General features: G+C 42.6%; 8 protein-coding genes across 13 annotated transcripts in view; 4 read left to right on the plus strand and 4 right to left on the minus strand.

The window, feature by feature from the left end:
- Positions 1-426: 426 nt before the first annotated feature.
- ARHGEF33 (Rho guanine nucleotide exchange factor 33) lies at positions 427-31,427 on the minus strand. Its single transcript, XM_033145024.1, has 16 exons — positions 31,290-31,427; positions 27,668-27,839; positions 19,256-19,305; positions 17,206-17,370; positions 14,293-14,414; positions 13,500-13,642; positions 12,184-12,228; positions 10,633-10,857; positions 9,592-9,721; positions 8,586-8,718; positions 7,821-7,904; positions 7,376-7,459; positions 6,555-6,703; positions 5,095-5,259; positions 2,286-3,069; positions 427-734 (listed from the first exon to the last, which is right to left on the minus strand). Exons 2-16 carry the CDS (start codon positions 27,702-27,704, stop codon positions 597-599), a joined length of 2,454 nt encoding a protein of 817 aa, XP_033000915.1. The 5' UTR covers positions 27,705-27,839; positions 31,290-31,427; the 3' UTR covers positions 427-596.
- A 2,351-nt stretch (positions 31,428-33,778) lies between these two features.
- MORN2 (MORN repeat containing 2) lies at positions 33,779-38,285 on the minus strand. Of its 2 annotated transcripts, XM_033145027.1 has the most exons (5): positions 38,197-38,285; positions 37,702-37,752; positions 36,706-36,812; positions 35,925-36,061; positions 33,779-33,955 (listed from the first exon to the last, which is right to left on the minus strand). In XM_033145027.1, exons 1-5 carry the CDS (start codon positions 38,258-38,260, stop codon positions 33,853-33,855), a joined length of 462 nt encoding a protein of 153 aa, XP_033000918.1. In that variant the 5' UTR covers positions 38,261-38,285; the 3' UTR covers positions 33,779-33,852. The 2 variants fall into 2 exon arrangements, with proteins under 2 accessions (XP_033000918.1, XP_033000919.1); XM_033145028.1 differs by lacking the exon at positions 37,702-37,752.
- Positions 38,286-39,663: 1,378 nt separating this feature from the next.
- On the plus strand, positions 39,664-69,848 carry DHX57 (DExH-box helicase 57). Of its 2 annotated transcripts, none has more exons than XM_033145025.1 (23): positions 39,664-39,901; positions 41,080-41,231; positions 42,243-42,416; positions 43,140-43,960; positions 46,691-46,863; positions 47,530-47,651; positions 49,941-50,136; positions 51,261-51,385; positions 52,980-53,113; positions 54,661-54,715; positions 55,720-55,925; positions 57,064-57,180; positions 57,544-57,640; positions 58,535-58,708; positions 59,910-60,110; positions 60,833-61,109; positions 61,698-61,793; positions 61,908-61,991; positions 64,858-64,995; positions 65,540-65,614; positions 65,894-66,028; positions 67,249-67,449; positions 68,497-69,848. In XM_033145025.1, exons 1-23 carry the CDS (start codon positions 39,674-39,676, stop codon positions 68,638-68,640), a joined length of 4,125 nt encoding a protein of 1,374 aa, XP_033000916.1. In that variant the 5' UTR covers positions 39,664-39,673; the 3' UTR covers positions 68,641-69,848. The 2 variants fall into 2 exon arrangements, with proteins under 2 accessions (XP_033000916.1, XP_033000917.1); XM_033145026.1 differs by having other exon boundaries at positions 39,674-39,900; positions 41,085-41,231; positions 68,497-68,640.
- Positions 69,849-70,926: 1,078 nt separating this feature from the next.
- Positions 70,927-74,921, minus strand: GEMIN6 (gem nuclear organelle associated protein 6). Its single transcript, XM_033145029.1, has 3 exons — positions 74,739-74,921; positions 73,958-74,103; positions 70,927-71,474 (listed from the first exon to the last, which is right to left on the minus strand). The coding sequence occupies exons 1-3, from the start codon at positions 74,793-74,795 to the stop codon at positions 71,099-71,101; spliced, it is 579 nt and encodes a 192-aa protein (XP_033000920.1). The 5' UTR covers positions 74,796-74,921; the 3' UTR covers positions 70,927-71,098.
- Positions 74,922-76,863: 1,942 nt separating this feature from the next.
- On the plus strand, positions 76,864-81,839 carry SRSF7 (serine and arginine rich splicing factor 7). 4 transcript variants are annotated; one of them, XM_033145030.1, is made up of 9 exons: positions 76,864-76,985; positions 78,046-78,226; positions 78,319-78,495; positions 79,353-79,427; positions 79,506-79,607; positions 79,935-79,988; positions 80,491-80,526; positions 81,193-81,234; positions 81,531-81,839. In XM_033145030.1, the coding sequence occupies exons 1-9, from the start codon at positions 76,913-76,915 to the stop codon at positions 81,583-81,585; spliced, it is 795 nt and encodes a 264-aa protein (XP_033000921.1). In that variant the 5' UTR covers positions 76,864-76,912; the 3' UTR covers positions 81,586-81,839. The 4 variants fall into 4 exon arrangements, with proteins under 4 accessions (XP_033000921.1, XP_033000923.1, XP_033000922.1 ...); XM_033145032.1 differs by lacking the exon at positions 81,193-81,234; XM_033145031.1 differs by lacking the exon at positions 80,491-80,526.
- Positions 81,840-84,147: 2,308 nt separating this feature from the next.
- On the minus strand, positions 84,148-98,333 carry GALM (galactose mutarotase). The gene is made up of 7 exons (XM_033145035.1): positions 98,072-98,333; positions 92,746-92,900; positions 89,297-89,503; positions 87,853-87,934; positions 86,915-87,056; positions 85,583-85,757; positions 84,148-84,866 (listed from the first exon to the last, which is right to left on the minus strand). Exons 1-7 carry the CDS (start codon positions 98,259-98,261, stop codon positions 84,789-84,791), a joined length of 1,029 nt encoding a protein of 342 aa, XP_033000926.1. The 5' UTR covers positions 98,262-98,333; the 3' UTR covers positions 84,148-84,788.
- A 15,292-nt stretch (positions 98,334-113,625) lies between these two features.
- Positions 113,626-127,515, plus strand: HNRNPLL (heterogeneous nuclear ribonucleoprotein L like; the record flags this gene model as incomplete). Its single annotated transcript, XM_033145474.1, has 13 exons — positions 113,626-113,748; positions 114,617-114,735; positions 115,580-115,817; positions 116,377-116,462; positions 116,634-116,730; positions 116,816-116,888; positions 121,152-121,223; positions 122,551-122,768; positions 123,138-123,259; positions 123,850-124,051; positions 125,052-125,109; positions 125,203-125,301; positions 126,890-127,515. Coding segments are annotated over 13 exons (1,563 nt in total), but the record flags the coding sequence as incomplete, so codon positions are not given.
- A 6,501-nt stretch (positions 127,516-134,016) lies between these two features.
- LOC117044352 (heterogeneous nuclear ribonucleoprotein L-like) overlaps positions 134,017-142,083 on the plus strand; it is a 19,907-nt gene continuing 11,840 nt past the window's right edge. The window contains exons 1-3 of the mRNA XM_033145036.1: positions 134,017-134,230; positions 139,047-139,165; positions 139,506-139,743. Of these exons, the coding sequence (XP_033000927.1) occupies positions 134,051-134,230; positions 139,047-139,165; positions 139,506-139,743 (537 nt within the window). The 5' untranslated portion in view covers positions 134,017-134,050. The remainder of the gene's footprint in view (positions 134,231-139,046; positions 139,166-139,505; positions 139,744-142,083) is intronic.

A 142,083-nucleotide genomic window follows, 5' to 3' on the forward strand; every position in this document is an offset into this window, starting at 1 on the left:
TTGCATTACTTTCTATGGGAAAGTGTGCCTTGGTTTTGGAACGGGCTTCCAGAATGGATTAAGTTTGAGAACCAAGGTACCACTGTACAGCCCTTATATCCTGCCTAATGATAATAAACGTAGCAAAAGTGAAATAGCGCACCTCTGGACCTCGTACATAGGATGTCCTGATAGAGATTCAGAAATATTGTGACATATACATCAATGACATCATACTACAATTTTCCTTAACTGTGAGGCCCTTATTGCTTGATGACAGCAATAAGTTAACAGTTGCGTGAGTGGCAAAATACCGTATTTTCCCGTGTATAAGACTAGGTTTTTTTCCTAATAAATTATGTCAAAAATTAGGGGGCATCTTATACACGGAGAGTGCCAAGGCCATTTTCTTAAATCTGATTCCCCCAAAATAGGGGACGTCTTATACATGGGGGCATCTTATAGACAGAAAAATATGGTAAGCTTCTGACGCCCCAGAGTCAGGATAAAATAATAGTTCCTGAAAAATTCAGGAGTTGGTTGTTTCTTCTTTTCAAGTGCCAAAAGGCTGGTGTCTTAATTTTAAAATGATCCAATTTTAAAATCAGATGTGTGTTTCATTTCTTTTTGAACAGCTTGCGGAAGGAACTGCGCAATCTTCCTTTCTGTTCTTGCCTTGGAGTGTGGCTGCTGAAAGAGGTTTGCTCATTGTCATCCCTATGAGAGAATCTGGTGTTGTCTTCTAAATGCATCTCCTGAAATGAAAAAAACAAGAATTTCACAAAGTTGTCAGTGTGGGCCCCTCCTCCCGCAAAAACTATAAATGGAATTAAACAAATACAGATATAACAAACCCCTGTTTACAAGCCCCCATGCCTAAAAGTGGAACGACAGAGGCATCCTTGCCTTTGCACACTTGCCCTTCGTGCTGGTTGAGAACCGTAACAATAAATCTATCTATCACTTGCCCTTATTTTAATGTCTGTTTTGCAGGGAGTGCTTCAAAAATCTCCAAAACCTATTTGACCACTAAGGGCAACAGGGGCAACAGTGGTGCAAGAAAAGAAAAAAGAGTTTGCATATATTTCTTACAACTGCTCCCTTTCTTTTCCCCATGTGAATTACTTCCATTAGCCTCGACAACTACACGGATGCAGGCATTAACTGGATGCTGAGAGACTGCTTCTCTCCAGAGCTACTGTATTTATATACAGTGGTACCTTGGATTACATACGCTTCAGGTTACATACGCTTCAGGTTACAGACTCCGCTAACCCAGAAATAACGCTTCAGGTTAAGAACTTTGCTTCAGGATAAGAACAGAAATCGTGCTCTGGTGGCGCAGCGGCAGCGGGAGGCCCCATTAGCTAAAGTGGTGCTTCAGGTTAAGAACAGTTTCAGGTTAAGAACGGACCTCCGGAACGAATTAAGTACATAACCAGAGGTACCACTGTAGTACCTAAAAGTCAGTGTCTGCATTCAGTGTGTCACAGTTCAAGCATGGCCCCAAAGGCAGGGCTATGTAACCAGAGACAGTTTTGCACCACAATGGCTCCACTTGGACTGTGGATTCAAAGTTAAGTAGGCTACACTATGGGGTAGTGTATGCTGTGGGGCAACCTGCTCTATGCTCACAGTAAGAAGGTGGGCTGCCGAGATTTGTATTTTCCCCCAGCTTTTCAATCCTGACTTCAAAAGTAACCGTTTAAATAAACCATAGTCTACACCAAGAAATCCACCTACATCAAATATCTGTAATACTTTGGTGGACTCTCCTGCATTGGAGTTCTCTAAGCAGAGCTATGCTTTGGAAGGCATAGGAAAGCAGCTCTGCATAGTGAAGTTTTTTAAATGTTTGTGGTTTTATACTGTTAGAAGCTGCCCAGAGTAGCTGGGGTATCCCAGTCTGTTTGGCAGGGTATAAACAATAAAATTATTATTATTATGAATAGGTTAACCCTATTTTCATTGGAGGAAATGTTGGAGGGTATGTTAAGCTGCCTTGAGTCCCTGTCAGGGAAAAAGGTGGGGCATTAATAATAATAATAATAATAATAATAATAATAATAATAAGGGACCTGACCCCCGCACTCAGGAGTGCCAGCTTGGCCCCACGACGGTGGGTGCCCGGGGCCATGGGTGCCATACAGCGTGCATGGCCCTGGCACCTAAATTTGAATTTTCATGAATTTTGTGGGTGCTCGGGGGACACCCAGGACCCGCCTTCGCCCCTCCAACTCCCTCCCCCATTGCTCAGACCCTGGCTAGGAAGCGCCTTTCTTGCCCTTGCCTTTTGCTCTCCTTACTTCCAGAAAGCTGGGCTGGTCGCCCGCTCCTCTCGGCGGCGGGAAGTGGTGCCGCTGGGAGCTCCTGGAGGCGGCGGGGGCGGCGCCGTGAGCCGGGAAGCCCCTCTCCGTCGGGGCCGGCAGGCGGCTGCCGCTGCTGCTGCGGGTGCTGTACAGCCTGGTGCTGGCGATGCCTTCCGAGCCGCCGCCTCCGCCGCTGCTGCGGGGGAACTCCTTGAGCGAGCGGCTCAGCTGCTTGCCTTTGCTGCGGAAAACCTCGCGCTTGTAGGTGCCGCTGGTGGGCGGCGGCGGCGGCGCCGCGCTCTTGGGCAGCGGCTGCAGCGTGCGCTCCGTCCTGCCGGGCTCGGCGGTGAAGTGGACGGGCCTCAGGAAGCAGATGTCGATGCTGGACTCGGACGAGGCCGGCGAGCACGCCTCGAAGGCGGGCAGGTTCCGCAGCGGCTCCACCTCCTCGTAAGGGTCTCCTCGGTACTCGAAGCCCTCGTAGTCGGGCGCGAAGCCGGAGCTGTCCTGCAGGAGGTCCGCCGCCGATGCCCTTCGCCGGGGCCGCTCGCAGTTGGCGTCGGGGCCCGTCGAGGAAGGGACGCTGCTGCCGCCGCCGTACTCCAGGTCCGGGAGGGCGTGCAGGGAGTTGGCCAGAGCTTTCAGGTCGTGCTCGCTGAACTGAGAGGGCGCCAGGCCGTGCTCGGGCCGCCGCCCGTCCGTCTCCCACTCGCAAGGGGAAGCTCCTTGCAGGCCCTCCAGGCCTTGCTGGGGGCTCGCTTTCATGTGGGACCTCGAATGCCTTGGGAGGGAGACCAAACCAGTGTCGGATTTACGTATAAGCTAACCCAGAAAATTTAAAGGAAAAAAACAACTGGGTGTACATTTCCAAAATATAAGATAAAAAACAAATAAAACCTACATACAGCAACAGTGTTTTGTGTTGTGTAGGCTCCTATGATGTAAGTAATGGGCCCTGCCTGCTAGCCTGCTCCCTAAAATATCACTGGTTTGCTCATTTCTATATATAGGGTGCCTACAGTCTGCATGGAGTGGTTGCATGGCAACATGTGCAAATGGCTTTAGATACCTATTAGGACCATAAATATGTTATGAATCGTCCCAAGGGGGCAAGTTGTTAGACTGACCCCCAGGTAGGGACGAAGCTTGCGTGCCCTCCTGGCTACTCGAGTCCAGGGGCACATTAGTAATATGTGATTGTTCCCCAGCTTGAAGAACAACACACACAAGCCGTGCAGGCTAAAACTACTTTATTGTAGGTAAAATGCAGAGTATGTCTCTGCGTACCAGCTCATGATTTCAGAGCTGTGCATAAAAGCGTCCAGCATCTCTCGAGCCAGAACTGAAAGTGAAAATACAACAGTACAGTACAAAAACATCACATGTGTGAGAAAGCTGGTATGACCAGTGGCTTTCCCACAGGATGAAAACAGACACAATAGTCATGTGAACCTCGCTGCTGAGGCGTTTGCAGCTCGGCTTGTAATAATATCACAACAAAATTGCCATATAGCATATATTCAACACACGAAAACAGCGGCAATTTGTTGTTGACAAAGGACAGCTGGACATATAAAGGGCCCCGTTACCTTCAATAGCTTAGGGCCTCATCAAACCTAAATCCGGCCCTAGACCAAACATAAGCTTTTGAGGAAAGTTTGGGAGTGGAAATGCACCATGTAGCCGCCCCAATTTTGGGGTAGAGAGCTTGCCCTATTTTATATACTTTGCTGCATCGTGAAAGACACGTCGCAGCAGTTTGCAAGCAATATAGAACTATATGGGAGCACCCTAGTCATCAAGTTGTTTACAGGTACCTATGCAAGAACCCCAACATTCTGGTCTTCAATGCCAGTCATCCTCCGAGCAGACCCTTTGATTTCAGTGCGTCTACTCTCAAGTCCATCCTTAATCTGGCTCTATCCAAAGCTCTTCTCAGCACTGCCAGAGTAAACCTCCCTTGCACTCTGCCAGCCTTTGGCACCTCACATCAGGGGAACAACCCCCCCCCCCAACCCTAAAAAACCCCACATTTCTGGCTATTCCTTTTATGAATAGTTTTGGATAGGTGCCTACCTCAGCCTGAGCTATTACAGCTACAAAGAGAAGTGGATGCAACAATAGTTAAATACGTACGATTCTGCTGAAATTATGTGAAGTAAAACAATAAAGGAGTCCTAAAAGTGAGCAATGGCCAACTGAGGGCAGTTGGGAACCGGATAAAGTCCCTTCCACAGCTGGGCTGGGAGGAAGGGAACTTACACTGTCAGAGCTGCCCTGTTTCACTCACTGAAAGACCCCACAGCCACAGGCAATGGTTGTCTGGCCAGCAGTTGTCAAGGGCAATGGAGAATCTTTAGGATCCAAAGCCCTCTGGTTCCTCCTCCCTTGCAAAATGCGCCCTCAGTTATTCCAGCCCTGGTGTACTGACTGCAATGGGAAGGAAAGAAGCAAAAGGCCTGGAGCAAAAAGCTACCCCGTCCCCCCACACAGCGACCACAGCGATCCGGCTGGGTTTAGGAAGCGCCATGGAACCTTCCCATCCTGCAATAGTTTCACTCAGATGCTGCTGCAATGTTCTGTGAGCCAGTGTGGTGTAGCAACCTACAATATTGGGCTAGGACTGTGGGAAACCTGGGTTCAAATCCCTTCTTGGGCCAGTTGCAGAATCTCAGCCTAATCTAAGCCACGGGATTGCTGTGAGGATAAAATAGGGGGAGAACCAGGCACCACCACCACCACGAGCTCCTTGAAGGAAAGGTGGGAATGGATATCAGTGTAATAATTATAAGAGCATTGCACTCACATGGCCGATGTTCCAGAAGTTGGGGCTGATGGGAACAGCTGCATGGCCTCTTCAGAGTGGATTCCGCTGTCACGGATGGAAGTAGCGCTAAGCGTTGGAGACGCATCTTGGCCGGCGCTGGCGCACAGAGAAGCTAGACCTTTGTATAACTTTCCGAAGGACGATCTAGTGGAATCGAGATGTAATACCACCCTCAGTCAAACCACGAGGACCAGCTTTTACAAACGGCAGCCTGTTATTCCCATGTTCATCGCAGCATTGGATCATTTCAGTCATACTTGCGCTGGTTTGTTTCTACAGCTTTTGTGATGTAATACCACAAATTTGGTTTGGGGCACACATTCAGCTTGTGAGAACTTCATTTTTCATTGACCGATTACAAACATGTTCCTAGGCCTCATGGCTATGGAGTTACATTTTTAAAAAGCCAAAAATCTGAAGCACTAGGAAGTAAATTGTTTGCATTAATCAAAACTGGAACCCACCTGTAGCACATCTTTACTTACAAATACATAAAGACTTAAAAACTTTCACAGAACTTCAGTGTATACATGGCTTTAAAGGATTGAACAGCTAATAGGTAGTTAATTAGCTGTTCCCCTCAGTCCATTACAAAGGGTCTTAATCATGAGCCAGATTCCATACAACACTTCAGCAGTGCATTATACCTCCTATATGAGTACAGTGTGTGTCTCTGGTTCCGGAGCCCCGTTCGCAACATGACAAGAATGCAACATGAAGCGCCAAATCTGCGCATGTGTGACGCGCCAAACCCGGAAGTAACCTGTTCCAGTGCTTCCGGGTTCGGCACGTTCGTAACCTGTGCTGAACGCAACCTGCAGCTATCGTAACCAGAGGAATGACTGTATACGTTTCAAGCCGAAGAAATATACTGCTTTCTGAGGGAGGCCAAAACAACAAACAAACAAAACAAACCTCCACCTGCTCCATAGAAGTTAATGAAAAGCAAGATTTGTGCTTAAAACAGCTTTTAGGCTGAGAAAGGTGCAAGAAGCAATTTCTTCAAGGAACAGACTCAATTCTGGTGTTGAAAGTTTGTTCTGAAACTCACAGGCCATGTGTTCCTCAAGGAATAGACAGGGACAAAAAGTGTCAGTGCCTAGTGAACCTCTCTGTTCCCAAGCCTGTGATTCGCACATTGTGCTCGTGCAAGGAGGGGCAGTTGCAAGGGAGAATGAGCAGAAACAAGGCCCAACCATTCTCTTCATGTGGTCCAGGCCATTTCTGATATCTCTCGATATCTCTCTCTCTCTCTCAAACACACACACACACCCAGACTCCACACCAGAAGTGATCCACAGCTGAGGGATAAATGATCAGGGAGTGAGGGATGGGTGGGTCAGGGAGGACACATACTCCCAACTTTTCTTAGAGCAGAACTTGGCTCTTCTTTGCCTGCACATAATCAAAATAGAAGGAAGCAGCCCCTTTTCACTCACTTTCTCAGCTTCTTCCGCTTCTGTATCAGCAGGTCTTCGTTGCACTGGAAAAGAAGGCTGTGGTGCGAGATGAACACTCGCAGGCGCTGTACACTAACCAGAAGGAGGTAGTAATCTGGGTGCTCTTGCTCCGTGTACTTCAGGATATTCTGGCACAGGAGGAGGAGAGCCACACTGAATCACATCCTCTCTCTGCCCATTTAGTAAAACAGCATGAAACATCCTGAACACTCTACACCAGGGGCTATGCATGACCGTACAAAGGGTGCTGCAGTCCCTTGGAAGGTTCATAACTGGGGGGTGGGGGGTGGGGTGGAATCATTGACTCATCCTTGTCACTAGGGAGTGCCTTCTACCAGCTTCAGCTGGTACCCCAGCTGTGGCCATTTGCGAACAGAGATAACGTGGCCACAATCGTCCATGCCCTGGTAACCTCAATATTTTCCACAGTCATCAGCTTTTATAGTGTTAGGCACATTGGAGAACTGAAATGAAAACTGAAATATGTTGCTGGTGTTTGCACCCGTGTCCAGAATGGAAATACAATTGGCATGCACTATTGTTGTTGTGTTCAGTCTCCAAACAATACATAATTTAATATTTTCTTTTTAAAAATGCATTGCACGATAGCAGAATTAATTAAGTATGTAATTATGTAAAATTTTGCCAAAGTGGAAACTAGATTAATAACATAGGGGGTTGTTTTGGTCAGAAGCCAAGCTGCAGCAGAACAGAAACAGTGCTGTAATCCAATGGTTATGGAGCAGAACCGAAACTGATGTCGTCTTACATTCCTAACACTGATCCTCATTAGATCTTACCTGTAAATGAAGGAGGTATTCAGGAACACGCTGGACAATATGAAAGAAGAATATGTAAATATCAGACTTAATTTCTTCCTCAATCTGTTGACAAGAGAAGATAAAGAAGAAACGGTCATTTGTACTGAAATGTTTATATACCACCATTTATAAGAACATCTCAAGGCAGTTTTCAATAAAATCCATTTAAAATGCAATAAATAAACATTAAAATAAATTCGGCAGCATAAATATAGTCCATAGTGAAACACAAGGGGTAGGAGCGCTTAAGTCAGTTAATCTCGCAGCATGGTATCCAACTAATGTGTCCTGTCAGTGCAAAGAACTGAAGAGGGAAGACCCTCTTTACAGAATCTCTGTATGGGTCTGGATCAACACCAACATGACTAATAATCTTCTCAAAGCACACAGATGTGTCAGTAGTTCAAGACGCACCCAAACTCACCTCCTTCACAATCACCACATGGATCAGCGAAATGCACTCAGGCAAGTCTCTCAAGCAAGCAACGTAATAATCCAAAAAACCGTTCTGAAAAGCGAATAAGAAACATCTCTTGAGAATCCTTATGTGTGTGACAGACACACGGGCCCCCTGATTCTACCTGACTCTGTTTGATAAACAGTTATGCCCCGAGGCAAAATCATGGGTAATAGATAATCTTTATTGTCATTGTCCCCTTGCAGGAACAATGAAATTACTCGGTTGCTCTATCCACTCAAATAAGGCACTCCACATAAATTTAAAATAACTACAAAACACTAATTAAAACAGTACAATACAATACAATATAACAAGTAAAATAAGATGACTCCAAAGTCCAGATTTTCCATTTAAGGATCTTTTCCACAAAAGGTGGAAATCCTTCCATATTAACCTATCATCGTCGTGTCCCCCCCACCACAAAAAAGCATCTAAAAACAATGCAAGAGATAATATAAAATCCACATTTCTCTGACTCAATAAGCTCCACCTGTTGGACACTTCAACATTAGGCTCTAAAGTTAGAAGCTTGTTCGGGGGGGGGAAATATGTATGATATGATATGATATGATATATGATATATGATATATGATAATGTAATGTGCTTAGTTCTTGGGGGAGGGCGACATACATGTACAATTCATTCCGCTGGTCCAAAATGGCCCAATTACTGTACTTCAACAATGCATTCATCTCCTGCTCCCCATATTTTTTTCCTCTCACATGTACCTCATCGTTGGTTAGCTTGAGAAAGATGTCTCCTAGGATTCCTTGCCGCGGCCAGCTCAACACTCTCTCCTGCAGGGCATGAAGTAAGTCCACATGCTGCTGGACCAAGTATCGAAGAGAGTTGGGGACAAAACTGCAGCCAGGAAACAGCGGGAACAGCATTTTGAAGAGCCATTAACGAACAGAAGAAAGGCACTTAAAAACAGTACCCAGCCTGCTAAATATACACAAGGCCGAAGCCGTGAGAAGGTATTCGAGAGACAATTCAACGTACTGATTTTGACTTAACTATGAAGTAGACTTGATGTGGGGGGCGGGATCTGTGATTGGACCTCCCAACTTTTGTTTTCTCACAACGTTGTAGACCGCTCCAGCTACTTTAAATTGGAGTAGTGGCACTGGTATTTAATCCTTTTCCCACTCCCACATCACTTTCCTGAGCTATATCCCCCTTGAAGTGATATTATACCTTCAGCAGAAAAAAACAACAACTATTCCAAATGAGATCTGACTAGGGATGGATAAATTTGTCCATTTCAGTCCTTTTTAAGGTTCTGATTTTCTCCACGCTTCTGCAGCGGAATTACTTCCCCTCAGGAATACAGTACTGTACGTGTCATAACTCATGGTGGCTGTTTCACCCTCAACTGTGTGGGTCTAATAGTGATCACAATGGACGTGAGCAGGTCAAGTCTGGTAGCAGTGGCTGTTGAGCAACTCCTAGGGCAGGATGGGAGGGTTTTCAGCCACCTGAAGCCACTGTAGACAATGCCTGCTGAAGCAGCTGGAGATGATTTCTGTCTGAAGAGACAAAGGGTGCTCCATTTTCAAAAAGTGAGCATGTCCAGGTAAAGCAGAAAATGGGTGCCTGGCTTATGAAGGCAAGAACAAAGGTAAACGGAGAGGGAAGGATGGAAAGAGGAAAGGGCAGCAGGGATCCAAAACATCGGCTGGCACATTTAAAGAAAAGCATTGTTGCCTAACAGTAAGTACAATTAGTAAATACCTTCTATCCTTGGAGTTCCTTTTCACATCCTGTCCATACAACGTGGCTTTAATTTTGAGGACCTGGGTGAGGTTCACAACATACTTCCTTTCCGACTCAAGTAAGTCCAAAGCGATATTCTGCCTTTTAGCTTTGGAGAAACAAAGCGAAAATGATTTGGTTTTTCAAACGGGTTAAATAATTATTGTGATTATGCACTCATATCTGGACAAGGTGTCCATTCAAAGAAGAAAAAATTGAGCAAGCAGAAAACAAAGACCCAATTCCTTTATCAGTGACCCAGGGGCCAAATGTAGGCTTCCAGGCTAACTATGCCCATGCCAGGCCCCTCCTGAGCCCTGCTCTGCACCCTCCTTGACTGCTTTTGCCTGGCTGGAATTTGCCTTTGCAATAATGCTCAGAAAGGGGGAAATAATTCCAAAGGAATGTGACTGCAGAGTAATGTTTCCACTGCTTTTTGCACTGAAGTACCACCAGTTTGGTAGCACCGGAAGAAGTCAGAAGCCATTAGGCTAGATTTCAAATGAACCCTGAGTTCAGAAGCCACTGCAAGGATTAGCAATTTCAAATCCTGCTCTACAGATTACAGCAATGATTTATTCAAATTCCTCAATAGTATCTAGACCAGAGGTAGCTCACCAGTGCCGCAACAGATACTGTTGGGCTCCTATCGGCCCCACCCAGCATGCCCAGTGGAAAGGGCTGGTAGGAGTTGTAGTCTAGCAATGAACGGGGGCCACAGGTTCCTCATCCCTGTCAGTGTACCTGGTCCTGCCCATGCCTGGGCTAGGCGACTGGAGCACCTTCACCAACCTTACGATCCCAGATAACAGGTCCCGGTGCAGTGGACTCACAACTGTGCATTGTGAGCACCAGAAACTTTAGAAGCCTTTAGCAAAGTATGAATGCGGAAGACTAGCTATGGAGATTTGAAGCATGCCTTATGATCAGCAGATTCTTGCAATGGGGGTGTGTGTGAAAATATCAACAGTCCCTCCTCTATAGCCTTTTTGCTTTCTAGCCCACTACCTTTATTCTCACCTGCAATAGACGGTTCTCGCATTGCATTCTCCATTGAGCTATAGCTACTGGGACCTAGTTCCTTCTGCCTGTCACTTTGGTCCTTTGAAATATGTTCGCCAGCCCAGTCTTTACTGTCCTTGGGCTGCTTCCACACTGTGGATGACGACTGGCCCTTTGGCTGAGCATCAGCAGACGAGGCAGCTCTGAGGTTCTCTTCCGTCTCCAGATTTGTACCAGTTAGCCCTAGGAATTAGAACAGGTTGTCAGCAAGACCAACGGGCGCATCCTTAATGGCCAATTGGCCCATCAGGCTGGTTGAAAACCCATGGCGAAAGACGCTGGACTGCTGTGTGAAGGCTCTGAAACCAGTGCGCTCAGTCGGAGCAAAATAGTGACTAGTCATGCTCTCCACTCCATTGTTGGAGGCAGAATGACTCTGGGTATACCAGCTGAGGGGAATCAAAAGTGGGGAGGGTGCTGTTGCACTCTTGTCCTGCTTACGGGTTTTCCAATGGACATCTTGGTTGTCCAACATAAGAGACAGGATGCTGGGCTAGAGAGGCCTTTGGTCTAATCCAGCAAAGCTCTTCTTGTGTTCTTATAAAATCGAAAATTCTTTCTAGTAGCACCTTAGAGACCAACTGAGTTTGTTCCTGGTATGAGCTTTCGTGTGCATGCACACTTCTTGGTATCTGAAGAAGTGTGCATGCACACGAAAGCTCATACCAGGAACAAACTCAGTTGGTCTCTAAGGTGCTACTAGAAAGAATTTTCGATTTTGTTTTGACTATGGCAGACCAACACGGCTACCCACCTGTAACTTGTGTTCTTATATGTGCCAGAAGCGCTTAAAAGAGAAAGGAGCAATCTGGACGTAGCTTAGGAACGAGAGCAGGAGGACATATGGTGAACGGTTCTAGAGCTCCATTGCCACATCTTGTGGTAGTGAGTTCCACAAGTCAATAAAGGACCCATTGAAATGACCTTTCCATTGCACGTCTCTTAATAATCGGTAACAACAGTGGAGCGGCAGGGTGGCCTTCTGGCAGCTGCATTGCGTTCACCAGGACAGGGAGAGGGCAAGGGCAGGGGAGCTCCGGATGGGCAGTGTTGCTGCCCTGCAGAAGCAGAAGAAGAGTTTGGATTTGATATCCTGCTTTATCACTACCAGAAGGAGTCTCAAAGTGGCTCACATTCTCCTTTCCCTTCCTCTCCAACAACAAACACTCTGTGAGGTGAGTGGGGCTGAGAGACTTCAAAGAAGTGTGACTAGCTCAAGGTCACCCAGCAGCTGCATGTGGAGGAGCGGAGACGCAAACCCAGTTCACCAGATTATAAGTCTACCACTCTTAACCACTACACCACACTGGCTCTTAGGTGTTGTGTATGCACAAGCAGCATGCTGGTGCTGCCAACCCAGCGCTCCCCCAACCTCACCACTGCCCTGTGCCCCCATTCTGGAGAATGCTGTGCTCCCTCCTCAAGTACCACTTGCTGGTTAGGAATATCTGCCAAACAGGGAATATTTGGGAGCAGAAACTGAAGAACCGCCCCTCCAAGTACACCAACCTTTCATTCTGCCTTCTCCTAGTGCCATGGGCCTGCAGTCAGAGACTAAGCAAGAACAAGATAAATTTTAGTTATTTGTAAAGGAAGATGAGTAAAGCAAGCTTCACCTAGAGATCTAAAGTCAAATGTTGAGGAAAGTGCTTTGAGGGTTTCTGGTTTTGTTTTTTTTTAATTTAAGGCACTGGAAGAAAAAAGGGTGGTTGTTGTTTTTTAATGTAGTCTATGCCATTACAGTACTGCCAACTGACTGATAGCTCAGTCAGAAGGGCATGAGACTCTTAATCTTAGGGTTGTGGGTTCAAACCCCACATTGGGCAAAGAGATTCCTGCATTGCAGGGGGTTGGACTAGATGATCCTTGTATTTTTCTTTGACCCTATTGTGAGGAAACCCAGAGCTTACAGGGTTAACAGCTCATGGGAAGTGATGTCCTGTCACTGGGGTGTGTTCACATACAGGTTATTATGCTTTGTTATGTGAACGGTTTTACTTTCTGTTTGGCTGCAACAGGAGGAGCGTCATGTCTCCGCTCTCTCCTGGCTGTTTGTTGTTTTATGCTGCTGTACAATAAAGCTTAGTAGATTAGCAGAAGCTGCATGCGAGTGATTTACTGCAAGGATAATACACCCTTGAGGTTACTCTGCTGGAGCTGGGAGAAGCAAGACGCAGTGGAAGCATGCTGGACTCCATTGCACGTTTGCTGTTTCGCAGCCTCAACGGACGAGTCTCAGAACACCTATGATCTATGGTTGCTTCCAAATAAACGCTTTTGCTCAGGAATTTTATTTTTTTTACATAATGCGTTCGCTCAAATTTTACAGAGGGTTCCGTGCTGCTTCCAGAAGGGTCATTCCTACCACTGCTTCCCTTATAAACAACAATATACAACCTGGTATTTTCTGTCCAATCAGTGGGCATGATGCAGCTACAGACATTTGCAGCTCAGTAGCCATTCACTGTAACCCATGAGGTGGGTGTCCCTTTATGGCCCCATTTTTACTCTTTTAAAGGACTCCTGAATTATTCCTAACACATATTTCTGCCTCTGTCTCTCTTTTTAATGAAAAGGAGTTATAGCACAATAGGAGGAGCTGCTAAACCTTTGGCCCCACAGAAACATTTGTAAATGGGAAAATCCATTCTGGGCACCACACCATCTGAGGAAGACACGTTTACCTGCCAAATGGCAAGGTAGGATCTCATGGAAGTGAAAGATTTCAGGTGGGGAGAGGGAGGAGGAGGAGGTGTTAAAATATTGTAAGCTGCCTTGAGCATACAGGATAGGATGGGGTAGAGTCGGACAAACAAAATAACTACCTTTCTCGTACGTTGCGTTATGCAACAGCTTTACAAAATCTTCATTGATCAAAACTGGCTCCGGAAGGTTTAGTGATCGAAAGGGACTTCCTTGTAGAGGTGTAGGGACTGTTTGTGACCCATGCTCCTCCTTCTGTATTCTTCTGAGGCAAAAATAAAATAAAAGCAAGGCTACCAGAGCATACACTTGGGAGACACACGTTTGCTTTAAGGCATAAGAATTTACAAAAGTTAAATGTAAAAACAAATACAGTAATATATCTCTTGTTTCAAACACACTGTCACAATATTAGGTAGTATATTGAAGCTAGAATTCTATGAGTAGGCCATGAAGAGGGGGGAACATAACAAGGGAAGAGCACAGCTTGTTTCTGAAACATTAGCATAAGGGAGGTAAGAAAATAAGGAAAATAATCAAGCAGAGGCTGGGTACTTCTTTCCTTTTCTTGGCTGGGGCTTCTACTTCATGCTAGCAGTTTTAGTTGTAATACCTCTTTGCAAGACTGTTTGCATTTCTAATTAAAAGCTAAATGTTGTGTTTCTGCTGGTTGAAGATCTTTTGCTAAAGCCCAATGCATTTTACAAGCTGAAGTTATTATATAAACATCTATTCTATCACTGTCTGTTGACCCGAATAAACTGGACTTTCTGAGGGGTATGACTTGGGGGACTGCCAGGAGGAGCTGAGGCACTCCAAAAAATATACCACTGCAGCACGGGGTGGGGGGGGGAGAGAACCAGTGCTTTGAAGTTACGCAGGGATTTGAAGAAAGTTTAGTCTACAATCACTTACTTTGCTTTGAGCTTGCGAGATTCTTTCCGCTTCTCCTGCTGCAGCTGTTCAATCTTCTGCTGCATCTCCTCCTGCTTAGCACTGATTTCCTCAATCATGGACTTGGCATCACTGAGCTCATCCTGATTAAAAAGACAAATGATAGCAACATGTGTTAAGAAAGGTAGATCTTTTCCTGAAGCATCTTGAACATACAAGTGCATGTGCAGAATTGGGGCGCAATATCCTAACCTTAAGAAATGCAAGCAACTGTGGATTGATTGGTTAATTTACCAGAAGGTACAGTGTTGTTGTTGTTTTGAAAAAGTGCTTTTATTCTCACTGAGGCTAATGAATAGCCAAACACAACAGTGTACCTGTGGCAGAAAGAATTTATTGGATTTTAATAACAAAAATACACAAAACACAAATACATACACTACAAAAACCACATAAAATACAGACACAAAAAAACAACAACACTTAATTACTCATCCTTATCCTCTTTATAATCCTAAACTTGGGACTTCCTCACATCCTCTCTTTTGCGTTCATTTCTAGTCTTCTTTAGTAACTTTGTAACATTGTAAAATCTACTTTCTTATATCTAATCTTAATCTTACAATTATAATCCACATGTTTTAAATCCTAAATCTTATTCATATCAAATAAAACATCAAATTCTACATCTCCACTTCTTTTATCCTCTGTTCACTTAACTTTGTTATGCTGTAGTCTATATTTCTCCTGATTCCAATTTCAAATATATAAAAATCAACACATATTAACAAATACCTAAGTAATTCTTCCATCTCCTAGTCCGTTTTCCCTCTGGTGTCGGAGTACCGTGGTCAGCCTTTATAAAATCCCCATTAAATCTTACTTTACCCTACCCCCCTCCTGTCCATCATCACCCTTCCCTTTGCCTTTCCCATCCCCCGCCGGTCTCTCCCCCCCCCACATTCAACCAGTCCAGTCTCTAGTTGTTTTATGATCAGTTTTGCTTCTTTTCCTTCATTTATTTCCTTCAATTGTAGCTTCCTCTCCTCCAGAATGTAGCATTCTTCCTGATAACAGTTGCAGCAACTTTATCACAAAGTATCTTCCCTCCACTCTCAGCTCCACATTGCATTTTCCATGATTGTTGTTCTCGAGCCTCTGGGCTGCCACCCCAGGGGTTCTCTATACTGTCCAACCTACAGGCTCCCCGCCTCTCACGCCAGGGGAGCCTTTCAGCATTCATTCCATCGTTTCCATCGAGTGGGTATATAGAACAGTCATGCAAAGTAGCTCCAATCTGAGCAAACTTGTCTAAAACGGCACAGAAACGCCGTTTACCTCCCCACCAGAGCGATACCTATTTATCTACTTGCATTTTGGGGGGTGCTTTCGAACTGCTAGGTGGGCAGGAGCTGGGACCAAACAACGGGAGATAACCCCGTGGCGGGAATTCGAACCGCCGACCTTCTGATTGACAAGCCCTAGGCTCTGTGGTTTAACCCAGTGTTTTTCAACCACTGTTCCGCGGCACACTAGTGTGCCGCGAGATGTTGCCTGGTGTGCCGTGGGAAAAATTTGTTTATTTGATTCCTATTCAAGAGAATTACTTTATATATAGTCAATATAGGCACAGAGTTAATTTTTTTAACATTTTCTAATGGTGGTGTGCCTCGTGATTTTTTTCATGAAACAAGTGTGCCTTTGCCCAAAAAAGGTTGAAAAACACTGGTTTAACCGACAGCGCCACCTGCATCCCTGGTACCTGTGGTACTTAAGTACAAAAAGAGTTGTTTGCATATATCTGGAGTCCTTTCACCTCATAAAGAGTGAGGGCAAGTTTAAAATTAGAGAGGGCAGCTAGCTTGCAACTTGCTTCTTCTATTGCCTTGCATGAGACTTCCGCTTTGCTCAGTCTCATGCAGGACAAGGATTTAGGAGTCAAGGTTTATGACAGTGAGGTATAGCACCTTGGTAATACTAATCTGGAATAACACAAGGGAACAAAATCAGACTGGATTGCTGCTCACATGTGCTTATTGCTGATTACCCCCAAATAGAGGCAGGTGGGGCTCATCAACCTGGGAAGGTAGCCCATCAAGGAGAAGGAAAACTCTGACCCTAAACCTCCACTGCCTTGTGGGATCTTTGGGAGAAGAAAAGGTTAAGGAGTAACCAGGGGTCAGCAAACTTTTTCAGCAGGGGGCCGGTCCACTGTCCCTCAGACCTTGTGGAGGGGCCGGACTATATTTTGGAGGGGGGAAATGAACGAATTCCTATGCCCCACAAATAACCCAGAGATGCATTTTAAATAAAAGGACACATTCCACTCATGTAAAAACATGCTGATTCCCGGACCATCCATGGGCTGGATTTAGAAGGCGAATGGGCTGGATCCGGCCCCCCGTGCCTTAGTTTGCCTACACCCAGCCTACACAAATCCAGAGTGAAGTCCCTAAAATAGTTGGATGGTGTCTTGTACGCCTCCTTCTGGCAACTTCTGTAGCCAAGCTGGTGCCAATCATATTGCTCTGCTTTCCTTTGGACGACATCAGTGAGGCAGGAGGTGAGGGGGGGGCGGTCATCGTCTGGGCATTCCAGGACCTCCATAACCACCACCCAGGCTTGCACCCCCAGACTTGCACTGAAGGTCGTTTTGGTGATGCTGACACAGCGGTTTGACTTCACCCCCCCCCCCAGAAGGAACACTCCATTGTCTCTCGAGACGGATGGATGCCAACAACAACTTAATATGTTCAGAATACGTTGGGGAATATGCCTGGCAGTAATTAATTTACTGCAGCCAGTATTTCTGCATTCTACATGTGCTAGATGTCACGAGGCAGCTCTCTCTCTCTCTCTCTCTGCTTCTAGCTCCCAAGCAGGCCTAATTCCCTCCCTAGAAAAAGGGGCTGGTTGTCAATGGACGCGGCCTACCTTGAAACAATTAAGAGAATTCTTCATCTCTGCCACTTTCTCCTCCATGGCACAGCGGCAGCTTTGGACCTTCTCCTCAAGAGCATACTCCCCATGTTGGATCCTCGATAGTTCCTGCATTGCTTCAGTGAAACCGGTTTTCAGTTCAGAAGCCAGAGCCTGCAACTAAATGAACCAGAATTAATTATCATTGCTAATGCTGCAGAAATGGATTACATAAGAACAAATAAAACTGCTTTATAGAATATTTGCCCATCTAGCTCCATACTGTCTATACTGACTGGCAGCAGCTCTCCAGTGTTTCAGGACTGAACCGGAGACCTTTTGCAAGCAAAGCAGATGCCTTGTTACCACTGAGTCTATAGTCCCCGCCGGACCCTTTGTTGTTTTATTAGAGATGCCAATCTTCCACTTTAACCTCAGATTTAACCTCTCTGCTCCCTACCTGTGCCTCTTTCTCCTGACACTGGAATGACCTTCCACCCTGATCTTACTCACTGGTTTTTATTTATTCTTATTACATTTCTATCTGCCTTTTCTCCCATAGGAGACCCAGGTGACAAACACACAAAAGAAATCTTAAAAACAGCTCCAATGCAGATGCAGCATGGAAAAGACCTCTACTTAAATGGCATGTTGGACGAGGAAGTTGTCTCTTTCAGCAGGCACTGAGAAGTCAGTGGAAAGGGAACAGAGGCATTACATCCAAGACACACTTGTTCATCGTGCCTCTTCCCAAATTAGCCTCTTTCCCTTCTTCCTTTCCTTTCTTCCGTAATGTGCCTTGTCTCTACCTTTAGATGCAATTCTGCATGCAGGACCTGCTTCAGTCTTTAATTTTTGTACGCTGCCTACGTGTTTAAATAAACAGCAATATTACGAAATAAGCTCTTACTGATAAGCAATATTATTACGTTTCCCCTTATTGCTTTTATTTTGTTCTTTTATTGGAAGAAATTGCTTTTTAAACATACAAACAGACTATAACTGTTCCTAGACCGATAAATAAACAAAGCATTGACAATGTCCCCCATTGAGGAAGCCCCGATCCTTGAACATTCATACCTCGTTCTTTCCAGACGAATTAAAGAACCTGGCTCTATATTTCCAAGACTATGAGGACCACACAACTTAACAAGAACCACCACACACACCCCGGCGTAATCTGCAAATGCAGATGTACAGCAAATGTACAGATCTCCTTAGATCTTGACCAGGCCTGCACCTCTTGTGACCTACCAAGCCAAACACGGCAGACACCTGCTCTTGCATCAGGGGTAGAGAACTTCTTTAGCCCAGGGGGTGGGGTCAGATTCTTATCTAACCCACCCCATGCAGGCCAAGTTTGCCAGGTGGGTGGAGCTGCCTGCCTGCCAATCAAATGACATCACAATGATGTCCAATGACCATTTTTTACCACAGGGGTCTTTGGAAGCTAGGGTTGCCCCCTTTGGTCGGCAAAATATGGAACAGGTCAGGGAGTGGATATTCTCAGTATTTTTGAGCCCCAGAGGCATTTCCTAAACAGGGAGTTTATCTTTTAGAAGTATGATCCGGATATAAAATCTGGAAGTCCTCTCAGAATATAGATAAATCGGAGAATAATATTCATTTTGAGAGCATTCACCTTTCCCCAAAAGGTAAGGATTAATGACTCCTACTTAACAACATCTAACTCTCTGCACTCGTTTAACAAACTACAGTTGCCAGGATTCCTTGCAGGGAAGGCATGACTGTTTAAAGTGATAAGATACTGCTTTAAATGTAAAATGCAAATGTGGCCTAAGACTTCATGAAAACAGAATGTAATAGTTATTCCAGATTATTTAACCCCAAATTGAAGAAGGGTTAAGTATCAGAGCATATCTTGCACTGTTGAATTGCCTTTTCAATGTCAGATATTTTGGGGAGCTATTAATAGCATTAAGGTTTTAAACCAAGTCTCTGTTTGGCTAGTCTGATGTGTTATGATTTTTTACTGAGAGTTATCAAAAGCCTTGCTAATTCCTTAAATGTTTGGGATTACTTAAAGAAAGTTGCTCATTTTTACCTGGGCAAGCTGTGTTGCAGGGTTAATCACTGGCACAGTTTCAGTTTCTCCTGTGGGAATAAAGAGCTTCAGTCAATTAACGGGACTTATTATGCTTGCTATATATAAAATGGGGGGATAGTGATTCGCAGTCTACTTTAGGTGGAAACCTGTCTCTTTTCTGGAACACAGAGTCCTGCTTTGAAGCTGCCACATTATATTAATTTTGCACAAGCTACCACAATTACAAGCAGAGGAATTTCAGCACCGAATTATACCAATGGTTCAGTTTCACATTATAGCTATGGAAAACTATACAAAGCTATGGAATAACTGGTTTGTGTTAAGAACATAGGAAGAGCCTGCTGGACCAGGTGAATGGCCCATCTAGTCCAACATCCTGTCCTCACAGCAGCCAACCTGATGCCTGTGGGAAGCCGGCAAGCAGGACCTGAGCACAGAAGCCCTCTCCTCCTCTGCAGCTTCCAGAAACAGGTATTCAGGCAACCGGAAAACATCCTAAACTGCAGGACTGGTGATTCTCCCCCCTCCCCTTTCCTCCCCCCTCCCCATAAGCCATAAAAGTAGCTAACACCATCAACATCCCACCCCCAACACCACACCGCCACAGAAACCCCCACCCCAACACCAGTCCAGACAACTTCAACCACATTCCCCATCACCCAACAACCCACACCTTCAACACACACACCCACTTCACACTAAGGAAAAACAATCCCTCCAACCTTCATAACACAACCCACAATCAGGATAAAATTTGATAACTAACCAACACAATGGTGGCACTAGAGCAGGGGTCCCCAAACTAATGCCCTGGGGCCGGATGCGGCCCATTCGCCTTCTAAATCCGGCCCGCGGACGGTCTGGGAATCAGCGTGTTTTTACATGAGTAGAATGTGTCCTTTTATTTAAAATGTATCTCTGGGTTGTTTGTGGGGCCTGCCTGGTGTTTTTACATGAGTAGAATGTGTGCTTTTATTTAAAAATGCATCTCTGGGTTATTTGTGGGGCATAGGAATTCATTCATATTTTTCTTCAAAATATAGTCCGGCCCCCCACAAGGTCTGAGGGACAGTGGACCGGCCCCCTGCTGAAAAAGTTTGCTGACCCCTGCACTAGAGCGTACCAATACATACACACACACACCCTAACACACTGACGATGTTGCTATTTACACGGCAACATTGCTTCTGAACCTTATACACGACATTGGCGTCACAAAGACGCTTCACACCATCTTGCTGGACACCCCCTATCACAAATGACAAGGGGGATGGCCTGTCCCTGAACACGGCCCTTCACACCAGCTGAGACCCAGGGCCAACTAGCTTATCGCCAAAGGCTCCAAAATACCCCAAACCTATATGACTACATATAGGAAACCCTTTACAACCTACCCCCTACTCTTTAACCCAAATCTAACTCCAACCCCACTAGGCCCCAACCCACCACACCCTAGGTCAGCGCAACTCCATTGGTTCACTAAACAACATGAAGTGAGAGACACAGGACAACCCAGACGGGTTGGCAAGGAATCGTCCTACACAATAGGGAAGCAAGATGGCTAACTTAAAAGCAATTACACTAAACGTGAGGGGGTTGGGAAACCCCATCAAAAGAAAACGCATCACCTCATACATAACTAACATGAAACCACACATCACCTTCATACAAGAAATACACAACCCACCCAAACGGAACAAACTCCTGAGCGACCCCCGCTTCAGTAACAATGGGTGGCAAATGGCTCAGGAAAAGCCCGAGGGGTAGCTGTGATACTTAGTAGAGACCTGAACTTCAAAGCCACAACAGTCCTAAAGGATAAGAAAGGCAGATTCATTTTCGTTAAAGAGACACTAGATGGCAAAATTAAACTGACAATTGGCTCTATATACGCCCCAAACTTGAAACAACTAGAATTCTTCCAGAAGACACTAAACAAGTTCCTCTCCTTCTCTGAAGAGGAAGCAATCATAGGAGGTGACCTCAACCTAAATATGAAAGGCATATCCCTGAAAAACACTCACCCTACAACCTCATGGGCAACCTTCCTCAAAAACACCCCCCAACAGCCAGGGACTCTTACAAGCTACTAAAAACGCTAAAAAATCAGGGGTCTTTATGACATCTGGGGTGAGCAAAACCCAGGAGACACCAGCCATACATTCCAATCCGGACGCCATGGTACAGTATCCAGACTGGACAGCATTCTGCTCACACAGGGTCTAATCCCTTTAGTGCGGTGTTTTTCAACCACTGTTCCGCAGCACACTAGTGTGCCGCGAGATGTTGCCTGGTGTGCCGTGGGAAAAATTGAAAAATTACTTTATATATAGTCAATATAGGCACAGAGTTAAATTTTTTAACATTTTCTAATGGTGGTGTGCCTCATTATTTTTTTCATTAAACAAGTGTGCCTTTGTCCAAAAAAGGTTGAAAAACACTGCTTTAGTGGTATCAACAAACATAGGCAACATCAAAATCACAGATCACACCCCAGTAGAAGTCACTGTTAAAATAGGAGAAGGAACCTCATCATGGTCCTTCAGTCCCACCCTAACTACAAACATACAAATTAGAGAGAGTCTCACAAAAACTCTCCAAAGCTACTTCAAGGGAAATGATGTAGACAATATAACAACCCCCCTCTTATTGGATGCGATTAAAGTGGTTACCTGAGGAGCTTGCATAAAAGAGAAAAACACTCCTTAAAAAACAAACCTCCTCCAAAATTAACAATTTAGAACAAGACATCACCACCCTCTCATCACGCTACAAACAAACAGGATCTAAAAAACTCCTTCAACTTATAGAACAAAAAAAGAAGAGAAATAGACTCCCTATAAATCAACGAAACAATGATCAAAAAAAGGTCCACCAGAGGCTGTATTTCCTGTGTCAACTAAGGAAATTTAAATTGCCCCAGGAAGTGCTGATCCAATTCTACAGAGGCACCATTGAAGCTGTTCTCTCTAATTCTATAACAGCTTGGTACGGTACAGCCTCCAAGAGAGACAAGAAAAGGCTCCAACGAGCTGTAAGAATTGTAGAAAGGGTAATTGGTGTTAGCTTGCCTTCAATAGAGACAATTTATGCTACCCGAGTTAGGAAGAGAGCAGAGAGAATTGTAGCGGATCCTTTACATCCCGGTCATCATCTGCTTAATTTACTTCCATCTGGACGTCGCTACAGGACTTCATATACAAAATTTAAATTGTAAAATTCATAGTTGTATAGCTGAAGGGGAGGTAAATTATGGGTGGGGTTTCTTTGCTTCTTTGTACTGTATTGTGAGAGGAACAGTGTCTGTATGTTTACATTGCAATGTAGCCGAAACAAATTCCAAGTATGTTGGAAAATTTACTTGGCCAATAATAAATTATTCCTATTCTTATTCCTATTCCTATTCCTATCAACATTTTATACTCCAAACTGTGCTTCTATGGAAGGAAAAACTCCAGACTATTAGCAAATAGATGTAGGAAAAAAGCACTCAAAGCAAGAATACACTGCATCACCAAAAAAAAAAAAAAAAAGATGGCAGCATGACATTCTCCCCCAAAGAACCTATATACCTCCCGTAACCCACCTGAGAAGGAAATCAGAGAATTCCTAACAGGACTGAACATGCCTACTCTAACTAACGAGGAACAGGAATTCATGGACAGTCCTATCACCCCAGAGGAAATAGACACGGTCCTCAAACACTTAAAATCACACAAAGCCCCAGGCCCAGATGGCTTCACAGCAGAATTCTATAAGAAATTCAAAGAACCCCTGATGCCCTACATGACACGCCTATTTAATGACATCATGAAAGGAGGGCCCATCCCCCAAACCTGGACCCTCTCCAAAATAGTCTCCATCCCAAAACCATTTAAGGACAGCCTCAAAGTAGAATCATACCGCCTGACCTCATTAATAAACCAAGACTACAAGATATTCACATCAATCTTGGCCAACCGCCTGAAAACATTCTTATCCAAGTTAATAGCCCTAGACCAGACTCGCTTTGTCCCTGGTCGCAATATTACAGACCCCATCCGGAAACTACTGAACCTAATCGAACACAGCAAGGCAACTAAACTCCCATTGACAATTATGTCCCTAGACATCCTCAAAGCTTTTGATTGCTTAGAGGGGAAATACCTATTAGCAGTACTAACTAGCATGAAATTTGGCCCCAACTTCCTACAAACCCTCAAACAAATACACTCCCAAGCCTCAGTAAAATGCAGAATTAATAATATGGACTCACAATACCATAGCAATCCAAAGAGGCACAAAACAAGGATGCCCACTGTCTCCCTTCCTATTTATCCTGGCACTAGAACCCTTAGCAATCCGAATCTGAGCAGCCACAGACATCAAGGGGGTGGAAATAAAAGGCAGAACCTATAAATTAGGGCTTTTTGCAGACGACCTAATGGTCACAACACCAAAACCCTTAAACACAGCATCCTCCCCAATCAGAGAACTCAACACATTTGCAACGGTGTCGGGCCTACAGGTAGATTTTGCAAACTCGGAAGCCATGTGCTTCAACACCCCCCCCCCCCATACACATCCAAAGAGAACTCACTAATATCACCAATATAAAACTCTGTCACACCAAGTTCAGATATCTAAGGGTACAAATAACCAAAAACCTCAATAAATTATACTTTCACAACTACAAACCCCTGTGGCAGCAAATAAACAAAAACCTAAAGAGATGGAACAACATGAATTCCACTCTCAAACAAAATAGCCATGATCAAAATGATCACCCTTCCAAAACTAACCTACCTGTTCCAAACCCTCCCAATCTGGATTCCCCCAACCCAACTCTGCAAATGGCTGAGAAAACTACACTCTTTTATCTTCTCACACAAAAAACCAAGAATAAGCACCAAATACTTGCACCTCCCCACCTCAGAAGGAGGATGGGGAATCCCCAACATAGAAGCATACTACAGTGCCAACCAAATACGTCATATAATCCCATATATACTAGAAGATGAGACAAAACAATGGATTCACCTAGAGAGGGACACAATTGAAAATATCTGCACCACAGCATACCCACTCCTCCCAAACAGTCTAAGAAAAATTCCCACAACACTTAACAGATACGCACAAACCATGTTCAAAGCATGAAAAACGGAAACAGGCAAACTATCCCCAAACCCATCCCCACTAATTCCCCTGGCCTACCATCCACTATCCCACCATGCAGCAGAAAACATCCAAATAAAAACCTGGTAATCCAAAGGCTTATATTGCCTAATAGACTTTTATAAAAATAGCAAACTTTTGTCAACACAAGAAATACAGGACAAATTAGAAGACACCCAAATGCCCTGGTTAGCACAACACCAATTACATGCCCTCTTAAACAATCCAGCAGTAAAATCAGCAGCAACTAGACCCCTGACAACCTTCGAAAACCTCATCCTAACAACAAAGGGACACGGCAGAGGGATGGTATCCGCAATATACAAAATACTACTCAAGAATCCCACAAACTCCCTAGATGCAATCAAAAAACAATGGGAGGATGACATAGGATATGAAATCAACCCCACCCAATGAACCAGAATGTGGTCTAAACCCCCCTTTAAATCCATATCAATGAAAAGAAAAGAACTCACCCTAAAACTAACCTACAGTTCCCAAAATCATCGCAGAGAAACCATGACAATAAAATACACGTAAAATGAAATATAGATCTGGCTGTGTTATTATTGAATTTGCCTTAACTGTGCATGAAATCTGATTGCCTTTTACTTAGGACACTGAGACCCTAAGGTGATAACAGCTTGCCTTTCATTATCTTAAACCTCAGAGGGCCTGGGTTTCCTTAGGAAAGCAGGACACCTCTGTAACTCTTTGCTTAAATGATGATGCTGTCTTTCAGTCAGAGATGAAGTACAATAATTTCTGAGTGAGAGGCAGAAGTAGGAGACAGAAAACAACAGTTTATCTTTCTACTCCTCTTCCACAGCTGCTATTTAATAAAGAAAACAACAACAACAACAACAACAACAAGCATGCCATATAACATTTAGTTTGATCCTAACTAAATGAGAAGACACACGAGCCGCTGCTCTACCATAATAGCGCAAGAAAGGCACCTGAAAAAATTAAATCCTTCACTGCTGATCATTTTTAAACACTTGCCCATGCCAAGAGAACACACAATACAGATAACAGGGCTGGGTACCAGTTTTGTCTAACTTTTCCTGTGACACCAAATGAGCACTTTTATTCCTTGGAGGGCATCAGTTAATTCAAAGCATCCAGAAATTAATTTCCACTTCAGCTAGTACTAGGGAATGGTGCTTGCAGGATGCACAGTTATAATCTTATATAACCACTGAAAAAAATAAGCACCTCCTATGCGTGCCTCCTAACCATTTCCTGTGAAGCAGTGCCATTTAATTATAGAATTAATGCTCCTTTTTCTCAAAGAGAAATTAGACCTTGCCATGCTCAGAGCTATACCATGTGGTTAGCATTCTGTTTGAAAAGTCCAGTGAGGTAAGACCAACAGCTACGACTGTTCATTGGGTCTATTTTGACATTTCCATGCATTGCACTACAAAGAGCATACACGCCTGTTTGTACCACATGTGAATATTGTCATATAAAATGTACATATCTAGCCAACAGAAGCAGGACAATGTAAATGATTTTCCTGTCTCTTCTAACTGTTTTGGGACTCACCAAAAATTTAACTTACTGGGGGTGGAGGGAAGACTCTCTGTGTCAAGTGTAATTGTTTTCTTCAGAATTAGGCCATAAGTGTTCAGAGTCATGATGGTATTATCACCCATTTGTGCAATGAAAAGTTACGGTCCGTTCCCCCCAGATGTCCTTTTGTTGCCTGGGCTCACAGACAGCTATATTTGACCATAGTCAATATAATTGGCATCAGCAAAAGTTTTGAGGTAATTATACTACTTTGTCTGCAATAGGTATGTCCCAGAGCTTCCTGCTGAAATCCCATAACCTTTCATACCACAAAAGTTCTGGGCTTTCATCTTGCTTTTTGTCCCACTCTCATTACACTTTAGGGAAAGAACAACCCTCCAGACAGGAGGAATCCATTAACATTGGGGAAGCAAAGCAGAACAACTAATAAAGCTGACTGAAGTGTGGATGGTCCAGTTTAAATCCACTGCTAATGCGCTGTGGGAATACGCTTTGGCGCCTCCCGCGCGCGCAGCCGCCGTGCTGATCCTTCCGCGCTGCCACGCGCGGGAGGAAAAAGAAGATCCGGCCAGGAACACAGAGCTGGAGTCGGGATCCCTCCGCTCCAGCAAAAGCGCGCCAGGAAGCCTCTAGGTTAACTGCTCTTAAGGCTGTTTCCCGCCCGGAAGGGCTTGTTATGCTGAGTTGTTATTGGTTAGTGTTATGCTGATGACGTTGTACGAATGCCTAGTAAATAGCCCCTGCCTCTGTTTGAGGCATCGGAGAGCTCGCTCGCTACCAGTGAGTGCACTTCAAGATTTGACTGCAGTCTCTTTTATTTTCGGCCACCTTCTGCTGCTTCGGCCGCCTTTGCTTCTCTAGCTGCCTATCGCTTCTTCAGCCCTGAACCTTCAACAATTCCTCCAAATCCTCACGACCTTCATAACCTGTTGGAGCAGTTTCTCCAACAATGCGCCATTATTGCATCAATGGCATTGTTGCAGAATACACCCACCAAAACAAAGCATTTGGAAGAAGGGCTTGTAGGAATTCAGCCAGAAGCTATGGAACACAGTGATTGGAAACAAAGCAGTATGTCTGCCCAAAACTTTTCCAGGCAAAAATTGGAAGCAGAATTGCATATAAACACCCCAATACGATCATGGGAACAAACCATCATGAATGCACAATAAATCAACACTGGAGGGGCCCTTTATGAACTGCACTGTTGAAATTGGTTCAGTGTCTAAGTGGGGCTCCCACATTTGAGGGTGCTGTGTTTCTATAGGCTACACAATGGGATTATTGCTGCTCCTCCGCCAGTATATAACTCTTAGTACTACTGCTTTTGAATCTAAGTTTTGTATTCTAGCATGTACATATTTTTTTGTTTGTGAGTGAGAACATTATAAATGGAATCCAACCAATGCCTTTGTGCTCATGGAAGCTTTTGATTCAGTAGAGGCATCTGCTACTGGAAAAGGAGAAGCGGTTTTGCCAGCTCCCCCTTTCATCTGCATCTCCGCAAGCCACCTCAAACTTCCTCTTGTAAAATCAGTCTGCAGCTGATTTGCGGAGATCAGGGAGGTCTGCAGGACGTGAAGGAGGGGGGGAATCTTCTGTTAGTGGATGCCTTCATGGGACCAAGAACACTTCCATGAATGCATCTGAGTAGAGTGCCAATGAGATCACACCCTGTGACAACATTTTAATCTCGTGTTTCAGTAGATACTTTACCTTCTTTTCTGTTTGAATCCATGCTTCTTAAACACATTGGGTATTTTTTTCAAGTCCAGTCAAAGCATATTGAAAGAGCTTTTGGCGTTTCCAAAAAACCCCAAACCAAACTATCCCATGGTCTTGAATAATTTAGCATGTGAGTTCTCCAGTGAGTCAGATGATCCAGTTCCTATTTTCAATGGAAGAAAGAAGTACAATGGCATTATTGTTCCACTTTGGGCTAGTATTGCTACGCCCTGTGGGGAAATGTCTTTTAAGTGACTTCAATAACTTGCGCTTCATGGAATATATTGGTTTAATGGTCACATCTATAGAACAGTTGTCCTACTGTATTCTGAAGGGCTTCTTCAGAAACAGACTTCTGGAACTGGGAGAAGGCATATCAACTTTCCCTAGTCCATTTGTTGAGGGACTCAGCTATCCCTACTAACATGACTACCGGTAAAGGAGAGGCCTATACAATGGCGGAAGAGAAAGCAAAGTCCCTTCTTGTATTCTTCAGAGTCTGTTAGGCTCCCATCCTAACCACAGATCAGGTTTGTTGGCTGCCAGCTGGCCACACATAAGTTACAACGTGGTGCCTTCCAAATAGTGTTGAACTGCAACCCCCAACCATCCTGGACCTTCGGCCAAGATGACAGGGACTGATGAGAACTGGAGCCCAACAACATCTAGAGGGCATCAGGGTGTGGGGATTTATTGATTTATTGGCACATTAGCAAGTGTTAGGAGCCTGTAAAATGTTATAGGAGCAAAGGAGTCGTCAGCTTGGCATCAATACTCTCATTTTATTTTATTTTAAGGCGCCAATGGCTACTCATTTGTGTCCCTCTAGTAAACAGAACAACAAAGCAATGTGATGCTGTCGACCGTTATCAAAAGCCAGTGGTGTTTTCTGTTGCATTTGGGGGAAAGCATTGGAAACCAACTTGGGAAATAAGTCTGCATAACGCACTGGAGGTACCGATTTTGAATTACTGTAATTCGTTTGGAGCACCAATAATTCAAGGCAGATGATAAGCCATAAAGGATTTGGAGGTAGGAAATATTCACAGCGGGATGACAGGGCATATCAGACTTCGGCTTATACTGCTTCAAGCACAGAGTTAAGCAGTTTGAAGAATTCAGAGACTTACAAGGATCTAATTTTTCCTTCCATGCTCCTGTTCCTTCCCATGCCTGGCCTTTTTTGTTTGTAAGCCTGATGGAAGGGCCTCTCTATCCCTCCCCTCTCTCTGATATGAGCCGCTTTCGAAAACAACAGTTCTTTAAAAAGTGAGGTGAAAAATATAGAAAAAAAATATTAAACAGCAAAAAAATCATGAGTTCATAGAAGGCAAATCATTTGAGAAAAACCTAAAGGAAATTAGGATAACGTACCGCATTTAGCATAGATAAAAGATGCCACAGTGGGAGCAGGGAGACATTGCCAGTTGTGGCCTGACAGGTGTCTACTGCCTCTGCACCGTTCAGGGTGACTTATTGCCACCGTTCAGGGTGACTTATTGCCAATCACCATGTCATAAAAGACAACTGGAAATACATTAAAATACAGCATCAAAAATGGCTTTAAAAAAACAACAACAAAGGCAGACACTACAAATAAAACACAAGCTTTTTATCACATGTGGCGAACCCATGGCACCCTCTCCAGATGTTGAACGCCAACTCCTACCAGCCCAAGCCATCAGCAGGAATGAAGGTAATTAACAAACCGAAGCAGCCTTTACTTTGAAGTAAATTGTGTTGATTTCTGTGGCCCTTACTTATATCACCTCAGTCATGAGCCTATTAGACTATTGGGTTTGAGGAATTACCGGTATTTAGGGGGTTTTGTTGGGGGGGGGGGTTGTTGTTGTTGCTGTCTTTGATATTAATTTTGGGTATCTCTCTTTTAGCTCTTATTATCATTTGTGTGGAAATGGTTTGATATGGTTGCGTCCTTTTTTATGTGCTATTTATTGCTTATGACTACTTTTGTTACGTTTGGAGTTATGTGATTCCCCCCCCCCAATGCTGTAAGCCACTCTGAGCATGGCTTTAGTTATGGAAAGGCAGCATACAAGTAAAATGTATGCATGCATGCACGTATCATGTACCGGTATGTTTTCGTATTATCTTAGGGCATAATCCGGCCAAAGCAAATAATTGTAATTCTTGGTTATTTTCGGACCCACTGCATATGCTGCAACATAGGGAATAGTGGTAGCATAGCAGATTGATTTCATGCAAATAGGCCCAGGTACGATTTCTATCATCTCCAGGAAAGGTGTGTGGGGTGGGGGGGAAGAGACCCCTAACTGTAACCCTGGAGAGCCACTGCCAGTCAGTGCAATTTGTGGGCCTTCAGATGCTGTTGAAACACAACTGCGAACATTGAACATCAACATCGTCCCTCACTTTTGACTGTTCTGGCTAGGACAGATGGGAACAAACCCTGCACATCTCGAGGACCACATATTCCCCCTCCCTGGTGCTAGATGAGCCAGTGCTGTGACCCACTTTAAGGAATCTTCTTATGCCTGAGCAAGTGTGTGAACCTGATCGAAATTTGGACGAGAGACCATTTAGAAACAATGCACAAATATTACACATTTCATAGAATCATAGAGTTGGAAGAGACCACAAGGGCCATCCAGTCCAACCCCCTGCCAAGCAGGAAACACCATCAAAGCATTCCTGACAGATGGCACATTTCAAAAGACCTGTTGTTGTTTTTTATTCCCCATCCCAGTATTAAGCATCTGCTCTCACTTTTCCATTTAAACCAGTCAGGCTTTAATAATGCTTACCAGTGGCTGGTTTCTGGTTTGCACCTTTAGTATGCCGACTATGGAATTAATAGCCCTATACACGTTTACTCAAAAGGAGACCCCCGTTAAGATAAATCTGACTTAGTTAGTATAGGACTGCAACCTAAATCTCTCTCTCTCTCTCTCTCTATATATATATATCTGTACACACTGCTAAATTTTCAAATAATAAAGGGAATAATTTGATTTATTTCAGATGTGCTTGAAAGACCGTATATAAGGTTATATCCAACAAACAAATTTACTTTTATCGTGAAACCTGTGAGAGGCTTGCTATTGGTTTTATGAGGGGAGATGGTCAGGTTTTTTTGCATCCTTGGATTCTGAATACTGTACTGTACTGAAATTCCAGTTGATTCTGACTGAGTAAGGAAGTTTTTCAAAAACGATATATTGGAGAGTCTTTTTATTCTTCTATTCCTTTCACAGCCAAGGAGTATCTCTTCTCTCCAGTACTGTACTTTGATTTATTATACTTTGTAACAAACCAATAAATAAAGCTAGCAATAAAAATCCCAAGATATAGACAAAATGCAGATACAGTGCAATTGTATGCATGTCTTCTCAGAAGTAAGCACCACTGAATTCAATGGGATTTACTTCCAGGTAAGCATGTGTGCGATTGCTGCCTAATGTCTGTCTAAATGCATTAAATTTTATCTCTTGCTCTTAGAGAATATTGTGATGCATTTTAAGTTTAGTGCCAATTAATTACCAAGAACATGCTCAGCCTTAACTTTATGTTAACATTAAAACATGCTTTTAAAAGCTCTATGAAATGGAAGCACAATACGTTTTAAACTTACCCCCCAGCTGTGCTAAAGCTCTTGCAGTTTCAGTACCTTCGCAATCGGGAACAATGACCGTTTTTCTAAAAACGAGCTCCAGAAGGCAGCTTGGGGAGCCTGGCGTTTTCAGAAGTAGGTCTATCACATGCTAATCACTAATTTCAAATCCAATCATAGCTAACCCAAAGCTCTCTAATTATGCAGTCCTCAGGTCACATCCTTGTGTCCTCTTTGATTAACACAGCTATGATTTTAATATGAACTCTTAAAACAAATGTGATGTTTGTTTAGATTGCAGTTGTCTTTTCTGGTAGCAATGCAAAAAAACTTTTGAGCTTCACTGTAGCTTGAAGCAATGCTCTTTGTCTTTTATATATATATGTGAAAGGAGAACCAGCTGCAGAACGGAGAACCCACACAGCACCAACATTTTATGGATGTGACCCCAACTATTACCAACCTACTTTTCAGTCAACATAGGGATTAGTTGCACTTGCATTAGGTAATAAGGCTAGGCACTGGCATGTCAAACCCAATTGGTTGGGGGTATGGGCTGAAGCCAGCGGGGGGCAGCTGTCCCCCCAATCAAATAAATAAAAATACTTAACTAAAAATTGAAATGCCCGCTGAAGTCATTTGAATAATGTTGTGGCTCATTCTATCACCGCAACTGCCAACTCAACTGTTCTTGAGAAGTTTTATGATTATGATTATTACTCTAACCTCAAGGTTAGATTACTGCAAAGCGTTATACGTAGGGCTGCCTCTGAAGGCAGTTTGGAAACTTCAGCTGGTGCAGAATTCAGCAGCCAGGTTGTTCACCGGAGCAAGACGGTCTGAGCATATTACACCGATTCTGGTCTGACTGCACTGGCCCAATTCAAAGTGCTGGTTTTGACCTATAAAGCCTTAAACGGCTCAGGAGCGTAATACCTCAAGGACCGCCTCTTTCCATATGAACCTACCCAGACCCCGAGATCATCTTCTGAGGCCCTCTTTCATGTGCCTCCTCCTTGAGAGATCCGGAGGGTGGCAACACAAGAACTGGTCTTCTATGTAGTGGATCCATTTGTGGAATGCTCTCCCCAGGGAAGTTTGCCTGGCGCCTTCATTATACACCTTTAGGTGCCAGGCAAAAACGTTCCTTTTTAACCAAGCCTTTGGTTGACCTGACCAACATCCCATACCCTTTTAAAATGTGGCTCTTTTTTTGGGGGGGGGTGTTATTGGGTTATTGCTTTTATTTTTATTTTATATACTGTGATCTTTTTATGTGAACCGCCCTGAGACCACCAAGTATAGAGCGGTATATAAATTCTATTGTTGTTGTTGTTGTTACTACTACTACTACTACTACTACTACTACTACACATGGCAGACAAGATGACTTTTGAAATTGGTGGAAAAGAGGCACTTCCAAGACATCCTGCCAAAAAGTAATTTTTTAAAGATAGAGACGTATCTAGAAAAGCAGAGGTTGTCATTCCTTGGTTTTATTCAATACTTACAGTCCAACATCTTGTCTGAAATAAAAACATTTTGCAGCAGGTTGACAAGGACTTGACCTCTTCTAAATCACTTCATGGCTTAGGAATCTAAAATCCAAAGGTTTGATTTCCAGTGTATGTAAGATATATGTAATTATAGCTTTTCAGTGCAGGTAAATTGACCTTGGGGAAGAAATCCATAAGGGCAGTGGAAAAGCATTTGGTTTTTCAAGCCTTTTCAGTGGATCTGCACTAACAGAGAGCAAGAGTTGAAAGCAGCCAGCAGGTGATGAATGCTGGAAAATCTGCAGCTAGGGAGGAATCAATTCTACTTATGGTGAAATGGTAAAGAAATAAAGATATATATTTTTTGAAAGCTTGTTCAGACTGTAATCAAGGACATTTGAAAAGGTTGTCTCTTCAGTTCCATTAGTAATTTTATTGAATTGTTTTGAGAAACTCCCAACTCAAGTGGCAATACCAGGCACTTTATATATTTGTTAATGGCTCCCTGGGAAGATCTTGCTAGTAAATGGCATACTAATGAACCCTTAGTAGAGACTCAATGTGTAATGGAAGGCCTGGGATATATTTTATGGAGAAGTGAACACATCTGACATTGGGAACACTGTGCTGAACAAACAGAGGCATTCTGTTCCTGTTCATTACATACATCTAATACTCACAAACTGTAAACATATACTTTATTGATTCATAGAATAATAGAATTATAGAGCTGGAAGGGACCAATTACATTCTATCTTGGTTTCCATGCTTTCACTCTCAAAGTTAAAATTCTAATCTTGGTCTCTTCGTAATTTCAATATTGGAAAAGGGTGTTAAAAATTCTTCACAACTTTTTATTGATAAATCTTTTATTAGGATTGTAACATTTGCAGTTACAGTAAAATGAAGGGGGAAATCAAGCTAAACAATATAACAAAAGTCAAACAAAACAAAAATTAAGTCTAATGCTTGCTTTATTTGCTCACTATATAAAAGCAATAGTTTCTTATCAAAGAACTAAGAAATTATTTATTGTGAAATAGCCTGGATAACAACTGTTTGATGCCTTTCTTCCAGTACAAATTATCCTACATATCCAGCTTTAGCTTCAGCCCTGGTGCTGCTGTGTAATGAAATGTGCCATCCCATTCCAGGCCCTGTGTATCTCTAAATTCTCCCTTCCCTTCCAGCCTGGAACAGAACAAAAACAGCATGTAAAAATGAAGGCTGCAATCACTGAAGTATGGCTAATGATGTACAACAGCACTTTGAGATGTCTATTTTTTAGCGGTGGTAGTGCTGAATTAGGCAGTGAAACACAAAGCACCTCATAAGAGAGATGCCTGTTAGAAGCTTTGGAGTTGCTAGTTTTGTGTAACAGAAATTGTACTACCATCTTGATCCTGCTAAGTAATTTGTACTTTTAATATCAATTTTTACATTTATATTATTTATTCCTGTTGGTGAGTGAGCATCTACTCTTGAGTTTTCATTCCTTTCTGCAGCAGAGTTCTTTTTACAGAAAAGTTTTCCTGCATCTTTTACTTATAGAATCATAGAGTTGGAAGAGACCACAAGTGAAATTCCCACCATAGGAATAAACACCATTTGGTTCTGTTTCTCAGAGTCTTTATTATTTACAAAACTTTACATTGGTCATTAATGAAGAGAAAAACAAATAAACAGTCTTTTTCTCCTTTTAGCCAACCGGCCAGAGATCTAATGCTGACTCATTCACATACTCATTTGCACTGACCCCGACTTACCGCATTTTTCGCTCCATAGGACGCACTGGACCATAGGGCGCACCTCATTTTTAGAGGAGGAAACAAGAAAAAAAATTATTTTTCTGGTTTTCCTCCTCTAAAAGCCCTGCTGTTGCTTTTTGGGTTTTTTTTGAGGATCAGCTAAAAGTTTTGCAGCTTTTTCTGCAAAGAGAAATGCCCTGTTTTGTTTTTTGTTTTGAGGATCAGCTAAAGGTTTTGCAGCTTTTTTTTTGCAAAGGGGGAAAAGCAAAGCTCCTTTTGCAAAGGGGGAAAAGCAAAGAGGAAAAGCCCCATTTTTATGGAGTTTAACTCACATTTCTGAAAAATCTTAAGGAAAGGGAGCCATTTCTACTGTTTCCAGACAGATAATCTAATCAGCCAGTCACATGTTGCTGGGGAAACAAACAACCTCCCTCTGCAGCACATTCAACAAAGGAGGGCAGGGCTGAAAGGGAGCCGGGACTCTTATCTCTCTCTCCCGATCTCTTGCTGATAAGCTGCTGAGCTGGTCTTTTCAACACTCCCTTTTCTCTTTGTAAAATAAAAAACACAATCTGCTTTTGGCCCCTGGGCAATTCAGCTCCAGGGACCACCATTCGCTCCATAAGACGCACAGGTATTTCCCCTTACTTTTTAGGAGGGAAAAAGTGTGTCTTATGGAGCAAAAAATATGGTAGTTGATCACATGCCCTGATTAAGGACACCTGTTGCTGGGGAAATTTTCTGTTGCTTATAAACTTGTTCAAGGCCATTTACAAGTTTCTTCTAGAATATTCCAACAATTCTCTCATAGAACCACAGTGGGCTAACCACATTTTGTTAGTTTCAGCAAGTTTGCTGCATCATGTGCCTTTCTAACCGCAGTTTGGATCCAGTCAAAATAGGTATTTGGAGAGCGATCACCCTAACCTAAATGGGTAAAAAGGTAAAGGTACCCCTGACCATTAGGTCCAGTTGCGGACGACTCTGGGATTGCGGAGCTCATCTCTCTCTATAAGCTGAGGGAGCTGGCAGCTTCCAGGTCATGTGGCCAGCATGACTATGCCGCTTCTGGCTAACCAGAGCAGCGCAGAGAAACATCATTTACCTTCCCGCCGGAGCAGTACCTATTTAACTACTTGCACTTTGACATGCTTTTGAACTGCTAGGTTGGCAGGAGCAGGGAATGAGCAATGGAAGCTCACCCCATTGTGGGGATTCAAACCGCCAAACTTCCGATCAACAAGTCCTAGGCTCAGTGGTTTAGACCACAGTGCCACCCGCGTCCCCAACCTTCATGGGTAGGAAGAAGCAAACTAAGGTTCACTTTAAGTGCAAAGCCTGTATAATGATGTAAGGATGAATATATTCCACATCAAGGCAACAAACTTGTGGTTATGTCCCTTTCAGCTTACCTGTTTTCACTGAACTGACCAGTGTACTTGGCTCCATTAGTAAATATGTAGGTTCCTGTTCCATGAAACATGTTGTTATAGAACTCGCCTTCATAAACTGCACCTGAAGGATGTTCCAGCTTACCGAAACCATTCATCTGATTTAACAGGAAGTGGAATTGACAAATTAAATCAAATCAAATTTTATTATGGTCAACGACCAGCACAACATATTAAAACAAAGAATTGATCAGAAATACAATTTAAAATATATTCTAAAAGTTTAGTCTAACAAGATTTATCATCCTTATTTTGTTATGTACAATATAATTGGATAATAATTGCACTACATCAGTTAATGAATCGGCAAATCGGTTTCTTCTCTAACTCAGGTCATAAATTGGTTTGGGTGCCACCAATTTGGGCGGACCAAATCTTAATGGTATTAGCACAAAATTTTGCCACCTTAGCTGTAACATATGAATTGGGAGTAAGTCCCAGTGGGCCTTTATCTTGAGTAGGCATGCACAGAAGTTTATCTAGGAGCAAAGCTCAACAAAGTAAAGTGAATTTATGTTGAGTAGACATAAGATTGTGCTGTTGATGAATTACCGGTACTCTGAAGAATAAAACAGCTAAGCCCAAGCATGCCCTTAATTAATGTAAGCAATGTATTTTGTCTTTAACATATATTTAATAACACAATTGGAACAAAAATTTTAAAGACCCTGACATAATATTATTGATTCAACTTTCTTTAGGCAAGGAGCTTAAAATTAATTGTTTTGATATTTGCAGATACCTTATCATTCTTCCAGTTTCCTTGGTAAATAATTCCATCTGGAGTAGTATGAACTCCATGTCCACACCTCTCAAGAACTCCTTCAAATGTTCTTGTACAGTCACCCTCTAAGCAAAATAAAAAGTAGGTGGGGAAAATCCAACAAACATTAGGCTAGCTTTTATTTAATAACTAGGAAAAGTTCAACCCTTTCCAGAATCCTTCAGAATATGCCACTGGAAGTGACCTTCCAGACCCCACAGCTTTATCACATAGTGTGAAGTAAAAGTGTTTCCAGCTACCCGCCATCCCACTGCTGGAATCAGGATGGGCTAGAATGCTCTGTGTAAAGGTAAAAATAAAAAAGCAGCACACCCAGCCATCAAACTTTATGCATGCAACCTGATCCTATGATTGCTTACTAGGAGGGGGAGGGGGAGGGGGAGGGGGAAATGGGCTGATTTAAATAAGATCTATCTACCTGATGCTGACCCTGATCCTGGGAAAGATTTAGGGCACAAGGAGAAGGGGAAGACAGAAGACGAGATGGTTGGTGTTCTTGAGGCTACCAACATGAGTCTAACCAAACTGCGGAAGGCAGTGAAAGACAGGCGTGCCTGGCGTGCTCTGGTCCATGGGGTCATGAAGAGCTGGACATGACTGAACAACAACAATCTACCTCTCAATCATATCTTAGTTATGAGGAGACATATTGTTGGAATTTTGGAAGAGGTTTGGAAAGAGGGTAAATGGAGGAAGCTTTTTCCTACACAGAGCACTGAAAACGTCAGAGCACACCAATGGGGGAGACAAAGTCCCCTGCTCACTTATCATAACTCACCACCTTGCTTTAATAAGTCCTTTAATAATTATTATTATTATTATGTTCTATTATCATTGTTCATTTCATTTTGAAAAATATCAAATAAAAAGCTAAAAGTTACAATTATTATTATTATTATTATTACTATTTATTTTAAAAAACAGTATAATTATAGTATCTGACAATTTTTTTACCATACTTATCTCCATTGGGAAATACAAACGATACTTTGTAAACTTCGGCATCTGCAGAGAGAAAAACACTCTTTTTACTGATTCTTTGTTAAAAACAGCGTTCATTCAACCATTCAAGGGCTCCGGTTTTTTGGACTACAACTCCTTCACCCCTACCTAGCAGGACCAGTGGACAGGGATGATGGGAATTGTAGTCCAAAAGCAGCTAGGGTGGGGAGGATTCAAGTTTGGGAAACCCTGGACTAGGTGATCCTCGGGGTCCCTTCCAACCTGACGACTCTCGACTCTGCGAAAAAGGGCTGTTTGTTTCTGAGCAGACGCGGTTGGGAACCGCGGTTGTGAGCAGGTAAAACGAATAACGGAGATGCGGCGGGAGGAGATGGGGGAGAGACGCACGCACCCCCGAGGCATTGTGACTGCGTGTGGTGCAGGAGGCTGAAACCGGCACATTAAAACCGGCTGCTTCCTCAGAGGGACGGTGGAGAGACAAAATACCTCGGTCGCCTACGATCGACCTGCGCAGCAACCCCCATTTTGCCGTGGCGCTCGCGGTTGACATGGTGACCGGGTTCTCGCCCTCGCCCTCTCCGCCGCCGGAAGCGGGAGGAACCTCGCCCTTTTCACTTCCGGGTGGCCGTTGACTGGTTGGGGAAGCGGTTGAGCTGAGGCGAAAGCAGCGTCTCTGGCAGGTGACTGGAAAGGGAATAACCGGCGAGTGGGGGAAGCTGGTTTATTATTATTATTATTATTATTATTATTATTATTATTATTATTATTTATTACTGCACTTTATTTATTTAGGGGGGTTGGACTATATGACCCTGTGGCTCCCTTAAAGGTCTACAAGCCTGTTGTTGTTGGCTTAGTTGGGGCTCGTCGTTCAATTGCGGGGTGTCTCCAGGCGCTGCGTGAAAGGAACAGGGAGAAGCCTCTGAGCTTGAGGCGCCTTTGGAAAGAGGCAATATCGGTGGGAGGGAGGGCTGGGTGAGTGGGGGCGAGGTGGGGTATTAGGAGTGCTTACCTTTACATCTTTATTTAGGGTCCAAATTGCTCGGCAGCACAGGAAGCAGCTTTCATCAGTTGGAAGAGCATGAGACTCTCAGGGTCGTTGGTTTGATTCCCCCCGTTGGGCAACATTCGGGTTGGGCTAGATGACCGTTGGGGTATTTTCCCATTCTGCGATTCCATTGGTGCACCTAGCTCAGTATTGTCTACACTGACTGGCAGCAGCTCATCAGGGTTTCTGGCAGAGAGCTGCTCCCAGCCCTCCCTGGAGGTGCCAGTAGACCTAATACCTTTTGTACACAAAATAGAGGTTATGCCACTGAGTTATATAGCCCTTTCCCGTAGAAATTTTGTTTGCGTCTGGAAAATGTACTATGTGGAAACAAAGGACAGAGTCCTCTCTTGTGGGGGTGTCCTGTCTGTGAACAGTTTATCTTTAGGGGTGTGACTGGTGCCGAAGTTACAGTTATTTTGGTGCCAAGTCAAAGTCTGTATTTTTGTCTGGCTGATTTAAAGCCAATTATTGTCCGTGGATTAAGGTTTTCAAATTCTCAACTGTACTGTGTTTTGATTTGATTGCTTTATTCTTTGTGTGCTGCCTTGGTATCTTTAATGATGTAGAGCAGTTTAAAAATAATTTTAATAAAAAAATTCTAAATAATAGGTGAGTGGTAGAGTCAATGGCACATTCAATTGATCTTTAAAGTGTAATAGATGTGTGTGTTGTCTTGATTATAACTTATGAAGGTTGAAATGCTATGTGAAATTATTAGGGAGTGAGTCCCATTGAAAATAATGGAACTTACTACCTGTGGGTTGTGGGACAGGGATGTTTGATGCTGTATGCCAGAACTACATAAACAGAAGTAATTGCCATCTTTCCTGCTAGTCTGCATGGTGATCCTGGTTGATATTTTTCACTGTTGATAATGTATTTTCATTTTTCTTTTCCTACAGAAAGGAGAAAATGAGCTCAGGGAAGAGAAGAGGAAAACCAAACAGAGGGGGAGGAAGGGGAGCAAGAAGAGGAAGAGGCGGAGGTGGAGGCAGCAGTAGCTGTGGTAGACCTTCTAACAAACACCAAGCCAGTGGCAGCAAAAAAGGCTCAGATAAAATTTGGGAAGATGATGATTTCTGTGTTGATGATGATGATGGTGATTTCTGTGTTTTCAGTGGACCAAAAGATGTAGCCAGGTCAGCTAAGTGAATTTGATGGAATCTTACATTTTGGAGTTTAGGTCATTAAAAAAAAAACTTCTTTCTGAAGATTGTTTTAAGAAGTTTGTAAGAAGCAAGATCAGGGAGGGGCTGTAGCTTCTTATCAGAGCACATACTTTGCTTTGCAGGCTCAATCCCTGCTATCTCCAATTAAATACAGTTGGGTAGCAAGTGATAGGAAGACCACTTTCTGCCTAAGACCCCAGAGAACTACTGCTAATCAGAGCAATTAAGACTGGCCTATGCAGTACAAGGCAACTTTCTGTGTTCCTATGGTAAAGTGAAGCACCTTGACTTAAGTGATTAATTCCAAAACTCTTGTATTTTTATTAGATATATTTGTATTTTTATTAGACCTTTGAAACTGACTAATTTGACTAATTTGAGCCTCATCTACTGTCTCTTGCATGCCACCTTTTACAGAGGGAGGGTTTTTGACATTGGCTACTAGTGAAAATAGCTGGAAATTCAGCTCATTTTTTGAGAAACAGTATACGGCAACCTACCTGAATCTAGTATATTGATTGCCAGATATTGAAAAGTGAAGCTACCTTGGCACCAAGGTATCTTGGCATCAGGGGAAAGGGAGCTATTTAGCACAGAGACAGAGGTGTGTGTGTTTGTTGTGCCAGTACTATTACTGCTTGTTTTGCATGACACAGAAAGAGGTTACACCCATTCAGGTTGGATCAGTGAAGTGGGATATTTAAAACAATAGGTACAGCTGGAATTTATTAATCAAACAAAGAAGCTGATGTATTTGGGGGAGGGATCTTTTTAAAGATGACTAAATAACCCCACAGAAACCCACTGTAGCTTTTGCACCACAATTTCTGTGTCAACTGCATTAATCCAGCTTGTCTGTTTAAACATACTGTGGTCATTACGGGGCTTGTCACAGATCCCGCATGTAGCTGTGTCAAACATTCTGGTGACTTTGCTTGCCTTCTTTGAATTTCCTAGTGACAGAAGATGGGTTTTTCCAACATGACGTGCTTAGGAACTTTCTTGATGCTCTTAGCTAGTTAGGAGACAAAATGACCCATACAACTGTTCTTATGTTCAGCATAGCTTATACAGTATTGTGTATGTATTTTCCATTACTTGATTAAATTAGAATGTATTGTGCTTATTTTGTTTTTTGTTTTTAATATATCAAGCTCTGCTAGCAGAGGACATGGACAGACCAGACAAGCATCCAAAACAAAGATGCCTCTTCAGACTCTGTACATGACTTCCGATAATCAGATGAGGGTGAAAGAACTTCTTCGTGAGCTGCAAGGACAAGAGCTGGCTGCTGGTTCAGAGTCAGTTTTCTAAACATAAATAATTTCTTCATTAAACAGATACTATGACATGTTGAAGGACTGAACATCAACACCCTTTAGTTATTCTCAGATTTATAGGCATTAGATCATATTATTCCAAGTTCAGAATGGACTGTGACAGATGTGGTTGGGCAGCCTTTCTGGAGAAAGAAACAAAGTCTCAGGGTGGCTCCACAGTTTACAAGGCAAACACAATTGTGATAGGTACATAGTGTTTCCTGCAGCAAACTTGTAAAGTATGGATGCCATAATAATACGAGACTTGAATTTCTGAATTACTGCTTGATTCACATGAACCTGCCTTGTTGAGTCTATGGAGACTGCTGTTTGAGGTGGGTGGTTAATGGGGCCATCTCTGTGATGACCCCACTGCTTATGGAACTCCCTCCCAAGAGATGTGGGCCAGATGGCTACTTTGCTTAGTTTTGAGTAACAGAGTGAACACATCTTTTTAGCATTGCTCTTAATGAACAGTGAAAGCTGCTGCTGGGTTTTATGCTGCTAAGTTTTATTTTAATAAGGTTTTGTAATGATTTATTATTGTGGTACTTATTGTTTTGTTTATATTTTATGGTGTGCCTTGTGAGTTTGCTAAATTGAAAAAGCAGGGTAGTATAAATATTGGGTTAGATTCAGACTTACCTTTTTGCCCAGGTTTCTCTGACCCATAATATTGGACACTGCTGTTTGAATCCTCTGAATTTCTGTTTTATTTGCTTTTATGTATTTTTTGATGTTTTGTTGGTTTTAGGGTGCATTTTTTATTTGATAAGATGTTTGTTTTTCACACTATCCACCGCTTAAAGATTTTTGAAACGTTAAGTGGTTTATAAGTACTTACAAATATGGGACCAAGTGCAAAGATCCTGGCTTAGTTGGATAACTAAACTGAGTTGCTTGAGTAGTGATATTGAGCAGAGAGTTCCAGAAGTTTGCCTTATCCCTAAGACTATTGCTTCTAAAAGAAGCATACTGCTTTCTTTTTTTCAGGATGCTTGTATCAGGTGAAGATGACTGTGATGAATTTGATAACTTGGAGGACGAGCACGCCTGGTCAGATGGGCAATCAATTTCTAAAAAAAGCACAAATGCTTCTCATCAACCACCTGTGAGCCATGTTCTAGAGACTGAAGTCTCTTCATTTGCTGTGCACAAACTATCCAGGTAATTATTGTCTCACAAATAAAATGGAAAATATTAGTCAGGAGGTGAGGTGCTAAAAACTTGCATAGCTGCAATTACGTGGATGAGTGTGGAATGTGACATTTAACACAGAATCAAAGTGGCACCCTCCACCCACCAATACATTCCCAAATAGAGCACATACCCAAATAGAGCCAGAAAAGAGCAGTTATGTAACATTATGAAAGGTGGAGTGGGGATCCTTTTTCCCCTAGGGGCCAGAATCCCACATGGGCACTATTCTGGGGTCCACGGGCCAGTGTTTACTGAGGCCAGAAGCAAAAGTGTATAGAGCCATGCAAAAATCGGAGGTTTCTACACCCCGTGTATATGTCCCCATCCAGACAGGCAAGAAGTATTATCATAATTCAAGAACACATTCTAGCCAAGCTAAAGCACTCAAGGTGGGTGCTAAGCATGGCCAGTGAAGGTTGAGGCCTGGGAAAAGCACTGGAGGCTGGATGGTCACATTTGGACCCTGGGCCTGAGCTTCTGCATCCCACTGTAAGGCGTACAATTAGAGCAAATTTCTACAACAAGCACAAGTTTACATTTTATTCCAGTTGCAGAAACTACACAGTGTAGACACCTGCTTCTTGCTACAGGATAACAGCAAGCATCCTTTAAACATAGTGGGAATGCTTGCTCTTGTGTAAATGTTCCGGTATGTGCACCTACAATTCATTTCTTTTCTTTTCCTTCTAGGTACGGCTTTGATAGCGAGCGTTGCCAAGCTGTGCTGAAATCTTGTAATAGTAACATTGGGGCATCCCTGGAGCTCTTACTCCTGCAGTGCTTTTCAGACAAATTTGGAGAGAGGATGCATATCACAGAAACTGCTGCTCAGACAAGTATGGAAGATTGTTTGGAACAAAGGCAAGAGGAAGCATTTGCCCTCCGTTCAATATGTGGAGACAAATTTGTGGAAAGAATTAATAACAGGGTCTGGACTGTTGCATTAGACTTGGCATACTTGACAGAGATGCTCAACAAGCCAAAAGAAGGGAATAGCAACACCAGTAATGGACTAAAGCCAGCTTCCCTGGAAATCTGTAAACACTACCTCCAAGGAGATTGCAGGTTTGGATCAAGATGCAAGTTCAGGCATGAAACTCGAAACAAGCAAAAAGGCCTTCCGAGCGTCAAGGAAGATGCTCATCTCAGAGTTAATGCTCCTGTGTATGAACTTGAAATAAGATTTCCTGAGGATAACAAATACCCTTATCAGCCGCCCCTTGTGGCATTCTATACTACTAATGAGAAGCTGCCATTGGCTTGCCGGTTGCACATTGCTGAATTCCTTTATGAAAAGGCCATAATATCGTCGGAGTCTAACGAACCTGTTGTTTATGCTTTTATAACAAGCCTAGAGGATGAATCTGAAGTAACAAAATTGCTTAGTAAGACTTCTCACAGATACAGTGCTCCTCCTTTGCCTCTGGCAACACCCTTGTCAAGTACAGTGACAGATGTTCATAAGCAAGAGATTCCTAGCAGCTCTCATGTTCCTTTCCGGATTTCAGAAGGTATATACTACTACATAAGTCCTTATTGAAACTAGTACAAACATTCAGAAACAGACTGTGTTTGCAGTTTTGAGGGGGTGGGAGCCAGGGTGCTGTAGTGGTTAAGAACGGTGGACTCGTAATCTGGTGAATCGGGTTCGCGTCTCCGTTCCTCCACATGCAGCTGCTGGGTGACCTTGGGCTAGTCACACTTCTTTGAAGTCTCTCAGCCCCGCTCACCTCACAGAGTGTTTGTTGTGGGAGAGGAAGGGAAAGGAGAATGTTAGCTGCTTTGAGACTCCTTCGGGTAGTGATAAAGCAGGATATCAAATCCAAACTACTCTTCTTCTTCTTCTTCTTCTTCTTCTTCTTCCCCCCAATTGATATTTCAAGAGAACAGCATGTATTTCACACAAGTAGGTGTGTGAAAACTATGTTACCAAAAAAGATAATAATTAAAAAGTAATTAACCACAAATATACCAGTAATTAAGAAGTTATTAAACATAAACAGATATTTTAATAGATTGTTTTAATTCTGTTAAAACTACAAATAACAAAAATAAAAACATCACAGTACCAGCCCTTTTAAACTTTCAAACTATGTCTCTGAGTTAGTGGAATCATTGCAATAAAGCTTTCAATGTCATGTAAGTTTAGATTTAGTTTTAAATTGTATTTTAATCTGTATTTTAATGAACTGTTTTATATAAATAAAAATTTAGTATTAGTTAGTTAGTAGTAAAATGAAACCACAAAAATACCAGGCATAGTATTTCATTATTCTCCAGTTGAGATAGAACACTAGGTTAAAATACTTTAAGAGAATAATCCTATCATATATACTAAAAGTAAGCAATAAAACTTCAAATAGCTCAGCCAATGAGGACTAAGCATACTCTGGGGGAAGAGAGAGCTGGCTTTTTTGGGGGGGAGAGCAGGGCTGAATGGAGAAGCCTGGAGAACAGAGTACCCTGGAAGAAGTTGGGCTAGAATCCTGAACAGGAACAATACAACACTGTCACATTTTGTTGTGGGTTCCACTTGCAGCCTGCTATAAGATTGCTAACTTTTTTCAATCTTCTAACTTTGCACAATTCTATAAAAGATACCTTTGATATTTGGGGGAGATTTTTGCACATGCATACACACACACACACACACACACACGAGAGAGAGAGAGAGAGAATATATGAATAGGCAGATATTTAGTCAGGAAGATAATACTGTAAAGGTGAGGACAACCATTGAGAACTGTGAAAATAGGATTGTTTTCCTTTATAGCAAGTTTAAATAAGAGTTGGTGAATATGGGTCAATCGGTGAATGAAGAAAGCTGCAAGGGCTGGAGTGGGGGTGAGGATCCTTGGAAATGAATAAATTATATTGTAAGATGAAAAGCCCAATTAAAAATAAATCTCTCTCTCTCTCTATATATATATATATATTTCTATTTACATTAATGAAGGAGACCGCTTCAGATCTGTTGTCCTCTCCAACTTAATGGAAAATTCTTGTCAGTAAGAGATTTGTGTGTCAGTGAGAGAGTGTTTATTTTTAGCTCAGAACATAAATCCATGTTGAAGCATAATAATATAGCAAAGAAAAATGCCCATAAAAACTATAGATGAAGCAGCACATAAGCAGCGAGTTAAAAAAATAGCAGCTAAAATCAGTAAAAAGATTCTGTGCTCCACTTGAAGTCCATGAGTAAAGAAGGATTCTGTGCAGTACCTAAAAAATAGCTTTGTTAACTACTGTATAGCACTTGCCTAAATTTGCCTGCATTGTGTCCATTATATTGGCTGTTTCCTGTTATAGTATATTTGCTCACGACACTGTGCACAAATGAAGCAAATTTTAAAACAGTTGGCCTGATATAAAATGAAAGGGAGTGGGGGAAATGCTGCTGTGGGAAACTTTTACAACAAAAGGAAACAATACTAGGATGTTTTGAAAATGCAGGTGAATTCAGAAGGGAGTGACTTGGACAGCTGCAGTACACAGTTGCAGGGGGAGAGTGTGAGAAAACAGAATAGTGGTCTCTTACAGTGAAATGTTATTCTTGTCAGGAATTTTGCTCGGTGAAGGCTTGTAGCTCAGTGGCAAAGAACATATTTTGCATGGGATGAGATTTAATCTCTCGCACCTCCCAATAAGACTGGAAAAGACTTGTCTGAAACTCTGGAAAGTTACTGCCTGGGCTTGGTGGTCCAAGGCAACTTTCTAGGTTCCAGAGGTCAACTCATTACTAAGCCAGTAAAGTCCTCATTCTAGCCTCTAGAATTGGCACTCCTATGGCGAGTGGCCTACACAGTAACCATATTGTTTAGTTCAAGTCCTCATGTGAGTCCTTTATAACGTATTGTCAGTTTCCTTGTCCCCAATCCATGTAAGTGGTGACCCCTTGCAAGGGCAGTGCATCATGGGCAGAATTCACGATGGGAGATTTTCCAAAGAATAGTGCCGCAGGTGATGGAGAACTCTCTGTTGCCAATGCATGCCAGTCCCTGTGATGAGGATAGCACACTGGTTGGGAGCTCTGGTCCTCCAGACTTCAGCTCCCATCATTCCTTGCCAGCATTGCCAATAGTCGGGGATTATGGGAGTTGCAGTACAGCAGCAATGGGGAGGACACAGATTTCTTCTCCCTGATCTAGTGAAATGTTATGTTATAAAAAAAAAACCACCCCTGAAGACTGGATAGCTAATGTTTCAGAATGGTGTTTGTTAAGATGCTTTCTGTTTTTAAGCAACCAGGGAGTTGGTGACTGAAGAAGAGGAGGAGGAGGACGACGAAGAGCTGCAGACAGTTCACATAGAGAAAGAGAGTTATGTGAATCTCAGGAAAAAGAAGTACAGCACATCAGCAGAGCCAACTTGCAAAGAAAATTATAAAATTTGCCGTCAGTTCAGGATAAAGAAGGTACATATCTCACAAGATAGGTGACAGTTACATTTATAACATATTTTCAGCTACTCGTTTTTTTTTTAACTATTTCCATGTGTACATATAATAGCTTTGGGGAGAAACTGATGGCAAAATCCAGGAGAGAATATTGAAGTTCTGGATATGCAGCAGAACCCTTAATATCGATACAGTCGTACCTCGTGTTGCATTTGCTGTGGGTTGCGAACAGCGCGGGTTACGAATGCGGCAAACCTGGAAGTGTTTACTTCTGGGTTTCGCAGCGCACACGCGCACAGAAGCACAATATCACTGCTCGGGTTGTGGACTTTTTGGGGTGCGAACAGCACCCTGGAACAGATCGTGTCCGCAACCCAAAGTACCACTGTATTTTGTTTTGTATTTAACACCATTTTATCTCAGAGCTGCTTCCTATGCTAGAATTTCTTGTATCTTGAAAATAGATCTATATTCTTATGTTCTCTATATGTGGGATCAATAGCAGTAACATCTGTTTTCCTGTAAAGACTTGTATCTACAGAATTAATGGAAGACAGTGTAGAAACTGTATGCCTTCTCTGGATGTGTGTGAACTATAGTAAACAAACAAACACGTTCATGTAATTGTGGATCATAAATTGAGCACTAACAGGCATCTACTGAACATCCATGTATATTTGTCAGTCTTCTAGGCACTACCAGGCTATATTGCAAGAACGACAGAAACTTCCTGCATGGGAAGAGAGAGAAACCATTCTTAACTTGCTGAACAAATATCAGGTCCTGGTTGTGAGCGGTATGACTGGGTAAGATATAAAACTGTCTGCACACTTGAACACCATGTTAATACTTACTATGTGAAAAGTCTCTGCCTACAAAACACAAACGGGACCTTTCCTTCAGGCAAGAAAAATGAGAGGGTTTGAAGTCAATAGTTACAGCAAAGGTATGTATGGTGGAGTTTTTCTTCCTCCTCCTGTTTATATCTGGCAATCTGTCTCATCTAGGCTAAACTCTCCTCCCCCTCCCAACTGCTAGAGTAGATGGGTTGAGATTAAGCAGAGAGAGGAAAAAATAGTTGGAGAAAAAAACCCAGTGTGCCTCCTTTCCTATAAGTGTTGAATTCAAGCTGTTTCGCATTTTATTGCCTGTAGAACAGGAATCTTCTTGGGTCTGAACTGGCAGAAGTGGCATGCTCTGTATATGGAAGGAGCAGCATTTTCCCAGTTCTTAAGGATGCATTCAAGACAACATGTACACTACAGAACACTGGTTGGAAACAGGGCTTAGCCTAAAGAACAAAGTGAAGTATGAGAGGTCTGTTTGGTTGCATTTCTTCCCCTACTACATCCTCAATAAAATATTATATTATTATTATTATTATTATTATTATTATTATTATTATTATTAAAATTTGTATGCCACCCTTAACTTGAAGATCCCAGGGCGGTTCACAGCAGAAAAACACAAAATGAGAATTCAAAATAAAACAAAACCCAATAACTCCCCCTCCCAAAAACACATTTTAAAAGCCATAGAATGTTAATCAGCCAGATGCCATAACAGCAAAAATCTATACATGTATACTCCAGAGTACTCCCCACTGAGATCAGTGGGGCTTCCTCTCATGTAAGTCTGTATAAGACTGCAACCTAAAGCTGATATACACAGTTCATGTGGAGAAAGATTAAGTCATCCAATTTCTATTACAGTTAATGACCATTTTATGCGGGGGTTCCGTTTCCGGCCCATGTGTGTCTCAGTGGGGCACGTATAAGCACACCCCGCCCTGTTACATCCCACCCCCGTTCCACCCTTTAAGTGACATTTTATGTTTTTGGTCACTTCCAGGTTCAACACTATGCTTGATTGCACATTTTTTGGATGTGCGCTAATCAGTCATTTCCTGTATGTTCTGCCGAAATTATAATTGTAAACACACATGAATGTAAAAGTCAAGAGAACAATGTAGTTCATTGATTTTGGACCTGATACCTTTAGAGCAGTGGCAGGGGGAGTCACTTTCTGCCTGGGGCTGGATTCAAAGTTGTCCAACTTTCCAGGGGGCTGCATTGTAATGGTAAACAGTGCCAGAGGCAAAAGGGGCTGGGGCCAAAGTGGGCAAGGCAAAGAGAATGGCGTCTTTTTACATACTTTATTTATTTTATGTTCATTGTACATAAAATACATAAAATTTATGCAAGCTATGTAAAAGATCAATCTAACCCTAGGAAAGCTATGGGAGGTGGCAGGAGAAATTGAAATTATTTACGGGTGGTATCACATGATTGGTGGGAGGATGGAGATGGGCAGAAATGTCATTGGCAGCCATTTGGAGGGGCTGGGCAGGCCAAATTAGGCCTGGAGGTCAGAGAGTCTCCACTCTATCATCAAACCCAAGGTCTGTTAAGTCCAGTGTTTCCTGGTCTCTGCCACGCCTTCAGCAAACCCATCCAAAGAAGATCTGAAAGATCTAGCAGGAAGCATTGTGGTTTGCCAATTGGAAGAGACCATACCCTGTGGGAGCAGAACAAAACTTGACTCTTGGAATGAAATAAGATTTTGCTCCAATTTGGAGTCAGAAGAGTGTTTCTATATGGCTTTGCCTACATTTCAGGTTTGGAATAAATAGTGCAGAAAATAATAGCTCCTGGCTTGAGCTGGTTTTCACAACTGCAATCCTTATTAGACAATATTTCACAAAGATTGCTCCTTTTGATTTTTGTTCTGTTAACAAGAGTTCTTCATTGGTGTTAGTCAGTGGGCAGATTCAATTTTACATTTATTTAAATGAATGAATATATATAAATGGGAGACAGGAAGGTTGTTTCCTTCAGGGTGAAATATAACCCACCTTTTATTATAGTTTTTTATTTTATTTTATTGCCATTGTATTCTGTTGATTTGTTAGCTTCCTTGAGACCAAGGGATTTTTTTTTAAAGTAGCATAAAGATTAGTTTTTCATAGACAACAGGTTTGGAGAGTATTGATATGTTATATGAGGAAGTCAGGCTGTCTCCTGCAACACCCCTTAACATGTTGCTTGAGGGAGAGGAGAATTTTCTTTTTTATTTCATTCCTCTCCTTCATGCAGATGTGGAAAGACCACTCAGATTCCTCAGTTTATCTTGGATGCCTCCCTAGAAGGTCCTCCCAGTAATTTAGCCAACATCATCTGCACCCAGCCTCGCAGGATCTCTGCCATTTCTGTGGCTGAACGTGTAGCCAAGGAGCGAACGGAGAGAGTTGGGGTCACAGTCGGATACCAAATTCGGCTAGAAAGCGTTATGGTTTGTTTGTTTTTACTTTGTTTTTATTCCAGTGACGCACGGGTGCAAGCCAATAGACACATCTATTTCCCCCCCATTTTTTCCCCAGCAGTGAATTCCCAAATAGATATTGAACTGTTGTTGTTGTTGTTTTATTAGTCCAATGGGTAGACCTTTTTTCCCCTAGCTGTGCTGTTGGGGAGAGTTGAGGGGTAGTATCAAGGGGCTATGCAAGAGCACTGGAGTGTTGCACAGCTTCCATTAATGTTTTTTTAAAGAAACATGTTTTAAAAGAGAACAAACAAAGGCTAAACATGTCAGAGAGCTGAATTCTGTTCTAGGTACAAAAATCCATGACTGTGCAGTGTGTTATAGATCCATAGACTACTCAGAATCCTGGTAACACGAAGTGGCACAAGCTGAATTCAAAGCTAGTTTCTGAGAGAGTGACTGCTGTCAGAAATAGCCTCCGCTTTTAAATAACTTTTTTGTAAAAAGAAGAAGCTTGCTGTTTCATTGTGATATTTGCTATGGGTCCCCCCCACCCAACTTTCCTGCTGAGAGGTGATTGGGTGGCTAACCAGTGACAAGGCCTTCTTTGCTGTGGCACCCAGACTCTGGATTTCCCACCCTGGCACAGAGCTGATCTTTAAGCACCAGTCAAAAGCTCTTCCGTTTGCCAAGTTGTTTGTGGCACTCAGTTGGTGACTAATCTTTGTCTTGTTTTGAGCTGCTACATCTGCTTGTCGTCGTTTTATTTGTTTTAATGTCATTAGATTGCTTTACTGCTTGTTGTGCACTGCTTTTCTGCACAAGAGAGGAGGAAGATGTGTCTGCTCATTCCTAGTTCCCTCTACTATATTTGAAGGGATTGCAACATTATCTATGCACTGGCCCTTGATGTTTGCTGAACATGCTTTTCCAGGCATTGACCAAACTATGGCAAGGAATTTTAATCAGCTAATTTCCCATATTTTTACTTCTGCTATTCATGGGAAGGAACAACACACTTTTCTGGATAAGATCCATGGAAATCTGAATAAGGCACTAGAGTGTAATCTAAGCAGTGACAGTGACAGGATTAAATAAGGGGAAGAAACTGATTTAGTTGGCGATTTTACTGTCATTTTCTCTCTTCTTTCAAGTCTTCAGCTACCCGGTTGTTGTACTGTACTACTGGAGTGCTTCTGAGGAGGCTTGAAGGGGACATGAGTTTAAAAGGAGTCACCCATATTATCGTTGATGAGGTTCATGAGAGAACAGAAGAAAGGTAACACAGCCTGTTGGTTTCACTTCTACTATTCATTTATTTTTATATTTCCTCTCCTGCCCTTCTTACTCAAGTGTGGAATGTGAGTGGTTAAGAGTGTCTGAATAGGACCTGGGAGACCCAAGTTCAAACCTTAGCTTGCCATGGAACTTACAGAGTGACTTTGGGCCAGTCAGCCTAGCCTCCCTCACAAGGGTAGTGGGGAGGATAAAGTGAAGAGGAAGGAAAGCCATGTTTGCCACCTTGAGCTCCTTGGAGAGCAGGTGGGATATATATGTAATATATATTTTACAAAGTAAATACATCATTTACCCCTCTTTATCCTTGCCCCAACTCTGTAAGGTGAATTAGGCTGAGGGGTAGCTGTTTGTCAAATGTTTAGTCAGTGAGCTTTGCGGCAGAGTGGGGATTTGAACCCAGGTCTCCCCAGTCCTAGTCTGACACACTAATCCATCCTTCCCCAACCTGGTGCCCTCCAGATGTTGGTCTGCAACTGTCATCTGCTCTAGCCAGAACAGCCAGTGTGAACAATTTTGGCAAATACATTGTCTGAGAAGCAGTATGTTTGTTGGATGGGTAATAGATAAATGATGGTGGAAGTTGTAACCCATAATAACCCAGAGAGCATCTGCTTGGAAGAAAGCTGCTGTTAATTATGAAACCACACTGCTTACCATAATCTTGCTTGTTTTCGAATATATGGTCACATTACTTTAAAAATCCTCATACAGTGGTACCTTGTTTCTCAAACTTAATCTGTTTCGGGAGTCCATTCAACTTCTGAAACCGCTCAAAAACCAAGGTACGGATTCCAGTTGGCTGCAGGAACTTCCTGCACTCAAACGGAAGCCGTTTCGGACATTTGGCTTCCGAAAAACATTTGCAAACCAGAACACTTACTTCTGAGTTTGCGGTGTTTGGGAGCCGATTTGTTTGACAACTAAGCCGTTCGGGAACCAAGGTACCACTGTAGGTCAGTAGTATCACTTCCAAATTGGCAGCTGACTTGAGGCCATATTTGAACTTTACCTCCTCTACACTAGCTTCAGTGACCCATGAACAATAATGTATCATTATTATACAATAATGCAGTAGTTATGAAATGATAAACAAGTAGTCTGCTAAAGCTTCACTTCTAGATGTGGATATCCCATTAAAATATCCGAAGCAGAAAATGCAGTAAATGCTGTGTGCCTAGTCCTTCATCCATACATTCTAAGCTGATTTAGTTTTCTGGTGGCTGTGATTTTATGCTGCAGATAAGTGCTTTGAGAACATAACAGCACGTGCTGCGAAATTAACACACACCGAAATACATCAGTTCAGTTGCATAGGGCTAGGATGTTGTTTCTCTCCCTCCACCTCCACATTATGCAGATGAAGCTTGTTTGCCAAAGAGACAGAACTGAGCATTGCATTTTTGTCCCTCCCTCTGATTGTTGTTTTTAATGAGGATATGTGTGCTCATTTTTGTTTGTTATAAGAGAAAGCTTTAAATAATAGTCTTGGATTGATCCCAGGACAGTAGTGGAGCTTCAGGGAATTGCAGATGAACAGTAAAGAGCTTCAAATATCTTTTCTTTATTTTCTCCAGTGACTTCTTGCTGCTGATTTTGAAAGATATAATGTCTCGGAGGCCAGACCTGCGCATTATAATGATGAGTGCTACCCTGAATGCAGAGCTATTTTCTCAGTACTTTAACTCCTGTCCTGTTGTTAGCATACCAGGTGAATACCAGTGTCTCATTATTTTCATTATCCATCTCTTTACAGCAGAGGTGGGGAACCTGTGCCTCTCCAGATGTTATTGAACTCAACTCCCATCAGCCCCAGCTGGCATTAGAATCAGCTGGTAACATCTGGAAGGCCATAGGTCCCCCTACTCTGCTTCACAAGTTACTTTTCATTGGTTAGCATTTTCTCTGTTCTAACCGTTATTAAACAGTTGATAATATTATCTCAGCAACATGGTTACTAAAAATGTCTGAGTTCGGGAAAGTATATTAATTTTCAGAATGGAATCAGAGCCCTGTTTCACCAGGTCAAACTCCATTTAGTGATTGTTTCCCACGGTAGCCAGCTGCTGGGAAGCTCCCAAGCAGAGCACAAAGGCATTATTAATACTTTCTTGTTGTTTGTTTTATTATACGTTAGCTGCTGGTACCTACTGGACACATACATTTTTGTATCCTTACATGTAGCTATCTTGATTAGTCAGCTGATAGTAACTCTAACTTATTGGGGGGGAATCTGATTAATTTAACGAGTCGTCTCAGCGAAATCACTACGAAGATGTTAATGGAGTTAATGTAAAAACTAAATAAGGCAGCCTAACATATAAGAATTATGTGATATTATAAATAATATTTTGCATCATGTTCTGTCTCACATTCTGTCTCATATATAACATGCAACATAAATACTATAAATGTGCTCTGTTTTTAGATTCAGTAGAGTACTGCTGAGGTGAAAATACCCTTCTCGGGACAGGTCAGATCAGATCAGAATAGGGTAATACTGAACTTCTTGTACAGCTGTTTTAGTGGCTCATAGCACTTCATGTGCATAGTGTAGAGCAACAAATTTGAGGTGGTTTTTCTTATACAATTTTGTATTGTTTTTATTTGAATGTGATCTGCCCTGAAATGAAGGGCAGGATAGACACCTTATAAATAAATAACTGTAACCCTTACTGACTTACCATACGAGGTTGTTTTATTAATATTCTTCATGTTGAAACATACCTCCACCCATTCCAGGACTAAATCAAAAACTTTGGTGCCCAAGTTGGAAAATCAAATTCCCTCTCCCTCTCACACATGCATACAGCTATGAGATTTTAAAAATACATATGGGAAAGTTTTAGTGTTTGAAATTGTATTGTGATTTTACTATTTTTTTTGTTGAGAGCCGCCCTGAGTAGCTAGGGCAACCCAGTCAGATGGGTGGCATATTAATAATAATAATACACATGAAGCACAATTCTCCTTTAAATTGCTGGGCACTAAGCAGTGGGCTGTGCCCCATGGGTCAGATCTTGCCCTTCCCTCATACTGCTGTCCTTAATGTTGCCCAAACCTGCCACCTGAGGCAGCTGTCTCACTCTTCCTTGTGTTGTAGGTTGAAATACTGTTAAAACACAACCAACTTTTTAAACTAATACATGTGGGAATGGTGTATGGGTAGAAATGGAGGCAGTTCCATTCCTCTTACTCCAGTTTTGATGAAGTAATTTGCCTCTTCCTATATTGCTGTGCTTCTCGTCTCTCTTTTAGGTAGGACGTTCCCCGTTGATCAGTTTTTTATAGAAGATGCTATTGCAGTGACTCGGTAAGCTAGGAATCTCCAATGTCTATGGACATTTAGCATGCCTTGTACATATATTTGTACGACTGCTGTGTATTCAGACTTAAAAAATTTTTTGGGGGGGTGTTCTACCTTATTTAGGGCATAAGTGGCTTATAGAATAATGCTTTTATACTGTAGTCTACTCTAATAGTCACCAGCAACAAACCATAGTGGGCTATTGTGTATCAGCTGAGAAAATGACGACTTGTGGAATCTAGGTATGCAAGCCTAAATTTGAACCAATTTGCTGCGAAATCAGAAGCAGGAGAGAAACCAAAGCACATGAACAGAGGAGAATGTATCTGAGCAAAAGACTCAGCCATGTCTAGCATCAAAGCATGGTTTGGCATTGCTTCTGTTGGAATTCTGTCCTGTCCTAGAGCTTTACCACATGCCTTCAGCTCGTCGAGGGAGGGCCATCAAGCTCTTCCAAGACAGGCAGAGTCTGGATACTGTTGGTTGCTGTGTCAGAGACCATGCTGTACAGTTCTTAATAGTGATCTGCCCATTGCTTCATCTGCTTGCTGTGGTCTGTGATGATCTCTCCAGACAAGGTTTCCAGCGGTGCAGTTTTCCTGACTGTTGGTCCAAAGGCTTTCTTCATACCAAGATTTGTTCCTTGAGCAGTAGAATTGCAAGATGTGTAGAATATATACAGCCTCACCTAAAGTGAAGGTGCCTTATACATCAAGCTCAGTGATATATTTATATAGGCTGGCAATGGCTCTGCAGAGTTTCAGCCAGGAGTCTTTCCCAGCCCTACCTGCAGATGCCAGGGATTGAACCTGGGATCTTTTTTCATGTTAAGCATGTGTGCTACCACCAAGCTATAGCCCCTCCCCAAATGCTCTGTGTGTATTAAGTGTGTCAGAAATGACACCGCACAGCCCACAAGGTCTAAGCAACTGCTTAGAGCAGTCAGCCATCCAGAAAGCAAGGTTTGCAGATGGATTTCCCCCATACCCCATTTCTCTGTTTGCATTCAGGTATGTCTTGGAGCATGGCAGTCCATATATGCGTCGAACAAAGCAAAGTGTGGACAAGAAAGCAAGACACGTGAGGACTGCTGCAGAGGAAGTAGAGTATGACCTAAAGCGTTCTGGATTGGTGCAAAGTACAGTGGCTGTGGCTGCCAAAGATTCAGTTCCAGACCAGCAACTAACATTCCAGCAGTTACTGATCCGCTACAAAGGTAATATTTATTCAATGTGCATTGCTGCCAATAATTTTTAAGAGTTTATTATCGGTGAACATATTGTACATATGACCAGAAAGGCATTTTCAAACCTAGAATGTTTGTGACATGTCACAACCTCGGGCATATAGCTCTAGTCAGACAGAAAGATGCTCAATGCTCTTGTGAGAAATTCTTATTGCATATGTTATTTCTCTTATACTAGATAATCATTGTTATTTTCACCATTTATTAAATTTCATTGGAAGATCACAAGGTGGTTTGCAATATAAAAACTCAAAAATACATACAGTGGTACCTCCAGTTACGAACTTAATTTGTTCCGGAGGTCCGTTTGTAACCCAAAACCATTCTTAACATGAGGCACGCTTTCGCTAGGCGCCTCCCGCTGCTGCCACGCCGCCAGCGCATGATTTCCGCTCGCATCCCGGGCAAAGTTAGCAACTAGGGGCATCTACTTAGCAGAGCTCGTAACCTGAAGCATTCATAAGGAGGGCAGTACGTAATAAGAGGTTCTACTGTAATATAATGATGAGTAGAAGCAATGACCGCACACACACCCAGCTTAATAGAACATAGATTGTTAAATTAGCCAAACGCCTCAGACAAAAGGGTTGTTATTGCCTGGTGCCTAAAGAAATGTGACAAAGGTGCCAGGTGAGCCTCCAGAATGGGAAATTCCTCTAGTGTATGTGATTTTTTCCTGTGTGCAGCTGGAGGTACTGAATAATGGCCAAAATATTTTTCTTTGGGGGGAATGACCATCTCTCTCTCTCTCTCTCTCTCTCTCTCTCTCTCTCTCACACACACACACACACACACACACACACACAACCCCCCCCCCAAAAAAATTTTCAAGTGTTTTTCAATATCCAAATATGTATAAGGCAACATCAGACTTTGACATTGAGAACAATACACTATTTGGGTGAATAGAAAGAGGGTATGAGACCAAATGAAATAAATGGAAAGGCGCTATCACCACCGGATGGAAACTGCAGGAGGGAAGAGTGGACCTCCGCTTTCCATCAAGGGTTTGATTCATTTGGAAGTGACTGTAGTTTGAGTTGCTTACAAAATTCATGACCTTAACGAGGCTTTTCCTTTTTGTTATGATGCTCATTTTCTCTTTCAGGGGTTAGCAAATCAGTATTAAAAACAATGGAGAAAATGGATTTGGACAAAGTTAATCTTGAATTAATTGAGGCCTTACTGGAGTGGATTGTCAATGGCGAACATTCGTATCCACCAGGTAACATGATGAGAAGCAATTACCTTATTTTACAAGCCTATGCAGCTCAGTTGCACCAAGAAGACTGTTTCCTGTTACCTTTTGTTGAAGTTCTACTCTGCTCTCCCTCTTTCTAAAAGAAAACTAGCTTTTTGACATATGGTTTTGAAGCATAATAGAACTTTTCCCAGAGTTAGGATCCTCAGGAGGAAAAAATTCTTACTTACACTGATGTTGAATTTAATCTTACTGTAACATGTAATGCAGTAGAGGGAGAAATAGCAATAAATTGTGGTTGCCTTTAGGAGCAAAAATGAAGAATATATATTGAGTTCTAGAAGACATTTCTATTAATTCTACCATTTTTTATATACTCATATCTAGGTGCAGTACTGATTTTTTTGCCAGGCATGGAAGAAATTAAAACACTGTATAAGCAGTTGCAATCTAATCCACTCTTCAATAACCGGCGCAGCAATCGGTAAATTAAGAATATGCCTAAATATTTTTAAATGGAAAGTAGATTAATTAAAACTGACATTTTAATCAACTTTTACATCACTTTAAGTTGCTTATTTAAGAGTTTGTGAACATTTTTCTTTCTTGCAGCATCTTTTATCTCTTCCCCCTCCCCAGTATAATTCTCAACTAGTGCATGGAGGATAATATTCTGTACTTCCAAGTAGAACTTGAAAAATAATACTCTTTTTAGCTGGGTGCTGCAGAAACATTGGGTTTTACGTTGGTTTTAGACTCCTTGAGCTTATTGGATGTAAACCAGTTTATCCCTTAGTTCTTTGGCTTGATACCCTATTGTGTATCAGGTTACTGCCAGTCAAGAAAATGTATTGGGTCAATTCAGAAGCAGTGCCAAACCATGCTTTAGAGCTACACATGGATGAGTCTTCTGCCCAGAGACTTTCTCCTTTGTTTGTGTGCTTTGGTCTCTCTCCTGATGCGAACACCCCTCCCAATTTGGTGTCATCTGCAAACTTGATCAGGATGCCCTCAAGCCCATCATCCAAGTCATTGATAAAGATGTTGACTAAGACTGGGCCCAAGACAGAACCCTGTGGCACCCCACTAGTCACTTCTCTCCAGGATGAAGAGGAGCCGTTAATGAGTACCCTTTGGGTTCGGTCAGTCAGCCAGTTACAAATCCACTGAATGGTAGCCCACATTTTACCAGCTTCTTTACAAGAATATCATGGGGCACCTTGTCAAAGGCCTTGCTGAAATCAAGATAGGCTACATCCACAGCGTTCCCTGTGACCCTTGGTTCTCCAGCTCTGGCTACTATGTAAAATAAGTGATATACAAATGGAAAACAAAACCTCACTAAAAGCCCTCTAAACCTGTCCTCTTTTTCTCATAGCTGTGTTGTTTATCCACTTCATTCCTCACTTTCAAGCGAGGAGCAGCAATCTGTGTTCCTTAAGCCTCCTGCAGGGGTCACCAAGATCATCATATCTACAAACATTGCAGAAACCTCCATTACCATCGATGATGTGGTCTACGTTATTGATTCAGGGAAGATGAAAGAAAAAAGGTACCTAGATAATAAGCAAAAGCACCATGTACAATTTTTTTTTAAACAAGCTTTGCTAACATGGGGCCTATACACCTGAGCACAGTGAGATTTCTACCTGATGGATTTCCTTGTTCCATGTCTCTTGAGCTGGAAGACATTACAAAACTGAAGCCCCAAATCTGCTACAGTATTTGCTTCCTGCATTAAGCTGCTACAAGCTTCTGTTTCTCACCCTTCCTTTTTTCCTTTTTCAGTTTCCCAATGACCAGAACTATTTCTGTTACTGTCTGTCACAGTTATTACTTCTCCCTTTAAGACCTAACCTTTTCACTCTCATCTTTCTCAACCCATATTTTTCTGCTTTAATTTTTAAAGGTGAAAAATGGGAAACATGTAGCAATGTTAGTTCACAGTGTTCTATAGTGGTGGTATCCTTCCCCCGCCCCCCAGCATTTGTCAAATTGACTCTGCAAGCTTTCAGGCAGTAACTAAAGATAATCAAGATTTTAAAACAGTATTGAGACGGGTCTCTAGGAATCTAGGAGGTACAAGCATTTGGATGCTGGATACTTCTGTATGACTGATATTTGCAACGAGTAAAAATACAATAACAGAATCACATAAGCATGTTAAAAACATAATCAGAATACGAACGTCCAATAATTGGTGTTGCCCAAGTGCCAAGGAAAATAGAAAAGTATTTGCCTGGCAGTGAAATTATGATAAAGTTGATGCCAGGCAGGTGTCCTTGGAGAGAGCATTTCATAGATGGGGAGCTTCTATAGAGAAGGCCGTCCTCTCATCGCCAAAGAACCTCCATTGGAAGTAGCATGCAGAGAAGAACCTCAGATGATGATTTCACAGTCCAGGCAGGAACATATACAGATAACTGTCCTTTTGGCATTTGGATCCTAAGTTGTAAAAGGCTTAAAGATCAAAACTAGCACTTTGAATTGAGCCCAGAAACAAATAGGCAGCTATCAGTCAGGTGAGAACTGGTGTTTATATGTTCACAAACATCATCTTGTCCGCGTTAATCACTTAGTTGCTACATTCTGCACTAACTAGTTTCCAAACAGTCTTCAAATGCAGCCCCAAGTACAATGCCTTGAAGTAGCATAACCTGGAAGCATCCAGTTTCCTAATTTTTGTACCTCCCTGGATTCCCAAAGGCCTATCAGAATATTGCAAACACTGTTCCATATCTTCCTCCTTGCAGGTTTGATCCAAGCAAAGGTATGGAAAGCCTGGAGGATACATTTGTGTCCAAAGCTAATGCCTTGCAAAGGAAAGGACGAGCAGGCCGGGTAGCCTCTGGGGTCTGTTTTCATCTCTTCAGTAGCCATCATTACAATCATCACCTTTTGAAGCAGCAGTTACCTGAAATACAAAGAGTGCCTTTGGAACAGCTTTGTCTCAGGTAAGACGGTCTTTCACTGGCAGCCAGAGCATCCCTGAAACAACCTTTACAGATCTTGCTGATTGGCACATGTTATACATAGTGATTTGCCCCGGCTCCCATTCTCAAATTCCTCTACTTCCAACTTCCTCCTAATTCTTCCTTAGGGCAAATAATTTTCCATAGTCCTTACTCTACTTCTTGAAAATGTGTGTGTTAGCTTTTATGAATGCTCAGGCTTGGTGCTTTGCTGGACTGCTTAAAAGAGAGAAACAGGTGGAGCTTAGGAATTACTATACAAAACTGCCGCCTCTTTTTTTATTCTGTACTGTGTGCAACTCAAGATTTAACACAGGTAGGTACAGTACAACATAATGGCTAGGGTTTGTAAATCAAATAGACTTGTTCCGGTTACTTCACTGACAGAGAGAAGAAACTGGTTTGGCCAGTATCTGCAGTTTGCAAGCTTGCCCACGGGCCCAAAATGGTTGGTGAGCCCTACTATATCCTGTTTCATACAGGACGTGGTTGGTGCTGTGGTTCTTTACCTTTAACCTTTTTACCTTATCCTGTTTGATACTGACTTCCTATGCTTTTCAGAGTCTGCCATTGCCCATCCAGAAAGCAAGACTTCAAAAGAAAGTTCTCAGTGGAGGCCTGCTAACATAATGTGTATATTATATATTTGTGCAGCGAACATATCCAACTCTGACTAAATGATTGTATTTTCCTCTTTCTTCCAGAATTAAGATTTTGGACATGTTCTCCACGCAAAGCCTTCATTCAGTTCTCATGCGACTGATTGAGCCACCAGCAGCCGAATCTCTACGTTCCTCAAAGCAACGACTGCAGGATGTCGGAGCCTTAACTTCAGATGAGAAGCTCACGCCCTTGGGGTATCATTTGGCTTCCTTGCCTGTTGATGTCAGGATTGGGAAGCTAATGCTGTTTGGCACCATTTTCCGCTGTCTGGATCCCGCACTGACAATAGCAGCAAGCAGGGCCCACAAGTCTCCTTTTGTAAGTGCTGTTTATTCAAGATATGCCCACGTGTGTAAAGGAATGTTTCCTAAACTATTAAAATGGAACCTTTTAAACCTATTATATGGTTGAAAGTGGTTTGGGAGAGGTTTCACTTCCCATAGCATTAAAGAGGGGAAAAGGTTTGGGGGGGGCGGGGGATAAAATGGGATAGCTCTGTACATCTTGTAGTATGCAATGTACAAAATTTCCGTATAGCCAGAATACACTGTGTAAATCAGAACTCTGTAGGCTGTATTTTAATTTTACATATGCCAGTTGTGTAATGGTATGCTTTCCATAGTTCAGCTATGGAACTTGTTCCCATAGGAAGTTGTGATGGCCACCAACCTAGATGGGTTTAAAATAGGATTGGACAAATACATTGAGGACTATCAATGGTTTCTAGCTATGATGGCTGTGCTCTGCCTCCAAGGAGGCAGCAAGTCTTCTGAATACCAGGTGCTGGAAACCAAAGGTTGGGAGTATGCTCTTGTGCTCAAATCCCACTCACTTGCGGGTTTCCCAAAGGCATCTGCTTGGCCAGTGTGAGAACAGGTTGCATTATTATGTTCCGTGTTTTAAAAGGTTTCTCCGTGGGACAAAAGAGAGGAGGCATTCAAGAAAAAACTGGAATTTGCAATAGGAAACAGTGATTATCTTGCTCTTCTCCAAGCATATAAGGTGAGAAATAAAAGCACGCCCTGTACTTGATTTCAGAGTTATTGTAGCTATAGAGCCTCCTAACTGTAAGAGATGAGATGGCAGACTATAACAGCTTAAATTTTCACTATTTAGGGATGGCGTACAGCTTCAAAAGACGGCTTTCAAGCAAGTTACACATTTTGTAGACAAAATTTCTTATCAGAAAGCGCTTTTCAGGTAAGTTAGCATTATTGTTCACAATTTTGAGTTTTAAAAGTGTATCTTGAACCTTGTGTCAAATGGTTACGTTCTGCCTTCTTGTTCTGCAATCTTATAATGAAAATGTTTTTTATAGGTTTCAACTTTGCATTTATCAGAAAACTCAGTACATGCAAGACATTTACAGGCCTACTTGCTTATACATTTAAGGTTTTATCTCACTGCATTTCACTATTGTCGGGGTTTGGGTGCTGGAGCTCCTCGTACACAAACTTGGACTGCTCATGCACGAGGTACCAGTAGCGGGGAAAGCGGCCAGCGTTCCGCGTGCTTCTGAGCACGGGCGCCGGCCAGGTCTCACAATCTGAAGGTTGAGTAAGCCGGGTGATGACTCCGAAGGTGCATGAGTTCTTAATTGCCTTTTAAAGAAGAATGTTGCCTCGAGAAATAGGATATGCCCTGACTCTGAATAGATAGATCAACTTAAGGAAATTAAAATTTTTACTCTAAACCTTTTACTCCCTCTTTTGCCCCAAAGAAAGACAGACACCGGTTATATCTTTAGTGGCTTCGGCAGAACCCGCGTAGGCTCGTCCCCTAAGCTAAGTTCTCCTAAGCTCAAAGTCCCTGCGCGCCCAATCTTCCGCGAGGCTAACTAAATAAAACTAAAACCGAAATATCTTCCGCAAGCCTAGCCCTAGGCTAAACCTAAAGAAACCTAACTAAAGCTGAACCGAATGATCTTCCGCGATCTAACTCTAACTAAAGGAAAAACCCATCCAACCCATCCAGCCCGCTCCCAATACCCTTAAACTAAACCCTGACTTCAACTGAAAGAACTAAAGAAGAACGTGCCTAAGCGGGGAGCCTCAGCCTTTTATTTAGGAACAAACGTGACATCATGATCAATGCCTCAACCAATAAAATCACTGTTGCTGCCCTCCAAAAAGGCGGGAAGCAAGTTTAACGCTCATTAATAACTTTGAACATGACCGGAACTATGAAATAAAGGCGGATTAATCTCATTGGTGAACCAAACTATTCATTCTTACTTTTGCTTTCGCTTTTGCGCGTAGTAATACCAAAAGTAGTTCCCGAAAACTTCATTAAACAATTAAATAAATGTGGATCCTATAGCGGATCCGTGCAGCGTATTCCGACACACTGTGTTACTTGCAGATTAACCTCAAGATGTGGTATCTAGTGGTGCTATTCAACTAAATTTTACTCAGACCCATTGAAATTAATGGACCTTACTTAGTCATGTTGATTAATTTCAGTGGGTTTCCTCTGAGTAAAATTTGGTTGACTACTACCCCAGGGTTAACAGTGTGATATATCTGTATTTATCCTTGGCAGGCAGGCAGTGGAAGAGGGGAAAACTGGGTGCAGCATAATATTGGGTTGGTTTTTTAAAAAACAAATGCTGCCTTTTTAGATAACTTCAGCTTTTCCAGAAAAGTTGAGGATTATCTCTGATGGATGACAGGATTTAGGGAAATGGATCAACTACTATACCGTATAATATTAAGTTCCTTAGCTGCTGAGACTGAATTATAAATGTCAACACTATGGTTGCCAACCACTGAATTAAATTACCCTAGCTGAAAGGTAAAGAGTGTGGATCAGCTGTAAAAAAAATTCCTCACTGGACTCCTCACACACACATAAACGCACACAAGCGCCTCTACACACCAACACACCAAAGAAGATACATATTTTTATTTATGACAGGGACCATAGCTTAGTGGTCCAGCACACGTTTGGGGTCCAAAATTCAACCACCAGCATCTCTCCAGTCTACAAAAATATATAGATAACACCTGATGGGGAAAAGATCTCTACCTCAGATTCCGGAGAGTCCCAATCCAGTACTGGGCCTGTTAGACAAATAGACTTCCTATAAAGCAGTTTCCTATGTGCCTAACTACCGTATTGGCCCGAATATATGCGCACCTTTAAAATTGGATTGGGGGGGGGGAGAAAACAATACCCAAATATAAGCCACTCAATTCCTCGCCGCTCCTGGCTGCATACTTGGCCTTTTCCCTTCCTTGCTCTCTTCATTTGCAGCTTTGGGGGAGAGGACAGGACTACACATAGGGCGGGCGCCTCTTTGCTGCGCTCCTGGCGCTGGCTGCATACTGTAAGGTCACGAATATAAGCCACATTAACTTTTCACGGTCAGAATTTGGGGGGAAAGTGAGGCTTATATTCAGGCCAATACAGTATATATGTCAGTGGTTTTCAAGCTTCCTACTTCCAGGGGAATCCATTTTGACTAGCCTACGAAGAAACCGCCTCACATCTGCCAGGGAAATCCTTGCACGTTGTAGTTTATTCTGGGTTGTGTTCTAGGGTGTATTCTTAGTTCAGTTAGCACATTGGCCAATCCTCTTGAGCCTTACTGTCATTCCATGGGAAGGGAGACTGTGCCCTGGAAAGGCACCCAACACAGTTGCATGTTGCAGCAGTGGGCAAGCTTGGTTTCACTTGGATTAACACTGAATAAGTGTTGGAGGTTCAACAGGGTTGCCTGGAACACAGTTTGAAGATCTGTGCATCCCCCATACTAGTTATGTTATGGAACTACCGTACCAGGAGTCCCAAAAACCACACAATATTTCCTCAGAGCACATTTTCACATATTTTTCCACAGTAGATGCAGTTCACATTTTCCAGCATAGCTTTTCCTCTCTTCCCCAGATTTGCAACAGTGGCAGTGGGAAAAATGAAGTCAGCCGCAAGCTGGCTGTGACCCATAAGTCTTCTGTGGCTTACCACTGGTGTTTGGAAAGAATGAGAACAGAAGGTGGACATCACTTGACACGGTTCAGAAATTCATTATTTAAGTGTGTTTCCCCCCCCCTCTCCTCCCTCTTAGCAAATGGCCAGTTTAAAAAGGCAGTTCACGGAACTGTTGTCTGACATTGGATTTGTGAAAGAGGGACTCAGAGCCAAGGATATTGAGAGGAGGTGGTCTCAGGGAGGAGACGGCGTTCTGGAAGCAACTGGAGAAGAGGTAACAGGAGTGGCAATGGAGGAGGAGTTGCCCTGTCTCATTAATCCATTGTCTTTTGTACAATGTTTAAGCTTTCTTATGGTGTTCTTCCTCTCATTCTCTGCCACTTTCCTCATCTGTCCAAATAATGGCATTTATTTTTCCCTCCTACCCCTTCTGACTACCGGTATTTCTACTCTCCCCTTCTTGTCATGATTTAATGGAAACAAAATGACAGCCAGAACCTTGGACAGTGTTTTCGTTCAGTGATTTGGAGCTTCCTGCTCAAGTGAAAACCCTTTTCTTTCCAGCTGATTTTTAAAAGTCCAGGGGTGCACCCCCCCTTTTAGGGAGGGGCATATAGGGCCCAGAACTTCGCCACTTAACACTTGAGAGGTGTTTAAAAAAAATAGATGCCTTCATATTTTCTAAAAAAATATCTCTGTAACTATAAGGTCTGGAAGCTTAACTTTACACGAAAGCTGGAATTCTCAGGGTCATGTGCTACCCAGTTTCATGCAAACTTCTTCCCTAACTTGTAGGTACCCTTTTGTTTACATCACAGGCAAATGCTAATGCAGACAACGTCAAGTTGATATCAGCCATATTATGTGCTGCTCTGTATCCCAATGTGGTTCAGGTAAGAGGGCAGTGCTTTTTTATTTCTCTGTTTCTGTCCATATTGCACACGTGCCCATTAGTTTTATGCTGCTTGCTTGAAAGCTGAGCTACTTGATATTAGTAATTCCTTAAAAGGGAATCTAGCTCTTTCTCTTTCTCTTTCTCATGCTTCTGTTGGGTTTAGAGACTTTTCAGTATTTCCAGTGCTTTCAAGAAACGTCTCCTTCTGTACAACCCTACTGAATGGAAGTTGCTTATGAGTATTTCTATCACTATTCACTGTTTTTTACTGTTTTAGGTGAAAATGCCAGAAGGAAAGTATCAGAAGACCAGTACAGGAGCTGTTAAAATGAAGCCAAAAGCTGCAGAGCTGAAGTTTGTTACCAAGAAGGAGGGCTCTGTTCACATTCATCCATCTTCTGTAAACTACCAGGTGATTTTTCCAGCCCCAGTCATTCTGTAGCTCAGAGGTCAGCAACCTTTCTCAGCCGTGGGCCGGTCCACTGTCCCTCAGACCACGTAATGGACCGGACTATATTTTTTTGGGGGGGGGAGGGAAATGAACAAATTCCTATGCCCCACAGATAACCCAGAGATGCATTTTAAATAAAAGCACACATTCTACTCATGTAAAAACACTCGTGATTCCCAGACCATCTGCGGGCCAGATTGAAAAGGCAATTGGGCCACATCCGGCTGCCGGGCCTTAGGTTGCCTACCCCTGCTGTAGCTGTTGTCCACACATATACAATTGCTTCTTGGAAGAGGGGCATGCAAACCAATCAGCAGTCCATAGTGCAATTCCTTGCATTTACGCGGGTGGCACTGTGGTGTAAACCACTGAGCCTTGGGCTTGCTGATTGGAAGGTCGGTGGTTCGAATCCCTGCGACTGGATGAGCTCCCACTGTTCGGTCCCAGCTCCTGGCAACCTAGCAGTTCGAAAGCACGTAAAAGTGCAAGCAGATATAGGTACCACTCTGGCGGGAAGGTAAACGGCATTTCCATGTGCTGCTCTGGTTTCACCTGAAGTGGCTTAAGTCATGCTGGCCACATGTCCCAGAAAAACTGTCTGCAGACAAACATCAGCTCCCTTGGCCAGTAAAGCAAGATGAGCGCCGCAACCCAAGAGTTTATGACCAACTTGTCCCATTTGATTTTTAGCCAGTAGTAGGTTACAGTGGTGTCTTGCAAGACGAAATTAATTCGTTCTGCGAGTGCTGTCATCTAGCGAAAATTTTGTCTTGCGAAGCACGGACGGGGGAAGAGCGGTTTGACGGGGGGGGGGGAATCGCGAAAATTTTTCATCTTGCGAGGCAAGCCCATAGGGAAATTCGTCTTGCAAGTCAGCTTTTCGTTAGCGAATGCCTTTCGTCTAGCGAGGCATTCGTCTTGCGAGGTATCACTGTATTTGCCTTTCTCCTTTAGCTTACACACCCATGTGAAATTCGTGTAAAGATTTCAGACTTCTGCCCCTGCTGCCTGGCAAATGGTATGCTGACATTGGACTACCTTTTCCCAGCAAAACCAATGGCCTCTGTCATATATTGTGTAACTGAAGTGATAGGTATGGAACCTGTTGTTGTTGTTGTTGTTGAAGTTTCACCAGTTTTTTTTTTGTTTGTTTTGGTTTTTGTTTTGGTTCCTTGTTTCAGACAAGGCACTTTGATAGCCCTTACTTAGTGTATCACGAGATGATAAAAACCAGCCGGGTGTTTATTCGAGACTGCAGCATGGTGTCTGTGTACCCACTGATCTTGTTTGGAGGTGGTCGTGTTAATGTGCATCTTCAGAAGGGAGAGTTTGTTGTTTCCTTGGATGATGGGTGGATTCGTTTTGTTGCAGCCTCACACCAGGTAAGAAAATGAGCAACTCATCACATTGCATCTAATTGCTTATGATGGGAAAATTATTTTCATTGTACCAAGGGGGGAGAGAGGAACAGCTCATTTTACTTTGTACAGGCATGCAGGAAATGGGTTATGACCCTTAACCAAATTTCCTCTTGAGACATTAAGTCCACTGGGCTAAAATGGATATAAAACACTAATTCCAATAGGCTTATAGAATAGCATGGGCAGCATCTGGTCCAACAAGTGTGTTTACTTTCCTAAGTTGAAAGGTCAGGTTGTTCTTTATGTCTGCATGACCAGCTATTTAAGAACCAAAGATCTTTCAGAAATTTAGTCAGATGTCCTCATCTCTTGGGTATCAACTCTGCGGTTTATGGTTATAATACCTGCAGTACAATTTGCATAGGCACTTTCATGAGCACAACAAACCCCAGGCTGTAGACGGCAGGAAAAATTGTATCAGCACCGCTAAAGGCTAAATTTGCCTCTCGGGTCTTTGACTGGACAAAAGCAACAGAGTATTGTGGCGCCTTAGACTAACAAATTTCTTCCGGCATTATGACACTGCACGGTGCTATATCATCTGTGGGGGTATAAACCCTGGATATACAAGAAGAAAAGGCATAAAAAGTTTAAAAGGTTCAACTGTACTGTGCAGAGCATTAATGAACATAAAATCCAGTCAAATGAGAAAAATCCCAAGTGGTGAAGGTATGACCTGTGCAGCTTGAAAAAATGCAGTGCCTTTGATCTTCTATTTGTTAAGATTCTTAAGGACATTATTGTCATCGTAGTTTTCAAGCAATGCCCCAGTTGAGCCTCTTTTATGCAAGCACAAATGTTAAGCATGAAAAGTACAGCAGGTCTTTCATGCAATATCAGAGGGAGGACCAGGGGCTTCAGAAGTAACTTCTAATGAGAAACCTCAGGTTTTGCTGGACTCCCATCTCCCAGCCAGCATGGCCTAATGGTCAGAGATGATGCGGGCTTGTGATCTGGCCTGGACTACCCCCAAGCAGCTTAACTCATAAGAATATTTGTGTTTTTCAGGTAGCCGAACTAGTGAAAGAACTTCGCTGTGAGCTTGACCAGCTACTCCAGGATAAAGTAAAAAACCCCAGCATAGATCTTTGTACCTGCCCTCGAGGGTCTCGTATCATTAGCATGATCGTTAAACTTGTGACCACACAATAGCACTGAGCATTTGGTATAAAGACTATCAGCAGAACAATGGCAATAGAGATGGAAGCAACACGGATGCCTGGAAGTGGCAATCAAAGAAACCACTATATTTGAGTAGCCCTAATGGAGTTAATGGGGCTGGAGAAACAAAGGTGGTGGGTTTTTTTCACCCAAATCATGGAAAAGTTGGCATATTTTAAGGGAAACGCAACTGTTTCCTTTCCAGGAGCAATCTGTGAATTATAGAGTGAGAGACTACAGTATTGTTATTTATGCCAATGAAACTCAAAAGAGATCCTAAAACATTCAATTCTAATGTTTTTCTTGTCACTGTTTTTGTCCAATTAAGGATTAACTCTTTTTGCTACAAAATGACGGTCTATTGACTTTGCTCTTCTCAAGGCAGGACTTGATGTTTACTACAGCAACTGTTTGTATTTTCCTAAATTCTAAAATGGATTCCCCTGTAAGCTTTCCCTAAACCCTGTCCTAATCTGATCAATTAATCAATGTCGGTTGCCAAAATTTTAATGAAATATAAATGGTCTTTAGTATAAAAACAAGCTAGGCTCTATAGGAGCTGGTGTGTGTGTGTAAGCACACAGGGCTCAAATTGCCGCTTGCCAAAGGCTGTGGAAGTTGTCTTGCTCCTTCTCAAAGTGTTAGTCTAGAGAAGAAAGTTCATTACTCTTTTACATTGCCTGAAGTAAACTTAGCTTCCTTGACAAGACAGCACTTATGAAAGCAGTAAGTGTGAAGTGTGCCAAATTTTGCAAAAGCAAGACATGAAGATAATGCTGTTACATTCTAGTTCTGAGCCCCGCTGGCTCCTGAAACCAGATCTTTCACAGGTCAGAAGAAATGGTTGAGGAATGCAAGAACAAAAGAGGCTTATTTCAGTGCAGTTCATTATGACTTGTGGACTCCCATCAGCCTAGCAACTTCTTATAAACAAGAAGCACAATCCTGCAGAAATTAATGGGACTTGAACAGAAGCTCCCAAAAAGGTGCATTTAAGGATTTTCAAAAACAGTAAACCAACATTGGGGCAGGAGTAGAGAATGCACAATTGCTATGGCAATAGAAACGAGCCCACTGGTGGTTAAAAATAAAACTCTGTATAGTAACTTTATGTATGTCACCTTAGGTGCTCATTGGTTGGAGTAATGGTGATCAACAAGCTCTATAAATAAACAGGAACTTGTTCATTAGATTTGTAATCTGATGTTTCTTTTTTGCAAGAAATTATGTACAGGTAACTTCCCACTTGTGCGGGGGTTACGTTCCAGTCCCCCGCGTGCATAAGTGAAATTGCATAGTGGGGAACACCTTCTAAATACTCTTTAAACACCCTCTGTTACGCTCTCTTCAATCCATACCAAAAATACTGTATCCAAAAATATCCACAACTATAATTGAAGCTCTGGGGCTGGCAGGAGGCTGGAGGATACAGGGGAAAGCAGCTCCTGCTGCTGCGCTACCCCACACATCAGCTGTTAAGTGGGGAGGCTGAGCAGTGTAAACAAAGCCCTGCTATGCCTTAGGGCTTCTTCTGTCCTTACCAACATCCTCTTTGGGCTCTGGGGAGAGTCTCATGAGCCATGAGGCCTGCCTAGTTTTGATGTGGATATTAACTCTAGTAAATCTACTTGCATCTGTGTAACACGATCAATTGAATTGCCCCATGAGTGTCTTATCAGGAGGAAATTCTGCTATAGAGGTTTGTGTAGTAGATCTTCCCTGACACCCTGTAACAGAAGCAATAGCCGTCTGTTCAGAAGATTACTTGCTGGTTCACTGGCTTCATATACTGCAGAGACCTGTCACCAAATCACTTCTAATAAAGACTTAAAACACATCACTTTCCAGTGAATACAAAGACTTTCAGATAAGGACAAAGATGAAAGTAGCAGTTTTAGGGATTCTGAATTGGTCAAAGTACAAGCTACATATGATGCGTTTCCTCAGCTATTGTAATTATTCTTGTATATTATGAACTGTAGTTTATAGAGGTATTCATAATTTAATATCAGTACTGAATGGTAAGAATGTGATGCTTTCATATATGGCTCTTCATGACTAATGGTAATTGAATATAAAGGAGCATTCACAGGATCCCAAAAGGAAGAGAGAAAAACTAACATCAATGCTTATTTTCATATAATATATATATATATATATATAGTACAGATTTGTTACATTTGCCATTTCTTCACAAAACAAATCCAGAAAAACTATTCTATTTTGACTGTGACTTTTTGATAGCACTTAGAAACACAAAATGGGGAATTCAACAGGTATTGTATAGATCAGCCTCACGATATAACTAGAAGCCCTCTTAAGTATTTGGACTACAACTCACATAAATCCCCAGCCAATGTGAGTTCTGTAGTCCATGTAGAAGGCATCAGATTGGGGAAGGTTAGCATAGGTTTTGCAAGTAGGTAACTTCATCCCAATTCTTCAACTGTCATTGCTGAAGGCCAAGATAACTTTGCATCAACCCTTGAACTCGAGACAAAATTATTTCATTGGAACTATTGCAATCCTCTGGTCCATACGGTGGGTCAATAGTCAACACCCCTGCAACACAGAGTGTTGTTTGTGACTCTCCTTGCTCCCTTACAGGAATATGGTTTTTCTCCAACCAGTTCTTCAAGCTGTTTTTCTTGTCCTCCAGCTCCTCTTGACTGTAGGTTTGGCTTTCTCCAGGCATGAATAGGTGAGCAAGTTTCTCTTTCATAGCATCAGACGCTTCGGACAATATCTTCACCTCTTGCACTGCGTGCCCCAAGATGCCTGAAATAGACACTTTCCCATTCTCAAGTGGATTTGCCAGGAGAATGCTGTCAAGAAAAGGAGTTCACATAAAGTTTTGCAGCTTAGTGGAAAGACCTACAGAACTCTCACATGCTAAACACTATCAAGTTTATACTCAGCTTTATCTTGTCAAAACACACAAGTCCCAACATCTCAGTCCCACAAGCACCTGCACCATGAAGCATTCAGTTCAGGATGCAGCAGCTGCCCGCCCCCACAGTGAAAAATTACAAATGTGTGGAATTGCAATAGCATCCCAGGCTGATCCCATCACATCACACCAACAAAAACTAGAGTGCAAGTTGTTGTGCCAACATTAGCTATTGTTACCAGCAGTCTTATTGTCTGAAAATGTTGTTACTAGGGTCAGTTCACCTACATACATAATCCTTAAAAATATTTCAGCCACTATGTAGCTAGCCAGTGCCCACTGTACAATAAGCAATGCATGCCAAGTGTCATTGTTCATAGGACTTTTCCCCACTGTTGCATATTTTTCAAGCACTAAAATACAAATCAATACAAAGAAATGTGTTCCCTCAAAGTAGCACCCTCCCAAACCAGTGGCATTTAGTTCAATAGCACCCATGTATTCAGCCACTGAAAGTCGAAAGGTACAACTCAGCCTTTCTAATAAGTGTGGGATGCAGAAATACTAAAATCGTTTCTTTTTTGGAAGAACAGAGATTTCAGTTGGTGCATCAGTAATTCCTAGCTGCTAAACCTTTAACCCCTCTGGAATATACAAAACCTCAAGCTAGTGAAGAATCTCATGAAACTGAAGTGGCAAGTACTGTAAATAAAACCAATCTATTGCAGGTGCATTTGGTCTTACAAACTAACCCCAAATCTTTTAACCTTGCCCATCCCTCATATTTATTTAGGCCATGCTCCATTTTAAAATGCCTAATATTAACTAGAACTATATTTTAAAAATTGTCCAGTAGCACCTTAGAGACCAACTAAGTTTGTTCTTAGTACAGTGGTGCCCCGCTAGACGAATGCGTTAGACGAAAGGCATTCGCTAGCGGAAGGCTGCCCCGCAAGACGAAAAAATATATTTTTTCGTGAAAACCGCTATTCTGCCTTTGTGCTTCACAAGACGAAAAATTTGCTATACGAAGACCAGGCCCGTCTTAGAGGGATCAGCCGCCCTGGCGCAGCGATCCCTCGGCGCCCCCAGCCTGCCGCCTCTCCGCCCGCCTCCCTCCCGCGCTGGCCGCCCCTCGGGAGGGGGGAGGGGGCGAGCGGGGGATGAGGGGCGTGGCGTTGGAGCAGGCGCTCACGCGCCGGCGGGCGGAGGATAAGGGGCGGGCGGACGGGCGCTCGCGCACCGGCGGGCGGGCTGCAAGCCGGCCGCCCTCGCCTCCCAGAGCCCCAGCTGGAGTGCTAGAAGGTCGCGCAAAGCCCCGTGCCGCTCCAGCTGGGGCTCCGGGAGGCGAGGGCGGGCGGCTTACAGCCCGCCCGCCTGCGCGCGAGTGCCCGCCTGCCCGTGGGGGCGGGGGCGGGTTGGGGAGGGGGAGCCCGGTATGCTCGCGGGGGCGCCCCTGGGGCGCCCAGCGCCCTGGCGCGCTGCGCCACCGGCCTCTATGGTTGAGACGGCTCTGACGAAGACACTTGCAGAACGAATTATTTTCATCTTGCGAGGCACCACTGTATAAGTTTTTGTGTGCATGCACACTTCTTCAGATACACACGAAAGCTTATACCAAGAACAAACTTAGTTGGTCTCTAAGGTGCTACTGGACATTTTTTTCATATATTTCGACTGCGTAAGACCAACTACCTACCTGAATCATTGACTAGAACTATTACGGAAGAAAAATGTTTAAAGGCATATAGAGTGAGTTGCTTCCCACATCTTTTAAAAAAAATTAATGATTTGTTAACAAACATACAAAAAAGTGCTAACTTAAGAACGAAAACAAAAATCAAAGATGCCACATTCTTAGGCAACTGTGGAATACCACTGCTAAACCTTAACACTGATCAAAACAAAATAAAAAATTCCTTCCAGTAGCACCTTAGAGACCAACTAAGTTTGTTCTTGGTATGAGCTTTCGTGTGCATGCACAAACTTAGTTGGTCTCTAAGGTGCTACTGGAAGGAATTCATCCTGCCTCAATTTTACCAGTGCAGAAAACTTATCTGATGCTACCTCAAACATTTTCCACTTTTTCCCTTCTACTTGTTCAACTGTCCTATTTATGAGAATATCAATGAAACGAATTAATTGCTGGGCAAAGTTTCTAGTTGTTGGTGTGAATAGAAATTCTGAAGTGTGAAGCCAGACAACATCAGGCGGCAGCAGCAACAACAGGCTAACCACATGCTGAGTAGAAAGTAAATTTTATAGATAATTTAAAGATTTTGTTTCTGCTAATGGTTGTGCTTCCCCCTTCCCCTCCCAATTCTTGTTCTGATTCATGGTTTTGAAAATAAAATAAATTTTGATACATCTCTCTCTCTCTGGGATTCACACTTCCCTGCATACCAAACTCCTGCTTACTTGGCAGACACTGGATCGACTGTTAAAACCCATCCTTTATACTTCTGTTTCTCAGCAGCCAGAACTTCAATTTCTTTATTCACATAAGTCAACCATTCCAAAGGTGTCTTCCTCTGCCACTCAGTCATATTTCCTATTTGCTGAACCTAATGAGAAAACAAAAAACATATTGATCAGCAAAAGTTGATAAAGCTGTCTGTTAAAACAATGTCTAGATATGCCACTCGTATCTAGAAGTTAGGAACAGCAGCACAATCCTAGATATGTTTGTTTTATTTATTTTTCATTTATTAATTTTGTATACTGCTCTTCCTCCAAAGATCATAAGGCTGTTAACAACATAAAAAATGAGAACACAAAATACATATTAACTGAAAACCAGTAAACTGCTTCCAACAAAATTTTTTATAAGGCCATAGAATGTTAAACAGCCAAAAGTAAGAAGCAGATTTTTAAAAATAAGATTTACAATCTAACGCAATTAAGCTTCATATTGACGTTAGATACTCAAGAAATGCAATAAGGGCACTTAAGTATCACAGCTAAACATATCTTCCGCCCACTCTTTCTATACTCGAGATCAGGGCATGTTTCTCCAAAGAATAATCTTACTGTGAATGAAGCGAGGGCATGTTTTAGAAAGGTTTGCACTCGCAGCGCAGAAGTTTCTTTGGAATCTGGAGCGCCCGCGTTCATCCACACAGTTCTTGCTTCTTCTCTACCTTTATGCCCATAAAAAAGGCACGGAGCCGGATCAACAGCATTTTTACATCGCACTCACCGCTAAAGATGAAATGCGGGTTTCCTTGTAATCCAGCCGGTAAAGAAGGAGAGGCATTCAGGTGAAACGCATGCAAGGTTTCGCTCCCGTCGTCATTGCTTGGGCCCAGAATGCATCGGGTTGTAGTTTCAAGTTCCTCCTCTGCAAAAAAGCAATATCCGGAAACAGCTGCTTATGGGCAACCCCTTCATTCATGGCATATTCACTCCCGTCTCACAAGCAAGCAGCTCCGCAGAATGAGCTGGCAGAGCTCCGAAATTTAAGCAGTCCGGCAGCAAATGATATTTGCCCTGTTTAGCTTAGCTCTCCGCCTCTCTTTGCCTAAGGTTAAAAAGAAAATTAAAAGCCGATTCAGAGGGCAAATCCTAATAGATGTCTAATCAGACGCAACTCTTGTTAAAGATTAAGTGTTAAGATTAGTTTTCCGGAGTGCGAATGCAAAATACAGTAAATTTGTTCGGATTAACTCGCCCTGAATCCAGCAAGTATGCCTAAAATTGCAGCTTCAAGGGACATTTTTTAAAGGCACGTTTTTAAAAAAAGCTTCTGTAATAGTCCCAGAGGTCAAAATATTTTAAAGCAAGGAGGGTGTTTGTTTCTTTATGTTACTGTAGAATAGTAGAGTTTTCCTAGCGTGCGTTGTGCTTTCCGTTCCAAAGATATTGCAGTATATTTATTACATTTGTTAGTCACTTCATATTACCCAAGGCAACTCAGAGCGACTTACAACCAATCTAGCCAGTTTGCATTGCATGAAGTAGCCCAAAACAGTGGGTCAGGCTTCCTATGCAGTATAGACTTAACTTAGTCAGGGTTTCCCAAACTCTGCTCTCTAGCTTTTTTTTTTTTAACTACAACTCCCATCATCGCTAGCTAGCAGGACCAGTGGTCAGGGGTGATGGGAACTGTAGTCCAAAAATAGCTGAAGCCCTTGGTTCAATTGAATAGAAATAGAGTATTACACTGACTCTCGAGTCAGCTCTATTGAACGTCGTGTCGCGAGACTGACACCTGATAAAACCGACGTCGGAGTGCACCATTAATGTTCTGCCTTTTGCATACTAGTTGTTACGAGGAATCTCTTTCCTCCTCAGAGAATGAAGTTCAGTTTAGAGGAAGCTGAGGAATTGCCCTCAAGCCCCACGAATGCACGCTCGCACTTAAATAACACTAAACGAATACCATTATTTTCCGACAGGCTCTTTAATCTGGTATGATGCCTGGAGTGAAGAAAACTGACAGATGTTCTGTCATTGTTCATTTTATGCAGAAGGCTCTCACGTTCTTATTCGCGGAGTGTAAAAAATAAACCACCTTAAAAAAAGTTAACAGCCATCGATTTCCCAATGGACAACAAAGAAATATTGATTTACCAGGAGCTGGTAGCAGAATATAGGGGGCGCCACTGAGATGGACTCAAGACATGTGGATTTGAGGAAACAAGTGATCCCGTTCATTCGTTGCAAGGAGCTTCTCAGCGACCATTGCCTTTTCTTACTGTCAGCCAAATTCCCAAATATTTAACATTTTGCCTATTTTTAAACCAGACATCCTTTCTTTAAAAAAAAATAATCAACTGCTCATCCATGTTTTGGACCAACATTTTGGTTTTATCTGAGTTTATTTTGAAAGCCATCACTTCTCCGACCCTTTTAATTTCTTCTAATGCTTTGGGAACAGTCTCCTTTCCTAAACCCTTCACGCTTCCTTGAGCAACCCCTAAAAAAAATCAGTGCGGACCAAACTTCCCGAACGCGCAGATATATCCGCTTCCACCCCGGGAAGCCACCGTAGGAAATGTGAGTGAAATGTTGCTGAGCGGCCTACGGTGGGGCGCTCGAAACCCAGCCAGATGGGCGGGGTATAAATAATAATAATTATTAAATATTATTTATTAAATAAATAATAATATTTATTAGATAAATATATAATTAAATAATAATAATTATTAATCCAAAGTTTTCAAACGGGCAAATTACACGCGCGAGCAATAACCGCGTTCCCAAAATGGAGGCTGCCTCAGCCTCCGCTCCCTCCCTCCTTCCTTCCAGCCTGGCGTTGCTACGGAAACCAAAAGCTGACTCTCTTCCCGCCTCGCCGGCCCGCGGCGGCTTGGGGATTGTTACGCGCATGCGCGTCAACGGCACGTCCTATATAAGGCCCCGCGAGCCCGCATGCGCGTGGAGACGGTTGGGCTTTCCCCCCCTACTCGGGCGAAGATGTCGCGGTATGGCCGTTACGGTGGAGGTGAGTGGCGCGAGCTGGGAGAAGCGGGTGGAGAAGAGACCGCAGCGACGCCTCTCTTTGCCTCTTTTCGAGGCCCCGTTTAGCTAAATCCGCGGCGCCTAGGCCGTATTCCGTGTCGGCAGCGAAGAAGCCCGTTAAGCGGCAAAGTGCCGCCGACGCCGCCATTTTGCACAGGCATGGTCGCCGGCTGCGCTGAGGAGAAAGCGACCCCCGGGTTCGGCGCTGTGGCGTTTCGGACGTTGGAACTGCGTCGCTGGCTGGTGTGAGGAGGGGACTCCCCTCGGGGTAACGGCGGACGGGGCTTGTGGCCGGACCTGGCGGGGTTTGTTTTCCCTCCCTTCGGCGATACTGACGCTGCGCGGGCAAAATGGAGGCGGCGCCAAAGATGGCGGCGCCCAGGGCTGCTCCACTCGCCTTCGGCAGCGAGGAGATGGGCGGGCTGGCCGAGGGAAGAAGCGGCACCGCGGCGGTGCGTTTGGCGGAGCCATCGGCGGAGGGAGGGCGGCGCGAGGGCGGAGAAGCGGCGCCGAAGGGCGCGAAGGGCAGTTGCCGCTGCTTGCTCTTTCTCTGCCGGCTGCCTGCTCGTTAGCGCGCTTTCCAGGAGCCTCTGATAATGGGAGCGGCGGCCTTCCCCTTTCTCCTTCTACACGCGCCTGCTTAAACTTTTGTGCCCCGAAGTATGTGAAGTGCGCTTCCTATGCGGGTTTTTTTATTAATTGCTTTGAGTATCTCGACTATAACATCCAGTTAGATGGACAGAAAAACTAGGCGAAATCTTGTGCGTTTGATACAGGGTGTCGGTATAATAGTATTATTTTCCTCCTTGCTGTCGCTTTGACGTGGGCCCTTCCCTGCCCCCTCCATAAGCTGCCAGCATGGATGCCGGAAACTTGAGTTTATGATTGTTGCAGCCCTCCTTTTGCGGTTCAGTGGGAGTGCAGTTTGGCAAGTGAAGTGAACATGAATACTTAGATAGCCTGAAATTGGCTTAAGACTATTAGGGACGTGTATTTTCTTGGAACTTTCTAAAAAAAAATTCTTTTTTCTTTTGTATGTGTAGAAACCAAAGTATATGTTGGTAATCTAGGAACTGGTGCTGGTAAAGGTGAACTTGAGAGAGCTTTCAGCTACTACGGACCATTACGCACAGTATGGATTGCGCGAAATCCTCCAGGATTTGCGTTTGTTGAGTTTGAAGACCCAAGAGATGCTGAAGATGCAGTTCGTGGGCTAGATGGAAAGTACGTGCAAGTGCTAACTGGTTATCTGCATGGGAATTAAAACTGAATTCTGAGTCCATAGTTGGATTATTAAATATGTGTTTCTGTTGCAGAGTGATCTGTGGCTCTAGGGTTAGAGTGGAGTTATCAACCGGTATGCCACGCCGGTCTCGCTATGATAGACCCCCGGCACGCCGGCCATTTGATCCCAATGATAGATGTTATGAGTGTGGCGAGAAAGGTCATTATGCTTATGACTGTCATCGCTACAGTCGTCGGAGAAGAAGCAGGTATGTGTAGATATAAGCAGATTCGTTTTCAGCAGTTAATCATAGTTTTTATTAGCAAAGAAGGTAATGATACACCATTTTAAAAGTAAATGTTATAATTATGTGGGTATATTACAGTTGTTTATATTTTGTGTTAATATGTTAATATGTTAATAATCAACCTGGTCAAAACCTTTCAGGTTTCTTCGTTTGAGTCAGTCGCCTTGATTCAGAATGTCACGAGCCTTAAGATTTCATGCTGAGGCGCCTTGCAAATCCGACAATTAAGATCCTCCTAGACCTTGAGGTGATCAGCATAAGAGGCCAGATCCCCTCGAGCCATCTACACCTAGCTTCACCTTATTCTTTAAAGGGCAGAAAAATTGAGACGGTGATCGCCGTAACAGTAAATTTGGCTTTCAATTGGGGCCCCCTCCGGTTTAAAAAGAGGAACACCAGATTGACCACATTCCCACCTAGAAAAATCTTCTTGCGTCAATCAAGCCTCACCTGGCTCATTTGGCTGTCAGTTTGATCGTCGTTAGATTGAAGAGAACACCTAGATGCAGCGACCGGCTATAGATACTTCTAGATCGTCTAGATCTGCTAGACCTTGGGCCAAAGAGGGTCGACCTGCAAACTTGCAAGGTTTATTTTAAATACACATTACAGTGTTTTATATTATGATTGTAATTCTAAAATGTTATTCAGTTTAACATCTTTTTTAGGTAGTAAAAATACTCAAGACATAGGCCCTGATTTTTTTCAACATACAAGACACTAATTTTTAATTATCTGATATTTTGGCTTTGGCAAAGGCTCACATGTTAACTGTTGAACTTGTGGTCTAATACTTCTTTTATCTAACCTAAAACTAGGTCACGGTCTCGATCTCATTCAAGGTCCAGAGGAAGGAGATATTCTCGCTCACGTAGCCGAAGTCGTGGCCGGAGGTGAGCATCAAAATTGTAACTATTGTGCTTTAGTTTAAGAATCAGAATGGCATATTTGTAACAACCACCTCTCTTTAGATCCAGGTCTGTCTCTGCTCGGAGATCCAGATCACTCTCCCCTCGGAGATCCAGATCTGTCTCGCCACGCAGATCCCGTTCAGGTTCTCTAAAGAGATCAAGGTAATTTTGCTAATAAGCTTAATGTTCATTGAGTCAATTTAATTATCATTAGTATCTTAATACTTTTACCCCATATTCAAAGCAGCTTACAAAAGAAAAAGGAATTGTAGGATTTTTAAAAAAAAATAAAACCCATAAATAAATGCAACAATAATAAAATATTTCATAGAATCATACATATATCTCTGGAGAAAAGCACATCTGTGCATCATAAGTTCCAAATTCCCTCCAGAATGAATAGAATGAACCTTGCTTCATGACAGCTTTCATTCACCTGCATAGATGTATTAAGAGCTTGGAATTGAGTACCTTCTCTTTAAAACCTAGGTCTCGGTCAAGGTCAAGATCCAGGTCCAGGTCCGTTTCAAGACCCAGAAGCAGGTAAATTTCGATGCTTTGTAAAATAGTAACTAGTAATTAGCTGAATTATGTGAAATGGGCATTATTCTAAATGGTAATCACTTCCAAATGCCACTTGCAATGCTTTAATCGAAAGCATCAAATGTCTACTATACACACAGGCTTATACTGTGAATGCGGGTTCATTTAGCCTACTCTACATTTAAGTAGTTTAGAAGCAATCTTTGTGGCTCTCAAGTATTCAGCATCAAAATAACCAATTGCAAGATGCTACAAGCTGCTTTCATGCTTTTATTTTAAAACAGATAAATCATGGCTATAGATCAGGGATAGTTAACCTGTGGCCCTGCAGCTATTGTTGGACTCCAACTCCCATCAGTATCAGTCAGCATAGGTAGTGGTCAGGGATGATGGGAGTTGTATTCCAGTAACATCTGTAGGTCTACTGGTTTCCCTCCCTGGCTGTAGATACTGGATCAGTCTAGTGTTTGCTAATGTAATGTAATTGATGCTGTTTTAACAGCCGTTCCAAATCAAGATCACCATCTTTAAAGAGAAGGTAAGCTGAGCCTCTGAAGGAGACATATATTGCATTTTACGCAGATAACAATCGAAATAAAGTTTATAACAGTGTTGTATAACCTGGATCCACAGTTCTACATTTAAAACATTAAAATAATGTTACTAAATGTTAAAATTCCTACAATGTTTGAAATGTAGAGTGTTATTTGTTTATAGCTCTTAATAATAGTTTTTAGGGTATTTTTTAAAGTGAAATAATGGGGGATCGTCCATAAAATAGGGTAAAAGCACAAAAACTGGCATCTTCTGGGAAAGGGAGTGATTACTATTCACTCAGGGTCTGAGGAACTGTGGCAGGCCACTTAAGTGTAATAAAAATTTGCTCTTAAGCAAATTTAAGATTTAACCAAAGTCCAGAACCATTCTCAAAAGGGTGTTTAATAATAATGGAGCATATTAATAATAATGGAGCATATTACCTGGCTATGTTAATGGACAATAAATGTAAATGGCTCAAAGGTTAAACCGAGAAGGTTTATAGTTGTGACTGAAACCTTCAGGAAATTGGCAGGACAATCTCTCTAGACATTGAACAGCAGCTAGCTGTTACTTAATAGTAGACTGTGTCAGAATTTTTAGTTCCTCATGAGTATGTGTTTAAAAGCATTTTTACTTGATTTAATATTCAGTCTTGCTTTTTCAGTTTTGATATGAGCCATTTATATCCATTCTCCATTAACTCGGGGTAAGTATGCTTCTTGAACACTGCAAGAGAGCTTGGTAATACTTCCTGTGGGAATGGGGGTGCATGCAAACTTTTAAGTTTGCTTCAATATTTAACATTAAGAGCTTGTAGTCTTCAGTTCCAACTAACATCCTCTTCTAAAGCAGCATCCAAATAGGTGCTAGGGTTAAAATTACTAATGTGCAGGTAGCATGGATCCCCCTTTAAGAACACTAATCTATTAATTTCCATTTTTTACTAATTTTAACATTGAGTAACCTAGTGACTTCGTTTCCCCCCCCCCTTTTTATTTTTAGTCGTTCGCCATCAGGAAGCCCTCGAAGGAGTGTGAGTCCTGAAAGACTGGATTAGAATTGCAAAGAACATGATAGGAAGAATTTTGTTTACGTTATTTTAAGGGATTTCTTTGGTGTTATTGACAAATGTAAGGATTTAGTTGATTGAAAACCTTTTCTAGGGCTAACGCAGCAAGGATCTTGATCTTCTAGTAAAATCTGTAAAAGCTGCTACATTAGACTAGTGCACAATTTCTGTATGTAATAACATCCTGTGATCTGAAAAGTGGGTCTTTTTATGGGCACATGAAATAAAATGTGTATTTCTAACTTTGCTGTAATGCTATTTGCTTCTGTTGATATTTCAAGTGCATGTTAAAAACAGATTACAGATACCTTAGTGTTGTACACAAATACTGTGCAAGGGTATTGGCTAATAATACTTGTGGCTACCACTAGCCTGCAGGCATCAAGCTTAAGTGTGACATTTAATTTGGTGCTTCAGGCTTTCTGGGGTGTTATGACTTGCAAAGGTATTTTTAAGGAAGCTGCTTGTCCATCTGATTCTGTAATGGTATTTACACAACTGTTGGAGTTTGATCTGTTAACTTGTAAAATCAAGTTGGCTTGCTTAGCAGAATACTCTTATGACATATCACCGCAGGCACAATTATCTTAAATGAGGCACCCATATTCAAATTGCCATTTTGTTTGAGTTCTATCTGGGATACCAAGAAAATAGTGTAAGCAATGGGCTTTTCCCAAGGTATTTTGGATAGAAGGTAACCGTGAATTAGGCAGATCCTAACCTGATCCAAAGCAGCATCTGATCTTGTGAAAGTAGTTTCTATCTTATTGTGCTAGGCTCCCTGCTTCACTTATTCAGTTCACTCATTCTTCCCTTAATGAAAACAGGATGCTAGCTTGAAAACTGTTTATATGACAGCTTAAATTGCATATTAGCAGGGCAAAATTTAGCTATGATTGAGCAGAATCAAAATGGCAAATGAAGATGCTGGAAACAAACTTCAAGGATACACCTTTATCAAACATACATGTCTCATCTGGAAATGCCTGCTGCTTAACTGCAATTCCAGTATTGTATAAGTTAGCTTCTAAATATAACATACTAAACCTAAGGTTGAACAGAGAGTAACAGCTGCTTAACTTCTATGACAGAACATAGATGGGACTTGAGTGACAAAGGGCTGAAACACAATACTCATTAGTTAGATGAAAGTAACTTCAGTTTTTGTTTTAAACTGTATTGACATGGCTATATTTATGATACTAAATGAATATGCTGTTTCTGATAAATAAAAATGCTTAACATTTTCTAATCAAGGAAGTTGCATGCTCACTTTCACAATTGGCAATCACACAGGGAGCAGCAGGAAGATGGTTCTACCTGGCAAGCCAAAATGCTTGTGTGTTTATTTTCAGCCAAAAGGCAAGCAGCAGTTGACAGACAAATCTGTATTCTCAGTGCCACAACAAAATACTTTCTCACAGTTTGGACGGGGGCACAGATGTTTTTACTTTTGTAGTGGAGGGAGACATACAATAGAAAAGACCACTTTCTATCTAACTCTTCCTGTTTAGTGTTTTTATCTTTAAAAAACCACCTTTGTCCCTGTATGAGTCTAGAAAGGGCTGTGGCTTATGACAGGCTATGATTTATCACAAGCCTACCAGTGATGTTCATTAGGGTTTGGGCCAAAGGTGAGATAGCTGGCTGTTCCCACATTAAGTTGTGCTGAGAACTAGATGGTAATGCTGGGAATAGCATACAACCTTCATTCAATGTCATCTATTAGTACTGCAGGTCATAAATGAGCCTTAGGTCTGGATTCCTGTTCAAAAATCCCCCATACCTCTTAAGTTGCAGCAAAGCCCAATCTACTGAAGTTGCCTCTTCTCATGCCAAATCAAGCACTCCATTAGATGCAGAAGCTTAAGGCAAACTGGTTTCACTTTGAAATGTTTAAAAAGTTTGCACATGAAGACGGACTCTCATAAGAGCAGGGAGTCCCGTCCGCCCCACACACACTCCATGTGCATGCCAGGGATCTACAACACAGCATTTTATAGCAGGACCCCACCTGTATATAGTAAGGCTCCAATGTTTATGTAGCCAAAAGAGGTAACAGCCTTGCTGGCTGATGGGAAACCCATCAGTTACCTGGAAGCTTAATGGGAAGCACCCCACCAACATACTAACAGCAAACAAGGGTAAAGGGACCCCTGACCATTAGGTCCAGTCGCAGACAACTCTGGGGTTGCAGCACTCGCCTCACTTTATTGGCCAAGGGAGCAGGCGTACAGCTTCTGGATCATGTGGCCAGCATGACTAAGCCGCTTCTGGCGAACCAGAGCAGCGCACTAAAACGCAGTTTTACCTTTCCACCAGAGCGGTACCTATTTACTTGCACTTTGACGTGCTTTTGAGCTGCTAGGTTGGCAGGAGCAGGGACTGAGCAATGGGAGCTCACCCCGTCGCGGGGATTCGAACCACTGACCTGATCGGCAAGCCCTAGGCTCTGGTTTAACCCACAGCGCCACCCGCGTCCCTAACAGCAAACAGGTACTGAATTCAGCCTATTTAGCATCACATATGGCTCCTGAGAAACCAGCAATATAGGCATGTTTAGAGATACTTCTAGGTATGCAGAAGAAAATGGGAGCAGGATCTTCAGTACAGCTCACTGAGGACAATATGTTCAGTAGCCACTGCTGTTTGCCCTGTGGTGGAATAGAGAATCCAGAAAGGACACGTAGGCTGTACTGAACAGCAGCAGTTAACATTTTTTACCAGTGCCACTTGTCTGTTTGTTAATGATTCTTATGCATTCTCATTAATCCTTGCAACATTACTGAATTCCAAACCAATACAAGCTTTTAAACAACTCTTCACAGCTCTTGCATTTAGAGTCTATTTTAGACCCAATGCAAATGTAATACCTTTACCATTGCTAAGAAATCGGGTGGGGAAGAACTGTGCCAACATCCTTAGCAATAGTATCTTAGCAATTTACATTTTAACATGATTTATTTCTTACATTTCTACATGCCTTTGAACCAGTAAGCTCTCAAGGGGGCGGTGGGAGAGAACGAAGGTTGCCTGTATAAAATCTTAAATCAATGCTGGATGGTGTCAAGTAGACTTCTTGAGTACATGGATACATGAAGACACATTTGATCCTAAAACAGACAGTCTGGAATCTTTGAGAACTACCTTGTTAGAAATTTCTACAAAAAGTTTTTGCTGCAGGCCTTTGCTTAAGCTACAGAGAACTTGAAGCAAGTTGTGGTCTTGTATTCCTCTCCTGGGTGCAGCAGGCTATCTGGGAAATTAGGCTGTAAGAATAAAAAAAGTAAAACTCAACATTTGTGCACTTTTAGGAAAAAAATTACTTGCATCTAGGGTTTTGTTTATTGCATTTAGAACAAACCATTACAAAATTGGGAGTCAAATCCTTGCCAATCTACTGCAAATCATTCATATATGCTAGCAGAACCTGATCTACCTTTGGCATGCTACACAAGCAGCTGTAAGAACATAACCACAAACTTTCTACACACATACATAGTATTCTTGAATTGGTTCACATTTGATTAATCAACTTTTGGTGTTTTCAGCTGCAATCCTGCACATACTTAACTGAGTGTAAAGTTATATTAAGCTCAGTGGGTTTTACTGTGAGCAGTTATGCCTAGGAATGCACTGTTAAGTCTTGAGAATGCAGAGAAACTGCAAAGGATCTGTTTTAGAGTGGGGGAATCACCTAATTGAATTTTTTTATTGATTAAAAAAAACTTGCTGTGCACAGAAAATCAGCCTTGCTCTGCATAGCAAAATGTGATCTACCTGCAGTCAGAAACAAGATAATCATGGAATAGCTGTACCATGTGATTTCAATGCTTCTGCAGATCCATCCATTACTGATTTCTATGTTCTTTTGAGCATCCTCAAAATGAAATCTGCAATAACCCATTGAAGCTGAGCCCCAAGGCAGTTTTGTGTAGCTTCTATTCTGCGTGGCCCCGTGGTCATATAAAACTTAAGAATGTACCTGGTTCACTGCATTTGGCCAGTTCTGTGTTTCCAGGCAGAAGCCAGAATGCTTGGGATACACGCAGCCTCCTTTTCCCCTTAGGGTGCCATCTAAGGAATTCCCAGTGTAAAATTGAATGCCGGGCTGAGTTGTATAAACCTCTATCATTCTGCCACTAGGGGGATGATGGGCTCTGTAAAAAGAAAGTATCTGTTAATTACCGGTACATTTCTAGGAGTCTATACTCAGAGAAAAGAAAAGAAGGCCTTTGGTACTCTGCATTCAGTTATGTGTAGTGGTAGCCAGCAGCTCTTAATAACAGATGCATGGGAAACAGCACTCGGGTGCAAGGAAGGGGCTGTGCAAATTTTAAAAGAAGTCACTGGGTTACATCCTAAGATGCATTTGCCTTTTAGCTGCCTTTCTTTCCATAAATACATGATAACGCATCACACGAGAATTCCAAGAGGCAACAAAATACTTATCTAGCTAGAGAGAACAGACAGACTGTGGCTTTGGATCATATCCGTGCCATATCGAAAGACACATTTAGCCACTTCAGTGGGTCTAGGCAAGGTGAGCATCATGTTGCCAAAGCTCACTAGCTGTGCTGGCTCAAGTTACTGTTATCACAGTACACAAGGTGGATTAAGAGCATCTTGCAATACCAGCCTTCCACAAGTGAAATTCGCAAGAGATCTGTGAAAACCTGAGCATGGTTCAAAGCAAAATACTGTAGTTTATTGTTAACACCCCCCCCCAAAAAAAAATCTCAAGTGGGAAGGTATGGAAGTTCCTACATTCCTACAGAATGGAACTTGGAGGACATTATCATTTTAATTACGTAATTGATTTGTCTAATCACATCCTTGGATGTCTATACTTGCAATCCTTGTCCTTTATTAATTTATTTACTGTTTATTGCCAAAATAGGCTTCTAAGGAATTTGAAAGTATGGAAATCAATTACATAAGCAATCTATACTGCGTATTAAAATCAACCTCAAACAGGATCAGAGCATTTTCTGTAGCAGCCCCAATACTATGGAGGGTCATATCAAGTATCTGCTTGCTTTCGGCTAACGTGAAATTATCCCAGTTGACCTTTGAAAACTGAAACTGAGGACTGCTTCCCATGTTTTACAGTGATTTTGTTGCCTTTTGTGGGGTATGGTTTTAATTAAATGTTTCGATGTTTTTATTGTTTTATTTTAAATCTGTAAAGCCCTATGATATATTTTATGAACAGCAGTGTATAAATACTTTTAAATAAACTGGGAGAAGGAAGAGCATGAAACAAAATGTTTTGGTCAATATGCTGTCAAACAAAGGTGACAAACCAAACATGTACCTTGCACAGAAGCGTGTTTCTTTCTTCTGCGTCAGGCAAAAATTGTGGTCAAACCCTCCAAGCTGAAACTTCTGCAGGTGTTTTCCAAACTCCACTGGCTTTCTCAGATCAAAACCTGTATCCTGCACTGAAGCAATTTCTCCTAATGGAGAAAAAACAATGAAACAGGCAAGGGAACTCTACACATTTAGCAACCTTCCACAGCAGCTCTTAAAAATGTGGATAGAACCAAGATGGACATCTGGAAATGGCAAGTTCCACCAAAAAGTCGACCACAGCAACAAACCACATACAGAACAATTGGATTCCCAAACCACAGGTGGTCTGAAAAGACACAGCCACTTAACATTGCCACCATTCCCACTTATACCAATATTGGGGAGCCTGTAGCTCTCCAAATGCCAATCCTGGACCACTATGTCCTACCATTAGGCAGAGTGAGGAAGCTGCCTTAGGCAGTAGGTATGAGGGGTGGGGACTGGACAGCTGTGAGTGTCACATGCCATGTTCTGTGTTTCCCTAAGCAAACTGCCCTCCTTTCGACGTCAAATTAAGATTTAACCTCCATCTAAGACAGGCTTCCTCAACCTCGGCCCTCCAGATGTTTTGAGACTACAATTCCCATCAACCCTTACCACTGGGACTGCTAGCTATGGATCATGCGAGTTGTAGGCCAAAAACATCTGGAGGGCCGAGGTAGAGGAAGCCTGATCTAAGAACATAAGCAGTGTACTGCTGGGTTAGGCTAGCGGCCCATATAATTCAGCATCCTGTTTTCACAGTGACCACCCACCCTGTGTTTTTATGGCATTGTTCCAGTTTTGGAACTCAGGGCTAGCACCCTTCACTGAGGCCAGTTCTGCACAGTTGACCACGGCAGCTCCCTAGATAACATCTGTAGATTCAACAGCATTCATCTTAAAAACCAACCAACCAACCTGTGGGGATCTGGGTTTCATCCACTGGCAGGTAAGAATCTGCCTGTATAGTAAATTCATGGTCGTAGATATTGGGTGATCCCTGAAATATGAAGAGAGGGGGGCGGGGAACTCTGTTATATCAGAAAACAGAAAGATTGAATTTTACACCACCCTTGTTGTAAACACAGAGCTGTAGGTACCTCCGAATCACAATAATCACTTTACTGAATCAAGGTCAAAGAAGACCAAGATCAATTGTTCTGGCATTTGGTCTCCAATAGTAAAAACCCACTCACAAGAAGCATATAAATAGGGTGGGGAGGGAGCAATGGAGTATCCTGGGAAAAGGTATGGCTGCCTGGAATCCTCAACACGGGCACAATTCTGAGTGCCTCCAAACTCTCCATATTTTGTAGGATTCAAGTATGTAGTGGAAGTTTAGGTTTGTGCATTTAAAGTAGATTAAAATCTTCTGTTCCCCTAGTGCAACAAATCCCCTTTTATTTTTTAAAACAAAATTTGTGGTTTTGACAGTGACAAGGAAATGCATTGCAAAGTGTGGAATGAACACGTGACAAATGGGAAGATGTGTAAACAACACACAAACAAATCCGAATGAATGCTCAGTAAAGGCTGAGCAGTGTAAAATGTAAAGTATCATAGTTGCCATACACTGCTGAGATATTCCAAAAATGAGGGGTGCTAAAAAGTTGTAATATGACATGGGGATTCAAATATATTTTGGTTAAACTAATATAATTTAGTTTCGCTTGCAAAGTAAAATGTGTGTTAAATTGCATAGTGATCATTAAAAATGACTGCCATGTACTTGCAGTTATATTATTATTATTATTATTATTTATTACTTAACATTACCTGACAATTCAGAACCTAAAATTAAAATTCTCTGATTTTCCGAAAGCAGTTTATGTGCTTCTTCACCAAATGTAGATTTACTCAGCTGAATGTTGTACAAGCACAAACATAACAGCAGATTTTAATTCCTCACATACAAAAACGTATTTTTAAAACCCCTCACTGAAGAAATTTGCAAAAATTAAGTTTTGCTCCCTAAAATGACATGCCCTAAACTAAGACGTACAGGAACAGTCTAAAATAAAATAAATAATAAAATTATGGGGTCCCTTCTCCCAAATGTTCCTATCCATTGTTCAAGTTCAGGGGCCTGAAGCCTCGCACCCTGTTCCATTACTTAGAGAAGTACAACCAACTTGGCAAGAAGGGATTGTTATCAGGCAAGATGAGAACTAATAACCGTATGGAGTGGAGACCCTGTGGGGCTCCAGATGTCATTGGGCTGCAATTCCCATCAGCCCCCAGGCAGCATGACCAGTTAGCGGGGAGTTGTAGTCCAACATCATCTGAAGGAACACAGGTCCCCCCCCCCAATCCTATTCTACAGGATGTTACAGAATGGAAGAGTCAAATAGAGCTGCCTTACCTGGCCTGCAAGATTGAAGTACGCATGGTTGGTCAGATTGACTGGTGTGGTCTTACTGCTTTGAGCTCTGTAACTGATTGTTAGCTCCCCATCTTTGAGAGTATACGTCACCCAGACTTTCAGCTCACCAGGATATCCCTCTTCACCATCTGGACTTACTCTGAAAAACCGTACGCCATCTGGCAGCACTTCAGGTTCCCAGATAACCTGCAATACAATTTCATTAATGGTTGTTGTTTTTTTAATCACATTGGCTAGAGTCCAGCTACTAGACTGATGTATCTAGATGAGCCCGTGTGCCAAAAGATTACATATGACAACCATGGATCACTTCCAGGATTCAAAATATTTAAATCAGTGTTTCCCAAGCTTGGGCCTCCAGCTGTTTTCGGACTACAATTCCCATCATCCCTGACCACTGATCTTGCTAACTAGGGATGATGGGAGTTGAAGTCCAAAAACAGCTGGAGACCCATGCTTGGGAAACACTGATTTAAAAGAACTTTGACCTGCAATGATGAGGACTAGAGACATACTGTCCTCTATGAAATCACCAGAGAGATGCTTCACAGAGCAGTTTGGCAAACCATTCTTCAAAGTGCTTCCCACCCTCCCACTGTTAAAACAGCTCACCTGGGCCACTGGTCACCCATGCTGTCTGCTTGCTTGCCTGCTGTTCCGTTGTCATGCTGCCATTGGGACTGCAGCATGATGATAGCCTTACATTTTTATGTATATAGGAAGATATACACACATGTAATGCACGCTATATAGTAAGTTTTGGTGAGAGAAGGTGATTCACACATAAAACAGCCTTCCTCAAACTTGTGCCTTCCAAGTTTTGGACTACAACTCTCAACACAACCAGCCATCATATGATGAGGATTATAGCCCAAACCAGCTGGCACACACCAGGATGTAGAAGGCTGCTGTAAAATTTCTTAAGCCTCAGCACCTGGGAAAGGATTCTTCCAAACAAAAGCATGTGTTTCCTGCGCTGGTTAACTGGAGGCATGAATGGGCAGTCTATGACAAAAATCCAGCTGTTCCACCACGGTGCCAACACTGAGCAGGCCACAAAAATAAGGTAACACTACAGCACAGTTGGCATAACGGATCTTCACAGCTCAAACCCATTTAATTCAGTAAGGTTGTAATTCTGGCCGGTTGGTGTCCATCAGAGATGGGAACACAGGTGGGCGAAAATGATTGGGAAAATGTGTTACTGTACTGAATCAGCCAAAGATCTATTCTTAAGTTTGTTCTTAAAAGGAAGGATAGCAGCTCAGTGGTAGAACATCTGCCCTGTACATAGAAGGCTGCAGGTTCGATCCCTAGCATTTCCTGTTAGGGCTAAGAAAGGAGTCTTGTCTGAAACCCTGGAGAGCCACTCCCAGTCAGTGTCAACAGTATTGAGTTAGGAGGGCAAGTTATCTGTCTCAGTGTAAGGCAGCTTCCTAAGTGATATGTTTTCATTAGGCAATCTGTTTTCATTTAGGGTTGTCATATTTCAAAAAACCAGGACAACCTGAAAGTTGAGCTTTTTTTAAAAAGGAAACCACCATAATGGTTGAGCAATTTTTAAGAAAACCAGAAAGTTGTTGGACTTTCTTTTCTTTTACAAAAACACGAGTTTTTGATTGATGATCCAAGACAAAGCACCACCATTTGGAAATTCCCCCCAGACATCAATTCCCCCTTTGAAATCCCAGTTATGTCGGATATATGCCAGCCCAAATTAATTATTTTTGTTGCTTGCATCAGACTGTCTTGAGAGACAATGGAGTGTGCCTCGGGGGGGGGGGGGGACCGTTCCGTTAGTAGCACACAAAAATACCCCCCTCAGCTGCACTGATGTGGCCCCAAGGAAAGCAGAGCAATAGGTTTGGCACCAGCTTGACTTCAGGAGTTGCCCGAAAGAGGCGTACAAGGTTCCATCCAACTGTCTTAGGAACTACACTCTGGATTTGTGTAGGGTTTGCTCCTTAGCCTGTTCTCCCAGAGATCAGAGTTTTCCTTCTCCTAGATGGGCTACCTTCCCAGGTGGATGAGCACCATCTGCCCCTCACTTCCCTCTACAGCTTGTGCAGAAACAGTCTTCTTGACCATTGGACCCACTCTTGGTCTCATCCGCTCAGACCGCCACAGCCTGTCTTTGCATGCAGGGGAAGTCCTTAACTCTTCAAGGACTTGAGACCACCAGAGGTACTACCCCCTCCCCTAACACCCCATACACCCAAAATTTATGATACTCATTACTGTTTTAAAAGATTAGAAAGCTTTGACTGGAACTGGAATAAATAAAGCAAGCAAAGTTAATCAAGCAACCAAACCAAGTGTGAAGGAGGAAGCAAAACCTGCAGATGCAAACAAATTGGGTGGATCCTTATGTCAGCCAGCGGTAGTTCTATAAAAAGCTAAAACCACCACTGAGTTTAGAAGCGTATCTATATCTATAGCTTTGCTATCTGATGGGACTCCTCATCAGAATCGCCTCAAATTACACAGGAAATAGTTACAGCCGACAAGACATCCAGCCTCAAATTGGTCAAACAGAAAAACCTCACATGTTGATTTCATTACTTCTCTGTAAGTATTTTCCTGTTTGGATATAATTACTATTCTGTATACTAATCCTGCTATTTGCACTAGAAGATGGATGAGGAATCTGTGGCCCTGGAGATATTGTTAGATTACTAACTGCTCCCATCATGCTAGTGGTCCCTTCCAACTCTGATTCTCTGCCTGACCATTGGTCATGCTGGCCTGGGGCTGATGGAGTTCAACAACATCTGGAGGGTCACAGGTTCCCCATCGCAGCACTAAAGTGTGCTATAACTTGTCCAGTTTTTGCCTTTCTTTGGGAGCGACTCTTTCCCTCTTCCATTCCGGTTACGATCACAGCGGTCTTTTAACATCAGTAAAGGAGGATCCTTTCTCAGAGTCTTCCCTTTTCAGGGAGACACTGAGAAAGGTCCAAGCCTGGCTTCAAGGAAGGAAGAAAAGAATTGGGAGTTCACAGAAGTGTCTGCATGCGGAAGTGAACTTCCCAGAAGTCTCTGGTTGGCCACTGAGAGAAGAGAATGCCGGTCTAGATGGCCCTTTGTTTTTATCCAGCAACATAGTGTTCTCGGCTTACTTGAATATGTCAGCATGCCCTGATAGTAAATACAGTGGGACCTTGGTTCTCGAACAAAATCCGTTCCGGAAGCCTGTTTGGCTTCTGAAATGTTCAAAAACCGAGGTGCGGCTTCCGATTGGTGCAAGAGTTTCTTGCACTCAGCAGAAGCTGTGTCGCACATTCGGGTTCCAAAAAATGTTCAAAAACAGAAGTATTTCCTTCCAGGTTTTCTGTGTTCGGGAGCCAAAACGTACGACAAGGGAGGCTTTTGGGAACCGAGGTTCCACTGTACTGACATTGTTATTCACTTGAGCGCAAGCACATTTACCTTATCAAAACCTTTCTTTCCTCCATGCAGACTGTTGGGTCCGTTGTTGATGGCCAATTGATACTCCACTCCTTCCACTGTAAATTTCCCTCTGGCAATTCTGTTAGCAACCCGTCCAACGACAGCTCCAAAGTAGGGGTGCTTGTTGGTGTACCCTGGCCAATAAAAGAAAGTGCGGAGCAGCCTTAGATTTATAAGGTCAATTACATTTCAATGCTCAACATTGGAAGCTAGCTAGAGCTTTCATTATATTCTATTTTTAAAGGAGGGGCAGTTAACTGTACCCCTGACCAAAGCTTCTTCCAATAAACCCCCCATCCAGTAATCCCTTAGGAAAGGGGGGCCTCGGATAGGCTCCCAAACTCTTCCACATGAAGGTGTATCATATCCATTCACTCCATTGGAAGAAACACATCCATATCTGACACAGCTCCTCCCATCTTAATTAAAATTAGTAAGAACTGGAAGTCTGTGAGAGCCAGTGTAGTGTAGTGGTTAAGAGCGGTAGACTCGTAATCTGGTGAACCGGGTTCGCGTCTCTGCTCCTCTGCATGCAGCTGCTGGGTGACCTTGGGCTAGTCACACTTCTTTGAGGTCTCTCAGCCCCACTCACCTCACAGAGTGTTTGTTGTGGGGGAGGAAGGGAAAGGAATATGTTAGCCGCTTTGAGACTCCTTCGGGTAGTGATAAAGCGGGATATCAAATCCAAACTCTTCTTCTTCTTCTTCTTCTTCTTCTTCTTCTTCTTCTTCTTCTTCTTCTTCTTCTTCTTCTTCTCCTTTTTTGTGTGGTCATGCCGCTGGCTAAGTTCCACACTGCTGCAGGTGGCATGCCTCTTGAACTCAGTTGCTAGGAAGAAGTGGGGAGAGTTTGGTTGCACTCAGGGTGCATACAATTGCTCCCCAAGTCTTGTGCCTTTTAACAGCCTGAATTTGGGGTTCTGCAGCTGCTGGGTGACCTTGGGCTAGTCACACTTCTTTGAAGTCTCTCAGCCCCACTCACCTCACAGAGTGTTTGTTGTGGGGGAGGAAGGGAAAGGAGAATGTTAGCCGCTTTGAGACTCCTTCGGGTAATGATAAAGCGGGATATCAAATCCGAACTCTTCTTCTTCTTCTAGGTCTCCTGCAGGAAGATCAGGGTGTCCCCTTTTGAGGGCACTTTCTACCCTGGCTTGCTTGAAAACAGATGACAGCAATACATTATTTCATGGGGGCAGGGGAGAGAGAAAGGAATCTGTAGTGATCTATGCAGCATTGTGTGGGGATAAAAAACTGACCGAAAGCTCTGCTCTACAGATCGCGGAACAACTGAACAGAAACAAAACCAAGCATAAAGACTAATTAACCTTAAAGCAGTGTCATCCACCCATTGGTAGGGTTAGGAGGAACAAAGGAGCACTGCTTCATTTCAGTTGGGGGGGGGGACTGTAGAAGCTAATACACACAGTCTCCAAGCCCACAGGATCTAGAAGCAGCTATAAAAGAATGGATTGCTGGAGGAAAGGTAATCAGTGTTTATTTCAGCACCCAGCTTCCCACGGACTTAATGTCTAAAGCAGTGTTTTTCAACCAGTGTGCCGTGGCACCCATGGGTGTGTTGAATGGTGGTCAGGGGTGCCGTGGGCAACCCTGGCCTCTGTCCCTCTTTCCTTCCCATATTTGATGCCCTCTCACGTCTCTGTTACTTGCCCAGCTGTTTATTGCAGCAGCCCTGGCTATAAGCTCCGCAGGTGAATGGTGCCTCTGGGAGGCATTTCTCTTTGGGGTGGGGGGCAGCTCAGTGACCAGGGACAGCAGCAGCAGCTGCCTGGAGGACTCCCAATGAGAGGGGAGAGGAGAGGAGGCTGAGGAAACACTCCACAAGGAGGGTGTATGAGAAAGAGTGAGAGGCTGCCAACTCTGCAGGCAAGGGGTGACATAACTGGGCTCCTGAGCCCCACAGGGGTGCTGCAGAAAGAATGTAGTCTGTTAAGGGAGCCGTGGACTCAAAAAGGTTGAAAACCTCTGATCTAATGCATTGAGCAGCAGCTAGTCAAGGTTTATGTAACAGTGGAGACACTTGACCCTTAGATTATCTGATCTCTGAAGAAGAACATGAAAAATGCTGATTGGTAACTGAGTGGGACAGGAGGAATGGTGGCAGTTCTGAGAACCAGGGATGACAGATAGATATTCATACTCTTCTCTACAGTTATTTTTCTACTTCTCTGGATGGAATACTACTTGCAGATCAGTTTTATTATCTCATGCCTGGGAACCTGTTCATTATTCAGTCAGTTATCCTGATCCCTGAATAAATTTCAAGCTCTGATTTATGTACATGCTTAAAGGGACAATCGGAAGTCGAAGGCAGATGGATTGTAAACTTTGGCCCTTCCTCCAAGGACGCCTGCGAGTTGTTTTATCCTCACACAGCAATTCTGGAAAGGAAGGTTAGGATAAGGCCACATTCACAACAACACATTTACAACAATGTGACAGCACTTCAAACATTAATGGTTCCCCCAAAGAACTGTGGGAGCTTTAGTTTGTTGAGGATGCTGAGAGTGGTTAGGAGACCCCCTATTCCTCTCCCAGAGCTACGATTCCCAAAGCTTCATGCGAAGATGGATTGATTCTTAAACCACTCTGGGAACTGTAGCTCTGGGAGGAAAACAGGGGTCTCCTAACAGTTCTCAGCACCCTCAATGTCAAAATGGAGGTTGGCTGCTGAATCTCTGATGGGCGCATGTTCCACAGCATGGGATCAGCAACATTAAATGCCTGACTTCCAGTATATCTGTCAACCTAATTGTTTTTTTTCCCCCAACATAATTTTTATTAAGTTTTCTCAAAATTATAATTTATACAAGAATGTACAGCATTTATGAGTTCTGCATGTATACAAAGGTTTGTATCAATGAGAGAAAAAAATACTCTTATGCTTATATCATATACATAGCTTATACAATTTGTAAAAAAAAAAAAAACCACTTCCCCCTTCTGCTTCCGCCCGTTCTTCTTCTGTTTTCTTTTGTCACCTAATTCCACGGATATATACTTCTTTATTACATTTGTCATCTGTAACATGTTATCAACTTAGTCCCATATTGTAGAACCTCTCCTTCCAAATTTATTTCTACCTACATTATCTTACGTTGTTAAATAATTTACTTGTATATATAACAATGCTCATATTCCATTTGTATCTTTTCCCTCTTAATATTATTTTATATCTTCATAAATTTTCCAATAAAGAATTTTTTGATTAACTATGAATAAGAATTAATATGAATAATAATAATAAGAAGAAGAATATGAATTAACTTCTGAATAAGTTGTATGGAATATAGAAAATGAAAGGAAAATGCAGATCTCATAGTTAGTCAACCTAATTGTTGGTTCATGCAGCAGAGTCTTCTCCATTCATTCTGTGCAAATACAGAGAAGGAGTGGGATCATGCCCACTGGCTCTGCCCCATGTACATCATGGGTAGGCAAACTAAGGCCTGAGGACCGGATCCGGCCCAATCGCCTTCTCAATCCAGCCCCCAGACGGTCCGGGAATCAGCATGTTTTTACATGAGTAGAATGTGTCCTTTTATTTAAAATGCATCTTTATGTTATTTGTGGGGCATAGGAATTTGTTTACCCCCCCAATATAGTCCAGCCCCCCACAAGGTCTGAGAGGAAGAAGAAAAGTTTGGATTTGATATCCCGCTTTTCACTACCCGAAGGAGTCTCAAAGCGGCTAACATTCTCCTTTCCCTTCCTCCCCCACAACAAACACTCTGTGAGGTGAGTGGGGCTGAGAGACTTCAAAGAAGTGTGACTAGCCCAAGGTCACCCAGCAGCTGCATGTCGAGGAGCAGAGACACGAACCCGGTTCCCCAGATTACGAGTCTACCACTCTTAACCACTACACCACACTGAAGGACAGTGGACCGGCCCCCTGCTGAAAAAGTTTGCTGACCCCTGCTGTACACCCTGTCCCCACCCTCAATGCCTGTTTGTTCAGCAGAACATATGCAAAGGGTTGTATAGAATTCTACACACACAGGCACCTCTTTGCATATATTTTGCCAAGCAAATGTGCAGTACAGTCATACCTCCAGATACGAACGCTGCATGTTGTGTTTGTCACGGGTTACGAACGCACCGAATCCGGAAGTACGGGAACGGGTTACTTCAAGGTTCGGCGGTTCGCGCATGCGCAGAAGCGCCAAATCGCGTCGCGCACATGCGCAGACGCGGTAATTCAGGTTGCGTGCTGCAACAGGGCTCCGGAACGGATCCTGTTCGCAACCAGAGGTATGACTGTAGTTGGGTGCCAACAGCAGGAATTATTTCAAGGGTCAGGTAGTAAACCTCTGACTGCTCTGTACCACTTCAGTTGTAGTGGGTGACTTATCCAAAAAGCTCCCTCCACAAGGAAAGCTAGCATGTCAGGAAGAACACAAGACTGAATCCCTTCTGAGTCCCTTCTACTTTTCTAGATGCGGCGACTTATTTATTCCTTTAGGGTTGAAGCAGCATTTAATCCTGTGGGCTGCAATCTGATACACTCCAGACTTCAACCTTTGTCTGTTAAAAGTAGGCTTAAATCTGTAAATATAATTATACACATTTGTTTTTTAAAAAGTGAAATATGCCTGTAATCTAGGCACTTTGCCTGGGATGGAAGATACTGCATTTCTGTTTAGCTGTAAATGTGCAAACACCCAGGTGTTTCTTTTTCGGGGGGGGGGGAGACTCTGTAATGGGGAAACAGTGGTTCCCAACCCTTTCCACTGCTGCTTGCTCCCCACACTCTCACAAAACTGCAGGTCAAAAAAGGGGGAGCATCAGGAAATTATTTTTGTGTACACCACTCATAATACTGTGATCAAATGAACATACTTCCTTGGAAGCTCCACTGAACTGTTAACATTTGTTTGTTTCATGGTTTCTGCTTTTTTTTGCAGGTAACCCATCCTACGTTTAAAACACGAGGCTTTCTGCAAACAACCCCAGAAACTGTAGTTTACCTCCCACAGAGTTAAAATGCCCAGCACTTTTAACAAACTACAGTTCTCAAGATAATTGGGGGGGGGGGTGTTATTGCGAGTTAAAAGCTTTCCTTGTTGTTCTTTTATGCTCCATTGCAAAACTATGGTACTAAATACAGCAGTAGTGATGAAGCTTGAACATTTTTCAGCTTGGATGTACAGGGCTAGTTATATTACAGCACCACCAAACCTGCTGGGTGGGTTTCAATAAAACAAATCAGAGGTTTACACTGGAAAACATATTGTGCCTCGAGGTTTCTTCTGTGGAATAAACTTTCAAAAAAGTTAATTCAAGCCCACCTTCCAAATGATCGAAGCCTAGAACAATATCTGAGAATTTTCCATCTTTGTCTTTAGTCTCCAACGCGGTGATTATACAGCCCAAGGATATAATTTCCACTTTTACCGTGCTGGATTTGAGCAGGAATTTTTCCACAGTCCCTCCGCCAAGGCGCCATTCCCCAAATTTCTCTCTCTTCACTTCTGTCATTGCTCCCCACTCGCCCCCTCCCACGAAGCTTGTTTGCAAAGGAAGAGACAGCAACGCCGACGGTTAAGAAAGAGTCAGAGGGACACTATGGGGGGAAAGGACTTTGCCCCAAGGGATTCTGCCAACAATCAGAATCACGTGACACGTGCCCATCAGCTGACGCGGAAGAGGACACAGAGAGAGAACCTGCCTCGTTATGTTGCTGGGGGAATTTTTTATGCAGAGAAAGATTTCTGAGCAAAATGGGGCATTTCCCCGCGCAAGTATGCACAGGCGCAACCCTGACCCTCAGAGAATCACAGAACTGTAGAGTTGGAAGGCACCGCAGGGTCATCTAGTCCAACCCGCTGAAAAGCAGGAATCTTTTTTGCCCAACGTGGGTCTCAAACCGACGACCCTGAGCAAACCCACCTTGAATCCTGCGCTACTTATTTCCGAGTAAGCATGCCTTAGGCTAGTAGTGCAGGCCGAACCCTTCTATACAGTTACTCAGAAGTAAGCATTTCTAATTTTAAGCCGATCCTATCCTGTTGACTAGGACTGCGCTCAAATGGGACTAGCTCCTCCTGTGCAAAGGATTGCAGCCTTTCTTTGGCGACAGTTAATTTACGAATCTTACAGGATGTAAACAAGCACTGAGCTACACTACAGCAAGAGGAAATGATTGCAGGCGGTAATCATTGCGACATTGCTCAGTAATTGCATGCCGGAACCGCTGCTGGACACAATCCACCTGCATCCTGCAGTTTCTTGAGAAATGCTGTGGCTTGGAGGCTCTTTCCTGCAAACCCAGCTCCCAGCCGTTTAAAAAGGTTAAGCCAACATGTATACTTTTTTTTTTTTTACATCAGCAGATGGCAGCACGCGTGCAGAGGATGGTTTCATTGAATAGAAATTAGAGGGGCGATTGCAGGCCCAAGAAAGCAAATCAGGTATTCAGGTAATTGAGTGTGGACAGCAGTGTAACATGACACTTGAAAGGTGTGGAGGGGGAAGGCTGCGTTTTAAGCCACTAATGTAGCCCTTAGGCTATTGGCACCACAGTAAAAAAAGAAAACTAAAGTGAGCACTTGCTTTGTCATGACCACTTAATTAGATTTAATAAGTTTAATCAGGGCAACCAGGGGACAAAACATAAAGGATTCGTTTCAGACAATATGGAGTTTTTAATGATTATTCTTTCTAAGAGGATAATGCTTGCCCTCCACACCAGATTCAGATTATGAACCTTTTGAGCGATTTTCTCTCTTCCTCTCAAAACCCTGCCAATAAAAACCCTTTAAGGAAATATCTGTGAAGAAAATCTAAAGGAGAAAGTGTGGAATTATCCACATGTACAGTTATTCAGCTGTCCTAAGCCTATTACATTAAAAAAAACACCCTTTGTTTCAGTTTTGCTTTCGTTTTTAAATTGTGTTTTCAAACATGTTTGCTAAATAAATAAAAAGTTTAAATCAAAGTTAGTTACTTTTATATTCATTCTTGTTGGAAATTTCCATTCGTATTAATGAACATTTGGCATGCACTCCGTTCATTTTGAGGCACTTGGCACGGCAGTTCCAGTACTTTGGTTTATATTCATTCACATGATCAGGCAGGAAAAAGGAAACCTTTCAGAAAACATTCTTTTCTAATCAGGGATGAAAAAGTGCACTGAACTGTAGCTGCATTTGGCAGTACCCATAAATTAATTATTGCTGCATTTGTTCCAGGAAACAGTTTAAAGATCAGGTCAAAATGAGATTCCCTGCCCCTTCTAGAAAATGACAACACTGAGGGCTTGTCCACACTTCTGCTTGTCCCAGGTCTGAGCAGCTTTCTGCTTGTCCAGCACTGGATTTATGGCGATGCAGGTGGTTTCCCCTTGGAGGGTGCCAAGCTTAGGGGGCACAAAATTATGACATAGTGCCGTATTACCAAAATCTGCCCTTGGCTATTCCCATGTTTTCTAGACACTGGTCTGAGTGGTTTTGCCTTTGCTCACCCCTTTCCCCTGGAAAATCCACTCTTTAGTGCTAAATTGGAACACACAGCAATCCACAGAAAACCCAGCTGCCATTTCTTCCAATTGAACGCTAAACTGTGGGGTTTTCTGGGAGAAAGTGGCAGGTCAAACAGATGAGCCCCTAAGTGCATCTGACAAGTTGATTTTGAAGAAGGGGTGCTCAGTTAATTCAGGGGGTGTACACCCCTTTCGAGGAACATGGGGTGTTCCTTGGGCCTGTACCCCAGCCTTGCTCTGTTTTTTCTTCCGATCATCCTCTTTGTTCCTCCACTATATCTCTCCCTGCCTACCTGCCTGCTTTCTAATCTGACACCTTTCTGTACCTGCTTGCCAGCCTTGATGCCAACTTTCCCCTTGCTCCAGCCCCAATTAAACCCAGCTTGTAATAGAATCTGCCTCCAGCTCACCCTACTGTGTTACTGTACTCATCATGGCTGTGAGTTCTGGAAGACCACTTTGGAAATAAACTAAGTTTTACTGCCTATGCAACTTTTTCTGAATGCTGTATGAGAAAGCATATTAATCTGACCTTTGGAGAGTTTGGAAGTAAACTTAACAAATGTGTGGTCTTTTTCTGTGCTGGAGGAAATGAAACTTTGGAAGGAACTTGTAAAGGCATATTTAAAAGTTCTAGCAGCCTATATTTCCATAGATATATCCCTGCACCAACAGCAGCAACATATGAAAGTAACTTGAAGAACAACCTCACTGCAATTTAAGTGGCTAACGTGCATGTAGCCTGAGACTAAACTCTGGCAGAATTTTTGGTGACAGAAAAGGAACATGTTTTTTTGTTTTTCTTTACAATAGAAGAAGAGTTTGGAAGTGTTTTGTTGACTGGGTTGTTAACAACTCTTAAACAGCCAAACAATTCAGGCCAATCAGCACATATTCTGAACACCTTGCCCGTCAAAGAGTCAACCTTATATGTAGCTGATTCACACATCCATGTTGGAGATGTAAATTGCACTATGATGTGACTTTTCAACACAGGTTCTGTGACAGGAATCTACTGTTTTTTAAGGCATGGTAAGTAGAAATATTAGCAGATTATTTTGCAAGACTTTTGTAGCCTTGGAATGTGCCTGCCTCAATGTTTAGCTACCATTGTTAAGGAAGTTCTGGCTAACTGGTGGTCAGGTAGGGATTTCACTTCCATTTTTTCTGTTTGAATATTTTTCACGTTTAAATAATTTGTTTATCACAAAGAGGGATTTCACTTCCATTTTTTCTGTTTCAATATTTTTCACATTTAAATAATTTGTTTATCACAAAGAGGCCCAACTTTGAAACAAGCAAAATGATTTTCAAGCGAAGTTCCTCAATGCTATCTGGGTCATCCTCTTAATGTGATTGTATTTTCTCCTACTCAATACTTCACATTTATCCACCATGTAATTAAAAGTTCAATTCATACATTTTTTTCAGTAACTTTCACATATTTTTGTTGGGTTTTGACCAGCAGACCTTTATAGAGGTCATTTGCCTTGCTTCACCCTGTCTCAAATGAGGCGTGCCCCCCTCTTACTAGTATTCTAGTAAAAGGAGACTTAGGGAAGTTAAATGGGGAAAAGATTTCTATTTTACAACAAAGTTGGTAAAATATAGGATGTGTCAGGAGATGGAATTCTTTCAAGAAACAGTCAACTTAAATATATATTAATTTATACTAGCTGGCCCAGCCACGCCTTGCTGTGGCTCCCCCCCCCCCGTTCTCGCCTGGTTTCCCACAGCTTATCCCCACGATCTTCCATCTGCCCCATTTCAGTCTCCCCCCCCCGTTTTCTCCTGGTTTCCCACACGTTATCCCGATGAACTTCTGCCTGTCTCCTCTCAGTCCCCCTCCCCCCCGTTTTTGTCTTCCTCCCACGCACGCGGCGTGATTTGTTCCCCTCCCCCACACTCTCTGTGGTCACTCTGAAACTGTGTTGATCTCCTACCTCCCTTCTCTCCGGTCCCCCCCCCCCAGTTTCGCCTGGCTCTCCACAGCTTGTTCTGTTGAACTCCTGTGCTGTGATTTGTTCCGTCACCTCCGCACTCTCATGTCTGTTGCTCACTGTTTTAAAATGGGAATTGGCCGAGCCTGAGGCAAGGAGTTGTTATGGCGGTGGTAGCTAAAGGTTGATTCGGCCTTTCCCCCGCCAACAGCTGAGGCGACCTCAAGTTCTGCTCCCCCTCCCACCCACTTCTGAAGTCAGTTGTTGTAAAGCGTGTGTTCCTTTGATGTCCACTGGAGGGCGATGGTTTTTTTTGCACAAATTCACGGATTTACCTGGGAAAGGTGTGATATTTTTTGCAATCTAGGTACCTAAGAACCTTCCCATATGGCCAAGGAATGTTGTGTCCAAATTTGAAGGCAACCAGTCAAGTGGTTACGGAGCAAGGCCTTCGCATCCACGCACCCATCTTGAACATTTTTGTATATATAGATTAGTACAGTGTTTTTCAACCACTGTTCCGCGGCACACTAGTGTGCCGCGAGATGTTGCCTGGTGTGCCGTGGGGAAAATTGAAAAATTACTTTATATATAGTCAATATAGGCACAGAGTTAAATTTTTTAACATTTTCTAATGGTGGTGTGCCTCGTGATTTTTTTCATGAAACAAGTGTGCCCTTGCCCAAAAAAGGTTGAAAAACACTGGATTAGTACAGTCATGCCTTGGAAGTCGAACCGAATCTGTTCCGGAAGCCCGTTTGACTTCCAAAATGTTTGAAAACCAAAGTGTGGCTTCTGATTGGCCGCCAATTGGAAGGCCTGTCAGACGTTCGGGTTCCAAAGAACGTTTGCAAACCGGAACACTCACTTCCGGGTTTTGATTGTTTGGGAGCCAAGGCAGTCAAGATCCAAGGTACGACTGTATACCAGACCAATGGAATCACCACATCCCTCTCCTAAGTGGTTTGTGATGTCCTCCCCTCACCAGGAGATATATATTGTGGGAATACACTCCGTGGGTGCCCTCGCACCTACGATCGTTTATACCTGTTTAATGTCAATTATGTGCACTATTTAACGTATACTTCCAAGTAAAAGCGAAAGTGAAAGCAGGACTCAGTAGGCTCCAAAGGTTTAAACTTGTTAATGGTCAGTTAATCTGCTTCCCGCCCTTTTCAAGGGCAGCAACAGTGTTCTGATTGGTAAAAGTATTGATCATGACGTTGTCTGTTCGTTGTCAATAAAAGGCTGCGGCTCTCTGTGTTGGGCAGATAGTTAGGTTAAGTCGGGAGAGTTAGACGGTCTTAGACCGTGGGTTATTTGGGTTACTTGGAGGGTTGGTTGGGGTTGAAGAGTGTGCAGGAGGTAGAGAGGTTAGATCGTGGAAGAATTGGCGGCAAAGGTTTAGCTAGCTTAAGTAAGGGATAGATTGCGGAAGAATTGGCGGAAAAGGGTCAGCTAGCTTAGATAGTCTTAGAACGGACAAGGTATAGAGAGAAGTAAAAGCCCATGCGGGTTAGCCAAAGCCATCAAAAGAAACCATGGTTGTCTGTCTTCATTTCGTCTTAATTTAATTTTTTGCAGTTTATCAGTGCTTTTGTTTGGCTGCAGTTTTGGCCACCTTTTATTTGGGTACTTTGCTTAGGGAACAACTTAGGAGGTCGCAAGTGCTTGCAGGTACAACTACGAGGCACTCATTCATCCGAACTACTCACGCACCCTTCAGATTCAGCCTGGCGGACAACTTTCTTCACGGCGCAGTGTGAGTTAAGCTCCGGAATTACCAGCCGTCCCGTCCGCAGGCTTGGCCAGCGCCCGTGCAAGGACGCACATGAGACGCTGGCCACAGATCCCCAGCAACTGGTATCCCATGTGCAGTTGACCTTGTCCTGCACGCGGGAGGCTCCAGCAAAGAATCCCCGCAATATATCCCTTTTTTTTTTACTGAACTGAGACCAAGTAGGGTGTTCCCTCACAACTCCACTTCTCCTTTCTCAGCTTCAGCCTCCAAGTTCCCACTTGTCTGTATACTCATAAAAGACCCTAATCACTATATTTCAGTCTTCTCCCAGCTCAGAGACTTCCTTCTCTGGCCATAGATATTTTCCTCAGGGTGAATTACACACACAGCCAGGGCCAAATTTAGGTTTGATGAGGCCCAAAGCTACTGAAGGTAATGGGGTCCTTTATATGCCCAGCTGTCCTTTGTCAACAACAAATTGTCACTGTTATTTTTGTGTGTTGAATATATGCTATATGGTAATTTATGGACCTAATAGGTATCTAAAGCCATTTGAACATAACAAAATATGTATTTTATCAAAGTAGTTGTTGAACTGAAATACAATTAAGAAAAAGTATATTAATAGTGAATTTTTTTGGGGGGCCCAAGAGAGTGGGGCCCTAAGCTATAGTTTGTTTAGCTTATATGTAAATCCAGCACTGGACACAGCTGAGAGGCTAATACTGCACTATTCAGCTGAATGCCAGGAACCAAATTCTCAACTGCTTTTCTTTTCCCACCCACAAAATGCTGTCTCCACCCCACCTCTGGCTAGCTGTACCCGTCTCCAGCCCAGCACTCTGCAAGCTACACAATTGTGGTGGGATTCCACTTCTCTGCATCACCAAACTCTGGTCTAACTGAACTTTATGTCACAGCAAATGATACCAAATCGATCATATTCTCTTTTTCTTTCTCATCTGCATTGCAGTTTCCTTTACTTATGGTGGTTACCACAGTACCCCACCACAGCAGACACTTCTGCAATCTAGTACCTATAAATTCCCCTCAGGGAGAAGTATAGGAAGCTGTGCAGGAAGCTGAGGTATGTGGTTGGCCAGAATTACGTATTGTTATTAGTTTGTGGATGGGCTAGATCCCCCACCAAATGTGTTATGAGTTTGTGGAAGGGGGCAGATTCCCCTAAATCCTTAGAATTAGTAAATGTTAGGAATAAATAAATGCTTGGAGTGTTAAAGGAAGCTGCCAGACACTTAATCTGGCAGTGTCAAAAAGACAGGCCAAACTAGTTTTCAGTGCTCAGGAGTCGCCTGGGAGAAGATGGGCCATGAGCAAGAAACAAATAAATCAGAGTACTTGGCCATTAATAATAATTGGCAATGCAAATATTGCCTACCAACAGAGGGGTGACACCTTCTCCCTGCTCTGAGTGAGGAGCAGAGGTCAATGGTAGCAGACAAAGGCCAGGTTTAGAGTTTCTGTTACCAGTGAGAAGAAGAACGGGTAAGAATCCATGTGAGCTGGAGATGACAGACTGGAAATAAGAGACATGGAGAATGGCTTTATGCTGTCCTTTGACTCCAGTGCTGCCCTTGGGGAAGCCAGACCCTCATAGGATGTGAATGCTCTACAATCCCTCCACCTAGGTTCAGGTTGTATATGTGTGTAAATAAATCCACATATCATAAAGACACCACAGTCTCTGCTGTGCCTAATTTCTGAAGGAAAGACAAACCTTGGGTAAGTGCCTGGAGCCCTTGGATTCTCACACTGCTCAAAGATCACTGTATCTTGTTTTGAAAAACGGCTTGTGCTTTTCTCCTGCCACATTGCAGCACTTATTGATCAAATAGTCTTATCAGAAGAACATGCCCTAGCCCAGGCAGTGCATGCTGTAGTGCTTTGGTCTAGTCAGCCTTACCTTAGCTGCAATCCAACATGGCAACACAGCAGCAGCAGCAGCAGCCATATATTGCAACCTGCCAGATATCTGACAACCCCCGTTTAGCAATCCTGTGAAGAAAGCAACCGCAGGAAGTTAACAGAGCCTCTGAAGGCAGCTTTCATTTTCAAGGTCAGAGTCCATAAAAAAGCTACTGCCAACCTGTGATGGTATGGTTGTGATATGGCTTTCTTCTGAGCAATAGGTAGGCTTACCAGTAGCCAAGAGTGTGGGAATACGTTTTTGGTTTCTCCCGCGCGTGATAGCCGCTTCACCGATCCTTCCGCGCAACGCGCAGAAGGATAAGAAGATCCAGCCGGAGCAGGATCCTGGATCCCTCTGCGCCTCCCAAAAGCACGCCAGGAAGCCTCCTGCTAACGGCTGCAAGGCTGGTTTCCCGCCCGGAAAGACTCCTTATTGCTAAGTTGTGATTGGTTTATGCTGAGTTGGTGATGCTGTATAATTTGTCAATAAATAGCCCCTGCCTCTGTTAGCGCAGCAACAAAGAGACGGAGAGCTCGCTCGCATTCAGTGAGTGCACTTCGACAACCGACTGCAGTCTGATTTATTTTGACCTCCTTCTGCTTCTTCGGCCACTCCTTTTGCTCTTCTTGCTGCCTATTGCTATCCTCTTCAGACCTTCTGCAACTCCTAAAACTCCTCACGACCTTCAAGAACCCTCATAACCAGTGGGAGCAGGCCCTCCAGCGACTGGTTATCCTGACACAAGAGCACTACAGAGATAGCAAATCAGGAGTCTAAGATGGCTGAGCAGAACACAGTGGAGCTGGAAGTCTAAGCAGTATTGTTCCTGCTCTTTTAAGAAGGCTACTGAGGGATGAAGTGGCTAACCGTCCTAGAAAACAATAGAGAGGGAGAGCATAATATATGTTATGGAGTGGTAGGTTCCTGTAGGCTGGGGGGGGGGGGACAACACTACAGGGCAGTACCATGGACAGTGCCATTAATTGGCAAAGTTGAGCAGTTTCTTATGACTGCTTCAAGGAAGAATCTACACTAGTAGCATGCTCTTGCAATCAAGGAAATCTGTTACCTGGGTTCAATGGAGAGCACTGGGAGATCAGTTATAGAACTGAAAACCATTACAATGAGTGATCATGGGAGAGTGAAAGCTCTTGCTAGGAGGATGGAGAATCCTGGGATCCACACTGCGGATTCTTTTCTACAAACCCACAAACGTTTATGAGTTGGCCCTGGACACTGAATTTGCAGGACCAAAACAGAGCCCTCATGACTTTTCCACAGGCTCCATATTTCGGTATGGAAAAGGTTGAAGCCAGAACCTCAATGCACCCAGCTGACTTTCCCACATAAGCCAAAAGTAAGGTATGAAAAAACAATGTCTATAGACCAATATTCTGGTTTCTTCACCACCACCACTCTTGGCCTTACTGATCATGGGCACAGCCAAGGAGGGGGGCAGCTGCACCCCTAAACGAATCAAAATCGATACAAATCTGAGGTTCTGCCCCGCTAACAAAAGCCTCCCCCCCCCAAAAAAAATAACTAGTTTGACACTAGCTTGGCTGCAGGAGTTACTGGAAGAAGGCATACAAAGCACCATCCAACCATCTTAAGGACTCCACTCCAGATCTGTGTAGGATTTACTCCTTAGCCTTTTCTTCTCCTGAAGATGTCCCACAAGGCAGCAGAGGTTTAAGATCCAGCCAACAACAACAACAACAAAAAGACTTTTTTACTCATTGGCTTGTCCTCCGTTTTGTCACCTTCAGTTGAAAGTAAAAGCAATTTTGTTGGTTAGCATCTATGTTGTGTGGCATAAGCTTTTGATATACAGTATGATATGGCAAGGGGGGGGCGCCAAAGGGTTTATGTTGATTTTCTAAAACCTCAAACCAGTGGCGTAGCAACCCCTGCCGATGCCTGGGGCAGAGCTTTTTCTTAGGGGATCACCCAAAATTGTTGAGCTGTGTTAGGGGATCCACCACCCTGTCCAGAAACCTCCCCTGCTCAGCAGCCCCCCAATACCCAGCAGCCACAATGCTGCCCTACAGCCCCCCATGCCACCCTACAACCCCCCCCCCACGCCAGGTACGGCCTGCTCCTTTGCCCCTGCCTTGCTATGCTACTGCCCCAAACCTTAAAGGCTTTAACTGCACGGCTTCCGATCGAAGATGATAATAAACTTATTCATGCTGTTTCCTACCCTTCTCCTTATATGGATATGTTCAAGGTTTCAGAACTCAGAGAAACTGAAAAGTAAGAAGCCTGTGCACAACTATAGTTTAGAGCTGATCTGCACAGTCAGCAAAACCTGCTCTACCACTGCAAACTGCAGGTAGGGATGGCATTTTTTTAAAAAAGAAGTTTATCTGCATTAACAAAAATTTATGTACAAGCAAAATACTAGAATAAAATTGAATATTGTACCCATGGGCCTTTCCTGATTTGCTTTTTTATTTACAGGGGATTTTAAAATATATATTAGTTAGCATTTTTTGGGGGGGGGGTCCAGCAAAATATGAAGTCAGCCGCTAGGCTGTATGCACCCTACACATTTAAAACACTATTTCCCCTCAAAGAATTTTGGTAGCTGTAGTCTGTTAAAGGTGCTAGGAATTTTAGCTCTGTAGGATCTAAGCTAAAGTTCCCAGGATTCTTGAGGGGGGGGAGCTATGTGCTTTAAATGCATGGTATGTGTGCAAAAACAAAAACAAAAATTACTACTTTCAGAAAAGCATGTGGAGGGTGCAAAGCTCTTTATCCCATGCTTCCTGGAATCCTGCTATCGCTGCCAGGTGTATCCCCCACCCCCAAGGATAGTGGTGGGAGAAGAAAGGGATAAAACTCCCCTGTTCTTCTGCTGTAGTCATGTTCCAGATCACCCTCACTGCTACGTGATTTTAAAAAAAACCCACACAAAACCACTGTTGTCACTCAATGTATTTAAAGTAATGTGTAGGTAGGCCCTGATGATTCAGAGTTGCTTAGTGTTAATACAGAGAGGCAGTTTGAAATTTGCTAGAAAAATGCCAAACCAGGTCTGTGGTTAGATCTTCCAAAAGTTCCCTCCTCTTTCAGATTGGAATTCTGGCACTAGGGGAAAGGATTTTTAACCTCTTCTCCCCACTCCCATTTTGACTTAAATTTCCCTTGCTATATGTCAAAAAGTAAAAGCCCAGACACTTAAGCTGTTGAGCTTTTCTTGCAAAATCTCAAAAAAAGACGTTTTGCAGCTATTTTTAAAGGAAATTCGCCAAAATCTACACTTCCGACATAGGCTGCTATATATCCGGATATACCTAGACATTTCAGTGATTTCCACCCAGACACTGTTTCTGACTGCCAAATCCTAGCTATGTTCAGGAAATTCTGGACGTATGGCAGACCTACCTCTTCCTGAAGCTCCTATTAGCTGTAGAAGGAGAAAGAAAGACATGTTTCCATATTGTATGCCATTTGATTGATTGATTGGTAAAGGCCTTCTACTCAAAGATCAGATGTTCGCTGATCTACAACTCCCATCATCCCTGGGCATTGGACATGCTTGCTGGGGCTGCTGGGAGTTGGAAGTTCAGCAACAGCTGGAGGGCCAAAGGTCCCACACACTCTTGCCAGTTACTTGGGTAATTGCTTCTTTTTAAAAAAATACATTTTAAGGTTGGATCCAGATGTGAGAGAGCGCCTGGCATAGTGCAAGTTCATGTGTGAGCTGGTCGTCCTTTTGATGTATTAATAACAAACTTCTCCACTGGGACAGAGATGATCAGAGATGAAACATGCAAAAGGGATTATTGTGAAATCAAAACAGAAAAACCAATATTTTGGAAAGCAGTTGCTATCAGCAGTGCTGTGTAGCTTCTATCTATGTGGCAACCAACCTGACCCTGACCACAATAATGAGAACTTGCTCATATTGAAGATGGATGCCAGTGAGATTGAACAGTTTTGTGGATGAGTAAGCTAAGAACTGAGACAATGGAACTATGATAACAATAGGCAAGTATGTAATACTTTCTAATACATACCTATTTGAGATCTGGTGGTCTCAAGTAATTAACAAGGCTGCTTTAGCTTTCCCCCCCTTTGTGATCTGGCTACTAGGCAAGTATTGCTTGAGCAATTGTGTGGTTGCACATGAGCACATGGGTTTCCTTACTAACTGGAGGGTAATGAAGTGGAAACCATATGCAAAACCAAAACCACTTGCATAACACATCTCAGAAAAAGAAAATGATATAAAACTGGTCTAGATACTATTAGAAACAACGCACTTAAAATTACAGAGATATTACTTATTACCCCTTCATGGATCACTGCCTTGTCGTGGGGAAGGGGCTTGAATAACTCCAAGAAGCTATGAGTTATGCCATGCAGGGCCACCCAAGACAGACAGGTCATAGCCGAGAGTTTAGACTAAATGTGATCCACCTGGAGAAGGAACTGGCAAACTACTCCAGTATTTTGGCAAGAAAACTCCATGGACATAAAAAGGAGAAGCTTTGAGAAGAAAGTGAGAGTTTCCAAGGCGTGCTCTGGTTCATGGGGTCACGGAGAGTCAAACACGACTAAGACAACAAAACAAAACAAAACATTACTTATTGAGAGTTACTAATAACATATTCTGAAAACACTCCAAATTCTAATGAATTGCATATAGGAACCCAGAAAGTAGACCACTGTTCCATATTCGCCCCATACAGATTAGCAATGTTTTGGATAGGACTCTCGCAGCTCAACCTACTGGTGCCAGGGACTGAACCTAGGCCTTCTTTCTGCCCAGGGCTTTCATCAGTAATCAGAAGCATTCATATAACAGAATTCTAATAGTGTAAGGTTACCAAATGTCCCCGTTTCCTGGGGACAGTCCCCCGATTTACAAATTAGTCCCCTGACAAAATCCATCTATTTCGTAGGAAGTTGAAAAGTGTCCCCGAATTCATTGGGGAAAAAAAATCTGGTAACCTTATAATAGTTTGTTTCCAGTCATGGAGGTTGATTGTGTAATCAGTGTTGCTCATTAAATACAAGTTTTTCACACCATCCACAAGACATAGTCCTCAACAAAAAGGCCAGCCTCTTTTTAAAGCATTTAATCTAATTTTCTCTCACAGCAGAAAATATATTAAGTAAAAAAATGTCTGTTATACATCCAGCCATGGATGGCGTGGAAGCTCTTTTGCCCTGCCTCTAAAAACAGAAAAAACACTGCCATGTGTGTACTGATGTTTCAGTGAGCAATCTCTATCTCCCCACATGAATGCAACCTAGCCATTTCATTTTCGGTGGACCAAGGGATACATGTATACCTGTTTATAAATTAAGAGTAACAGAGTAAATTCATCTGCATTTTTTGCAGAAGGTTTTCAGCCTGTTGTCCATTATCTCCATTTTCAGTTTCATCACAGGAAATATGACTAAGGGCTTCAACAACTGTAAAAATAACTTTTGCTAGAAGCTGCAGTAGTTTTGGCAAGAGCTCCCATCTTGTGCCTGATAAATGTTTAAGACCTTTTGACTCAAGAAGTAAGATTTTTTTTTAGCACCGCTCATCTTTTTGTAGAACATGAGGGGGGAAAAACACAATAAAGCTTTTATTGTGACAAAAGTATTATCTGCATCCAGATGTGAATCGCATGATAAACTAACCTGTTTGTTTGGTGTTGCTCAGTATTGCTTCTTTAACTGTATTAAAGGTAAAGGGACCCCTGACCATTAGGTCCAGTCGTGTCCGACTCTGGGGTTGCGGTGCTCATCTCGCATTATTGGCCGAGGGAGCCGGCGTACAGCTTCCGGGTCATGTGGCCAGCATGACAAGCCACTTCTGGCGAACCAGAGCAGCGCACGGAAACGCCGTTTACCTTCCCGCCGGAGCGGTACCTATTTATCTACTTGCACTCTGATGTGCTTTCGAACTGCTAGGTTGGCAGGAGCTGGGACCGAGCAACGGGAGCTCACCCCGTCGCAGGGATTCGAACCGCCGACCTTCTGATCAGCAAGCCCAAGGCTCTGTGGTTTAACCCACAGCGCCACCTGCGTCCCTAACTGTATTAGCCACCACCTATTCGCGGGTGGCACTGTGGGTAAACCACAGAGCCTAGGGCTTGCTGATCTGAAGGTCAGCAGTTCGAATCCCTGCGATGGGGTGAGCTCCCGTTGCTCGGTCCCAGCTCCTGCCCACCTAGCAGTTTGAAAGCAAGTCAAAAGTGCAAGTAGATAAATAGGAAAAGGTAAAGGTAAAGGGACCCCTGACCATTAGGTCCAATTGTGTCCGACTCTGGGGTTGCGGCGCTCATCTCGCTCTATAGGCCGAGGGAGCCGGCATTTGTCCGCAGACAGCTTCCGGGTCATGTGGCCAGCATGACAAAGCCGCTTCTGGCAAACCAGAGGAGCGCACGGAAACGCCGTTTACCTTCCCGCTGGAGTGGTCCCTATTTATCTACTTGCACTTTGACGTGCTTTCGAACTGCTAGGTGGGCAGGAGCTGGGACCGAGCAATGGGAGCTCACCCCGTGGCAGGGATTCGAACCGCCAACCTTCTGATCAGCAATAAATAGGTAAGGGAAGGTAAATGGCGTTTCCGTGAGCTGCTCTGGTTCGCCAGAAGCGGCTTTGCCATGCTGGCCACATGATCCGGAAGCTCTACGCTGGCTCCCTCGGCCAGTAATGCGAGATGAGCGCCGCAACCCCAGAGTCGGACATGACTGGACCTAATGGTCAGGGATCCCTTTACCTTTAGGTAACCTATTCACATAGGAAATAATAATAATAAAAATTCCTTCCAGTAGCAACTTAGAGACCAACTAAGTTTGTTCTTGGTATGAGCTTTCGTGTGCATGCACACCAAACAGTAGACTTTTCCTTTTGTGGGAGAATACACTGGCCATCGTTGAGGGTAGGTTTTTCCATTTACAGGAATTCGATAAAATAGAATAAATTCTTTGCGCAGAACTAGGCTTGGTTACTGTACGTTCGCTGGTTAAAGGGCCATCCCGGGGCTGACATTCCAACGGACCTTTCTCAATCCTCTCTTCCAAAAATAAATTACATTTATTTAAACAAATTAATCAACCAGAGTGATCTATTTAAATCAATCAATCAGCCAGAGGGATTTGCTTTTATCGCCGCCATCTTCCAGGCCGCTTTGGCAAGAGCCGCCCTTTGCCACCCTGCACAGATACACAAAACCTCCTCTCCCCGCAGCGCGCGCGCGCTGACAACCGTTGGCCTTGGTAACGGCGTGGTCGCGCGCGCGAGTCTTTCCTCTTCCGTCGAATAATAAACAATAAACGGCTCCAGCTGCAGGCTCTGGAAAGGGAGGCGGGGACGAGAGAGAAACAGAAGCGGGGGGCGGGGCGGAGGGTTTATCTATCGGTGACGGGCGTCCCATTTGCCCAGCCGCGTGTTCCTGAACTTCTGAGAAGCCAATCACAGAGCTTTCCACACAAAGGTCGCTCCAATCGCAGGACAAAGGCCTGCGCTGTACTTCCCGATCCTGCGCTGTACTTCTCACGTTACAGCTGCCGTCTTCTGTGAGGTGAATTGGTCCAGAAAGAGCATCCCCGTCGGTCTCTTCGCCTGACTCCCGGTTCGCGCGCCGGTTGCGGAGCCCAGAGTGTCCAGTATCCTCCTCATCCGCGGTTCGCCGGGCCGCCGCCGCCGCTATGGCTACGCCGTCTTTTGGGCAGGGGCAGGGGCAGGGGCAGGGGCAGGGGCAGGGGCAGGGGCAGGAGCAGGAGCAGGAGGAGGAGGAGGAGGAGGAGGAGGAGGACGGCGCCTACGAGAGCCAGGCCAAGCGGCTGAAGCCCAGCGCCGCCGCCGAGGAGGGCGAGAGCCGCGAGGAGCCCGTCCCTCGCACCAGGGACTGCTCTGGAGGGGTAAGGAGGGCCTGCCTCTTATAATCCTCGCCCTTCGCAGTATTCGCCAGGAGTGAACGGCGGGTAGAGAAGACGCGCAGCATCACCCCGTTGCCAGGTGCGCCAGCTGCCAGGTCGGCGTGTGTAGTAGCATCGGGGGCTTAATGCTTCCGTTTCTCCCCATCCTTCTCAATACACAAGTTGAATCCTAGTAGTATTTCTACAAAGTTTTGTTCGTTAGTGATGTCATGCATCTACGTGTTTTTATATCGTAAACCGCCCTGTGATCCTTGGATGACAGGCGCTATAGAAATCTAATGAATATTAACAAAAATACAGTAATAATAATAATAATAATAAGTGTGCATGTGGGAAGAGGACTGAGCATATTTCAGAAGGATTAGTCTGTAACAGTAAACAGCATCTTAAGGTGTGACAGGTTTTTTATTTACATATATGTAAAGAAAATCATGGAATTGTAGAGTTGGAAGGGACCATGAGGATTGTCTAGCCCAAGTCTCCTGCACTTGTGGATGAAGATTTAAGTGAGCTGGAGAGACCACTTTGTCAGATGCACCTGGCTTTGCCACCAGCGGACCTAGGATACGTAGGTCCGCTTTTATACATCAAAGGATTTATATTGCAGGAGGCAAAATTTCTCTTGGTTTCCTCTAATAAAACAATGGGAAGAGGGAGGTGTGTTCTTCCATTCTTCACTTTTCTGAAGGCAGTTTGTTCTAACAACTTTGAATTGTGTTGTATGTATAACTTCATCTTTCATTCCCCTTTCAAAAGGGGCCTTCAAATTACTTTGTCAGTTAATCATCTATAATATTGTTTTTGATAGATTTAGATCTGAAAAACAAAGCCTATCACTTTCATTTCCTAGAATGCTGGTGGAAGTTTTCACAAAGTTCCTGTTTCTCCTGTGGTCCATGTCCGAGGGCTCTGTGAATCAGTTGTGGAGGCAGATGTTGTGGAGGCGCTTGAAAAATTTGGAACCATATGGTATGTTTACTATATATTATATCTTGGGTGACTCACAACAAGCTTTGTAATGCATTTTAAAAAGACCTCTTCAGGGCTTGTACTGGTACTCCTAAATTGAAGCCAGTAGTGGATCTACATTTTGGGAGTCCTGAAGCTTGATGGTTATGGGGGCCCCTTCACAACCAGCAATGGAGTCTGGGTAACCACTGTTATTTTATTCAAATGTGTTGTTCTATGACAGAACATCACACCACTACATCATCTGTGCTACCGACTCTCGAACTTTGGGATTGTTGAAATAATATTCAACAAAAATTAATCAATTTAAGTTGTGCAGCTCAAATTAGGTCTACTAGACCCATTTTTTTAAAATGATGTGGACTAAGGTCACTTTTGAGGCTCCTTCTCCTTTGAGAATAGGGACACTGCCCCTGATAGAAGCATTGGAAGTACCAAATCCCTGAAAAGTTAATTTTGAGGCAGATCATTCTGCTTGTCTACATATGGAAGCTTGGTAAGAGAGCACCCTGGTTCTGTTTTTCTACATTAGATGTTCATAATTTTATCCTCAGAACTTTGCATTTTGCTTTAGAATTGAAAGATGAGTTATGACTGATGTCACTCTTGTGCCTGAAAAAAATGCAAACCTTTGTTCCAAACTAAGCCCTTGGTTACATAGACACATTTGCTGTAGATTTCAACAAATGTTCCATTGACTTTAAGAAAGGAAGTATATATATTTTTGAATTTACAATAAGAATTTTTATTGTAAAGTCTTTTAAGATCAAATTTCACTTATAATTTACAGTTGATGGCCTTAAATAATTAGAGCTCATTAATGGTTTTATTGTTTTTCCTGCAGTTATGTGATGATGATATCATTTAAACGCCAGGCTTTGGTAGAATTTGAGGATATTGAAAGTGCGAAAAAATGTGTGACATTTGCATTAAGTGAACCATTATATATAGCTGGGCAACAAGCATTTTTCAATTACTCTACAAGCAAAAGAATTACTCGTCCGGAAAACACAAACAGTGTCTCTGGTGGGAACAAAGTTCTTCTCTTATCAATTCAGAACCCTCTATATCCAATTACAGTGGTACGTCTTACTCTTAAGCATAATTTACCTGACCTTAGTGCATCATATTAGCTGCATAAGGTAAAATCCTTATGTTTTAAGACCTTGGGTTTTAGCGAGTACATTTGAGCGAGTCTTCTTCTTTCATTTTTCTTGCATACTTTGAGGTTTTTGAAATTATTGTTTTCATTCTGTGTATTCCCAATTTATAAATGGTATAAGACAAGTTAAAATTTATTTAAGAACACTAGAATTTTGGCAGTCTTGTTAGATATCTGAAACACAGAGATAAAACTGAATTTAGGCTTACTGCTTTGAATTGCCTTGTTTTGAGGATAAACTTTAAAATGTTTTCTCTCATCATTACATAACTACATAGAGAAGGCAAGGATATAATATCTGTCACTGGGATAAATTTCTTGATCTATGCTTAGTACACAAGATACTTTCTCTCAGATATTAATCCAAACTTTACCTCTTTAAATGGAGGATATTTTGTTTGTGTGTGCTAATAAAATTTTGAATAGTATTTGTCAGGTAAATCTTCAAATCTCTGACTATTTCCCTTATTCTTCTGTAGGATGTTTTGTATACAGTGTGCAACCCTGTGGGGAAAGTAAAACGTATTGTCATATTCAAGAAGAACGCAATACAAGCCCTGGTTGAATATCCTTTTTGTATCACTTTGTGTCTCTGTGTGTAGATTATGTTCTAGGGCAGCCCTTGAGTAATTTCTAGGAGATCTACTGTGTTGTGGTCTAAATTAGCATGACTTGTGGCTGTTTTTTTTTGGGGGGGGAGGCATTGTTTTAAACAACAATCCTTAACCTAAATCAAGTTCAAATCGGTTCTCTGTGCTCAGAAGGCAAAAGCAGCACTCAACGGAGCAGATATATATGCAGGATGTTGCACGCTAAAAATTGAATATGCAAAGGTAATGATCATACATTCTTCAGTGGCTAAACTGTTTTGGGAGGAAAGCAATGATTAAGACTTGCCGTTTGTTTATATCTTAACAGTCAACTCAACTTAATGTCTTTCGAAATGACAATTGTAGTTGGGACTACACTAAACCATATTTGGGCAGAGGAGGTAAGTGTTTTGGTAATTGTACTAAATGAGCATTTAAATATATACATATATGCAGTTAGCTGGTCTAATGTGTTAGTCACTTCAAGCCAAGTATTTCTGATGAAGCTCTTGTAATAGGCATCCTGACCTGTAATCCTGGAAAAGAATAACTCAGCATTATTACCCCTTGCTGGTTCCTATTGAGCTATTTAACAAGGAGCCCACACATGCAAGCATGTTTGCAGTGCAAGGACTTGCATTTCTCCAAGCAGCTCTCACTCTTTGGAGGAGAGGACACTGATGCAGACTTTCCTTACAAACTACAAACTTGCACACTGCTTCTCCATGGAAAGGATTTTCCTCACTTGTTGGACAAGGCATTAAGAAGGATAGAGGACTCCAGCAGGCTGACTCTACACTTCATCATGCACCATATCGGCATCATCAAAAGGCCCTCTGAAAAACCTCAGACTTGCAACTCACCTTGACTGCATACTGCATGCACTATCACCACAAGCATATCAAGGAGGACCACTTACAGCACTTCTGGTTTGCATGGCACGAAAATACCATGGTAGACTTACCCATTCTAAACCAGTTTGCATGTGTTTCCAATGTTATGTCCCTTTAAAATTACCATTGTAGAATGCAACACCATAAAATGGAAGATCCAAACTCGTTTCTCTCCTGGTTTTTTACCAGTGTAAATGCTTTCTAAAGGACTGCACTTACTTTAAAGATTAACTGAAATTCACCTGTACCCTGTCAAACAAGTCCCCTCAAGCTCCAATATTTGACGCAAGGTCTAAAATGTTTTAAGCATTTTTAATTGCAGAAGCTAGTTGGAATATTGTTTTCATCAGTAAAACAACTGCATGGAAATGTAAAAGGAATTGCTATGTAGCTTGATTTCTGTAAATGTTCTGTGTAACTGAATGATTTGTGTATAATCTGCTGTAATGTACCTTTTGAAAATCTAGGCATTTATAACATGGAGGTGGGAACTTACCTTACCAAGGTAGAGTATCTTCTAAATTTTAACCAAAGTGAAGGTTTCAACTTTCCTTTTAGTTATTGCCAAAAGGTTTTTTTCACTGGTAGTGCTTTGGCTTGTAAAAATGTATTATTTAAAGGTTAGGGCTTGGACATGCAGAATTAAGTGTTTGTAAAAGGTTAATAAGGGGGCTGCAGTATTAGTTAGCAGATTGTCGTTCCCCCTCCTTCAAACTACCAAATTGGGAAGTCACTGAGTTAACGAGCAATTCAGTAATTTTTCGGATAATTTCGGATAATTTTCCGAAATACAATGATGCGTATTCAAGCAATTAGCAAACGTAGTTCAGACTGTAATTTTAAACTCTGCCTTGCCTCAGTACATGAAAGATTGGGAAATGAGAAATATTTTCTTGAAGGAAAACAAACCAAACAGGTGTTCCCAAGTGTGTGGCAATGTCCGGTGGAATTTTTTTATTTCCACTTCATCAGCAAATTCAATATCATATCATAAACTGCTTTTGAAAAAGCAGAAGTGTTGTTTTCTTCGTTCTCTCTCTCTCCCCCCCCCCATTTTCCTTTCTCTCTTTCCTGCTCTCTTTCTCTCTTTCCAGTCTTTTCGATTCTATTTGTTCTAGATATTCTTCTCTTGAATTGTGAAAACTTTAATAAAAATTGATTTGGAAAGTGCTCTCAATTTCAAACAGGGTTGCCATGTACTAGAGTGGCTCCTATTTTGTGGCCTGTGTATGTGTAATGTAAAGCTCCCTTGGATCTGTGGAACAAGATGTAAGCATACTGTTCCATCTTGTACTGAAGTAGAGTTGCTCCCTTGTTCCTTCCGATGTGTTTCATGCAAGAAGAGAGCTGAATTTACAATTTACAGTTCATTTTGTAGCAATGTTCTTCCTTGAGCAGAGATGGGAAATCTGTAGCCCTGCAGACTGTGTTGGACTCCAGCTCCCATCAGCTACACCTAGCATTGCCATTGGCGCAGGGATGATGGGAGTTTTAGTCCAACAACATTTGGAGCGCCACATATAGCTCATCCTTGCTCTAGACAAGAAGTGATGAGAGAAAACACAGTTACTTCTTTCTCCAAAATCTGTAACCTGCAACAGTCTTAATAAAGCAGCACAGAAAATGCTTGAGTATTTTTAATGTTGTGTACAGCATACTGATTGACAAGGAGTGGGCAGCTTCATCAGCTAGAGATGTAATACTTAACTGATTATTTTGGCATTCTTACAGGAGTGGCCTACACAAAAGTGTCATTGTGATGGGCTGCTTTACATACAAGATTCAGGGAGAATTCTCTTCATAAAACAGACTTCCGTTCTGGTTTCTTCAGAAAGGAAAATGTGCCCAAGTTTAGTGTTTAACTGAAGTGCAGTTGATTTAAAGCAGGAGATCTTAGCTGATGGCTGTATTTATATAAAATTACATTTTGCATCCCAACCTTTTCCTAAGTAGTTTTTGGCTTCGTAACTATTGTCAGAAGGTAAAGCTTGGTTTTCAAGGGTACCCACTGATCTTCAGAACTGGGCAGTTTTAATCCTGATTTTTCATTTCCCAAGCTCAAGACTGCCATTGCATCCTACTCAAATATATAATCCTGGTGACTGATGTTTGCTACTTCCATTGTACAAAAATCCTGTCCTCTGTAACTTCAGGGCTACGTGATATGGCTAGTATGTGAGATGAATAGCACTTCCATTTTGGATAGCACATGCTGAAATCTGTGGAAATTGCTTCCTAATAATGGGCTTGTGTTCTGGGTGCCACAATCTCTCTTTACTCTCCCACTATCAAAATCAAATTATTATACGACTATCTAATTCCTTAATTTAACCTTGGTTGTTTTAACAGTCTCAAACATTGGAAACAAAACTTGAAATATTGTGTGCATTATCCAAACTGAGATAGAACTGTACGCTACTTCAGCTGGATGTTTCTCATTTCCCATTGCTTAACAATCAGTTGCTGTATTGGAACTTCTGATTGTCTACTGAAAGCAAGCAGTGGAGGTTAAAGCTAACTGCTGTTTGTTCTTGTAATACATGTTTAATTGAATATTGCAAATAATTACTTTAGGTTGGTGTACTGCTTTCATCCAGTACTGTTGACCCCTTGGTTAACTTTACATTCTAGTATAAAATGTGGCTTGTTGAAAGAAATTTTCATTGTTAAAAGTGCTTTTAATAGTTTATTTTTTCAGTATTGAAAGTATAACATAGACTGTATTAATAGTAATGTATAGTCTTCTCGGCACTTCTCCAGTTGTTGATGTAATTATGTATGTACACAAATACGGTGCTTTTCTGTTTACTGATTATGAAACCATGTAATACAATTTTTTGTTATATTATGCTGAAACTTCTTGAAAGAAACCCACTTTGAAAATGTGTTGCTGTTGAAGCTAATAGTGAGATTCAGGTACTGTCCTTTGATTGTACTGCATTTACTACTTGTTTTTATGAGAGTTATAGGTAATTTACAGTCTATGGCAGTGGATTTCAATCAGGGTGCTGTGGCACCCTGGGGTGCCTTGAATGATGGTCAGGGGTGCTGTGAGCAACATTAACCTCTGTCCCTCTTTCCTTCCCTCCTGATGCCGTCTCACATCTGTCTCCCAAAGGCTTGCATGGCTGTTTGTTGCAGCAGCTCTGGCTACAAGCTCCCCAGGTGAATGGTGCCTCTAGGGCTGGCCAAGGGGTGCTTCCCAGGCCCCTGTGGGGCAGTGTGAGAAGGCACCTTTCTTTAGGGCAGATATCGTGGCGGCAGCTGCAGTTGCCCAGAGTACTCCGAAGGAGAGGGGAGAAGAGAGGAGGCTGAGGGAACCCTCCACAAGGGAGGGGTGAGGGGCTGCCAGGGGTGACATAACTGGGCTTCTGAGCCCTGCAGAAGTGCTGCAGAAAGAATGTAGTTGGTCAACAGAGCCGTGGACTCAAAAAGGCTAAAAACTTCTGGTCTATGGTATTGTGTCCAGGCTTCTCAGGCTTAAAGTGTCAAATCTTCTCAAACACAATATTATCAAGCCAACATTAATATTGGCTTCTTCCAGCTGTGTTTTTGTGCTGGAGCAAATCAACTTATAATAGGTTGTTTAAAGTATCCAAACTAAAATCTTAAAGTAACATTGAAGTATCTGGCTGGCCACTTTCTCTGATCCAGCAGTGTTTTTCTTAACCATAAAACATTTCCCCCTTCCCCACCGTTGCTTACTGATAAGGCTCCAATATCTTTAAGGGGGGCTGCTATTGTTTAATGATGCTTTTCTTTTTCCTTTAGATAGAGGGGAAGGCAGTCAGAGACGAGCTATTCTGGGAGAGCACCACTCCTCATTTAGGCATGATGGCTATGGTAGGTTATATGGCTTCCAGTTATGGGTTATATTGAAAAACATTGTGAATGTAGTTGTATATGTCTAGATTTTCCTCCTATTTTTTTGTTTGTGGTGCCATCTTAATGTATTCTGCAATCTGTAGTATAAATCCTTTCCCCACCACTCTAGGGCTAACACTTTTTTAAAAGTCTTGCTACATTATTCAGGCACAACATTTGTCTGTCTCCCCTCATTGTGCCCCCTCATTTGTCCTATTGCAGGGTGGGGAACCTTATGCCTGGTGGTCGCTTTCGTTCTCCAGCCCTATTTATTTGACCCCAAAACTCTTGCCAGGCTACTCCCCTTACTGGCCCTGCTTTGTGCCCTATGTGTTTATGTCTGGCTAGAATATGTTGAACTCCAATGATGCCTCTTGCTTGGCTGGAGGGCTGACAGGTGTAGGAGGCTGTATAGAAACAAGCCTATTGTGCAAAGGTAAATTTTACATTTGTTGCTCCACCCATGGCTGCATCTGACCCTGCCCACGACTGACATGTGGCCTTAAGAAGGTTGTCCACAAGGAAATTTGGCCCTTGGGTAAGGAGGCTTTCTCATGCCCTGATGCCAAATGGCACATCCATTTATGACCAGTTTTTCCATTATCTCATTTTTTATTTTTAAATGCCAATACATTTTGGTACTAACCAGAGACCTTACATGGCTGACTATAAACCAAGTTGTCATTCTGTGAGCAAACAATATTTTTTTCCAAGTTGCAGTTAACTTTGTCACAGTAAAAGATGAAATGTTGCTTAATACTTCTCACATTGCATACAAAAAGCACCTCTAAAAACAGATTCAAACTTGCAATTGCACACTTAGACCACAAGCTAACAGTTACATGTGCTGAAGGTCATTGAAATCAATACAGTCCTTTATTCTTAAGTCTGGCTTGTGGCTTTAGGTGTTTATCCACTGTTAGTCGTACTCAGATTAGATCCATTGAAATTAATGGACATGACTATGTTAAACTCATTAATTTCATATGGTGTGCTCTGAGTTGAACTCACTTGGCTACAGCCTCTACATCATTTCAAGTTAACTGGTTCCTTGGAGGCACATGGGGAAGGGGAAATTGTATGAATTATATTTTGGTTGATGTGAGTTAACATTCTTGTCTAGATAGACCATGTTTTGGGAGTTGATACTAAAGCTGCATAGCTCATTCTAGCAAAACCTTAATTGCTAAGATGTATTAGTAATTATTGGAAAACTGACAGCTTTTAAAACTTGGCAGCTTTAATCTTCATATCAGGTCAATTAAACTTTTCTAGCCAAATTCACTAGAGAATACTTTCTCTTTAGGATCGCGTGGTCCTCTGTTACCACTACCGAGCCGATACCAAATGGCATCTTGGGATACTCAAGAACTTGTTGCTTACCCACTTCCCCAGGCCTCCTCATCTTACATGTATGGGGGTAACGCCTCAGGTTCTGTTGTCATGGTTACTGGATTGCACCAGCAAAAGATGAACTGCTCAAGAATCTTCAATTTGTTCTGCTTGTATGGAAATATTGAGAAGGTAAAAACAAAAAAGTTTAGGCAATGAAATTTAAAGAATAATTCATGATTACAGTGGTACCTCGCAAGACGAATGCCTCGCTAGACGAATGCCTCACTAGACGAAAGGCATTCGCTAACGAAAGGGTGACTCGTAGGCGAATTTTCCTATGGCCGTAACTCGCAAAACGAAAGCGTTTTGCTTATTTTTCGTAAGACCGCGCTTCCTCTGACTGTGCTTCACAAGACGAAATTTCCGCTATATGACAACACTCCCGGAACAAATTAATTTTGTCTTGCGAGGCACCACTGTACTGTGAAGAGAACACAGTGTCATGCATATTCCAACCAAACCAAAAATTTCCTAACTTACCATTCTTTAAACCTGCAGGTGAAGTTTATGAGGAGCATTCCAGGCACAGCTTTAGTGGAAATGGGTGATGAATATGCTGTTGAAAGAGCAATCACGCATCTCAACAATATCACATTATTTGGGGAAAGAATTAATGTTTGGTATGTGTGCATTTCATCTTAGTACTAATACTAAAGCACACCTATAATGTATGTGTCCAGCAGTGTAAGATATTAAAATACTGCTGATTTTTTTTAAAAAAGAGTACTATGTATAGAAGATCTAAGTAAAACATACACATAATTACAGAGGAAACAGCACCAGCCCTTTCATTAAAAGCAGTCAATTCCCAAAAGTCTGCCAAAATAAGAAAGTCCTTGCATGCTGGCAGAAGGGGAAGGTTATTGCTCCCTCTTTGGCTGAATTATCAATCTGATTATTGTGTAAGTGGTTCAGCAGTGTAAGATACTAAAAGTGCTGCTGAATAAAGTTTTATTTAAAGAATACTGTCTATATGCAAAGAGTAATTTTTGTTACAAAAGTAATGTAAATATTTCTATATTTTGTTGATCTCCTTCCATAACTTGATAAATGCATGACTGACTTCACTACTTGACAAGTAAAATGTAGATTATCCCTCTGAGTTCATATTTTGTTACTATGTTAAGAACTTTGCTTTGAGAATTCTGTAAAAAAAAATCACCTTTTTTACTGCAAAAAGTTTTGCTAAATATGTACTGTTTATTTATAGTGTGTCCAAACAGAATTCAATTATTCCTAGTCAGTTATTCGAGCTGAAAGATGGGACAAGCAGCTCTAAAGATTTTACAATGAGCAAGAACAATCGCTTTACCAGTGCTGGTCAAGCTTCCAAGAATATCATTCAGCCACCATCTTGTGTGTTGCATTACCATAATGTTCCGCTGTGTGTAACTGAAGAGACCTTTGTAAAGGTAGGTAGCTGCAGGAATCATAGCTTTTAAATGTAATTTAGTAGATTCCTTTTTTATGTCCTAGAGTAGGGATGGGAAATTGCATCTTGCAGATCTTACACTCAATAATACGACATAATGACATCAAATGATACCTATCAACTTTCAAAGGAGATCAATGTAACCACTGATCAGCTGATGGGACAGTTACAGCAACCTTTTTTCAAGGTGAATTGCCATGCACCTTCAAAGAGACTTGCTACATACATTTGTACTTGCTGGTTTGAACTGAAGCCATCTGTACCGAAACTGCTTGCTAAGATGGAGAAAACAATCTTGCTTTAGCAAGCTGTTTCAATGCAGACAACTTCAAAACAGAACACTTGGTGCACCAAAGATTTCTCAGTGCAGAGCTCCCTAGTGCAGGAGGTTCTCTTGGGTCTTCCTGTTAGTGCCAAACAGTTTATTGGTGCTGACAGGGAATGTCACTTGCAAAGGAACAGTTGAGAGCTGACTTTAAACTCAGGATTGTTGTCTTGTCTCATAGTGTGACATCAGGTGTGGGACAGATGGGTGTAGTTTGTACGGAATGACCTTGTGGGCAAAATTGGGGCCCATGCTGGAACTAATTAGTGCTGCAGGCTGGAGAGTCCCTACTGCTGTTATGGTTGCTGTAGTTTTAAAAGTAAGTAAATCAACCATGCTACGGATTAGACTCTAAAATATTTCATTATCTTAAGTAGAATATCTTGTAATTTTCAAAACTGGACAGCAAGATGTTTCTGTCAAGAGTTTAGCATGAGACTGTTGGATTTCTGTTCAATGGAGGGACACTTCTCTGGTGAGAGTATTTTACCCTATGATCATTTTCTTAAAATTAATGAGGTTCCTTAAAATCTCGACTCATTTTGTGCCGTGTCCTCCTTATCACATAAATTACCAGTTTCTGTAACTCAGAATGACATCCTCTAGAATTAGATTGTTGCTGTTTAATGAACATATTTTCACTTTATTGTTCCAGCTGTGTGATGATCATAAAGTTCTACGTTTTATCAAACACAAAGTATTTGATCCAAAGCGTAAGTAAATATTTGATTCTATTTAAGTCCTCAAAGAAACCTAATTTACTGATGGTGGTGTGAAGCACACATTTTAAACTCTTGTTTTGACAGCTTCAGCCAAAACTCTTTCTGGTTTGCTGGCGTGGGAATGCAAGGCTCATGCAATGGAAGCGCTTTCAGTACTTAATCACTACCAAATAAAAGACCCTAGTAAGTCAATGTATTAAAGTATTCTTTAACTTTATATTTTATCTCTCTATATCATTTGGATAAAGGGTTTTATGGATGTATTTTAAACATTCTATATAATACCAAGATGCTGCGCAATAAAACAATTCTATGCACAATAAAAACCACCAAGAAACACCACAAATACAGTAGCCAGGTTGTGCTAGGATATAACATTTGCTGGGTTTGATCAATATTTTCCTATGGTCTTTAAAATGCAAAACATTTTTGTTTTCTTCCTTTGAAGTCAAAGGACTTTTTCATATGGTTGAACTATTTTAACAGTGTTTTCATTTACACAACACACTAATAAATCCTCATCACACTGACTCAGTTTGCGCTTAACTCAGAGCCCAGCTGCATTACCACAAACAAGCAAACTTATGCGTTTATGGATTGTGGCCGTGTTACTCATCCCTGGTGGCTTTACTGCTGCACTGACCTAAGTCATGCCCTGTCTTAGCTTGTTGTCTGAACCTAGATTCGTAGTTTAGCTCTCCAGAGAAACTGAGCTGAAAAAAGTTTGTCCTGTGGTTTACAGCTTGTGGTTTGCGTGGGAGAGCTAACCTAAGCGTGTGTGTTCAGATGACATGCCAAGTGTAGCAAGATGCTGAGGGTGGAGAAAAAGGGCCTGAACATTTGATTGTTTATGCTAAGTCATGGTTTGGCTTGGTGTTACATGTGAATAAGGGCACTGAAAACAAGCTGAGCTGTAAAATGGTAACTGGTTACAGTTGTACCTCATGTTGCATTCGCTGCGGGATGCGAATGGCACGGGTTATGAACACGCTGCACCCAGAAGTAACGGGATGGGTTGCTTCTGGGTTCGGCAGTTCACGCATGCGCAGACGCGCACAGTGACGTCACACGCATGCGCAGAAGCGGCGCTGCAGGTTGCGGACTGCTCAGGATGCGAATGGGGCTCCGGAATGGATCCCGTTTGCATCTAGAGGTACCACTGTACTTTCTCTGTATAGTGGTACCTCTGGTTACGTACTTAATTAGTTCCAGAGGTCCGTTCTTAACCTGAAACTGTTCTTAACCTGAAGCACCACTTTAGCTAATGGGACGTCCTGCTGCCACTGCGCTGCCAGAGCACGATTTCTGTTCTTATCCTGAAGCAAAGTTCTTAACCTGAAGCATTATTTCTGGGTTAGCGGAGTATGTAACCTGAAGCGTATGTAACCCGAGGTACCACTGTACTAAAGTGATAGTAAGGAGTGGAAAACCTGGTTTAGTACCAACGTGATAATGTGATAATTCTTCAGAAGTGCAACTGTGATGGAAGGCATGGGAACCACATCTTATAAAGCAAGAGAAACTGGCATATTTTCATTGAAGTGGTTCTGTACAAAGATTGTGTTTTCTGTACAGGGGAAGGTTGGATTGAGTTTTGATGCATTATACAAAGCAGGAGTGTGCTAGAAATAGAGTTAGTATTTTAGTAGCAATTTTTCACAGTAGTCAAACACTTGTTAAAAGAAATCTCTTTTCTCAGACTAGCAGGCTGTCGTAAGGCACACTATCCAAAATGGCATTTATTCCTAACAGTTTCCCTTTTATCTTACAGATGGCTCTGATCCTTATACATTGAAGCTTTGCTTCTCTACTTCCTCTCATTTGTAGAGCAGAGAACAATATGCTAAGGAGCTCCTTCCATCTTTATTTACAAACTTGATGAAATCATGTTGCCTGCAGGCTCTAGGTTTTATTGTCCCGATCTCACTTAAGTTCACTTTGTTTTATCTAAAGGGGTTTGAACTGCCTTGTAGGTAACATGTTCAAAACCTGTATACAGACCTTAAACATAGTTTCCATACAGCAGTAAAATTTTCATTTACAATCACTATTTTCCACTTCAGTTTAAATGGCAAGTTGGATTACTATATTGGAATATTAGATGTAAAATTCTTGGTTCCTCCTCCTGGTTAAAATTGTATGTGTTGCAGCAATTTTAAAAGCAGAACTAAATTTGTAAACCCATTTCACATTGGTATTTTGTAATGAAGCAGTCACTGATTGTTAAGAGAAACTTCACAGGAGAAAAGAATATGGTGTTTGTTTTTTGCAGGTTTGCAACTTACTTTAAATAGTTTCTTCTCAGAATAATTTTTTACTCCCATTAGCATGCTGTCCTTATCGCTAATCCTAACCTGCAACATCCTTACAAAAAATAAATGCTGAAACCTGAATGAACACAGTTTCTCATTTGTTTTGTGATTCTAGGTACTAAATTAAACCGCTTATTGTCATAGGGTGGTTTTAAGCCCTTGTGTTAACCAGGCTAGTGAGGGAAGAGACCCAAAACAGCAAGGCAGACTATGGCCCACTGGGTGTCATGGACTGGCTGAATGTAGAGGAGTGGTGGGAGGTACCAGCTGGGGAACCCCCAAGGGAAAATGGTTCAGAGCCAGGGGGTGGTGGGACAACTCTTGAGTAGTCAGAGGGAGAGGAGGAAGCAGACTGAGAGGAGGAGGTGTCAGAAGCTGAAGAGGTAACAGGGTTCAGTGAGCAGGAAGAGGCTGTGGCAGAGAGCAGTCCAGAAGCGGAGAGGGGGCCAAGAGGCAGTGATGAGTCCTGGTAGGTCTTACCCCAATGAGGCAGTTTCAAGGACCCTACAGATGTACAGAGAGAAGCTGATACCTACTCAAAACTCCTGCGCAGCTTACTTCCAAGTAGGTGTGTGCAGCATCAGGACCGTAATGTCAGTCTCTCCCCACCCTTTGCAACACACACAAATTGTAGCAGGAAAAGGGATTTAAAAACAACAAAATAATTACAGTTTTTCTACTAAGTATTGTTCATTATGTATTTTTGTGTTTTTATATTGTAAAACTGCTCTGTGATATTCAGATAAAATTCAGTGAAAAATACTAATGATAATGGATAATATTCTTCTCCTCCAGTCCTTCTAACCCAGTGTAGTGGGACACTGAAGTAAGGATTTGGCTTAGAATGCTTTCCAAACTTAGGCATGCATATTTGCATGGTCCCAGTAAGCCGTGGTTTAGTTCATCATTGTGTGCAAACATGGCTTCTCTTTCTCACTCAAACATACACTCTAAATGGAAGAAGGTATGACATGCCGCAGGAGAGGGAAAGTGCAGAGAGCCTGCAGAACAAAATAATTTAAAAATGTTAAGGAATTTTAAAGCAGTTTAAACCTGCAGTGATAGGACATAGCTAGGGTAAGGTAAAGGTAACAATTTTAATGCATGTATTTTTTTGAGGTGCATGTGGCTTCATTGTGAGCGCTCTTTATTTTATCTTTTCCTTTTTTGCTCAGTCTGTCTACCTGGAGATTTCCTTGTATGAGTCCTTAGCTTGCATCTCACTACTAAAAAAAACTGTTCTGCTGATCAGCTGCTGGTTAGGCTGGATGCAGGGGACTGTGTCTCTTAACTAGACAGCTGATTGCTGCAAGTACTACTTTTCTACCAGGCTGCATACACAGTCTTGACAGTTGAATGCCCTTGCATGTAGATGTGCAACTCCACTCTCTAGATAGGCACTGACAAATCTTTATCTGAACTTGTATATGAGAATTAATTTTCATTAATGAAAATAAAGCATAGGCTGCAATCCAAACAACCATACCATTAGTTCTGCATTTTAAAAGGAGTTCAGGGCAATTATGTGGTTACACATGGGCATGTGTGTTTCCTTTCTAATTGGATGGCAATGAGGTGGAAAACATGCAAAACCAAAAGCACTTGCATACCACAACTCAGATAAGTGGCATAAAACTTGCTAGAAACCAATAGAAACAACCCCGCTTAAAATTAGGAAGGGGCATTACTTATTAATTGAGGGTTGCTTTAACAATCTTCTGAAAAATGCTCCAGATCAAATCCCAATGAACTGCATATAGGAACACAGGAAATAGATCATTGTTCCATTTTTGCTCCACACAGATTAGCAATGTTTTGGACAGGGCTCTTGCAGCTCGACCTGCACCAAACCAGGGGCCTTCTGCAAAGGGCTTTCTTTGGTAAGCAGAAGCATTCTTTCAGCATACTGAAATTTCACAATCCTAATACAGTGTTTCCGGACAGAGGTTGATTGTGGAATTGGTGTTGCTCATGCAAGACATTTTTTTCATCCACAATAGTCATCAACAAAATGCCAACCTTTAATCCAGTTTCCTTTAGCAGCAGAAAATATGTTAAGTAGAATTGTCTGTTATACACCTGCTGTCACCGATGGTGTAGAGGCTTTTTAGTCCCCTGAAAACGGAAAAAAACCACCAGTATTGTGATGTTTCATTGAGCCATGGTATCTTCCCACGAGTGCAACCCAGCCATTTCATGTCTGACCAAATGATATATGTGATAAGGTACAGTGCTAAGAAACCAGAGACACCCCCATATTGTTAAATTTAGCTGAGAAGCAGAATCTTAGCAAATGCTTGTAGAGCTTTTACTGTGCAAAGACCACACAGAAAAACAGCAGGCATTTCTTCAGTTTGGTTTACTGTGGTTCAAAAATCATACAATTCATGCTGAGATTCATCAAGGTCCAAAAACTTAGCTCCTGAGAGCAAAATTCAGTTACAAACAGTAAAAATTACACTACACAGTATAATGCAAAACAAAAAGTACAAAAATGTACAGTCCAGCAGGAAAGATCAGGAGTAGCTGAGGTGCCCATTAGACTGTAATTATAGCTGTTCCCAGAGCAGTTGGCCTTGAAGTTCAGATAGCACACAGCCTGTAAGCAGCCGCTGTGCTTCCAGAACCCAGAGACACTTACAAACTGCAAGAATGTTCTGGTGGCTTCTGCATCTAAAACTTACTCCTTGACAATATGGACACCAGTTTTCACTGATTGGAGCATGCTAAAGATGTGCTGGAATTTCAACAATGCAGGCCAGAGGACCTATTATCTCAAGATCTCAACGCATGGAGATTGTGATCAGAAACACACATGACTTTTAAAAAATATTTTTAATACAGGTGTCTTGTGGAAGACCTCTTTGTCAATTGATGCTTCCAGATTGATGCAATTATTGGGGGCGGGGGAGAATGCAATCACATACCAGCAAATTTATGTTGTGCAATCAAAGTTGATTTGAAGATCTTGCGCAACACACCCACTTCCACTGGAGGTAAGACAATTTTTGTATTTTTACAATTTGCAAGACTGAACTAGCCTATCACACTGAAATCAGTAATTGATGGAAATGTTCAAGATTGGTGTGTTAGCCTCTCAAGCTATAATCCTGTGATGCAGATTAGCCTGAAGAAATACAATTACTTGTCCAAGTCCACTCATAAAGTTCTAAAGTCGAACAAGGATTCAAACCTAGCTTTCACAGATAAATCTAGATTAGTATTCTGGAACTGAAGGTACCTAGGCAAATATGCCTCCTAGCAGATCACAAACCTATAAGCTTTGAAGCCAAGTTGATGTTGACACCTAAGACCACTTTAGCTAGGCTGAGGCCCATCTTGACCTCTCAATCCAGGGCATTTTGAAGCCTAAACTGGGAAATGTAAATGTCACATGCATTGCTGGCTAAATATATGAAATAAATGGAACTATTTGCAGTCTTTAAATGGTTCCCCAAAACTATCACTTCACCCTACTTAATGCTAGGCCCTAGCCTATCAAGTAACAGTAGGTTAATGTGTTTATTAGTCCCAACTAGAAGGGCTCCAAGAAGTAAGCAAGCCTTCAAGTTCCTAAAAACGCTTATTAATTAGGCTAAATGCTATGCAAAAAGTGGAGGGAAGTTTATGTTGGTGGCAAGATGAAAAGAACCATCAACACTTTGTAATAACCTTAATAACCTGTAAATGAAGTGAGGGAGGTACTGAAATTCTGCACGTCAATGATACTTCCTCCCCAAATTATTTTTATTCTCCAAATTATTACAAACCAAATTAATTTAATTTTATACAATTTCTTAAAATCAGGTTTCCCGCTCCTGTTCCAAACATATGATCATCATCATTTCCTCGCATACCTGCATCATTTCTTATTAGAGTCCAGTTGACACCCTTCACTTGTTGTTAAACCATTCTTCCAGCTGGCTGCTTTTTTTACCTTACAAACAGCACCTCCGTTACATCTTATAAATAAATATTCCAGGTCTACATAAGGGCTTGCACACATGGCTCTGGGTCCCTCCTCCTCCTTCCTGTGTGTGTGGGGAGCACCCTGTTGCAACAGCTTTTAACAAAGATCAGGCTTAACTAGCTGCCTTGCTTTTCACTAGAATTCTGGTCTGGTCTCTGTCATTTTACTAGCCAGTAAGGGCTTCCAATTGTGTTCTGCCAGAGGTCCGGGCTCCCTCCCGGAGAAGGATCCCTTTTAACTCTTATTACAATTTGGTGACTCTGGTGGAACACCGATTTTACCAGGAATTTGGGGCTGCTGCGGGTAAGGAAGCCCAGCGCGCTCCCAGCCAGTTTGCAGGGAGGGCATCCAGTCCTCAGCGGACCCAAATTCCTGGCTTTAATTGGGAGTCCCAGCAGGACCAACCACAGAAAGCAACGCTGATCTTGTCGGCAGAAAAGGGGAATTTTTGCATTAGAGCAGGTTTTCTTCAATTGGGATCCCGGGACAACAGACAAGTGAAGTTGTAAGAGGCTACTATGCCGCCGAAATCAGGAAGAAGCCTTGGCAGTTGTGGGCCGTGGTTTGGGAAAGCCTCCAGCAGGCCAGCAGCGGTGCAGCAAAACCAACCAAAATGTGGAGGCGAGAGGCCGGCCAGAACAAGGGGGGAAAGGCTCCAACTTCAGAGAGGGGCCTTTCCCCAAGGTTTATTTCGTTCTAGCCAAATCCCTGGAGAGATGTGGCGAACATCAGGGCCATGCCTCCCGTGATGAGGCTCCAGCTCCCGGGATGAAGAGCGAGAGACCACCCCAGCGGTTTCCGGCCCCTGACCCTCGCATGGCTTCCCCACTGCCTCTTCTCTGTGCGGGCATGGCTCCTTCCAAACCCTACTGGGCGCAGAGGCAGCAGCCAAGGTTTCCTCCCATTAAAGCCACTAGTTATTTCAGAGACTTTGGCTGCTGATTCGGTGCTGGGCCGGCCAGGCCGGAGCCAAGATGCCCGTATGGAGGAGGAAGACAAGTTGGGGAAGCTCATAAGATCAGCGAGGGAAAGGTTCAGCCTGGGAGCCGCCGCATCCTGGGACACGCTCCCAAGTTGCACCCACTTTGCCTTTCAAGTTGGAATACATGGGCTTGCGCCGCAAAGCAGGATGCAGTGAGCTCCCCTGACCCCACTGGGGAACATTGCCAGGATTTTTGCCTCATAAATCCTGGCTTTCCCCTGCCTGAACCACCATTGACTCCTGACATGACCGTAAACCAGTTATCAATGATTCTTACTCCCACATAAATGTGCATAAACCTTAAGTCTCAACTAGGTTAGGCTCTGCTTGGTGCAGAGATCTCAAGCAGCGCCAAAAGGCTACAAAGGCCTGTTTTCCTTTCAACAACCAAGACAGAACTATTGTTTGTATTTTCGAAGGGAGATCATCCACGTTTCTCTATGCCTGCAGCCTCAGGTGCAACTAGAGTTTCTGTGTTGCACCTAGTGTGACCCAACTTAATTATGGCTGCAAACATTCCTATTTATCAGGTTGTTGTAAACCCCAGTGAACATTACTTCTAAGTAAACATGCATAGGCTTCCATCTGTATTAAGCATAGCTGTCAACTCCCCCCCCCCCTTTTAAGGGAAATTCCCTTATTCCGAATAGGATTCCTCGCAAGAAAAGGGAAAAGTTTTCAGCTATGGTTAAGACACTTTCCCCCCACCCCAATTTAAGATTATAACGAACTGCAGTGGGACTTTCCCCTCACCTTGCCCAGCAACCAGCACCTTCTCACCCCGACTCCATTATTATTATTATTATTATTATTATTATTATTATTATTATTATTATTATTATTTTGCTTGTGTGTGTTTACACAACATTCAGCCTCACGAAGAATTACCATGAACCTGGAAGTTTGCTCACGTCCTTGTGATCATTCAGATTATATATATACACACGCAAACACTCTGCTAAATTCAGGCAACTTCTTACACGCATTCTTGTAGAGGAACTATTCCCAGCAGCAGCACCCAAAAAACGTGAGGATGGCTGTTAAATGTTGCCCTCTTCCAAAAACAAATCAATGAGCCAGAGGGATTCGCTTCCCCGGTTGTCCTCTTCCAGATCCGTCCTTTGCCACCAGACGCTCAAACTCAAAGCCTGCCTTCATCGCAGCGCGCGCACGTTGCGACCGTTGGCCATAGTAACGGCGAGGGCACGCATGCGCGCGCGGCTGCGTCTCCCTCGCGCTTCTCTCTCCCGTCGAGGAATAAAGGGAATCCAGCGCCAGACTCTGGAACGGGAGTTGGGGACGAGAGAGGGATAGAGCGAGACATACGGAGGGAAAGAACAGGGGTTTTATCTAGCCATGACGGGCATGTCATTTGTCCAGTCGCGTGTCTCCGTGCTTCTGAGAAGCTTCTCCATCAGCCAATCACGAACTTCCAGCTTACAGGTTTCTCCAATCGCAGGACAGGACCTGCGCTGCCCTTCCCGCCCTCCGTTCCCCGCCCCTTTGCGTGCGTTATAGCTGCGGTCTTCTCTGAGGAGAATTGCTCGTGAGCATCACCGGCGCGGGCCTGTTCTATCGGCGTCTTCGCCTGTCTTTGCGCGCCACTTGCGGAACCCTGAGTGTCCATTATCCTCCCTCACCCCCCACTTTGCCGGGGCCGCCGCCGCCATGTCCTCGCCGTCTTCTGGGGAGCAGTACGAGGAGGAGGAGGACGGCGCCTACGAGAGCCAGGCCAAGCGGCTGAAGCCCAGCGCCGCCGCCGAGGAGGGCGAGATCGAGTACGGGGCTGAGGAGGGCGAGAGCCGCAGGGAGAAGGCCGCCCCTCGCGCCGGGGGCTTCTCCGGAGGGGTAAGCAGGGCCGGCCTCTTACAGTTCCGACGCTGGGAGCGAACGGCTTGTGGGCGCGCCTACTCGGGAGTAAATCTCCTGCGCGGCTTACTCCCAAGTCGGCGTGTGTACCACCGGGAGTTTAATGCTTATACCCGCAAATTGAAGAGGGATTAAAGGGGGGGATAATAAAAAGGAGAATCCCAAGTTTTTCTACTAAGTTTTGTTAGTTATTAACCTTACGCATTTTTGTGTTTTCATATTCTGAACCGCCTTGAGATCCTGGGATGAACGGCGGTGTAAAATAATAATAAATAATAATAATAAGCGTGCATGTGGGAAGAGAACTAGGCATGTTCCAGAAAGATTAGTCTGTTATGGTAAACGGCATTTTAAAGTGCGACAGTTTTGTGTTTTTTTTAAATGTCAACTTGTGGAAGAAGAAGATTTAATGAGCCGGAGAGACCCCTTCGTTGGATGCATCGTGGGTTTTGCCACAAGCCTACTGAGGATGCGTAGGTCCGCTTTTGTCCATCAAAGGATTTATTGTGCGGGAGGCAAAAAAATATTCTCTTGGCTTCCTCTAATAAAACAACGGGGAGAGGGAGGTGTGTTTTTCCATTGTTCACTTTTCTGAAGGCAGTTTGTTCTTACATCCCTGAATTGCGTTGTATTTATAACTTCGGCTTACATCTCCCCCCCCCCCCCGAAATGCGGGCAGAGAGAACTGTGGGTGGAAACTGAGTATTGCAACCTCCTTTACTCCATATGTGTACATGTGAATGTTTTCATCCCTTATTGAGATAAGTAAGCTGTGTGCACAGGGTGCGGGGAATGATGACCATCTGTGTCCTTTCCTTCCTTGCAATAAAGAATAGTATGTTTCATTGGAGGGGCTCTGGCGTCCATGGCTTTTTTTCATAGGGAGCCCTGCAGCGTTTGGCAGGGAATGTATTTGTTCTCTCTGTGTGTGCGTCATACCCGTCAAGCAAAGGAACTACACTACAGAGAAAAGAGCCAGAGGGCTTTTGTCCTTTATTAAACGGTTGATCTGCAGTTGGAATTAATAAACCTACAGAGATTGTGGAAGCCTGGACATTCTTAAGAACAGACTGGACCTGTATCTTTAGGGGAAACATCCAGTATTGTAGGATAAACCTCTGTTAGGGGCAGGATAGTTACATTTGGATCATTTGGATTAGCACATTTTTATTAATAGATAAATAACATTGAAATAATCTAATTTGTTGGGCACATATTTGATGTCTGTTATGGTCTGAATTCTTCACAGCCAAATTTAAACTCCCATTTCCACATGTACAACCAAGGCAGCACAAATAAATTTCTCTGTTTTGAACATTTGTACTGTTACTATAAAAATCCGTTATTGTACTGTTATTATTCAAACTAAGTGTGGAATTTTCAAACAGTCTTCAAAGCCTAAAGCAGATGACGCATGTATTGAGAAACATGTAGTGATATTGTAGCTGCTAGTATACAAGGTACTTTTTCATTTATCATTACAACCTTCCTTTGCAGTATGTTAGATGGAGATAAATTTTTTAAATCATAGAATCATAGAGTTCTTTATAAGTTGATTCTACTTCATGCTACAAAGTCAGCTGATCTCTGAAGTTGTTTCACTACATATTGCCATTCCCATTTTGTTCATATTCTGTCTAGCTAAGATCATGCAAAAACATTTGTCAAGTTTATCTCAGATTGGGACAATTCAGTTTTGCACTATACTTGGGGTTTAAGAAAGATGTTAACAGAATTTTGTTGCATATTATAAGATCCAAGATCCCTTCATAAAAACGTCAAGGCTCCACTTCCTTCCCCCTACTGTCCATATTTTTACAAAAGGGTTGGTTGGCATCTGTTACATATAAATAAAATTGCTGTTATGAGTATTTAATTTTAGAAATTCAGACTTGGCATTGCATATTTCACTATTGATTAGTAATGTTCAGCTACTGAGATTTGTGCTGTCTTGTTCGGGAAGCTAAGGCTTGATTATGATAATTCTGCTTACCGGGAGTTTGTTTGCTATGGAACCCTGGCCATTATGATGCAGTGTTATTTCATTGGAAAGTATGCCTCTTGTGGTCTATATGACATCTACCTGCATTAGAGTCCATACTTATAGGGAAATTAATGAACAAGAAAAGAGAATACTAGCATTTTAATTTTATATTGTTATGAGTTTGGGGTGGGAGAAGTAGGCTGTATGCTTGAGCCCCTCTTCTAATTCCTGTATCCAGTACATTCATTTGCTGGAATATCCAGGCCAGCCTGGTAGTGGCCCTCTAAGTATGGGTCCTTAAAGTAACAAAGGGAGTGGCTCTGTGTCAGAGAACAAATGGGTAGGCCTCCCTCCCTCAACTCCCAGTTACCGGTAGTTAAAAATAAAAAGGGTCAGAGTGGAGAGTTGAGTTACATGAGCTAGAAGCTGGAAGCAAAGCTGCAGACTGGAAAATTAGAGAGAGAGCCATGCCTGATTTCTCCTGGAATCCAAGGTGGTGGCTATGGAAGAAGCAAGACCCTCTTGGGGTGTTAATGCTGTGAACCCCGCCATCACATGCTCAGGTTGTATATATGTGTTAATAAACCATATATCATAAAGTCACTTCAGTCTCCACTGTCCCCGATTCCAAAAGAAACCTGAACCCTGGATAAGCACCTGGAACCCCTGGAATCTTAACACTGCTCAGAGAATGGGGTAGCATGCAAGAACATGTAGTGTGTTTCAGATAAATTTTTAAAATGATTTATGTTGGATGGATGTTTTGGGATACCTTCTTGGTCTGAGAAGTACAGAATTAAAATTATTTGCTGTTACTGCTGTCACTCTGAACTTGACAGTTATTCAAAATACTTGTGAAAAGAAAGTTATGAGTTTTCCATTGTTAGCTACAGAAAGGACCAATGGAAGCCTTTTTCCTAGGCCTGATAGCTGCAGAGATGGTTTTTGGGGTGGGTGAGTTTATAGCTGGATATGGAGGGGTTAACCCTCCCCTCTCTCATGCAATTCCCCCAACAAACAGCAGTTCACCCATTGGAGCCAAAGGGATCCTTGTTGTTGTTGTTCAGTCGTTCAGTCGTGTCCGACTCTTCGTGACCCCATGGACCAGAGTACGCCAGGCACGCCTATCCTTCACTGCCTCTCGCAGTTTGGCCAAACTCATGTTAGTAGCTTCAAGAACACTGTCCAACCATCTCATCCTCTGTCGTCCCCTTCTCCTTGTGCCCTCCATCTTTCCCAACATCAGGGTCTTTTCTAGGGATTCTTCTCTTCTCATGAGGTGGCCAAAGTACTGGAGCCTCAACTTCAGGATCTGTCCTTCTAGTGAGTACTCAGGGCTGATTTCTTTGAGAATGGATAGGTTTGATCTTCTTGCAGTCCACGGGACTCTCAAGAGTCTCCTCCAGCACCATAATTCAAAAGCATCAATTCTACGGCGATCAGCCTTCTTTATGGTCCAGCTCTCACTTCCGTACATTACTACTGGGAAAACCACTGGGGATCCTTATTCAAGCATAATTGCTCTGTTAGTGTGTGAGAGAGGGTGAATGGGATTGCCCAATTCACTGCTTTGCTTCTCCCCACTGCAGACATGTGGTCCCCAAAGGTGCAACCCTCAGGCTTAAAATGCAACCCTCAGGCTTAAAATGAGTCTTTCTCCTACTCTAGTGAGTACTTGTGGAGCAGATTTTGCAGTCCTTCAAAATTAGACTGCTCGGTATGCCTGCCCTCTCATTAAATGTTACCAATTTTAATTTGGGGTTTTCTTGTACTGCTTTGGAGGATATGTCCTCTCCCTCGGCAGGAGTGTATGTCTTCTCTGATACTTTAAAAGGAAAAGCAAGCTGTCTCTTCCGGTATTCATACTGTTCTACTTACCATGCATGTTATGGGAATGGACCAGTGTTAGAAACTGAGATGAACACTAGGAGCTAAATGGCACCTTAAACCTAGGTTACGGGCGCAACAACAGAATGTCTAGGTGCGCTTTTTAAATAACAAGAATACAAAGTTGAAAATGAATGAACTGCAGCTAAAATCTTATATTCATTTTTCACATGGTCTAGTCCTCATCTGAAGACTGCGAAAAACACAGCCATGTTTCCCCTACCTGCTCCCCTAATATTCTTAAGAGGGTCTCTTCTCCAGTCTTCAGAAAATGACTAGGTGTGGGGAGGCAGAAAAAGTCCTCCTTTCCTTCCACTCTGCAGTTTTAATCTGAATATTAGGCGCAGTATTGTGCCTGGAGGTCAGAAACTGCTCGTGCTAATGAAATTCCTTGCTGCAAAATGTGCTTAGAACAATGGGAGTTTTGAATGCTGGGATGGACTATGGGAACTAGATCTTGATCAGTACTACTCGAGCACTAAGAATAAAATTCAGGACATTTTCCTCATCTGGAAAAGCTCAAACTCCTACAACTCAGTCCTACAAAAGTCCTGTTGAATTTGATGGGGCTGAAAGGTATAGGTTTATAGCCTTACAGTCATGGACTTGTAAACTACCTATGTCACATAGTGCTATAAGCAGGGGTGAGCATTGGGATGGGAGGAGTTTGGAAACTTTTGCTTTCCTTTAGCTGCAGTCTGTTTTCTGGTGTAACATAGTTAACGTTAACTACGTTAACATTTCATGGTTTCTGAAGCTGGCTTGTTAAATTAAGCAAAGTTACTGCTAGTTACAGTTTCTAGTTTAGACTAGGATTACATTTTGGTGAGTATAAACTTGAAAGTACTTTGTTAGTTAATCATCTGTAATACTGTTTTTTATATTGAAATTGGAATAATAAAGTCTGTTGCTCTCTTTTGCTAGGATGCTGGTGGAAGTCATCACAAAGTTTCTGTTTCTCCTGTGGTCCATGTCCGAGGGCTCTGTGAATCAGTTGTGGAGGCAGATCTTGTGGAGGCGCTTGAAAAATTTGGAACCATATGGTATGTTTACTATATATTATATCCTCGGTGACTCGAAATGAACTTTGTAATGCATTTAAAAAAGACTTCTTCAAGACCTGTACTGGTACTCCTAAATTGAAGCATAAGCCTCAAGCCTTGGAATTACCAAATCCTTCAAAAGTTAATTCTGAGGCAGATCATTGTGCACATGTGCTGTGGATTTCAAACAAACTTCCATGCATTTAAAGAAATGTAGGAGATTTTCTTTGAGTTTGCAATAATAATTGTTATTGTAAAGTTTTTTAAGATCAGTTGTACCTTAATGATTTAATGATGGCCTTAAATGATGGTGCATTAATGGTTACTGTTTTTCCTGCAGCTATGTGATGATGATGCCATTTAAACGCCAGGCTTTGGTAGAATTTGAGGATATTGAAAGTGCCAAAAAATGTGTGACATTTGCAGCAGATGAACCGGTATATATAGCTGGGCAACAAGCATTTTTCAATTACTCTACAAGTAAAAGAATTACCCGTCCTGGAAACACAGACGACCCCTCTGGTGGGAACAAAGTTCTGCTCTTATCAATTCAGAACCCTCTTTATCCAATTACAGTGGTATGTCTTAATCTTAAGCATAACTTTAAGTGACTTCAATACATGATATTTTCCTTTTTAAAAGAGTTTTCTTTCTGTCTTGTATCTTGCTCTGATAAACTCTCATACCCCTTGTTTGCACTGAATGTTAATCTGAACCACAGCTTAGCATGAATGAGCAAATATGCAGACTCCCAGAGAGGAGATTATGGCTGTGGCTGTTTTGCTTCCTCTCTATGCCATGGTTTTGCTCATCCTGTCATCCAAAGCTGGGCTTGTAGTTTACTGTTCCTTAGACAAACCACAAGCTGTAACCAAGCACTGTTCTATAGGTTGCAGCTTGTCTGGGAGGGCTAAACCATGAACCCATGTTTGAACAACTCAGCAGCAGCAGAACAACCAGAAGGGAAGCAAAGCGGCTACAGTCTTCTGTACAAGGGTCTGTATGTACAAGGGGAGAGATCATCAGGGGGTTTGGGCTGGGTGTTCATCAGTATGCGGATGATACCCAGCTCTACCTCTCTTTCAAATCAGAACCAGTGAAGGCAGTGAAGGTCCTGTGTGAGTGCCTGGAGGCGGTTGGAGGATGGATGGCGGCTAACGGATTGAGGTTGAATCCTGACAAGACAGAAGTATTGTTTTGGGGGGATAGGGGGCGGGTGGGTGTGGGGGACTCCCTGGTCCTGAATGGGGTAACTGTGCCCCTGAAGGACCAGGTGCGCAGCCTGGGAGTCATTTTGGACTCACAGCTGTCCATGGAGGCACAGGTTAATTCTGTGTCCAGGGCGGCTGTCTACCAGCTCCATCTGGTACGCAGGCTGAGACCCTACCTGCCCGCAGACTGTCTCGCCAGAGTGGTGCATGCTCTGGTTATCTCCCGCTTGGACTACTGCAATGCGCTCTATGTGGGGCTACCTTTGAAGGTGACCCGGAAACTGCAATTAATCCAGAATGCAGCAGCTAGACTGGTGACTGGGAGTGGCCGCTGGGACTACATAACACCGGTCCTGAGAGATCTACATTGGCTCCCAGTACGTTTCCGAGCACAATTCAAAGTGTTGGTGCTGACCTTTAAAGCCCTAAACGGCCTCGGTCCTGTATACCTGAAGGAGCGTCTCCACCCCATCAATCAGCCCGGACACTGAGATCCAGCGCCGAGGGCCTTCTGTCGGTTCCCTCACTGCGAGAAGCAAAACTACAGGGAACCAGGCAGAGGGCCTTCTCGGTAGTGGCGCCCGCCCTGTGGAACGCCCTCCCATCAGAAGTCAAGGGAATAAACAACTACCTGACATTCAGAAAACACCTGAAGGCAGCCCTGTTTAGGGAAGTTTTTAAACTGTGATATTTTAAATGTATTTTAATGTTTGGTGGAAGCCGCCCAGAGTGGCTGGGGAGACCCAGCCAGATGGGCGGGGTACAAATAAATTATTATTATTATTATTATTATTATTATTATTATTATTATTATTATTATTATGTTAGCTTATTCATAGAATCGTAGTGTTGAAAGAGACCACAAGTCATCTAGTCCAACCCCTGGAATGTAGGATACTTTTGCCCAACATGGGGCTCAAACCCATGACCCTGAGATTAAGAGTCTCATGCCAAGCCATGGTTTGGCTTTGGGTTGGGTGTCAATGAGATCATATGCTTTAATCTTATAATGCAAATGAAAGCATCCACACAGATCTGTACAAGTTATTCTTTATTTGTTCCATGCAAACAAACAGTTGGGGAGGATATTATTTCATTCAACAGAGATCTGTGCAGCAGAAGAGTTACTTTGGCTAGATAATTGTTTGGTTCTAATCTAAAATCTGTGGTGAATGTTTTTGTACTCAACCAGCCCATAATTGGCAGGAAAAAAGAAGACAGTGAAATTGTTTCCTATTCAGCAACATCTCACTACTTATGTTTTTGCTTGGAACTGCCAATCGCTTACATTTCTTTACATAATTCCGATTTTACTTGTCATTGGTTCTTGATTTGTACACTATAATTGTACTTATCTTAACGGAAATCATATGATACAGTTTTAAATTCTAGTATAGTATTTTAGAAATGTCTTTAATTTGGTCAAATTATTCAAAGACAAAAACTCAATGCAATATTCTATAAACTAGTATATTAGTAGGTTGTCCCAGATCACCCTTCTTTTAAACATGTAGGCATTATTCTATAGGGCAGTTGTGTATGAACCATGATTTGTAGATTCATACTATCTTTGTGTAATGAAAAGCATTACCCTAGCATTTGTTCACTGGTTTTTTTTAAGATCTTGGGTTTTAGTGGCTACATTTGAGTGAGCCTTTCCCATTGTTTACATTCTGCTTATTCCCAATTTATAAATGGTATATAGTA

Source organism: Lacerta agilis, chromosome 3, assembly GCF_009819535.1.
Source record: "Lacerta agilis isolate rLacAgi1 chromosome 3, rLacAgi1.pri, whole genome shotgun sequence".
In the NCBI taxonomy this organism is placed as follows: Eukaryota; Metazoa; Chordata; class Lepidosauria; order Squamata; family Lacertidae; genus Lacerta; species Lacerta agilis.

Bases quoted from the DNA above. Each gene is read 5' to 3' on its own strand.
- GEMIN6 (XM_033145029.1), bottom strand. From the start codon at position 74,795: ATGCCTCTCCTTCTTTACCGGCTGGATTACAAGGAAACCCGCATTTCA. The intron at 74,104-74,738 runs GTGAGTGCGATG...TTTTCTCATTAG, and splicing joins CCCGCATTTCATCTTTAGCG to GTTCAGCAAATAGGAAATAT. The intron at 71,475-73,957 runs GTAAGCAGGAGT...TTTTCTTGACAG, and splicing joins GTCGATCCAGTGTCTGCCAA to CATTCTCCTGGCAAATCCAC.
- GALM (XM_033145035.1), bottom strand. From the start codon at position 98,261: ATGACAGAAGTGAAGAGAGAGAAATTTGGGGAATGGCGCCTTGGCGGA. The intron at 92,901-98,071 runs GTGGGCTTGAAT...TTTATTGGCCAG, and splicing joins AGGCTTCGATCATTTGGAAG to GGTACACCAACAAGCACCCC. The intron at 87,057-87,852 runs GTTGGTTGGTTG...TTTCTCCATTAG, and splicing joins TGAAACCCAGATCCCCACAG to GAGAAATTGCTTCAGTGCAG.
- MORN2 (XM_033145027.1), bottom strand. From the start codon at position 38,260: ATGTCAACCGCGAGCGCCACGGCAAAATGGGGGTTGCTGCGCAGGTCG. The intron at 37,753-38,196 runs GTATTTTGTCTC...TTCTCTCTGCAG, and splicing joins GTCGATCGTAGGCGACCGAG to ATGCCGAAGTTTACAAAGTA. The intron at 33,956-35,924 runs GTAAGCTGAAAG...GTTCTGTTCCAG, and splicing joins GGTCAGTTCAGTGAAAACAG to GCTGGAAGGGAAGGGAGAAT.
- SRSF7 (XM_033145030.1), top strand. From the start codon at position 76,913: ATGCGCGTGGAGACGGTTGGGCTTTCCCCCCCTACTCGGGCGAAGATG. The intron at 78,496-79,352 runs GTATGTGTAGAT...ACCTAAAACTAG, and splicing joins AGTCGTCGGAGAAGAAGCAG to GTCACGGTCTCGATCTCATT. The intron at 81,235-81,530 runs GTAAGTATGCTT...TTTTATTTTTAG, and splicing joins CCATTCTCCATTAACTCGGG to TCGTTCGCCATCAGGAAGCC.
- ARHGEF33 (XM_033145024.1), bottom strand. From the start codon at position 27,704: ATGTGTTTAAGAAGCATGGATTCAAACAGAAAAGAAG. The intron at 17,371-19,255 runs GTAAAAATGAGC...TGGTTCATTTAG, and splicing joins CTGCAACACAGCTTGCCCAG to TTGCAGGCTCTGGCTTCTGA. The intron at 12,229-13,499 runs GTAGTTATTTTG...GTTCTTGCTTAG, and splicing joins TAACGCAACGTACGAGAAAG to TCTCTGACTGCAGGCCCATG.
- DHX57 (XM_033145025.1), top strand. From the start codon at position 39,674: ATGAGCTCAGGGAAGAGAAGAGGAAAACCAAACAGAGGGGGAGGAAGG. The intron at 61,992-64,857 runs GTAAGTTAGCAT...CCTCCCTCTTAG, and splicing joins TATCAGAAAGCGCTTTTCAG to CAAATGGCCAGTTTAAAAAG. The intron at 64,996-65,539 runs GTAACAGGAGTG...TTTACATCACAG, and splicing joins TGGAAGCAACTGGAGAAGAG to GCAAATGCTAATGCAGACAA.